At 35.7% G+C, this 127,695-nt stretch overlaps 2 long non-coding RNA genes across 2 annotated transcripts; both read right to left on the reverse strand.

The window, feature by feature from the left end:
• Positions 1-36,941: 36,941 nt before the first annotated feature.
• Positions 36,942-117,203, reverse strand: LOC131031499 (uncharacterized). The gene is made up of 3 exons (XR_009358201.1): positions 116,997-117,203; positions 37,893-37,961; positions 36,942-37,161 (listed from the first exon to the last, which is right to left on the reverse strand). It is a non-coding gene; the product is annotated as an uncharacterized LOC131031499 (long non-coding RNA).
• Positions 117,204-117,711: 508 nt separating this feature from the next.
• LOC131031493 (uncharacterized) lies at positions 117,712-121,383 on the reverse strand. Its single transcript, XR_009103050.1, has 2 exons — positions 121,193-121,383; positions 117,712-117,928 (listed from the first exon to the last, which is right to left on the reverse strand). It is a non-coding gene; the product is annotated as an uncharacterized LOC131031493 (long non-coding RNA).
• Positions 121,384-127,695: the final 6,312 nt, after the last annotated feature.

Genomic DNA, 127,695 nt, shown 5'->3' on the forward strand with positions numbered 1-127,695 from the left:
GTGCCATTGAATCAAATAGATGTCCACATTAAACATGTCTACAACCTACAATGATAGATGTCAAACCTCCAAATAGGGAATACAAAAAAGAGATACACTATGGAAGATTTATATCCATATCCTTTTGAATGGACCATATACATGTCACCCTTTCCCCCAAAATTTGAAACTCCCAAATTTGAGAATTACAAGGGGAAGGGTGGCCCGGGAGATCACATTCATGATTTTTTCACTATGTATATAGATGTAGCAAGTGATGATGCATACCTTATGCGTCTCTTTCCTCGAAGATTAGGTGGTCAATCTCTAGAGTGGTTCTCTCACCTCAAACTAGGAATATGATCATGAGGGGAACTAGTTGAACAATTCATTACACACTTTCCTCACAACATCGATAACCTTGTGACATTAATGGACTTGTGTGATACTAAGCAAAAGGAAGGAAAATATTTCACTTCCTTCTTACAATGTTGGTACTCACTTTCTCAAAGGAGTCCTTTTCATATACCCGAGAAAGAAAAAGTTGACATGTTCATAGAGAACTTAGTCCCTTAGATAAAATATCCTTTACAAATGCAATGCCTTAATTCATTCCACTGGGTAGTGGAAAAGGGACTCAAGTGTGAGAAATTTCTTATCAAACAAGGGAACTTGAAAAACTCTAAGGAAAGCAATTCGACCAATAATATGAGTAACAAGAAATCCAAATTCTAGTCCAAAAACAAGAATGTTACCAACGATGGTGTAGTTGATACTAGAGTAGTAAATAGGGACCAACTTGTCATCTCTCTCCAAGGCCCCAATAATACATTTGTACCTACTAAGAGTCAATCTAATGATAATAACATTGTTGTCATTAACACTACTCAATCTAATAATACACGTTTGCAAATGAATGTCAACCTAAAGCGAAATTACACCCCCCTCAAAGAACCCATTGAATCTTTGCTCAAGAATCTAATCCAAACAAATGTGATAACACTACCTGAAATCAAACCTTATGATCTTGGTCCATTGAAGCCTTCTTGGTGGAATGATAATGACTTATGTGAATACCACTTAAGTAAAGGTCACAAAACATCAAATTGTTATAAACTTAAGAATCTGATTGAAGACCTCATTGATCAAGGAGATATAAGTGTGGAAAATTTGAAGGAAACCTTGAACATTGATCACACTATTTTTAATAATCCCTTATATAGTCATGAGAAAGGAAAGGCCTCCAGTTTAGTTTCACAAGGCAATAAAGATAATTATACTCATACATCCTATGATTACACAATGAACCACATCAATGAAGTGGATGTAACTATCACCACCATTATAGTGAAGGCCAAAAATTTTGATTGCATAGTAATAACTCATTACTCTAAGGTTACTCTCCAAGGAGATCCTTCTAATCCTTCCTCGGTAGAGACTTACAATGGAATTGATTAACTAAAGAACATCCCTACACAAATATCTATCTTTCATCTATTTCACATATCCCCCACTCATAAGGCGATCCTAGACAAAGCCATATGTGAATCTGGTGTATGCTACAATATCGATGAGAACACCTTTCAAGTCATGGTGGGAAAATTAGTTGCTACCCCTCATGTTGCCTTCACACAACAAGATATTCTTGCACATAAGTTGTTGCATAATGATCCTTTGCACCTAGAGGTATTCATTCACAAACATAAGATCATAAGAGTATTGATAGATGGTGGAGACAATCTCAACATCTGCATATTGAACTGTGTTAAAGTCTTGGGGTACTTCAAACTCATTATCGATCCCTCTAAGAAGATTAATATGAAGGATTATGATATTGGGGAATGCTCGTCTAAAGGAGTGATCACATTACCAGTGAAAGTTGGACCAGTGATAATAGATACAACATTTTCAAGTTCTACATCATGAAATGGGGTACAACATGCTCTTGGGTCATCCTTAGATACACATGATGCAAGCAGTACCAAATACCTTTAACTACTGCATCAAATTTTCATATAATGGCATTGAAATCACTATACAAGGAGATCCAAACCCATTCCAACATTGCAATAACCAGGTACCTATAAATTAGGTAGCTCCAATCACCTTGTATCTTGAGTCTTTGTCAATATCAGAAATATCAACCCCCTCCACATATAAATATAATATGAAACTTTGCATCAATGACAAAGGATGTGGAGAAAATTTTTATTTGGAGGCCTTCTGCATAAGGCATCTACCCTTGTCCCCAAAATATTTTGGGAGATCATCACTTAATCATATAGACCAGCACAAAGGTAAAGCAATATTTTAGTAATCACCCTCTTCATCCTTTACAAATGGGAAGAATTGAATGAAGAATTGCTAGAAGAGGATATATGCAAATGGTTATACAAGGATGAAGAAGACAATCCCTTAGTCTAAATCCCCTTAGATCAGTATGGAAAAGGATTCACAATGTCATAAAGACATGGCTATGATGGCACTACAGGCTTGGGGGCACAACACCAAGGATTCATAGAACCCAAATTATCAACTAAGAATCCAATAAATGAGGGCCTATGGTATGGAAGGACAAACAAAGGATCCATAAGGTGAGACAATACACCAGTGATATTGAATGTGTCTCCAACCACCTTGCCTCCTTCAGAACAAGTCAATGTAACTCTTGAGCAAGAATCAATGAACTAAAGTAATCTATCATTGGTGGTATATAGGACCCCTTCCCACTTGTTGTCATCAGAGTCAAAAAGTGTGACCCCTGCAAAAGAAGTTAGCTCCAGGAACATGAGTTTTATCGTCACTACTTTAGTACCCATCATTGAATAACTTGGTATATCCTTGCAGATAGATCAAGGGTCCATGAGTCGAAGCAGTATACCACTAGCAGTGAATATTGTTGAGACTTTTTTGCCTCCTATTGAAAAAGTTAATGAATCCTTCAAAGAAGGATCAGATGTGGAGACTTATATCAAGACTGAAACTGATTCTCATGACTATGAATGAGAATCCCTAAATAATAGTAGCACCTATGCAATAGATAGGTCTTATGATCATCAATCCCCTATTGATGATGGTATCATCTGTGAAGACAAAGAAATAGACCCAAACTCATGGAGACACTACTTTGACACTTTTGCTTGTACCCTAATAGTGGCTTCCTAATCGAATAATTATAATGACCTCTACCTAATGTTTCCCCACCTCAAAGATTAGGCACAACAAGACACACCATATTTAGACTAGTTTGAAAATGATGAAGTGATAGTTGAATTTCTCGATGTTTGTGAAGGAGTACCATATGGGGATTACAAGGTCATTTTTACAATAGATCTCGATAGAGAAACATATTTTGGGGAAGCAAACTCTTCCTTTATTCAGGGAGACCAAGAAGAAGATGAAAAAAAAATGAAAACAAAGGATCTAGGAGTAGGAACCAAAGAACATTATCTAACCTTGGAAAGGAGAAAGTAGATGATGAGTTCAAGGTGCTATCAAGCAGAAGGTTTGATAACTTACCTCTTGATTAGATAAGATCCTTGTATATGGTGAAAATAGAATAATAAACTATAAACCAACAAAGATCCAACCACTTAAAACCCTAGTTCTACAACTAAAAATCCATTATACACCAATGAAGAACTTAAAGAATGCAAATCACAATAAAATAGGAAGATTATACCATTCACATGCTTAGTAGGGTTTGATCTCCATTGTTTCCTATCTCCATTGATCTTGTTTTGATATGGTTCCTCTCAAATTGTGTATTGTGCACAAGAGCCCAACAAAGAATGGATTGTGGTTGTGTAGATGCTTGATTGCTTGATCACATGAAGGTTGATACAATACAAAATCTAAGAGAAAAAGTCTCTACAGATGGCATTGGTAACCCAGATTTCACCATTGTACTTGCCCAAGGCACCATCGAAGTGGTTTTCACCATTGGATGAATTTATTTTTCTTCACCTTTTTTTGATTTTTTAATTTTTTTGTGTCACAAGGTGCCCGTTTGCTAGGTTTTCACCAAAGTGACAATTTTTTATATTTTTTGTATTTTTTATTAGAATACTCTAAAAGGCTAAGTATAAAACCTGCAAAGGTGCATGTTATTGATAGGATCATCTAACGGTTCTCCTTCTAGTGTTGAGAAGTGATATGCACCTAATCCATAAACTGTTGTGATGACATACTTGGCCCAAGCCAATTTGGTTCAAACTTGCCCCTTTTCTCTCTATATTGCTATTTTGGGGGGTTTTCTCTTAGGACCAAGTCACCGAACTCAAATGTGCAAGGATTTACCTTTTTTGATTCTAACCATGACTCATAAGTTGTTGATATGCTTGGAGATGATTGAATGCAATTTGTTGACACTCATCTAACAATTCCAAATCTTGTAAGCGAGAGACCCTGTAGTCTTCGTCACTATTAAGATCACATAAGGAGACCCATAAAGATGGTAACTCAACCTCAATGGGGAACATGACTTAAACACCATACACAAGTGAATAGGGAGTAGGTATGAAAACACTTGTGTGATAGGCCCATAGTGTGGGATTAAGTTGGATATGCTAGCTACAACCAACATCATTGACTGTACTTTTAAGGATTTTGAGGATAGTTTTGTTAGACACCTTAGCTTGATTGTAACTTTGGGGTAGTATGGATTGGAAAAATGATGGTGAATATGGAATTGATCGCAAAGCTCATGAACATCTTTATTCTTGAAGGGATGCCCATTGTCTGTGGTGATGGAAAGGGGAACACCATATTGGCAAATGATGTAATTGAGGATGAAAGTTGCAATTTGCTTACCAGTGACTTGGGTGAGAGGGACTACCTCAATCCACTTTGTGAAATACTCAGTAGCCATGATAATTAATTTAAAGCTACTAGAAGATGGAAGGTGAATCTTGCCCACGAGATCGAGTCTTCACTGATAAAAAGGTTATGGAGTAGCAATAGGTTGAAGCTTTTGTGCTGGTGCATGAATTAGGTCTCCATGAATCTAACATTGCTTGCATTTCCTAAGAAATTGGTAAGTCTTTCTCCATTATAGGCCAGTAATACTAGTCTTCATAAGTTTCTTAGCTAAAGTTGGACCATTAGAGTGAGCCACTTTCTAAACATGTAAGAAGAGTAACATCAAGACCTCGTCGATAAATTGTGTCGGCTATGATGACGTAATTAGAGGATTGGCAGATGAAGGTATGACATTGGTAATTGGAAAGTCTAGGTGGAATGGTGTTATCATAGAGGTAGGTGAAAATGTCACCAAACCAAGGGAAATCGATATCAACAACACATATTAATTCAGAAGGAGTGATCTTATATGCGGGGACCAAAAGATTATCTACCAAGAACTCACAATAGGTCTCATTCTACAACATGTCCATGAAGGAGGCAATGGTGGCCATAGCATCTCTAGCTTAGTTGTTCTCTCTTGGTATTTGCTCAAAGACTATCTTTGTGAAGTATTTCTTAAAGTTATACACCATTTTCTTGTAAGGCATTAGTTTTTCACCCACCATTTTCTCGTAAGGCATTATTTTTTCATCTTTTGTTTGATAAGTCACAAGTTTTGAGTCCCCAAAAATGTGAATTTCTTGGATCTTCTGGGTAAGTGCACCAAGATGGCGAACAAAAAGGGGGGTATAAGTGCACACCTTTTTTTTGAAATCAACTAAACCTCAACTTGGAGGATCAATTAAATTTAAAGATACCCAAAGAACAAAGATTGCAATACACTGAATCTAGTTTCCAAACTACTAAAGTTTTTTTAAATTGGATAAGATTAAGTGGGTCAAATATTTCATGCACACTAAAGTGTTCCTATTTTTTTAGCAAAACATAAAATAGTGTCTAATGTGCACATCAAAAAAGTTATAGTTGCGTTTAGTATTTTGAAAAATCATTTGGTAGAAAGATAGTTAAGAGACATCACTAGAAGTTGTGTATTTGTTTGTAATTTTTTGTTGAGTATTTATTTTAATGATTTTTCAAAGTGGATGCATCCCGAAAATCAAGTACCTATTCATGTGCATCACGTAACTTGCACCAAAAGAATCAAAAATTCAATTTTATTTTTTTTTAAGTGTAAAAAATGAAGTGAAGAACAATAATATTTTTTTTCAAATTTGGACAAGTACTTCAAAAGTTATTAAAAAAATGGTACACGTCTATCTCTGAGAACTCTAGAGACATTGGTAAAATAAATTCAAGATTAATATGTTAATGTTCAATTTTTTTAAAAAATATATGGCTAGAAAGCTCAGAAGATGGGTGAAATTATGGTGGCAATTTTACAAATACTAACTTGATAATGTGTAAATTGTTGCCTATTTTTTATTACCTTCAGGACCAAAGTAGTATCCACTTAGGGTCCTAGGTATTCATGGTTTTATTAAGGGAGAATGAGTGACTAAGGAATTAAAAGTCTCATGGTTTAATCTAAGTTTTAAAAGTTGCATCCAAACAGTCTTTTCTTTGTTGAGTCAAGTTTTTCAAAAGCATTTTTCCCATGTTGTGTGAAGAGGTTTAAGGCTCAAAATTTTTTTCCACATTACATCAAGTCAATAATGAGTTTTCCACTCATTTAATTCCATATTTGAAGGAAAGATCAAAACTCTGTGCCTAACATTAAAAACCCAAAAGGAATCTTGAGTTTCAAATAGAGATTGCAGTTTGACTATGGAAAAACCACTAGTTTTTGTGACTCCGCTCCACCATGGCATTCAAGGTTGTTTTCAACTTGCAATAAAAGGTTTTGAGAGGTGGATCTCATAGATACTTCACTTCACATACGGTTTATTGGATGAAGATGAGAATATCTTTCATGATAAGAATATCAAATCTTGGTGAGATGACAGTTATCAGCATATAACAGTAGTAAGAACGCTAGATCCCAAGGAGTCAAGGCAATTTCAAGAAAAGTAGAATCAATCCTTTCAAAGGAGAAAAGAAAGGAAGGGGTTAACACAAAGAATGCATGATCAAAGGTAGGGTTTTATTGCAATTTTCATGATTTCTATTAGTGCTTCCCAGGAGATTCGTTGCATGAGGGTTTTTAATAAAAGATATTGGTTGTTCTTAGTTTGTTCTTGGTTTTCAAATATTTTGGGATTGTTTCTTTCATGTATACCAAATAAGAATCGGGCTTCTGATACTAAAAATCAGTGAAGAATGATAGTATATGAATGATACGTATAAGAGAAGCATATGAAAAAAAGTAGTGATTGATTCAACTCAGCCATGAGCATCATATGGAAGGCATTTGTTGGCATTTGATCATTTGTACCATACCGGTAATGTGTGTTTGCTTGATGCAACCAGTATATGTTTATTTTAAAGATTAGATTTATGTATGATGACTATTTTGTCTATTGCCATTGATGGCAACTATGTTTCTTTGAGTCATCTAAGTCCTACAGTTCAACCAGCTAAACTTAACCAGTAAAGAAGAGAAAATTTTTATCAGAACCGGTAATTAGGACTTCAACTAGTAAATGACAGACAGTGCTATATTCTGACAACCAGTACATGAAAATCATGAAGATTGAGATGATGTGGTTTTGAAGCAGCATTGAAGACTATCAGATGAAGATATGTTTGTGACTGCATGTGCTGAACTGATCAGGTGAACGAGATTTAATGATCAGAACTGTTAGGATCTGACTACACCCTATTAGGAGTGACCTTGTAAGAGGATTTTCTTGTTGCAATTGTTAGGAAGACAACAAGTACAAAATATCTCAGTATAACACCTTCTGTGTCTGATAAGATCCACTTCAGAATATTACAACATTACAAAGACTTCATCTCTCAACTTCTTTGATCTTCGCAATATCAGAAATACACAATTCGCTCATCACATATCACACTATCAAACTCATGTATATATATATTTCCATACCTCATCACACAATTAAAATTATCATAAGGTCGGCTTAGAACCTTATTACAATTTCTTAGGTTCAATGCATCTAGACAATCTTGCATTGTACGCTTTAGTTATGTTGGCCACTGACATAAAAAATCCAATTTTGTGTCACTTTACCGATCTGAGTGATTTTCATCACTACCGGTTAAGTCTCCATCAACTAATTTGTTTTGTCAAACAAATATCATTTACTTGATCGGTTTAGCACGTACGGTCACAAACACATCTTCATCTAATAGTCTTCAATGATATTGCAAAACCACATCATCTCAATCTTCATTATTTTCATGTACCAGTTGTCAAAATGTAACAATGTCTGTCATTTACCGGTTGAAGTCCTAATTACCGATTCTGATAAAAACTGTCTCTGCTTTACCAGTTAAGTTTAGCCAATTGACTATAGGACTTAGATGACTTAAAGAAACATAGTTGCCATCAATGACAACATGCAGAATAGTCATCATACATAAATTAAATCTCTACAATAGACATATACCGGGCATCAAGCAAACACACATTACCGGTATAGTACAAATGATCAAATGCCAACAATCTGCCCCTTTGGCATTGAGGGCAACAATTAGGAAAAATTTGTCAACCAAGTGTGCAAAACAAAAATTGACTTCATGACATACACTCCCCCTTAGAAATTGCACGCCATTAAAAAATAAAATCATTACTCCCCCTTAACAATACATACAAAATTTTGACTCTTAACTATTTCTACTCCCCCTTTGACAAAAATGCCAAATAAAGAAGTAAAATGCATACATTACATCAAAATTTGTCATCAAAAACTGCATGTATATATAGAAATAAAAGTGTTAAGGTCTTTACAATGCAATTCTCAAGAAAACATCATTGTAATGAAACTTCAACTGCTTAAGATCAGTGTTCTATGTTTCCAACAGTGCCTCGGTAATCTCAACATGTGTCAAGATATGAGCTGCAAAGTCCTCCATAGAATCATCTGTACTCATCTTAGGAATAGACAAAATTGCCTCTAACTCCTTGAATGCTCTCTAAAGAATATCTACTTTCAGAAGTAGTTGAATCTGGAGTTCTTTCAGTGATCTGGTCCACTTCACCTGTTCATGTTCGCAAAGTTCTGACTGGTGTTGCAAATCAACAACCTTTTTACCAAAAGTAATCACTGAGTCCTATACTAGTATGAAAGTTTCACTTAACTTTTGTATTTCCTTCTTAGTATCAGCTCTCTTCTTTCTCAAGTCTGCACAAAATAGTAAAAATTGGGAAATATTAGCCAAAATCTTACAGCCAGTTTCCAATCCAATCTTCAACAAGTCTTTATTCACCATTAGGGATACTTTTCCTTTATCTATCTCAACCATTAACTATTCTCCCATTTTCTTATTGTAATCCTTCACAATAGAAATGTATGCATCTTCTTCAAAGGATTTAAGTTGTTCACCGACACTAATAACTAACTATCCAAGTTTGGCAATGCGGGTTGTGTGTGTGAAAAGTGGAATAAGTATCTGCAAGTTGTAAGACACAACACTTCAATTAAGTCATTACATGTATGGTTAGATAGATATAAGAATGAATAATAAAACCATCACAAATCAACCAATTTCCTTCTAAAAGATGCAAGTATAGACTTGCTCTCATATTTGTATAAGCAATACCAGTGACTAGACTACACCAAGATGAAGGATTTAATCTATATGAGCATGATATTAAGCTAAATGGATGCAAGATTATGCTAGATGGATGAATAGTAAGCTATATGAATTCAAGCAATCATAATTGAACTAAATATGCAAAAAGCTAAACTAAGATGCAATAATCTCAAAAAAGCAAGCACAATATCTTCAATGACTCCAGAGCAAAAATTGTATAATAACAATAAATCTCCAGGGTGTTTTGAATGAGAGATGAAGGCTAAATTTATAGAGAATCACAAGAGAGACCAATGGTCAAGATCAATTAGCAATGATCAATTGAGATTATTCAAGAAAAGGCATAATTTTAGGATAATTAAAACAAGTGAGAAATCAGATTCAGCTAACCTTGAGATGGATTCCAATTATAGTTTGATTGAAATGCATTTAGATTATAAGTTTGAGTTTGCATTGGAGATAAAATTCAATTAATTTCATGCACTTGTGATGAAAATAGGTGATTCCATGCATATTTCTTTTGATTTATTCAAGAAAAGAGTCTTTTCAATGCAACTGAACTTCTTTTCTCAAAAGCTTTGAGTTCCAATTTTAGAGCAGATTAATAATTCATTTAATTGTTTTTTCTGATTTCAAGTTCTCAATTTAGAAGAAGAAATAATATCCCAAGTTTGATTTCTCTCTCAACTCAATTTTTTTATTTAATTTTCAATTTAACTCTTGCTTTGTGATTAATTCCTCTTTTGTAATAAATTAATTCCCTTTTTATGATTAAATGGCAAATTTATTAATTAATTAAATATGCTAAGATATTTAATAAATTAAATAGGATAATTGATCAAAATGATTTACTTGGAATGATTTAATTAATTAAATAAATATTTAATTAATATAGAATAATTCACTTGCCATGTGATATTTATTGATTGAAGAATTAATTAATTGTGTGCTCAAAGTTGATTTAATTGCCTTTGGTTAGGACCTTGGTGATGTTGTCGAGATTAGGGGCCCATGGTTTAGGTGAACATTTTTAGGGTATTACACTTTCCCCTCTTTGAATTAATGTATGAGCAAGGTGTTGGTTCAAAGAATGTGTTGATGTCTAGGAGATACCAGTTCTGAACTTTATTGATCATGAACCAAATGAAGAGCAAGGTGTTTAGCTTATTTTGAAGTGATGAAACTAAATAGAGTTGATTAAAGCAAAACCAATCCCGATCTTGATTGAACTAGGACCGATGAAGAGAAAAGATAACGAACTTGAACTTGATTGATCAAGAAGCAGATCTTACTAATCTAGAACTTGATTGAACTAGACACAGTGAGCAAAGATAAAATCGATCTTGAACTTGATGGATCAAGACATCATGAGCGAACATAAATAGTCCAACTTGATTTGAAGTGATGAAATTGAACACCTACTTAGATTGAGCGTGTGATCAAAGATACTCTTTAAATTTTTTATTGAGTTCAAATGAAATGTTAAGAGACTGATTCCGATGAAGGCAATATCAGCTTGAATTGAAGCAATGAAACTGATATGCCCCTAGCAATTAATTTGATTCAGATGATCGAGAGATCTCAACTTGATATGAATCGATGAAGCTAAGATACCCCTAGCGATAAGAATTTGTTCAATTTTCTTTAGTTGAAAAGATTTTTGCTTGACTTTTGATGGAGATTTAGAAAATTTCTCGACATTGAAGATGTGATGTCGTGAGGTCATGAGTATGCCCCCTCAGGAGCAAAATCAAAAGATAGCAAGGGTGCATGATTTTAAGCAATTGTTGGTGATGATAATGACTCGAGCACAAAGATTGAGTCAAAGGAATATTTAAAGATTTAGCGATGATTGACGTGAAATTGAGCGCAAACTGAAGAAAAGAATGAGAATGTGATGAAAGCACTAAGTGGTCGCAGTTGTGCAAAATTGACTAGAAGAAAGATCTTGGATTTTGATTTTGATCCCGAAAATGGAATCAGGATAGACAAATTAGCTAAGCGTACAATTTTCATGTCCATCGGAGCAAGTAGAAAAATTAGGATTTTGGCTATATAAGGGGTCCAAGTGTCATTTTCAATTTATTTTAACCTCCCCAAGTTTGAAATTTGAAAAACCTTCTGCGAAGAAAAATGGTCATTTCGATCCAAGAGCATCGATTTGAGCGCTAGAGACGTCATAATCGATCGTGAAACTACGAGCCAACTGTAAGTGACTAATTTTAAGCCTTTGCATTTTATCAATTTTGAATTTTGATTGAATTTTTTCCTTTTTCATGTTGTTCAAAACCATGCAGTGTTGTTTTGTCGTGTGAGACGATACTGTCTCTCGTACGACAAATTGTCTCTTATTGTTTTGTCATTTTAGGCCATTAGTTTTGTCATCTGGAACCTCCCCGCATATTGTATGAGTGTTTTCTTGATAGACCATCTTATCGTGCGACTGTATTTATTTTTTTGTATGGGAGTCTTTTTCGTGCTACATGAATTCCTAACTCATACGAGATTTTGCTTAGACTATGAAATGTCATATGAAAAACAGTGAGCATTTTTAAGGGTTCAAACATGAAAATTTAATTTTGCAATTGATGTATTTGGATTTGCATGTTGTTTAATTTGTTGTGTAGTGAAATTTGAATGACTCTCTGATGCTCTGTTGTTTGATTCTTGCAGGTTCGATTGCCACATATTTTATTTTGGTGTGTCTATCCTCCTACAATGAGGCTAGTCCGTGAGTTATCCAATATAGATAGAGCACATATCGATCTATGTCTCTTTACTCGCCTTTTGCAGATGTTGGATATCTGTGTGAAGCAGGAGATGCTTACTGCACTTGTTGAGCGGTTCCATTCAAAGCATAACACCTTTCATCTACCAGTGGGAGAGAGGACCATTACTCTAGAGAATGTTTACAGGATTTTGAGGATTCTATTTGTTGGGGATAAGGTTGACTATGATTCTGCTCAACATCCTAGTATCTCAGCCTTGAGACGTATTTTTCATGATGAGGACATCCTTGCACGGGCTATCAGTTGGGATGATATGATGGCTAGGTATAGTGAGAAGTTTCTACTTGCATGTGTATTGGCAGGATTCATTGGTTGCTTCATTATGCTAGATAGAGGACAACAGGGTTTCTTATGTGGCTGGGCTAGGATGCTGGAGAGACTTTTGGATGATCCTGGGAGGTTAGGGTGGGTTTCTTGTCTATTAGCCCACATGTATCGTGAGATGCATGATATTGTATACAGGGAGGGGAAGAGCATGGCAGTTGGTGTCTTGGTTTTACATATATGGGCCTAGGAGCATATCCCAGTTTAGAGACCTATTGTGGATGATGCCAGAGATCCACACTAGCTGATCGTTTATAGATATTTAGGATACGTTACTCAGCCCCATCTGGGCAACATAGATTATTAGCAATGATAGCTTGATGATCTGATCATTGTTGTATGGAGACCATACAGGGGTCTTGAGTTGTGGGATGACTAGAGAGTTGTGCGGCGTGACATGTTCATGACTTGTCCTCTTATCGGCAGATCTATTACCGTTATTGAGCGATTTGTTGTATCTCAGGTTATGAGGCAGTATGGTGGGCCTCAAGGGATTTCACAGGAGTTCACCACCTACCCCCGTTATAGGGACGAGGAGAGATGAGGATGGGCCCCTAGGTTGTCATACTCACTGAGCATGCAGGCGCTTGCTAGATTGCAGTGACTTCGATGGGACTATCTAGAGGATATTGCAGATGCGAGGGTATTGCCCCAGTATAGGGATTGGTTTTAGAGTCATCCCTTTCCTAGATTTATGGATCCATCCAAGCATGCACCTCTCATAGAGAAGGCTGAGGATGAGGACCCTGCACAGGCACAAGTACAAGGGCAGGCACAAGGTCAGAGAGCGGCAGGTCCTAGGTGGGTAGGTGGTGATCCTGGTGTGAGTAGTAGCAGAGTACCAGCTGGGGGAAGACAACAACAAAGAGGGGAGAATGGATCCCTTGGAGCTATTGGTGTGGGGGTTAGTGGTGCTAGGATAGTGGAGGGTGGAGGAGAGGAGGAGTGAGCAACTCCTAGACAGGTGCGACAGCGGAGGGATGAGCAGGGTGGAGATGGCGGCAGAGATGGAGGTGCAGAGCCTATGAGGGAGCAGGGGGCAGTTGATGGAGCATGGTCTATGAGATTGAGATTAGCAGGTTTGTAGTGATAGTTGACAATAGCTCAGACACAGCTTGCAGAGCAGGATCGACAGCTGACGGAGGTCAGAGCTGAGCATGATCGTCACCTCACCAAGATGAGGGAAGAGCGAGATGCTCTTCAGTGGGAGGTTTTGCACCAGACGAGTCGAGTGGCTTATTATGTTGCATCTTATCGCGTAGCAGCTCCTATAGCACATCAGGTTGTCCCATATTCTCATTATATGGCTCGATCTGAGGGAGCTCGAGCACCTAGACAGGATGCTGGTTAGCAGGCTCCACCACCTGGCGATGAGGGAGAGGCAGAGAGATAGATTTTTATAGCTCTTAGATTTTGTTATATACCCCATTTTTTGTAGCCTATACAATTCTTGCTCTGATGGGAGATTGTAGATGATAGTTGATATCATTTGTACCCTGAGACTTTTATTTGTACTCCGAGATATTTATGATGATATATACGAGATCTTGGTTTGATTTCATCGTACTTGTGTTGATTGATTATGAGATGTTTTTCTATATGCTTTATTCTATATGTATGCATATTTGTTCAATATGGATGTATGTAATGTCAATGAATATGGATGTTTGTTTTTATTTCTTTTCATATGCAAATAAATGATGAAAATGAGTAACTAGTAATGCAAAAAAAATTATTTTCTATGCAATAATATGAATGCAAATGAACATGTATAATAAAATGTATGGATCTATATAAGATGCTTGTGTATGCAGCTAACATCTCAATACACAAGTATTCGATCGGAGAAATGATGAAAAAGAGACCACTTAGCTTAAAAATGATGATACTTCAAACTCTCATTCAGAAGATAAAGAGATCATTGTTATCATGCAGAAATCACTTAAAATGCACAAAATACAGAATAAATGCAACCTAAAACTAGTCACTGGATTTGAAATGCTTAATTTTCATCACTGAGCATTTACAAACATAGCAGGCAGAATAGAGTTCCTTCCTTTTCATGTGCAATATTAATTATCTTGTCTGCAATGACCCTTTTTTCATTCATATCCTTGGACAGATCACGCATGCATCTGGATTGCACATTTAAATAAATTCCCTCAAAACAAACAAAGAAATGATACCAACCTCCCTGTAGCATACAAATAAGCAGAGTCGATGTATGTGTGGTGATTTCACCTTAATGTGAAGGCACTTATCATAGACACCCAGGTGATTAGATGTTGCCAGATCATCGAAATCATTCCTACAAGCATAAAACAAAGAAAACATTATGCTTCCAATCCTTGCTTCTCTTAGTCAAGATAGACTTCCTTGAGTTAATCAGAGGGAATAATAATGGAAAACCAATATAAAAGACATCACACAAAGAAGATTTCATGTGTATCTCAAACTGTTTAGTGATTGTTTTTAGTAATGTTGTTTTGCTGATTTACTCAGTGATAAAACTCTTCAGTAGTTAGGAGATAGATGACTGACTCAGATTGGATGACTGGGTATCACTGACTGAATGATGACTTGGTTGATACTGCTTAGGACACATAAAATGCTCAGTCGATTACCCTAAGACTAGGACATTGATTAGTTTCAAGCCATGAGGGTTCTAAAATAACCAGGATGTCACAAAAGCAACTAAAAGATATGTACAAGTGAAATCAAAGATGCAAGAAAGAAGGAAATGCCAACGTTGCATTGATAGATGGAGCGCTTGAGTACAAGAGGCACCTGTTTGCCCGGTTTTCTCCTTCTTGGCAAAGATTTTTTCTTTTTTCTTTTTTTTTCTTTTTTCAGGACATTTTATAATTTTTAGGGCTTTTTTCAGGACTTTTTATCTGTACAGGTTGCTGGAGCAGAGAATACTAAGTGAAGAAATTTTTTAAGTGGATGGTTTTGATCAGTTCACTGAGTTGTTCTCCTTCCGATGTTGAGAGCTAATAGGAACCTGAGCCAAGGACTGCAGTAATGATGTAGGCACCCAGCCAGTTGGGTTCAAACTTTCCTTTGTTGTCTCGAAACTGTTGATTTTTAGGATTTTCTCTCAAAACAAGGTCACCAACCTGAAATTCTTGTTTTCAAACCTTCTTGTTATATCCTTTAGACATTCTCTTTTGATACACTCTCAGATGATCAAACACCACTTGTCGACGTTCATCCAGCAACTCAAGTTCTTGCAATCTAGATATTCTGTAGTCTTCATCAGTAACAAGACCTTGCAAAGAAACTCTCAAAGATGGTATTTCCACCTCAATAGGCAAAACTGCTTCGGATCCATACACCAAAGAAAAAGGTGTAGCCCCAATAGGTGTTCTAATACTTGTTCTATAAGCCCATAATGCAGGATTGAGCTACAGATGCCAATCCCTCCCTGATTTATGTACTGTTTTGTGTAAGATAGTCAACAGATTTTTTTTAGATGCTTCAGCTTGTCCATTACCTTGAGGGTAATATATGGATGACCAGTGTTGTTTGATTTTGAATTTTTCACAGAGCTCATCTAGATCTTTATTCTTAAATTTTCCTTCATTGTCAGTCACAATGGATGAAGGTATCCCATACCTATAGATGATATAGTTAATGATGAACAGAGCTACTTGTTTACTGGTTGCTTTGATGACTGGAACCGCTTCTACCCACTTAGTGAAGTACTCAATGGCAATTATGATAAACTTGTGTCTGTTAGATGATGAAGGATATATTTGGCCAACGAGATAAAATTCCCATTGCTGAAAAGGCCAATGTGTAATGAAGGGTATGAGATCCCTTGCTGGAGAATGTATGAGATTCCCATGTAACTGACACTTCTCACAAGTTTTAGAAAAATTTACAGTATCTTTCTCCATGTCTGGCCAGTAGTAGCCAGCCCTTAGTAGTTTCCGAGCTAAAGTTAGACCATTTGAATGAGATCCACAAATACCTTCATAGACTTCAGATAATGCACGTTGGGACTCTTTAGTTTCAAGACACCTAAGCAAAGTACTATCCAAACCTTGCCTAAATAGATCGTTAGCAATGATGACATATCATGAAGGATTTCGAGTTAGGTTCCTTTTCTTATTACAGGTAAGATTTTATGGGATAATTTGGTCTCATAGATAAGAATAAATGTGGTTGTAGCGAGATGAGTCATGTCCAATAATAGAACAAACTATTTGGGATTCAGGAGAATCATAGGCAGGGTAATGTAACTCTTCGACCAGGAATTCAAAGCAAAAATTAGATTCTTGTAACTCTGGTATAGATGTCAGGGTGGCCATAGCATCTGCTGCTCTGTTTGCTGATCTGGGGATCTGCTGGAATGACACAAGAGTAAAATAATTATTGAGGTCATCCACCATTCTCTTATAAGGAATCATTTTCTCATCTCGAGTCTGATATATATCATTTATTTGGTTGATGATTAGCTAAGAATCTCCATAGATGTGTAATTCCACAACCTTCCATTCAATAGCCAGTTTGATCTCGTTTACCAAAGCTTCATACTCTGCAATGTTGTTTGTGCAAGGGAAGAGAATCTTCTAAGCCTTCGGGATTGAATATTTTTGAGGAGTAATAAAAAGTATTCCAGGACTGGAACCATGTTGCGTGAAAGACCCATCAATGAACATCTTCCATTATTGTTGAGTAAGGTACATGATAGATTCATCTGGAAATTCTATATGCAAAGGTTGAGTGTCTTCAAGTGGAGCATCAGCAAGTTGATCTGCAATTACCCATCCTTTGATGGCTTTGCATTCTACATATTCAGTATCAAACTTTGTAAGAACCATGACCCATTTATCCAATCTTCCTGTAAGTGTTGCTTTGTTGAGAAGATATTTGAGTGGATCAATCTTAGCTACTAGCTTGATGGAATGTGCTAACATGTAATGTCTCAATTTTTGTGATGCAAAGATTAATGCCAAACATGCTTTTTCTATTATAGTATAGTTCATTTCATAAGACACCAAGGTTTTGTTGATATAATATATAGCTCTCTCTTTTTTATTTTCGTCCTGTTCTGCCAGAAGTGCCCCCAATGAGGAATCAGTAGCTGATATGTATAGAATCAATGGATTACCTTGAATTGGCGGCATCAGTATTGGTGGATTAGATAGGTATTCTTTGATTTGTTGAATGTGTTGTTCATATTATTGATCCCAGTTGTATGTTACTTCTTTCCTTAATACTTTTGTGAAGGGTTGAGCTTTATCTTCTAGCTGAGAAATAAAGCGTCTGATTGACTGGAGACATCCTTGTAAACTTCTCATTTGACTAATATTCTTTGGAGGTGACATTTCGATTATAGCTTGGACCTTCTCAGGATCAACCTCAATTCCTTTCTTTGAAATGATGTAACCAAGTAATTTCCCAGATGTCACTCCGAATACACACTTTTTAGGATTTAGTCGGAGCTTGAATTTTTCCATTCTATCTAGTATGAGGCCTAGCTCTTGAATATGTTTGGATCTCTTCACGGTCTTTACTAAAGTGTCATCAACATAATCTTTCATGTTTTTATGCATCATATCATGAAAGATAGTAGTTACTGCTCTTTGGTAAGTTGCTCCTGCATTCTTTAGCTTAAATGGCATGATGTTCCAACAAAAGGTTCCCATGCACAGGTGAAAGCTATCTTTTCTTGATCACCAGGAGCTATTTTCATCTGATTATAACCGGAGAATCCATCCATTAATGAGTACATCTCATATTTAATAGTCATGTCCACTATCATATCAATGTTAGGCAATGGAAAATCATCTTTCGGACATGCTTTGTTGAGATCCCTGAAGTTTGTGCTAACCCTAATAGATTTGTTGCCTTTGATACAGGTACTATGTTTGAAATCCATTCTGCATAGTTTATAGCTCTAATAAGTCTAGCTTTTAGCAATTTTTCTAGCTCAGCCTTGACTAACAGTGCCACATGAGGGTGCATCTTACGGAGTTTTTTCTTGACTGGTTTAACTCCTGGTGCAATAGAAAGATGGTGCATGATAAGATCAGGATCTAGGCCTAGCATATCAGAGTATGTCCATGCAAAGTTGATCCTCTTTTCTAAAAGAGATTGCTGAAATCTTTTAACTCTTCTGTTGATAATGATTGAGCTAAGTGAATGATATGTGATGTCTCTTGACTCCCAATACTTACTAGCTAAGTTGGTTCAATCAATATAGAAGACCTTTCCTGGAAGTGACTTGGTAGTATATCAAGTATCTCACCTTCAGGTGCCTCAGAGAGGTTTTCACCCTTAGGTACGTCCTTTATTTTTTCTATTTTTTATTCCGAAACTACCACAATGTGTTTTTTGCCATCGAATCTTTTATTTTTCTTTTTTTGATTTGTGCAACTAAGATACTTGATATTTGTTTCAATCATGTTCTCACTTTGTTCACTGGTGGAAGAGTCCATTGGTTCAACTGCATTAAGATAATAGGCTAACACGTAGTCATTGGCAAAGATAGGTACATTCATAGGCTGGTTTTGGAGACTACAATCAATTAGTTCAAGATATACCAAGGATAAAGTTTGAATAGGTTCGAGGGAGTTCACGGTATTATTATCATAACTTCGGACCAACAAGTCAAGTTCTAGAAGACTACCTTGCGTAAATGTCTCAAGACCAAGATGAGTTACAACATGATAATTGAAGTGCACATTAATATTTAGTTGACCAAATCCAATAGACCTACTTCTAGTATCGTTCTCTACACCAAACTGGACTACATATCATGGTTCGACAGTAACAAAATCAGTAGACAGATTCCCGACACCCGTGACAGAGGAGTCAGAGTTTGATGTTGAATAGGTATTGTCATTAATGGGACTATTGTTAGAGTCATTAGAGTCATAAGAGGAAGTTTGTGACTCTTATTCATGTGATTGAGTAAAAGTATGTATAGTGTCAATACCTACATCTTTGATGTTGCAATTTCCTTCGTGATTTGGTTCATTTATCACTTGTATCTGACATACCTATTGACATAACCTTGATGGCTCTGTGAATCTCTGTCTTCTACTCCATTTAGCTTCTTCTGGACTAATGACTAGTTTTGTTTCTGTAGCTTCCAATTCTTCTTGTGTAGTTCCATACCTGATCTGTTCTGTCCTATTAGAGGGAGACATAGTAGGTGAAGAATTCTCGTGTTCTTCCTTCTTTCAACTTTTGTTCATAGTCTTCTTGTCTTTTTAGTTTGATTTCTTCTATCTTCATTTGTAGTTTTAAGCGTATCATCTCTTGTGTGTCATCTATGATATCATTGGACTCTTCTAGAGTTTTTGTACTAGATGTATCTGAGAGATAATCTAGACCCCATTCATACTCATTCGAGTCAGTTTCAGAATCATCTACTTGTTGTCTACTAGTGTATGTAACTAGGATTTTCTATGGTGCAAACAATTCTCTGATTCTTTCTACCTCTTCTCTAATATCCTCTAGGACTTCTACTCCTTGTAGTGTTGTAGCTGATACCATTGGAACTTGAGTACTGGTTGTTTCCTCTCTCTTGATTGCTAGTTCTTCTTGTTCTTTTTCATACTCTTCTTGAGTCTGTTGAGTGTTTACTTCCTGTGATGTTGAAGGAAATATCTTTTTCATCCACTTAGACTGATGATGGGAAGTATGTTTCTGGTCTGGCATCTTTCTTGGATTGTATCCCAATCCAGCTTTATCATTTGCAGACTTAGTTTGTAGATGAATAGATTCAATAATACATTCTTAATTTTTGCGCATAGGACCAGTACCTGAATATCCCATGCATTGAATCATCTTTTATCCTGGACCATATTGTGTCAGGTAAATCTAACAATGTCTTACTTCTTTGTTTACACTATCTTCTTTGAAAAGCCATTTGAGAACAGCATCCTCTTCTATTTCATCTGCAAGGGAAGTAGAGGATTGTACAAAGAGACCATCATATATGACATTTGGAGTGGAAGTGTGTGGCTTCATAACTTCTTATGGTTTTCCTTATTGTATTGGTGATGGAGGAAGAGAGATTAGTGAAAGTACTGGTTCTATCTTGTATCCATCCATGCCAGTATTTGTGAGTCTCAATTTCTTTTCTAAGTCCTTCATCAAGATTTATGACCTTTCAGCTATAGAGGCTGCTCTATTATGAGGCACAAAGGTATCATCACTCTTTGTCAATGCATTAGAGGGGGAGTTTGTATTAGCAGGAATATTGACTTCAACTTCATTATACAGAAATTTTAAGCATTGATGATATGTAGATGGAAGTGCCTTCATTTCGTGAATCCATGACCTGCCTAGTAAGATGTTGTATGACAAAGGAAGATCAAGAACTTGGAAAATAACATCTCTTTCAATAGGTCCTACCCTGATTGATAATAGTACCAGACCTTTAGAGGTTCTTTCTTCTTCATCATAAGCTTTGATTGTTATTTTCTTGGCTGGATCAATGACATTTTTAGAAAAGCCCAGCTATGTAAGTAGATTCTAGGTACAAATATTCAACCCAGTGCCTCCATCTATCAAAACATGTTTAACTCAGTGTTTATGGATCATAGCTTCAATGTGAAATGGCTGGTTATGTGGGTGATTCAGTGAGTTGTCATCTTCTTCAGAGAAAGTGAGATAATGAGGCAAAGTTAGGTGACCCACCATAGATTGAAACTGATCAATATCTAAATCTTTTGGGACATTAGTTGTGAGCAATGCTTTGTCCAGGATCTCTTTATGAGCAAAAGAGATTATGAGCAATTCAAAGATGGAGATTTGAGCATTCTTTCTTTTCAATTGTTTGACAATGCTATAACCAGGACAGAATAATGAAGCCAATTGTTTGGATTTAGCCATGGTTGTATATGTTTGTCTGTTCAAAGAAGTTGGTAGGTTTTATGTTGTTTGAGCAGGAGTTGAAGAACTAGCTCCTTGGAGAATGACTTTCTTTTGAGTGCGGGTCACAGCATTTGCATTTTGTGATTCATTTTGTTTATCTTTGATTATGATCACATTGCAATATTCAGGTTGGGAAGACTCAATCATGTTGATCACATTGTCAGTGTTGGTATAGGTGTAATTAACTTTGGCACCTCCTTTTGACTTTGAGGAATCACCTTGTTCATAAATAGGTAAGCGATCTTTGAAATCTTTGTGATCAGCATTAGTTTTGTGATTTCCAACAACAATTTTGCTAGCATCAATGAGATCTTGAATCTTATGCTTGAGCTTCATGCATTTGTTTGTGTTATGACCCTTGTTTCGATGGTATTCACAGTATTCATTCTCTCTCCATCATTTTGGTTTGACTTTGGGATCATATGGCCTAGAATTATCTGATAAGGTTATCAGATCATTTGCCAATAATTTTTTGAAAGCGAATTCGTATGATTCTTCCAGAGGAGTGAAGTCATGTTTAGGTTTCGAAAGCCAAGGTTTCTATTTAAACCACTCTTTTACTTTCTTCGAAGGATTTTATGTTGCAGTTTCAGCTGCTTTGAGTGCTTGTGTGCCACTAGCTAGATTAAATATCATGGATTTTTATTTTTCTTTAACAGTGTCTAGCACTCCATCATTAACAATGTTTCTTTTGTTGTCTTTGCCATATTTCCAATATTTGTTCTTTTCTTTGGAACTAGAACCTTGTTGTGTTTCTTTCCAAAGTGAGATATCTCATTTCTTTATAAGCACATCTTCCATTCTAAGGGCATTGTCTACCATTTTTTTGAATGAAGGGTATACTTGCATTTGGATATTGTATTTCAATTTAGGGATCAAGTTGTTGACGAAGATATCTATCTTCGCAAAATCTGGAATAGGTCGTGAATATCTAGAGAACATCTTTCTCCATCGTTGGAGGAAAGTGAGAAAGGGCTCTCCTATTTTCTATTTGGTATTGCAAATCTCTATCATAGTGACTAGGTGAGGAATGTTATAGGAGTATTATTGTAGAAACAATTGGATTAATTCTTCAAAAGTTTTTATTCCCATATGTAGGCTTGAGAACCATTCCATAGCTTGCCCTCCTAAACTTCTCGGAAAAAGGTGCATGAGATATGTTTGTTCATGCATGAACTCCATACATAAAGAACAAAATTGTCTAACATGGTCTTGAGGATCTAAGTTTCCATCGTATTTATCAAATTTTGGAATCTCCACTCGTGAAGGAAATGAAGGCATGTAAAGGTTTTTATCAAATGGAAATGGGCATATCGTGTCCAGAGAATATTGTTTTGATGATTTATCCTTGTTTTTCAATTTTGTTATCTCAGTCTATAACACTTGTAATTGTTTGTTTACCATTGCTAAGGGTGTCTCTTCCTCTTTAGTGATGAGGGCCTCAACATTATAACCAGTAGGAAGTTTAGCGCCTTGCTTTGCTAATTCTAGAAAATAGTCTTCTTTTTCTCTAGCCATGATAACCTTCATCATTTTTTGGAAATCTTTATCCTTTTGACATTTATGAATATCAGTTTCGGTAGATTCAGAGGCTTCAAATTCATCTAATGAGGAATCACTGTCAGTAGCCTGGATACTGAGATCATCATAAGCATTGTGTTTAGCAGCTCATCTTTCTTGTTTTGTTCCAGATATGGTGGGAGACAAGGGTTGATCATAAACTGGTATATCTGATGATGAAGGTTTATTAGTGACAGGGTCCTCTATGTAAAATGGATTATCCTGATATGAAAAGGATGGTCCTTTTCCTTTGTCGGCTTTCTTACAAGAACTTCTAGTTTGAGTAGGCATTTTTATTGACTGATGTGACCTAGAGTTGTGTTTGTGATGCAGAATTCAAGATCAAATTTGGAGCTAGTTGTTTTTTTAACATATTGATTGAGAGAAGTAACTAAAATTTAGTCTTGTTTTAGGAAAGATCTATCCCATGTAAGACGTTTATCTAAGTTACCTAGTTTGATTTGAGAGAAGTGACTAAGGCTCTGTCTGGTTTCAGGAATGATCTATCCTATGTAAGATGTTTATCTAAGTAACTTAAGTTTGATAAATGGTTGATTGAACTAGATAAAAGATTATTGACAAAAACATGCAAAACAATAGCAGAAGTATACTGTTTAGATTTGTTTATGCTCAGGATGATAATAACCAGTTTTATGCTCGTTGTAGACTATTTTTAGGCTATTTTGACTGTTTTGGACTGAGAAAATTGGAGATTTGTACGACAGGGTTTACAAGACCAGATGACAATTTAATAGCTTCAGGACGATGAAAATAGTATTTTGTACGAGTTGCTTCCTAGGTTCGTACGACAGGTTGGTATACCTCAAACGAAAAATTGATGAATGTGATGTTTTATCAAACAACACAGGATTAGGACTCAGATGATACTTCCCTAAGCAGGATGACAGTTTATCAGATTTCATACGACACAGAATTGAGACTCAGATGACAAACTGTAAGGCTTGATGAATTTTCGTACGAAAACAGTTATGTAGCAGGACGATAAATTAGAAGACTCATACGTCAATTTACTAGATAGAAACAAAATTTTGACAGACAGAATTTTCAATGACTGACGATGACCAATTTTTGAGATGGACTGAGTTTTTGATAGTTGAGATAGACTAGTTTGTGACATGGATAGAGTTTTGACCACTAAGATAGACTAGTTTGTGACACAGACAGAGTTTTTGACCACTGAGTTGTTTATTGTTTTCTCCAGTTTTGGTATTCTAGTTTCAGTTTCAGGGATGAAAACACAATAAACACACAATATGTATAATGACTTCAATCACAACACGCTAACCCTATGGAAATTAGTGAGAGAAGAAAACCTTTGCTTGTAGACTCAGGTACACACCCAATAGCTGATTAGAATACGACCGTTGAGTCTCACGCAATGGATTCTCAACGTCGTATTAGATGACTCCAAATGCTAATGGGAGCATGAAATGGCAAGTATCTTGGGAGAGTTACTATCTCACTTGCACAAAGATTATCCCCCCTTTTAGAGGTGAACTGGGTAGCCTCTATCTTATAGTTCTTAGTCAGGAATTTCATTCGAAATTACACATTGAATTTATGCAAGCATGATTGAGGCCTATAGCCCAACAAGGTACCGAAACAAGTTGTAGTCATGTAAACATGATTGAGACCATGAGGCCCTACAAAATGCTCGATATGAGAGATCTCAAAGAGAAAACTCAAATAATCCCATCCTCTGAGACTTTAATCAACCAGAGGCCTATTTATTATAGTGAGTTAGAATGCCTAGGTCCGGCTGTACTCACTTGGGTCATTCTCACAGAGTGATTACTTTTTCCCACTATGACAGACCCGCTAAAGGTACACAAATCTCAAACTTAGAAAAAGCCTCAAGGGTCTAGATTTCTGATTGTCTATGCAGACAAAAGCATACTCTCCTACCTCTCAAAATTTTCTCAAAACATGAAAGACGGATTTGTTCATTAACCAGATAGTAATTTAGGTGCCTAAACATTAATATAAAGAATACACAATGTTTACTCAAATCTCCTCAGGAAACCTACAAAGACAACGAATCAGTAGTCATATTGTCTTTTTTTGACAAGCATATTCTTTGACAAGCGTTCTGTAAAAAAATGATTAGGCTGTGATAATTCTTCAGACAAACGAACAACAAGCCAGGGTCAGCATTAATATGATCAAAATTGAATAAAGAACTTGAAGAATGAAATCTTCTTTTAACCCAAAAACACAGAATACCATATGACAATTCTCACTGAGTCGTATGATAATTCGTACGAGATTGTACGATACTTGCATTTTGTCATTCAAGAATGTAGGAAATCTCGTACGATATTTCGCAATAACTATACGGACAAAAATCCAAAAAAATAAAAAATCTAAAAAATAAGAAAAAGTTATTTTTGGAGGCCGAAAAGATGTAGTCTTCTGCCCCACGATGGGCGCCAAAAATGTGTATGTGAAAAGTGGAATAAGTATCTGCGAGCTGTAAGATACAACACTTCAATTAAGTCATTACATATATGGTTAGACAGATATAAGCATGAATAATAAAACCATCACAAATTGACCAATTGCCTTCTAAATGATGCGACTATAGACTTGCTCTCATATTTGTATAAGCAAAACCAGTGACTAGACTACACCAAGATGAAGGATTTAATCTGTATGAGAATGATATTAAGCTAAATGGATGAAATATTATGCTATGGATGAATAGTAAGCTATATGAATTCAAGCAATCATAATTGAACTAAATATGTAAAAAACTAAACTAAGATGCAATAATCTCAAAAAAGCAAGAACAATATCTTCAATGACTCCAAAGCAAAAACTGTATAATAATAATAAATGTCCAAGGTGTTTTGAATGAGAGATGAAGGATGAATTTATAGAGAATCACAAGAAAGACCAACAGTCAAGATCAATTGGCAATGAGCAGTTGATATTATTCAAGAAAAAGCACAATTTTGGATAATTGAAACAATTGAGAGATCAGATTCAGGTAACCTTGAGATAGATTCCAATTATAGTTTGATTGAAATGCATTCAGATTATAAGTTTGAGTTTGCATTGAAGATAAAATTCAATTAATTTCATGCACTTGTGATGAAAATAAGTGAGTTCATGCATATTTCTTTGATTTATTCAAGAAAAGAGTCTTTACAATGCAACTGAACTTCTTTTCTCAAAAGCTTTGAGTTCCAATTTTAGAGAAGATTAATAATTCATTTAATTATTTTTCTGATTTCAGGTTCTCAATTTAGAAGAAGAAATAATATCCCAAGTTTGATTTCTCTCTCAATTAAATTCTTTTATTTTATTTTCAATTTAACTCTTGCTTTGTGATTAATTCCTCTTGTGTAATAAATTAATTCATTTTTTTATGATTAAATGGAAAATTTATTAATTAATTAAATATGCTAAGATATTTAATAAATTAAATAGGATAATTGATCAAAATGATTTACTTGGAATGATTTAATTAATTAAATAAATATTTAATTAATATAGAATAATTCACTTGCCATGTGATATTTATTGATTGAAGAATTAATTAATTGTGTGCTCAAAGTTGATTTAATTGCATTTGGTTAGGACCTTGGTGATGTTGTCGAAATTAGGGGCCCATGGTTTAAGTGACCATTTTTAGGGCATTACAGGGGTAGCCAAAGGTTCTATGTCAGTCTCTGGTAGGAGACTTGACAAAATATCAACAACGGTCCCGATAGTCTCTGCTTCCTTTTGTTGTTCCCTTAATCTTTTCTTTTGTGCCCAGGATTGCATTGTAGTTGCAATCTCCATTAACATAGTAGCACTCAAATTATCCATGTCTATTGGACCTTTTATGCTAGTTGAGTCATCATCATCATCATCAGCAACCATTGTTTTCTTCTTCTTCTTCTTCTTCTCTTGATCCTTATTATTTGTCTTCTCCTTTTTCTTTGTCTTTTCTTCCTCTGTTTTCTTCTCTTCCTCCTTTTCTTTTTATGTCTCCTCTCCCTTAGTGGTGTCTTTGACCAATTGGATATTTTCAACAGCTTGTTCCTTTACCGGTACTTCATCTACCTTCTTTTCTTTTCCCTTATCATTCTGACTGTCATCAATAGGAACACTAATATTTACATCCACATTTACACTTACCGGTTCTATCTGAGTAACAGTAGACTGTGTATACACCAGTTGCTCAGTTGAGTTTTTGTCTGCTTCTTTCTCTTCTCCTTTTTTCTCAACTTGTTCCTACTGAGTATCCATCAGTTGTACATCAACTTCAAAAACTTCTTTATAATCAGCAGTATTAGCAACATTATTAGCATTACCGGTATCATCATCTGTTATATCTACTAGTTCAGTATCAATAGGATCATCTTGCAGATACTTGTTGTCCAGTTCAAAGTTTGTGATCTTTACACCTTCAACAAGTTCTTCTTACTTTGGCAAATCAAGAGTAATATCCTCAATTACTTCATCTTTCTCCTCTTCTTCATTGGGAATGAGGCCTAAAGCCTTTTTTACCAAAATCTCAATTTCCTTTTGAATTGATTTGGTCTCACAAACAAGCATTCTTGTTAATCTCTTCTTTGATCTAAACAACACTTTTGTATTCATCTTTATTTGTTCGATTTCCTCTTCAATTGCTTCTAGTTGCAAGTGTTTAAGTGTATAATCAATAAATTCTTTATCAAGGCTAATTTCCCCTTGCCACCTAGCATCAATCAAATTATATAAGGGATCTGGAATTTTCCCTTGTAATTGAATGAGGGCTCTACTAAACTTGTTCCTACTGAAGATGGTTGCATCTTCAATCTCCCTTCGTTGACTTTCAGACAAATGAGTAAAAAGTGTGTTTAAACCTTTTTAAATATCATACTCCTTAATAATTCTAATCATTCTAGTAAAAGATTCTTCAAGTGTTAATATTTTTGTAGCTACTTTACCTTTTCAAGTAGTCTTCTACTTCTTAGCACTTGCCCTTGGTGATGTCTTATCTTCTTATGATTATGTTTCCTCAATATATGCAAGATTGTCTAGATGCATTGAACCTAGGAAATTGTAATAAGGTTCTAAGCCGACCTTATGATAATTTTAATTGTGTGATGAGGTATGGAAAGATATATATATATACATGAGCTTTATAGTGTGATATGTGATGAGCGAATTGTGTATTTTTGATAGTATGAAGATCAAAGAAGTTGAGAGATGAAGTCTTTGTAATGTTGTAATGTTCTGAAGTGGATATTATCAGACACAGAAGGTGTTATACTGAGATCTTTTGTACTTGTTGTCTTCCTAACAGTTGCAGCAAGAAAATCCTCTTACAAGGTCACTCCTAATAGGGTGCAGTCAGATCCTAATAGTTCTGATCATTAAATCCTCTAACCAAGTGACACATTAACTTGTGTTTACAAATCCTAGTAACTTGGGTAGCTCCTAGCAGGGCTGGTCCTCACATGACTTTTTGTAAAGCTCTTAACTGGGATTAGACACTTTTAACAGGGTGTACCCCTAACCGGGTGTTGTACACCTTAACCGGTCAAATCTCTATACTGCAGATAGTGGATCTTGTGGGTACTAACTCCCACCATGGTTTTTCCCATTTGGGTTTTCCACGTATAAACTCTTGTGTCATGTGGTTTATGCTTTGTGTGGTTATTGCATACTTGGTATTATTTATTACACGCCTATTGAGTTTTAAGTTGGTGAAATTGATATTCAATTTTGTATTGCTTTTACTATCACTGATTCCCCCCCCTCTTACTGTTGTATGAATTCATCAGCATTCACTATTTTTACTATGTATATTTTCAGTCATATATTCTTTGTTTAAATCTTCACATCATCAAATGCTTTGGAGGTGTGCTCAAGAGTTCCATAATTGTTGAAGACAATAGCATTGTCAAGATTGTTCACCAGCATATAAGGGTGGTGAAGAGAATGAAGATAGGTTTTTGGAAAATTCATCTCAAAGCAGCAGTCATAGTCAAAGGGCTAAACATCAACACTTAACAGCCTTCAAAGGTGTTCAATCCCAGTACCCATGACAAGAGTGATGACCTTCTCTTTGATATGGGTAGCAACCTACAAAAGCTTTCAAAGGTGGATATAAAGATTTGTGGGAGACACAATCAAGAGACCACAATGAAACAAAGTGTAACAAATGATAGTCTTATTTCACAAAAAGAGTACAATAATAGCATTATCTCCCCAAAGAGATAGTGCCATGTAAAAGGAGCAAACCTCGGCATCAGAAAAACACATTCAATGTCCATTGTTCCGTGATCTTGTGTATGAGAAGTCTATAGTAATATTCAGCAATAAATGGACACAGTGTACAAAAATTGAATTAGTCACAAAAGTCTACCAAAGAGAAGAAATAAAGAGCAGCTAGCTAGTGATAAACCAAAATAGGGATAGAGCAGTGGGTATGAAAGGCTCTCTAAACTCAAGGATGGATGAGCAGTTCTTACCAATCTCCATATCCAGGATCAGGTTAATACAATGACTTCAGAGGGTTGAATGCATAGACAAAAAACATTCAAAGGTGGTGAATAAAATTTTTAGTCATTTATAATATTCATTATCAAATAGCAATCCATGTGATTGTTGTAGTTTTGATGAAGAAACTGGGTAGAACCTCCAAATAATCTACAAAAATACTTAAATTTAGATCAAAGCAATCATTTATCAAAAGACAATGAGGTCAGAGACAAAGAGCCCACATCATAGAATATATAAGGCTTAGGAGATAGCCCACCTCATAACAATAGCTTCTATGTCAAAGACAAATAGTAGTGAACCCACAAACAATAACCACATCATCAAGAATATAAAAGAGACAAGGTTGAGAGTAGATTCTATCATAGGTGATCAAAATCCAATGATTCCATGTCAAAAGGTCATAGTAGTAGCCCATAGGTTGATACCAAGGGTCAAACTAGCAAAGAGCAGACCTTGGATAACCATGACAATGTATGTATGCAAGGTTATAACATCAAAATAGGTTAGTGTTAAAGAACAATGTATAGTCAAAGGTCAAAGGTTGATTAAGGTTACAAAGTTAATATGCAGTCCCAAAGTTTGTAGACTATTAGCATTAGCCAAGAGCATAAAGGTACACCCAATGTACAGTCACAGTCAACACTGATAGTGGTAGCAGTCCTAGACTAGACAACAAGATCAACTAAGGAGCAGCTACAGTCATGTATCAAGGGATAGATTTCAACATCAAAGCCTTAGATAGAGGTTAGAGAAGCACATCTACCAAGGACAATACTAAATAGTTACAAGTATAACAGAGATAGTACCAGTGCTCAAGACCATGTACAGGATAATCCAAAGGCAAAGATAGCTTGTTGATGGTGTTACATCATGATATGACAGTGAATGTAGCCCTTTGACAGCATATATAAGATCAAAACTAAGGTCAGTAGTCTCATAGAGATATCAATTTTCAAGAACAAAGATCACAATTACCCAAAGGAGCTCAAACAGTGAGCAGAATAGTAGTCAAGATAACCTTTGAAGAGATGCAAGCTCAATAATGATAAGACAAACTATATGAAATGAGAAAACTGGGAGGAGAAGGTACACCAACTCAATTACATGAATTGAATGCAAATAAAGAACAAGTGATAATCAATGATAAAATAAATGTACTTAATGAAAGCCGCAAACATGCAACAATATTAACATCTCATAGAATTTCTCATAGAAAACCAAAGTATATAATTGACATTGATGAAAATATTTTGAATCCAATGCCCAATAAAATTTCCCAATGCACTTGTCAAAAAATGGCTAATAAAATATAAAAAAGATATTTTCAAATCTTAAATCAAACCGCAAGACGCCAATTAATTGTTGAAACAATAATAAATGTGAATTTTGGAGAGACAATGAAAATAATTATCTTAAGATCATCTAAAAATAATAGTGAAAAAACTATAGTGAGAAACCTATTTGATGTGTATCAAGCAATTGGTTCAACATCATGCTCTAAAGATGAAAATGTTATTTGATGTGTTCTTATGTCAATCATAATGAGAAACAAAACTAAAAAGTCTTGTTTAATAAGAAAAAAAAGTAACTCATTAAAGATAATTAGAACAACACTACACCATGCCTTAGCCAGGTGTGACAAACTTGAGGATCTTAATAATAATTCTCTTTGGGCATTTTTGGGTAGACTTCCACGAAAAGATAAAGTTGTTGTTGATGCATTAAGACAATTAATTGAAAAACTTTAGCATGAAAACACAAGAGTTTCACCCAATCAAAGAGATGTTGTTAGAAGGATAATTGGATCAAGAAATTGTGAGCTGCATCCTAAGCACTTTTTGGATATGACTCAAACACATTTTTTTGAGAAATACATTCAAATATATCCTCAAATAAGAATTAACCAAAAAAATTTTGAAATTAAAAAACCCTTTAATGTTAAGATAAATCATGCACACACTAAATGTTGTTGTAGAATGCATATTGGATTTTCCATGCATTATGATATATATCATCATATATGTTATATTTTGCACACTAACGATGTTTTACAGGAATATGGTATACAAGTACCTTCGAAGTCATCAAGAAAATTTATTTCAAGTGTATTATGTCAAAGAGAGGATGGATACACCTTTTATAAGATTGTGTTTGAGAGGTTCATGTTCTACATGTGGTGGTTTGCAAATGTTGAAAAAATGTATACATTTAGAGAGTACACATGAAATTTGAAAGACACTAGTCTCTTATGGAAAATACAAGTCAGTCATATATGGGGTTAAATATGGAAAAGAGTTGAAGATATGTGAGTTGGTGAGCCAAGATATACCCGTAGCACAAATTATGAATATTTTCTAGGAGAAACTAGTTTATGACTACATAATGCATACACGTAGACTATGATGGTTGGATGAGAAATTCATGATATGTAAGGATACATTTCCTCTTGGTATCATCATCTCTATTTCATATTTTCTAGAGAATTATATGCTACAACCTCAAAATGAAGTGCAATCCCAATATTACCACTCTCAATAGCTAATTATTTTAGTACACATAGCATTCATGCATGCACATTATAGCACAAAGTAGGATAGAAGATAGTAAGAGAATATCACTTCTACATAAGCAATGATCGTAGTCATTCGACAAAAATTGTGCAAGGCTGCTTTGAACTCTACTATGATAATTTAAGGGAAAGGAATATCAGATACAACCAACACATCACATTGTCAGATAACTGCATATCATAATTCAAGAATGCAATGATGTTCTATTAGTTGAGTAAGATGCATATGAGGACTAGTGTACAGCATTTTTGGAATTCTAGAGAGTTTGGACATGGTAAGGGAGAGCACGATGGTGTGGTTGCATGTGTAAAAAGAGCCCTTGCTAGAGAAGAACTAAAGTATGAAGGTGGTGCTAATTTAACATATGCAACAACCAATGTGCAATGGTGCAACTCGACAATGGGACCAAGGTAATTCTACTATATCTAGATGTTTTTGGTTGATACGTGAATCTGATGTTGCAAGCATTGTCAATTGTTCTACACTTATATGACCGAGTGGCTTGCACTCATTTAGAAGCTCAAATGCAAGCTCGCCAATTATTTATACTAGACAGATGGTATGTTTTTGCTCATTGTGTATGGATTTTTTGTGGGATGATTTTGAATCATATGAGTGGTTGATGGGTTGTCTTGTAGACCTTTAGTGCCAATTGATACATATCAACTTTCCAAGCCACTATAGTTGAACCAGATGGAAGTTATTGTGGATTTTGACCATGTATCTAACTTAGTGCAACTAGGTATTGTTGATTGTTAATTAGTTATTGGAAAAATTTAACTCATTTTATTTCATTTTACACTATTTTTGGTACTCATTTATCATTCAATAAAATGCAGGTCATGTTTATGAAGTTATTGGTGATGAAAACAATGAAGAAGGCACAAATTATTTTTTGTGTCGTTGTATTGAGGAAAAAAAAAATTGGCAACCACAATCATTAATGGAGAGGGTATTCAGTACCCAACGAGGTTTGTTGTTGTAACAATAACATGGCTTAGAAGGTACCCTATGAAGAAATTTTATGTTTGGTCATTCGAGGACTTTGACACACACTGACATATTCTTCATTACTCTAAACCTTGTTGTTGCAGTGGATATTCAATTGATTAAATATCGTGGTAGACCGCTCAATAAGAATTTATAGAAAGTTCATGAATCTGACCATGACGCAATACTTGACACAATAAAGGTTAGATCTAATCCACAAGTTTCATTAGATTGATTCTACAAAAGGGTGGAGTGATTTAGAGGCCAAATTTTGTATATAAATAGCCAAGTTTTGTATGTAGATGGCCATGAGTTGATTTGTATGTATATACTGGCCACATTTTGTGTATAGATGGTCATGGATTGCTTTGTATGTATTGAGAGGCCAAATTTTGTATATAGACAATGACCATGAGCTGATTTTATACGTAATTAGAGGCCAAATTTTGTGTATAGATGACCATGAGTTGATTTGTATGTATTGAGAGGCCAAATCTTGTATATAGATGGCCATGATCTGATTCGCATGTATTCAAAGGTCAAATTTTGTATATAGACGGCCATGAGATGATTTGTATGTATTCAGAGGCCAAATTATGTATGTTTCTATGGATTTTGACCATGTACCTAACTTAGTGCAGCTAGGTATTGTTGATTGTTACTTAGTTATTGGAAAACTTTAACTTATTTTCTTTCATTTTACACTATTTCTAGTACTCATTTATCATTCAATAAAATGCAGGTCATGTTTATGAAGTTATTGGTGATGAAAACAATGAAGAAGGCACAAATTATTTTTTGTCGTTGTATTAAGGTAAAAAAAATTGGCAACCACAATCATTGATGGAGAGGGTATTCAGTACCCAACAAGGTTTGTTGTTGTAAAATACATGGCTTGGAAGATACCCTATGAAGAAATTTGATGTTTGGTTGTTCGAGGACTTTGACACACACTGGCATATTCTTCATTACTCTAAACCTTGTTGTTGCAGTGAATATTCAATTGATTAAATATCATGGTACACCGCTCAATAAGAATTTATGGAAATTTCATGAATCTGACCATGATGCAATACTTGACACAATAAAGGTTAGAGTCAATCCACAAGGTTCATTAGATTGATTCTACAAAAGGGTGGAGTGATTTAGAGGCCAAATTTTGTATATAAATAGCCAAGTTTTGTATGTAGATGGCCATGAGTTGATTTGGATGTATATAGAGGCCAAATTTTGTGTATAGATGGTCATGGATTGCTTTGTATGTATTGAGAGGACAAATTTTGTATATAGACAACGACCATAAGCTGATTTTGTACGTAATTGGGGGCCAAATTTTGTGTATAGATGACCATGAGTTGATTTGTATGTATCGAGAGGCCAAATTTTGTATATAGATGATGACCATGAGCTGATGTGTATGTAAGAAGAGGCCAAATTTTGTATATAGATGGCCATGAACTGATTTGTATGTATTCAAAGGCCAAATTTTGTATATAGAGGACCATGAGCTTATTTGTGCCTATTTAGGGGCCAAATTTTGTATATATAAACGACCAAATGGTTATAAATGCACAAATGAAAATTTATGATAATTTTGTTTCTATGATTCTACTTGAAAATCATGTAATATGCTTTTGTTAATGTGTAATTCATGCATTGTTATTTTGCAAATGTGTAATTCATGCATTATTCTTCTATCAATGTGTAAAGAGATGGTGTTGTGATGGTAAGGCATTGGATGTTCAGGCGACCTGGCGACCTAACTAGAACCATGTCTACCATAAAAATGTCCAACCAAACATGCTCACACTTACGGTTCATGGATACGACAAACAAAACAAGATTTACCCTATCTTGCAACTTTGCATTGCACGCGACCGATGATATTTGCATCAACAAAAAAATCATTACCCTAAGAAAATGGCTTTATCTATTCAAAATCTGAGATAGGTTATTTTCGAGGGGCCTAACATGACCCTGTGGGTTAAAATATATCACTCGTACATGCTCCAGATTCTAAGAAACAACCCATCAAAGTTTGACAATTTTTTGAACTTAGGACCCTCAAGAGATGGCATCATGACAGTAGGGTGTTGAATGTTCGAGTGACATGAGGACCCAACTAGAACCATTCCCACTTGGACACACTCGCATTGACGGTTCGTGGATATGACAAACAAAATGAAATTTACCCTAGCTTGCAACTTTGCATTGCACGTGATTGACGATATATGCATCAACAAAAAATCGTTGCCCTAAGAAAATGACTTTGTCTCTTCAAAATTTGAGATAGGTTATTTTAAAGGGGCCTGACATGACCCTATGGGTTAAAACAGATCACTCATACATGCCCTGAATTTTCAGAAACAAACAGTCAAAGTTTGATAATTTTTTGAACTTACGAAACTCAAGAGATGGCATCGCGACGGTAGGGTGTTGAATGCTTGATCAAACTGGGGACCCAACCGTGACCATTCAAAGCATAAAAATTCTCCCTTATGCATTCTTGTGCTGACGGTTCATGGATACAAAAAATAAAACGAGATTACCCTATCTTGCAACTTTGCATTGCATGCAACTGACGATATTTGCATCAACAAAAAATTCTTTGCCCTAAGAAAATGGCTTTGTCTCTTCAAAATATGAAATAGGTTATTGTAGAGGGGACCAACATGACCCTGTGGGTTCAAATGGATTACTCTTATATTACTCGAATTATGAGAAACAACCCATCAAAGTTTGACAATTTTTTGAACTTAGGGCAATTAAGAGATGGCGTCGTCATGGTAGGGCATCGAATGTTTGGGTGACCTGGGGACCCAAATAGGACCATGCCTAGTATAAGAATTCTCACCCAAACATTCTCACACTGACGGTTCATGGATATGACAAACAAAATGATATTTATCCGATCTTGCAACTTTGCATTGCACGCGACTGATGATATTTACATCAATAGAAAAATCATTGCCCAAGAAAATAGCTTTGTCTCTTCAAAATATGAGATAGGCTATTGTAGAGGGGCCTAACATGGCCCTGTGGATTCAAATAGATCACTCGTACATACCTCGAATTCTTAGAAATAGCTTCTCAAATTTTGACAATTTTTTGAACTTAAGACACTCAAGAGATGGTGTTGTGACAGTAGGGTGTCAAATGTTTGGGTGACCTGGAGACCCAACCAGGACTATGCATAGCATAAAAATGTCCATCCAAACATTCTTGTGTTGACGATTAGTGGATAAGACAAACAAAACAAGATTTACCCCATCTTGCAACTTTGCATTGCAACTATTAACAACTTTTCACAACTATTGACAACTATTGAAAACTATTAACACCTATTGACAACTTTTGACAACTATTGTACAACTTTTGATCTCAATGATCATAAAATTTGGTGAAGTTGACCAAGGTAGCCATATTCAACACTTAGAATTTATATAATACCAATTGTCATTCATAAGTTCCATTGAATTTTAATATCATTAATCCATAACATGCTAAATTATTCATAAATCAACCATTAATTATTGAATATACATTGCTCATAAGCTGTTCAAAACATAATCAATCTTATTAAAATGAATATACATTGTTCATAACTTAACAATTCTTAAGATGTTAATAAATTGTTCAAAGTATGAAGATATGCACATAATGAAAAAATTAGATCGAATATCATCTTTTATATATACCCAAATGTAGAATAAAAGTTTTACAAAATTGTGGCATATGTGACAACTCAATAAAATGTACAAAATAGCATATGTTCCAAGTCATTAAAATGTACAAAAATGACATATGTTATATATCAATACAAGTTTTACAAAGCTATGGCATAAATGCCATCTCAAGATCGATATACAATGGACACAACTAATAGTTTATAACTCTAAAATATCCTATAATTGTGGTGGATCATTAAAATTGAGCTTCTTTGAAGTATTGTGTGACTTTGTAGATGCCTGCAGAACAACCATTCAAACAACAAATTAGATTGCTTATGTCAATAATAATTTATAGTTGTGAAATTAACATCAAAATAACTATAGTGTACTATTATTTCTCTACAATTGAATTTTTGATTACCTCATGTTGTGGTTTTCTTACTAAAATTCATTCAGCAAATGATGGTCCCCTTTGACCCCTATAACTAATAGGAGTCCTACCAAATCATTGAGGTAGAAGATCTATGTTATGCTCATATTGCGAAGGTGGCTACACCAGTTAAAATACAATTCATAGAAGTCAATATAAACTATAAATATATATCTACTTCTATTTAAACAAATATTTATAATATAGAATAAATGTGTTCTAGAGGCTCTGATGGTTCTCATGTTTCCCTAGGAGGGGTCATCACAGATAAAATAGGAATCAATATTCTCTGTATGTAAAATGAAAAAATTGTAATACAATAGATGTACATATGTATATAATCATGAAATTGAGAAAATTTAAAAAGCATAAACCTCTTGCATCTCTTCTTCCAATGCATTGTCGGGTGCATTCATGATTGTTATAAACAATCCTAGTTGTCATTATACATGTACAAGACAAAAGATGATAGACTCAATCAACCTAGATGAACATGTATAATCATAATAATTTGAAAAAACAAAATCTAAATCATGCTACAATAACACGTGTAAGATCTTAAAACTATTGTATATTGATTAAAATTAAGCTCAATTACCTTTTTCTGATTAGGCATCCTCGAGAATATCCTTTACAAAGGAGAAATCTCAGCCACGGGTGACATAACCTAAATGAGTAACATAATTAATATATACAAACATATAATGTTAGCATAAAATTAACTAATTAAAATTTGAATGAGATGCATATTCAATACAAACTATAAACAAGGTGTGTACAAAGAATAATATCATATAGCTCTCTAGGGCAAATGAAGTGGTCGTAGTTGTGGCATCATGAACCTATGAAAGTTGGTCCACAATCAAAACTTGTCAAACCCCACACAAAGATACATTAGACAGATAATATTCATTATAAAACATTAATTTGAGTTCAAGGTATTATTCTTTTTTGACATGAATTGTATTTTTTTACCTCTGATGAAGAAACAGGTGCAAGAGTTGTGATAGGTGTGGTGGATGATGTACCCAAATTCGCTACATCTTGAAATGCTTCATGTTTGCATTAGTTTAATTTGAACTATAATTAAAAATATATTTACACTTGGAAATTTAAATTATTTAATAAATAAAACATTATAAATTCAAATCAACATACCTAACTAGAAAAGACCTACTACATTAGGTCATCTATGAGGGCCGCGTCATTTGGTCCACCAACCTCACAACTAGCCCCACGACATGTGCACTGATGGTAGATTGAACCATCTGCACATGAAATTTCATCTACCCTATAGCATACTTCATAGAAATTGATGCACTTGTGACTACTTGATATGTTATAGATAGGTGGTATAGCTGCAACACCAGCATATGTTGTTGCACCATCATGGGTTCTTGCACTATTATCTGGTCCAAGAGGATGTGACAACTATGTCCCATGCTACATAATAGTATCGATCAGTGAGGTAGCTTCCTGAAGAGTCTCCATCTCCATAGACTCCTTCAAGGCTACAGGGACCATCATGTGCACCTAGAGTTTCAAAGCATGTGGAATGTAATTCAGAGAATTCTATATGCATTGAGCCCCTGGTCTATCTTGGGCAGAGCCTCCACCTCTACCCTAGAACTCCCTCATATCAAAATAATTAGGGATCTCATTTAGGATGAACTCACAGTATAGTTTCCTCAAAAAAATAGAAAGACACCTCAAAGTTATTTCAAGGAGGTTGGTCAAAGACCATCCACCACCTATCCCAAAATTGTATTTTCATGGCATTGTGATTACACCAATGTGTAGGAAACCTCTTTGAATCAAGAGGTAGGGTCTCCTAGGTTTGACGATTGGTGAAAAGAGAACATATTTATGCTTCACTTATCTCTGTATTTCTTACAACATCATATGAGAGACCTTGTGCATAAAAGTTGTGACATTACTTTCTATATGAATCTCATTTAGTGACTTGTTTTGAAAATTAATCGACAATATCCACCATTGTTTCTAGGGCTTGGGCAAGGTCTGAATGGTGTTAGTGTTCTAATATTTTCAATCTAGCCACTAGGTTGGAAATGGTTATCCTATTTTGTGTTAGACGACCTAGTAAATCCTCATGTGTGGTTTGGGAAGGGGTTAGCGAAGGATTAAGAGGATTACTGGGCATATTTTGTTAATGGGGAATGTTTTCTTAAGGGGGGTTGTTTCACTAAGAATTTGATATCAAATTTGGAAGAATTGATTATGTGTTGCATTGATGTCAACACTAGTTGTTTTGTTGTCTAGCGGCTTTTGGTAGAGTGGTTGGTCTTTGATGTTGATCTGGAGATTTGTCTCAGGTTTGGTCCAATTGTTGGAATTGGTTTGGACTGGTTATTCATGTGTTCCTGGTGTGTATCACATTTATTTGGTTCGGGAATTGATGATCAGGATGCTATCATTTGTTCTAGTAAGCCTTTTTGGTTACCGGTAAGGGTTTTACCGGCAATGCTTTGATGAAGATATTTTGATGAATTCGATAAGTGGTGTTGGTGCGGCTTCTAGAAGGTTATTAGGATGTTGATGGTTATCATGTTTATGTTCCAGTTGTTTGTGGTGTTTCATTTGGCTTATGGCGACCTATTTTGGATCCGGTGTTATTTTGCTATGTTATGGACTGGTTTATGTAACATGTTGGTTGATGCTCCTGATGCATCACCGGTTGGATTTATTGTTTGGTTTATGTTGTTTCAGTCTTAGGCCGACTTGGTTTATCATTGGTTTGCGGGATTATGTAATGGATTTATTGTATTATCATTTAGCTAGCTGACCTAATTGTTTAGGTCCCAGATTGGTATAAATATTATGTAAGATCTCTTTGTAGATCATGGGATTAAGGTTATGGGATTATTAGTGTGCGAATAAAGTTGTAATCATATGCAGAGGTTTTGGTCAATCATAGGTGATTGAATTGGGTTTGTCTAAGAGGTTTTAAGACCTTTGGTATTGAGCTTAATTGGAACTGTACTCGGGCATAGGAGATGTTATTCTTTTAGTTCACTCATCTTTCTGGATTGTAGTCTAGATTTCTTTTGTAGTCACTGAGGCTCCTTTTGTGATGAGCAGTGCACTCTAGGTTGTAGGCCTTTTTACATGTGCAAGCCCCTCTTATTGTAATCACATACTTACTTCATAAGTATTATCTAACTATGGGTAGGCTTCCCATCATGGTTTTTCCCTTTACTGGGTTTTCCATGTACAAATCCTGGTGTTATGTGTTATGGATGGTTGGTAATTGTTCTATGATTTATGTTTGTGCTTAATTTTTATATCTGCTATTCTAGTATTTGGTTTATGCATTCTGGTAAAAGGTTTTGTGTGCTTAAAGTTTTATAATCTATTAACAACTAATTCACCCGCCCCCCTCTCAGTTGTCCACCGATTATCTCCTAACAATTTTTATCAAAGTCCGGTCCTCTCTGCAGAAGCTTAACCGCTTGACGAAGATCTTATGGAAACTAATAGTTAATCTACAATTGTTTTCTGAAGAGACACGCCTAATCTTGATTCAACAAATTACAGAGTATGGAAGATTCAGATGGAGACTCATTTGAGATGTATTGGGAAAGACATTTGGGAGATCACTGAGAAAGGCTATACTGCTTATAATCCGGCATCTGGCAATCCTCCTCCGACAGACTTGGATAAGAACATTGAAAATGATTGTAGAGCTAGAGAAGCCCTCTTGAGTGCACTTTCTGATCAGCAAATAATGGGATTAACCGACCAATCATCTGTAAAGGCTATATGGGATAAGTTGGAGACTTTGAATGAAGGGTATCTTCTTCGGTATGTTCCGACTTGTGAAATTGGTTTGGATTGGTTATTCATGTGTTCTTGATGCACATCACATTCAGTTGGTTTGAGATTTGATTATCTAAAAGCTATCATTTGTTCTAGTAAGCCTTTTTGTTACCGGTAAGGGTTTTACCGGCAGAGCTTTGTTGAAGATCTTTTGGTGAATTCGATAAGTGGTGTTGGTATGACTTCTAGAAGGTTATCAAGATGTTGATGGTTATCTTGTTCATGTTCCAGTTGATTAGTGGTGTTCCAGTTAGCACCAAACCTATTTTATTATATCTTATTCTGCTAGGTTATGGACCATTTTATGTAACGTGTTGGTTGATTCTCCCGATGCGTTACCGGTTGGATTTATTGATTGGTTTATGTTGTTTCGGTTTTAGGCCAACTTGGTTTATCATTAGTTTGTAGGATTATGTAATGGATTTATTTTATTATCTTTTAGGTGGTCGACCTAATTGTTTAGGTCCCGAGTTGGTATAAATATGATGTAAGATCTCTTTGTAGATCATGGGATTAAGGTTATGAGATTATCTATGTGCGAATAAGGTTGTAATCATATGCAAAAGTTTTGGTTGATCATAGGTGATCGAATTAGGTTTGTGTAAGAGGTTTAAGACCTCTGGTATTGAGCTTAATCGAAATTGTACTCAGGCATAGGATATGTTATTCTTGCAGTTCATTCATCTTTCCAGATTGTATTCTAGATTTCTTTTGTAGTCAGTGAGGCTCCTTTGGTGATGAGCAGTGCGCTCTAGGTTGTTGGCCTTCCTGCATGTGTAGGCCCCTCTTATTGTAATTACATACTTACTGCAAAAGTATTATCTGACTGTGGGTAGGCTTTCCGCCGTGGTTTTTCCCTTAAATAGGTTTTCCATGTATAAATCTTGGTGTTATGTGTTATGGATGGTTGGCAATTGTTCTGTGATTTAAGTTTGTGCTTAATTGTTATATTTGCTATTCCGGTATTTGGTTTATGCATTTTGGTAAAAGGTTTTTTGTGCTTAGAGTTTTATAATTTGTTGACAATTGATTCACCCCCCTCTCAGTTTTCCACCGGTTATGCTAACAATTGGTATTAGAGCTTGGTCCTCTATGCAGAAGCTTAATCGCTTGAGGAAGATCCTATGGCAACTAATAGTTCATCTGCAGTTGTTTTCTAGAGAGGCGCCTGATCTTGATTCAACAAATTAAAGATTATGGAAGATTCAGATGGAGACTCATTTGAGATGTGTTGGGAAAGAGGTTTGGGAGATCACTGAGAAAGGCTATACTCCTTATAATCTAGCACCTGGCAATCCTCCTCTGACAGACTTGGATAAGAACATTGAAAATGACTGTAGAGCTAGAGAAGCCCTCTTGAGTGCACTTTTTGATCAGCAAATAATGGGATTAACTGACAAATCATCTGCAAAGGCTATATGGGATAAGTTGGAGACTCTGAATGAAGGTAACCCTATTGTTAAAATTGCTAAACTTGATGATTACTAGGTGAGGTATGAGAACCTAAAGATGAAAGAAGATGAAAGTGTTGGTGCCAAAAAATGGGTTTACACTAACTTAAAGGTAGTGACCAAGTTATTTTCTCCTAATAATATCTATGGAAAGCCACTTCCAACTGTTTAATATTCTTCAAACTTGGACCAACAATGACAAGGATGCTAGATACTTCTACGCTTTAGGCTCTGCAAACCGAGGGAGGGTGATCCCCATACTTATTTGTGATTTTACGCCACACTCACAAATCATGCATGAAATAAAGTAGATAATCTCATTTAAGGACTCAATAATAAGGGAGAATGCTCAGGAATAGTCCTTAAATGACTCGATCTATCATATGATATATTGTAAGGCAATATTATCTCTGGTTTTATGTTGTTAGATAAATTTTGTCAAAAGTATAATTTAATATAGTATGAATTCATGTATCCAATGGATTAAGGCACTGATCATAGTTAAGTGAATGCCTAGGTATTTATTTACTATTCTAAATCACCACTGGTTTGCTATAACTTGTTGAATATCCATTGGGTATGTGAATTCATACTATATTAGACTGTACTTCTAACAGAATTTATTTAACTGCATAAAACCAGAGATAATATTGCCTTACAATATATCATATTTGTAATCCCCACCCAAAACTACTTATCAAAATCCCTATAAAGACCCCCATCACTCTGCAATTTCATTCAAGCATTTAATTGACCTATCAGACCAAAGCATGAACAAAAGGTTACATACACCATAATAGTGCAATGAATGATAAAATCCTTGATAATACGCATTCAAAACATGACAGGCAAAATACATTGGAGAGAAATGGGTTTGAATCATATATTTATTCATTAATTCTATTGTCCCTATAAGAATACAGTCCATACATAACTCCTTCAAGAACCTGCAAAAATCATAGACACAAGACTCTTTTCTATTTTTTGCTCTATAAAATGACCTCTTACAATCCTTTTGTTTCACTTAGACTTTAGTATTTGGAAATAGAAATTGGGAACACATAAGGGACCAAAATTCTGAATGCAGTCTCATAGCCCTGAATTCCCTTTTATAAAAAAAATAAGGGAGCAAACAAGCTTCAAGCCAGAGGAGACACCTGTCATCTAAGAATGAATATGCATAACTGCATTTTGTTATACAAAACAATCATCCTGAAACTTCCTTATACTGGATCAAAATTTTCAGCCGCCTTCTTCAAAACTCATGAGGAAAATTACCCCATCCTATCTTACAAGTTGCAAAATATCTGTCACTAGATAACAAAAATAGTTATGCAAATGGTTTATAGCTTTTTATTCATCATTTAAATGCATGCCACTCCACGCGCTATAGTCTTCATCGGATGGCCAATTGAAATTTATTACTTCATCTTCTTTTTCCCTATATGGAATATACTTAACGGCTACTTGGTTTGCCTCTCTTTCAAAAGTTTTGAAAAATAACCCTTTAGAAATTATCTTATGCATACTATCTTCTAGCATATCCATATTTAGCCCATCACAAATCATTTCTACCTGGGTGTTGATGACTCTCTTTGCCTCTTCCTTCCAAGACTGCAAAGGCTTAACTACCCCTTCTCTATCTTCAATATTAGGCAAAAGGCACCCTTTGCTTGGGACTCACAAAATCATGTAATTCTTTAGGAATCCTTGGTGGGTTCACTATCAACCTTTGTCTTAACCTAGAGGCAAAATTGCTATCAAATTTTATATAGCTAGCCTCTCATCTATCCCATGACATGTTTGTGCTCCAGAGCTGTATTGGAATCTCCTAATTATCTATTGTCCTTCTGAGGTTCATGGTACCCTCAAAATAATCTGCATTCCTTGAAAGGAACATATGCATGAGTAAAGAATACCAGGAGAATTTAACCCCAGCAACTTGATTCTTAATGTCTAATAATCCCTCATGAATCTTTTCCTCAAGATAAGAGGCAAAGTAAAAAACTACTATAAAATTCAGGTGATGTATCTGCATAGCCATGTACATGAAATCAGGCGGCATTACTGTAATGGGACTAAAACCCAATACTTAGCATAAAGATAAGAAAGTAGCTTGGAAATAGGGAGTAAAAGCACCAATTGGGAATGACTCTTCTGAACTAGGACCGATATGGTATGTTGTACTTCCTGCTCTGGCTAAGTGCATTGGAAGGAAATTCTTTCTAATGAATTCCTTCATTTTGTAATATTCTTCCTTTTGTTCATTTAAATCTACTGGTACCAAGCTAGGGGATGGCTCGTATAAGTCAAAAATATCTTGAAACTCCTCCCTTCTAATGGTTAACAGAATCTCCCCACCATTTCCTCTAATAACCCTTGAAACTGGGTCATACCTGTCTACAACAGCCTTAAGCAAATCAACATCCATAAAAACACTTGGTACTACCAACTTGCCCAAGTCATACTACCAAGGACTAGATAATGGGGAATTTAATTCCCTTTGTCCATACCATAATTTAAAAATCTCTAACCTAGTTGACGGTATATTAGCATCCACCAAACAGAATGCTTTCTCAATTAACCCTTCCCCTAGGGTTTTTCCATCCACAAACCTCTGCCCCTGTTGCTTATCATTTGTAGATGGCTTTAATTGGTCCAAGAAATCATCATAAAGATTTTTTTTCATGTAATCGACCTCCCCTGAATGCTTCTGTGAGGGAGGCATTTTCTACAACTATGGCTTTCTACTATATCTCCCAGTCTAGGACTTATCACAAGATTTTTTCTAAATTTCCAGATTAATTCAACATATTTCACTACTTTCTGTCTAATGTCTTAACCCTAGAACAAATCAAATTTTCTTTTTGCAATCTTTCACAATTTTTAATATCAATTTATTTTAAGAGCAATATGGAGAGCTTAGATAAACTTACTGCTTTTAATTTTCTCTAGAAATGACAATTATGTGTTGCAGAGGGTCGCTTCAGTCTTCTTAAGAAGCAAAAAATTATTCAGAATTGCTATGAAATATTTTGTGAATGAAAAACCTTTGAAAGTTTTTTCATTATAGTCCGAGAAAGGATGCAAATGTCTCATCCGCCATTAATATTCGTGCAAGCGAAAGAACAACTCCTAGCTTTGTAATTAAGAAGTTTGAAAACTAGTCATCCATCATCCTCCTAATTGGCCAATCCAACGGTCATCTCCTTGTTTACTCATCACTTGTTCTTTCATCTATATCAATGGCCCCACAAACTCGTGACACATCAGCAACACCTCCTCTTTCTGTCAAAATATGTCAATGGCCCCATTGTAAGTCTTTCTGGCAAATTTGAGACATGTGGCATCATCCTGTGATGTCATGGTCCATACCACCTTGCAACTTCCATTGCGAGAATACGAGGGCTCTCTAATCTGTTCAATCTTTACCGCCTAGCATACCTCTCGTTGACTCATTCAGGACTTAAAAGCCAAGCACCTTTTACCTCGGGATAAAACATCCTCGTTCATTTTGAGCACATGCAAATTGATGGGACTGTTAGTAGACCGACCTTTACCGCATGTGAACCGGTATTACAAAGCTTTTGACGGGTTATGCTACTAACCCTGTCGGTTTTCGATGATAACACGCAACACAATCTCACGATGTCACGGTCATTAAAATCCTCACATCTCTAACTGTGGGTAAGCGCTATCCGTTGGATCTATCCTTTCTTTAACGGATGGTCAGGGTATTAAGTACTTGTCAAACTTAGGAAAATATAAGTGCAGGCATAAATATTTAGAAAAGGACCGGTAATAGGGAATTTCATGTGGATGACTTAGGAATAGCGTATTTCACGAACCGGTCAATCACCACTTAATACTTAGAAAATGAAAATGGCCCCACAGACGAAAATAGAACCCTCAGCCTTAAGTGAGAAAAAGGTAACAGCAGAATATAATAGGGACCAAAAAATCGCTTTCAAACCACTTTTTAACCATAAAAGACACAACCCTTATAGCCCTAAACCCTGATATCTTGACCAAGGGAAAAATAAAACGAGGATGACCAAGATTTGCAAAACATAATTTTAGGTCCTATCAGTGGCTCTAGTTGGGGATGTTCATTTCATAGGAATGAAACGAGAAGCCAAAATATTTGGGTGAAGCAAACCAATTATAGAGCAAACCAAAAAGAAATTACCTCGATAGGGTAACTTCAACTAAAAGGAAACTAAACTAATATATACAAAATCTAACTAATGCTCATGGAAAATAACTACTTTCAAGAAAAGTAGAGCTTCAAGAACTGTCCATGAACAGGAAATTCAATAGTATCACCATGTATATTCTGGAGAATATAAGAATCTTCTCCCCATTTTCTTTGAATCAGATATGGGCCCAGCCAAATGGCATCAAACTTTCCATACTTTCCTTTATCTTCTATTCTGGCATTCCACATCAGAACCAAATTATTAACCTAAAAAATCCTTGCAGTTGTTCTTTTATCATATAGTTTTTTAACTTGCATCTATAACTTTGTATTTCTTGTACTTGCTTCTCTTCTAGCTTCATCTAATTCCATTAGAGTCTCGATTCTCAATTGCATATCATCATCTATATCATTGTTATAAGTTTGGACAAATTAATACTTCTCCATCAAATTATTTTGGGGTAACCTTGCTCGTAGACCATATACCAGATCAAAAGGTGCACATCCAATTGCCTTCTTGATTGTTACACTATCTGCCCAAATAGCTAATCTCAGCTTTGAATCCCAAGCCTTCTAATTCTTTTGTAGGATCTATTTAATAATTTTCATCAAACTTTTGTTACTGGATTCAACTTGCCCATTTCCTTGTGGGTAGTAAGGTGGTGAATAAGAAATATGGATACCACATTTATTGCAAAAGTTTTCATATTCTTCTCATCTGAAACTCATTGCATTATCAGAGACTATCCACTCTGGACATCCAAATCTAGTTAATATATTGTCTGTAAGGAAATTAATTACCAACTTACTTGTTGCTTTTTTAGTGGGTATAGCTTCAACCCACTTAGTGAAATAATGGCCACTAAAATCCAAGAATGGCCACTACTTGATTTGCATGCTATTTCTCCAATGAAATCTATACCCCATTGCTGAAATGGAGCTTGCACATTTACAGGCCTTAATGGCAAATTTCTTGAAAATTTTAATTTTCCTGAAAATCTCTGGCATGGGTCACATTTCTTGATGAGTTGATGTGCATCTTTGAAAATTGTCGGCCACCAGAAACCAACTCTCAATACTTTGTGTGCAGTTGTTTTAGCCATATAATGCCCTCCACAAACTCCACTATGTAATTTAGACAACAACTTCTGAGCTTGGTCATGATCCCCACATTTCAACATGACACCATCATTGTTCCTCCACCAAAGCTTCCCATTTACAATGGCATATGTAATAGCATGTAGTTTTAATGTCCTTTTTTTGTTGTCAATCATATCTTCGGGACATTTCATCTTCTGCAAATAATATATGATATCATCATACCATTTGCAACCATCCATATCACAGTTACAAGGCTTGTGCTCTTCTTCCACAATATTTATTTGATTTGCATCCAAATTACTCAAGGCCATTAACTTTGCCAATCCCAATCCTCTCACTAATTTAGTGATTTGAATATCAATATTGAATTCCTGGATCCTGTTTATCCATCGGCATCTTCTTCCTGACACTTCCTGTTGTATGAAAATGTCTTTAATTGCAGCACTAGGCACATATGCAACCATTGTTGCTCCCATCAGGTAACTCCTAAAAGTTTTAATAGCCTTCACTAGTGCATAAGCTTGCATTTTAGTTAAATCATACTTTAATTATGCGGCTTGCAAATATTTACTAAAAAATGTTATAGGTTGTTTGAAACCCTCTGAATTCTTTTGCAATAATACAGCAGCAACAATATGAAAAGATGCAAATGAAAATATCTACATAGGTTTGCCATAATCAGGTGTTTTAAGAACAAGTGCATTTTTAAAATCCTGTTTAATCTCTTGGAATGCCTTGACTGACTCCTCATTCCATTCTATTTTTGCACCTTTCTTTAACATTTTGGATATAGGTCTACTAATTTCAGCAAAGTTAGTGACAAACCTGCTTAAAAAATTTATCTACCCAAAGAAAGATTGAATACCTTTCACTGTTCTAGGATGAGGGACTTTATATATTGCTATTACCCTCTCTGGATCAATTCTCACACAATCTTTTGAAACAATGTGACCCAGCAATTTACCTTCAGTTACCCCAAAAGCACATTTTTTGGGGTTTAAGGATATCCCATATTCAACAGTTCTGTTAAATATTTTTTCAAGGTGACCACAATGATCACTTTCCTTTTTGGAATAAGCTATTAAATCATCCTGATATACTACTAAGAATACATTTATAATATCAAAAAATGCAACATCCATGGCTCTTTGAAATGTTGCTCCTGCATTTGTTAAATTAAAAGGCATTCTTATATAAACATAGGTTCCCCAAGGTGTAGTAAATGTTGTTTTGTATTGTTCTAACTCTCTAACCATCACTTGGTTATAACCTGAAACTCCATCCATCATGGATAAAAGCTCACAACCTATTACCCTTTGTAACATTACTTCCATATTTGGCAATGAATAATTGTCTTTTAATGAAGATATATTCAGATTTCTAAAATCAACACATAATCTGATATCTCCAATCTTTTTTCTAACAAGCACCAAATTAGACACCCATGATGAATGTCTGATAGGTCTTATAATCCCAGTGTCTCTTAGTTTGACTAGTTCCTCTTGCATTTTAGGTGCTAATGTTGGATTAATAGACCTTTGTTTTTTCGTAAAAGGCTTGGCACTCTCTTTCAAAGGAATCTCATGCTGAAATAGATCTTCCTTGTAAGCCTTCAAATCATCATACGACAAAGAAAAAACATGCTTGTATTTTCTCAATTAATCAATTAACATTTTTCAAACCCTAGGTGACATTTTCTTTCCAACATATACCTTCCTTGGGGCTTCTTCCGCCCAAAGGTTAATTTCTTCTAAATCTTCAGGGTGTGGGGCAGTAGTAGCAACCTTAGCTTTACCTTGACTATCAAACACCCTCTCTAAAACCACCAAACCTTGGGGAATTTTATTTGTCTTTAATTGAATCACTTCCTTCCCAAATATTGTTTCTTTATCATCCTTTGTTTGCATAAAAGCACTGAAATCAATCTCCTAATTGTCTTATTCATCTACACAATGTAGAAATCTTAAAATATCATCATTATCATTAAAAACCTACGAGCTTTCAATGTTATTGTTGGCAATTGACACTCATTGGATTCATTTTGTTGCCATTGATGGCAACAAGATATGATGGAAGTCATAAACCGGCACTAGGAAGCATATACCGGCAGATACCGGCTTTGATCATTCAGGGCTACACCAGCACTGGCACCGGCATCAATACTTCTTTGGTAGCCGACATCAAGGAGGATTTACTTAAATAATTTTGTAATTATTATTATCAAGGCCGACATTTGTATATGTATTGTAAGTAAACATAAGGCATATCATTTGTAATAGGTATATAGGTCAGTCTGCTAGGTTATTTTTATAATGAAGTAAGATATATAAAAAATGTGTGGATATAGGAGAATATAGTAGAAGTATATGATGCAAAATATATGTATGGAGATCATTTTGTATGCGGGTAGTATATCATGAAATGATCTATAGATAGCTTGGAAAGCATTCCCGGAGGAGAAGAGATACCGGTAGCAATTCAGAGTTTATGAACCGGTACAGAGGAAAACCAAAAAAACTCTATTTGGCATAGCAGATGCATCTTGAGTTCATTTTCAATAATTTACTCTGGCAGAAAGCTTGTAGTCAGTGAGGCTCTTTAGTGATGAGCAGTATGCTCTAGGCAGTGTGTCTTTCTGCAAGTGTAGGCCCCTATTATATGTAATATCTTTTCATATGGCTAGTGAACTAATATTGTGGGTCACGAATCCCACCGTGGTTTTTCCTCATTGAGGTTTTTCACGTATAAATTTTGTGTGTTATGGTGTTCATTTATGTGGATGGTTTATTTACTTCTTGTTATATGTTTATTTGTTTACCGGTATATATATACATGGTCTAGAAAGTTAAAAACTATTCATTCTCTTAGAACACTGATTCACTCCCCCCCCCCCCCTCTTAGTGTTCTTGAATCCCAACAATTGGTATCAGAGCCTGGTACCTTGGAAGAAGTTTAATAGCTTGAGGAAGATCCTAAAATGGGAATCTTTGAACATGGCTATGGAGAAGCAACTTGAGATGGCTCTTGAGGATTATGATGTTGAAAGGATGAAGAACTTGAAATTGCAAGAAGAATTGAAATCTGCAAATGAATTCATTTTTATCCTACAAGAAAGGTTATCATCTTCTCAAGCCAAGAGAAAAGAACTTTTGCAACAACCAGATGATGAGGAGAAAAATGCTCTTAAGGAACAATGTCAGAAACTAAGTCAAGCAAACATGCTCATGAAGAATGAAATGTAAGATCTGACTATGAGGTTATCAAAAGATATTGAGGATAGAAAGAAGAAGGAAGATAATCTTGTTATATCTCTGAAGAACAAATTTGATGAATGTGGTAGATTGACTCATGAGAATAATTTGTTGAAAACTAATTTGGCACACTCCTGGAACAATGAACAAGAACTTAAAAGACAAGTGACCACTCTGAGAGATGATCTGACTACTGCAAGTGAGTATAAAGAAAAGTTTAGGATCAGTGTTGCACAATTGGATGACTTATTGAAAAGACAAAGAAAGATTGATTATTTTAGAGGACTTGGATTTGTACAAGGTGAAAGCTTCGGTACTGCAAATGAAGATCAGACAACCGGTATGCAGAACTCATCAGAACAGAGGAAACCGGTAAGGCAATCTAATGCTTATAAATTCAATGGTAGATGTTTTGTTTGCAATAAATTTGGGCATATGGATAAACAATGTAGAAATAAGGCAAATCAAAACTACAATTATGTTCCCGGTCAATGCACAAATTGCAAGAAATATGGTCATAGATCAGAAGATTGCAGAATGAATGTTAAATGTCATGCATGTGGAAAGTTTGGACATTTTGCTAATCATTGTAAGTCAAGAAATGATACCAAATATGTCAAAGAAATTCAAAAGAACAATGTTATATGTTATGCATGCAACAAAATAGGTCATATTGCTAAGTATTGCAAAAGCAAGACTCAACCGGTTAATAATGAGAAAGGAAAGAAGAAGGTAGATGAAATACAACAAGATCACACCAAGAAATGGGTTAGAAAATATGAAGAATCAAGTGGAGATGGATTTATACCGGTAGAACAGAGTATTCCTCCACCAGCAAGAAATTCCACCAGTAACTGAGGCATAAGCCTTAGGGGTTGGCAAAGTCATTGCTAAATTTTGCATATTACCCCAGAAGAGATCTAAGGAGATCTGGAAAGAGATCTGGAGAATTGTGTTCATCATCGATAAAGGTTCACCTTGCACATAACTATGAAACTGGCATCCGTAGGGTTGTTGGTGAAGAATTTATTATAAAAATTTAGGGTTTTATTAGCTGATAAAAGAGGGTAAGTGTATTCATTTTCACTCACCAAGCATTTAAACATTCAAATCAAAGTAGAGGCGAGTCAAGAGCCAGCAAGATCATTGTGAAAATCTTTCGAGCAGTTATCAATCTTTCACCGGCATTTAGTTTCAGGTATTTTTCGACATGGCATCTGGATCTTCAGCTCCTACTTTTATTACAAATCCCACCATTGTCAAAATCAAGGATAGGTTAAGGCCAATCTTTAAGGAGGTTCCCGAAATTGCTAAAAAGGAAGACTCTGTCGGAGCATTTTCTAGGGTTCCTAATGGCGTAATGTATGTTGAAGATGTGAGGGCATACATTCACTGCACCCTTGAGGACTTGGGCACTAAAGACATCAAAAGCATGTGTCAATCCATGATAGTGGGAGACTCTGGAACCATCAAACCGAAATTCAAAGCAATTGAGGATCTAGGGTTAACCGGTATTTTGTACATACCAGAATTCAAAGATGAAGTGATCAGATACGTTCTAAGCAAGGTTCACAACGAATTTATTTGGCTAGATAGGCCTTCAATGATCATGAAGGAGGCAATTCAAGCTGTCACCGGCTTACCCAGGGTTGGACAAGAACCTGGCAAGAAAATTTCCAACACAGAGGTCAAAAAATCACCAGTGCTACACCTGATAGCAGATCAATAAGGATAAGCACAATCACTGACATGGATATAAAGTTTACAAGCATGATCATAGGTTACAAGGTAACTCAATCCAACTAATTGAATTTTGTTGCTAGTTCATGTTTTCATGATGCATATCAGATGCAGAGGAATAATGTGAAATATGATTTGTGTGAGTGGATGAGGAGTGAGTTGATGTTAAACCTTGGAAAGATCAAAGGAATCAAGAAAGGCGCCTTTAGATATGGAAACATGATTGTTTGTTTAATGCTTTACTTCCTAAATGAGCTACTCAGTATAGGGAAGAAGCATTGGGCTCATGACATACTGGTAGGTATGCAGGTCAAGGAAGCTATCACCGGTCTTGGTACCGGCAGAGATGAGAAAATTTGGGGGTATTTTAAGACTTTTCAAGAAAACATGAAGAAAAGGGAGAGAATTTCAAATAACATTATGGAGAAGTATTCCACTAATATCTATTTCATGGTAAAAATTGATGAAACTCTTATGGAAGCTCAGTTGAACCTAGGCAAATCTAGATTACTGAGCTTGGATATGAGGTTGATGATAGCATTTTTGAACTCTATGCAAAGATGTTGTTGGATGCACCATTAGATGATAAGACAGAACATTTTGGTACAGCAGGAGAGAAGGCTCTTGAAATAAAAACTAGTTTTAACAGGAAGAGAAGAGAGAAAAAATAGAAAAGATGTCTACATATGTACAAGATGTGCTTTATAAGATAGACACTCAACTGGGTTCCAAATCAAAACAGGCTGCTAAACCGGCAAAGGTTGGTATTGCAGAAATGAAGAAGCCACAAGTTCACATTTCCCCTATCAATTCTGACTTTGATCCTGAGGATAATGAACCTCTTGCTTTCAGAAGGGTACAAAGGAAGAATGTAGTAAAACCACCGGTAGAGTAGAAGAAGGCAGATCCTAGGAGGAGACTTGTTAGAAAGGCAACTAAGCCTACTGCACCTCCACCACCGACAAGGAAGCCTATGTAGAAGAGGAAACCAGTCACACCAAAAACCAAAAGCAAAAAGCAGAAGGGTGATGATACTGGAACCGGTAAGACCACAATGACCTGTGTTGAGCTTATTGATGAAATTACAAAAGATGGAATATTGAAAAATATATCTAAGTATTATGAATATTTAGAAGAGAATGAGCAAAGTGAATTAGAAGAGGCTATTTTGTTGTATATAGACATTTATAAGAAAGCCTTAATTGAAATTTTAATGAGGAGATACCTTTATCCTTGTATAATAAACTTGAGGCTAGGAGACTTGACACTGTCAAGAGAGATAGGGAGATCAAATAAGTTGCACTTTTGGAATTGTGTGGTACTGTAAATAATGAGGAAATGAAAAGATGTATAGACACTACAAATAGGACAATCTTCAGTACTAAATCCCAAGATATAAGCCTTATGATGGGAAGAGTAAATGAGGTGGTAAATGAGACAAGTAAGGGATGGACCAAATTCTTTCAGAAAAAACCCAGACTTTCTCACATCTCAAGAAGAATTTGCAAGGGAAACATCTTCCACCATTTCTGACAAATCAAAAGGGAACAGTATTTTGGGCAGTTCAACTCCATTTTTGACACAATCGACAGTAATGATAGATACTCAAACACAACTAGCAATTAAGGAGAGTGTACAGTCTATACTGGCACAGACCATTTTTTAGCAAGGCAATGTACAAGACACATGAAATTCTATGGATAATACTCCATCGGAAGTAACTGACACTCCACCAAGTGGCAAAGCCACCGGTGCAATAGAGGTTGAGATGGACAAGGTAAAAGACACTGAATCCATACCGACAGGTAAAACTGATTCCCTGACAAAGGTTTTGGCAATTGACACTTCTCAGGTTGAGAAGAAATCAGTCTCTGAGTTGAGTGCAATAGAATTAATGATGATGGCTACTCAAAAATTACTGAAGGTATTGTAGATAAAGGATTAATTGATCAATCGGTCTTTGTATTGCACAGATTATTACCTGACTGACAGATTGAAGATGGAACAAGCCCTTCCGGTAAGCTCAAGACTCTAACAAAGCACATATCCAACAATTTTCAATCTCTAAGGCAGATAGCAGACCGACGGGCTTTGGACAATTTCACAGCAACAAAAAGAATAGCTTTTGATCAACTTATAGAAACAAGGAAGAAGAAAATTGAGGACAAACTTATCCCTATTGAGGTTTGTTTAAAACAATGTACAAATATCTATAGAGTGTGTTGTAAAATAGAAATTCTTATAGCTAATGTAGATAGCAGATTGAAGGAGTTATATGATAAGATGGCTATATTGCTAATTCTTTTGATGGATTGACTACACTAACCACATCTATTGATGGACAAATTTTGTCCTTGGAGAACCATTTTTTTTCTTTTGAGAAGGAGAGAGATAAAATCATGAGAAGAGTAAGAAATATAAGAGGATTGGTAAGTCCTAGACTAGATTCATTGGGTGTTCACAAGAAAGAGTGTATGGATATGATAGCTAAACCCACACCGATAGATATCCAAGAGAAAGAAACACTTGCCCACTTACTAAGTGGACTTGCATCTATTTCTGATACTTTCAAATCCTGCTGGGATACATATCTTCAGTTATTGCAAAAGGCATACCCAAAAATCCTGAAGATGACTAAGCTCCTGTGAAACTAACAATATTATTTTATTCTTTCAATCCTTTCACTGGTCTTTGGCATTAATATCAAAGGGGAAGTATGTTCATATGTGAAAAATATCAGGAAAACTCATTTCAGATGAAGTGTATATCTCAGGGGGAGCATATTGGCAGGGAATCCATTTTTCACATGAGTGTTGCCATCAATGCCAAAGGGGGAGATTGTTGGCAATTGACACTCGTTGGATTGATTTTGTTGTCATTGATGGGAACAAGATATGATGGAAGTCATAAACCGACACTAGGAGGCATATACTGGCAAATACCGACTTTGAGTATTTAGGGCTACATCGGCACCAACATCAATACTTCTTTGGAAGCCGACATCAAGGAGGATTTACTTAAATCATTTTGTAATTATTATTGTCAAGGCCGACATTTTTGTATATGTATTGTAAGTCGACATAAGGTATATCATTTGTAATAGGTATATAGGTCAGTCTGTTAGGTTATTTTTGTAATGAAGTAAGATATATAAAAATGTGTGGATATAGGAGAATATAGCAGAACTGTACGATGCAAAATATATGTATGGAGATCATTTTGTATGCGGGTAGTATATCAAGAAATGATCTATAGATAGCTTGGAAATAATTGCTGGAGGAGAAGAGATACCGGTAGCATTTCAGAGTTTATGAACTGGTACAAAGTAGAACCAAACCAGAACTCTATTTGGCATAGCAGATGCATTCTTGAGTTCATTTTTAGTAATTTACTTTGGCAGAAAGCTTGTAGTCAATGAGGCTCTTTAGTGATGAGTAGTAAGCTCTAGGTAGTGTGCCTTCCTGCAAGTGCAAGCCCCTATTATATGTAATATCTTTTCATATGGCCAGTGAACTGATATTGTGGGTCACAAATCCCACCATGGTTTTTCCTCATTGAGGTTTTCCATGTATAAATTTTGTGTTATGGTGTTCATTTATGTGGATGGTTTATTTTCTTCTTGTTATATGTTTATTTGTTTACTAATATATATATGCATGGTCTAGAAACTTAAAAACTGTTCATTCCAGCAGAACACTGATTCACACCCCCCCCCCTCTCAGTGTTCTTGAATCCCAATAGTTATCAAGGACTGAAGGCCTTGTCTGAATCTCAATCCTTTAAATTCCTAAAAAAGTGATGTCCTCTGGGCTTAAAGCTATATTTTCTAGGAGATCAGCCATTATGTTATGACTTCTCTCTTTCCATTCAATACCAAATGCATCAAAGTTCTCAATTTGGTCCCATAGAACATTCCTATGATGTTTCAACCTTTTGTTTTTTTATGCATATTTAGATCTGATTTGGGATATGACTAACTCAGAGTCTCCAACCACCTTAAGATTCTTTATCCTATGTTTTTTAGATAATTTCATACCAAGCAACAATGCTTCATATTTTGCTACATTGTTTGTACATGGAAAGGACAAGGTAAAAGAAAACATAAAAGTGTCTCCTCGAGGTGATATGAACAACACACCTACTCCTGAGCCCTCCTTGGAACTATCTCCATCAAAATACATGGTCCATAAATCGTCATGTTCTGATGACTTCTCTACTTCTTCATCCAATAGTGCAGGTTGTTCTCTTTTCTACAATGGAGAATCTTCAATCCTGAATGCATTTATCTTTGTATCTACAAAATGGGTCAAATTCTCATCAGATTGTACTGTATGTACCATCATATATGGTACCCTGGGCTCTCTTTTGACCTTTACATTTTTACCATCAATGTAAAAAGTGTAATACCCTAAAAATGGTCATCTTAACCATGGGTCCCTAATCTCGACAACATCACCAAGGTCCTAACCAAAAGGCAATTAAATCAATCTTGAGCACATAATGAATTCTTAAATTATCAAATATCACATGGCAAAATCAATTACCCAATATTAATTAAATATTTATTTAATTAATTGAATCGTTCCAAGAATATTCATTTTGATCAATTATCCTATTTTAATTTATTAAATATCTTTGCATATTTAATTAATTAATAAATTTGCCATTCAATCATGCAAAAAAGAATTAATTTACTACAAAAAGAAGAATTTATTACAAAACAAAGAGTTGAATTGAAAATTTAAAAAAATAATTGAATTGAGAGAGAAATCAAACTTGAGATATTATTTCTTTTTCTAAATTGAGAACTTGAAATCAGAAAAGCAATTAATTGAATTATTAATTATTCTCTTAAATTGGAACTCAAAGCTTTTCAGAAAAAGAAGTTCAGTTGCATTAAAAAGATCTTTTTCTTGAATAAAACAAAGAATTATCTATTTTTATCACAAATGCATGGAATTAATTTAATATTATTTTCCAATGCAACTTGGACTTCTAATTTGAATGCATTTCAATTAAACTATAATTGGAATCTATCTCAAGGTTAACTCAGCCTGATTTCTCAATTATTTCAATTAATTCTAAATTGAGCTTTTTCATCATCTCTCTTGCAATTCTCTGTAAATTCAGTCTTTAGCTCTCATTCCAATTTACCCCAGAGATTTTTGAGAATAGGTCATTATTATATTGATTTTGCTCTGGAGTCATTGAAGATTATATTGCTTTTTTAGATTATTTGCATCCATTTTCCATCCATTATTGCTTGGATCCATTGTTGCTTGATTTGATTTTTGCTTGAATTATTCACCCATCTTGCAGCCATATAGCTTAATATCATATAGATTAAATCCTTCATCTTGGTGTAGTCTAGTCACTGGTATTGCTTATAAAAAATCTGAGAGCAATCTTATACTCGCATCTTTTAGAAGGCAATGGGTCGCTTTACTATGGTTTATTTTACTTATTGATTATTGATTACTAACCATGCATATAATGACTTAATTGAAGTGTTGTGTATTGCAGATACAGCTCCTTATTCCACTTTTTACACACACATTTCTGGCACCCACCGTGGGGCTAATAACTCTATAGCCTTTAGGGTCGGTGAGAGGTGAATGACTTAAGTGGGAATGGCTAAACACCAAGTACTCCAACCCACTATAAAATAAACGTGATTTGATGAAAATCAAGTCAACAGCAGTGCTCGGGAATAGCTCTCCTCTGTACCTTCAGGTATATTAAACCTTGGTTTTCAAGGCTAGGAGACCTCTTAATTGAGTTTATACCTCGACGCGCCAAACGGACCCCTGACTAAATCCAATTAAAATTAGAAGCTACCTGGTTCACCTCCGAAAGGGAGATAATCTTTGTGCAAGAGAGATAGTAACTCTCCCAAGATACTTGTCATTTCATGCCCCCATTAGCGTTTGGAGTCGGATAATACGACGTTGAGAATCCATTGCGTGAGACTCAGCGGTTGTATTCTGATTAGCTATTAGGTGTGTACCTAAGTCTACAAGAAAAGGTTTTCTTGCCTCACCAAATTCCTTAGGGTTTGCATGCTGTGGTTGGAGTCACTATTACATACTACCTATTTTCTGTGTTTTCATCACTGAAACAAAAATTGAAATATCAAAAATTGGAGAAGACAAGAAACAACTCGGTGAATCAAAAACTTTGTCCGTGTTAGAAACTAGTCCATCCTAAGTCGAAACTCTATCCGTGTCAGAAACTAGTCCATCCTAAGTCGAAACTATGTCTGTGTCAGAAACTAGTCCATTCAAGTCAAAACTTTGTCCGTGTCAGAAACTAGTCCATCCTAAGTCGAAACTCTGTCTGTGTCAAAAACTAGTCTATCCTGCTCAAAAATCAGGCCATCTCAGAATTTGCCATACTCAGTTGTCATACTCAGCAGTCAGAAAACTCAGAATTTTTTTAGTCTCTGCCCTGTGAAAAGTCATACGAGTCTGCTAATTTATCGTGTTGTACCAGTCCTGTGTCATACAAGCCTACTGATTTGTCGTCCTATAGCAGATTCTCTGTCATACGAGTCTACATCATTTATCATCCTACACTGTATCCTGTCTCGTACGAGACAGAATTGACCTCGGTCTTTTGTCATCCTGCACATGCCCATTAGTCGTACGGTACAAGGTAGCACCTCGTACGAAACAAAAAAAAATTTGTCCTATAACTACTAAATTTTCATCCGGTTCAGAAAACCCAATCATACGAGTCTCTAGTTTTGTCAGATAGAACAGTCAAAATTGCCAAAAACACATTCTACAGCAAACATAATACTGGTTATCATTTTCCTAAGGATAAAACAGATCAAGATAGTGTACCTCTACCATTTTTTGTTGCACGATTTGGTCAATCACCCTTCAGCTAGTTCAAATCAAACTACCTATCAAACTCAAGTCACTTAGATAACATCTTACATATGATATATCGTTCCTGAATCAGACTGAATCTTAGTTACTATTTTAGAATCAACCCAGGTAAACATCTTATACAAGATAGATCTTTCCTGAAACCAAACTAAATCTCAGTTGTTTCTCTCAAACAATACTTTAACTGAACAAACTAGCACTAAAATTGATCTTGACCTCTGCATCAAAAACAAACTTTGGATCACACTAATCCGTAAATATGCCTAGACAAACCAGGAGTTCCAGTAAGAAAGAAGCCAAACGCAAGGAACCAGTCTTCACATACCAGCATAATCCATTTTATTAGGAAGACCCACTCACTGACATACCTTCCTCATCAGGAGTACCGATTTTTGAGGAACCTCGACCTCCTCCTATATATGAGACGATATATGACAGCAAAAATGAGGACAAAACTAATGTTCACGGAAGTGATGATTCCTCCTCCAGTGACGATGATCAAGACGCTGAACTTTTCGAAAAAGAAATTCTTGACTTGCAAAAGGACAAAGACTTTAGAAAAGTGATGAATGTTATCCTAGCTAGAGAGAAGGAAGACTATATCTTAGAATTAGCAAGGCAAGGTGCCAAACTTCCTATTGGATATGATATTCAAACACTTGTCACCAAAAAGGAAGATTCACCTATCCTCGCAGTACACAAACAACTACTAGCCTTGAAAACTGAGATCACGGAATTGAAGAATAAGGATAAATCCTCGAAGCAATATTCCCTGGAGACAATATTCCCATTTCCATTTGACAAGAATCTATACATGCCACCATTTCCTTCACGAATTGAAATCCCAAAATTCAACAAATATGACGGTATCTCAGATCCCCAAGATCATGTCAAAGAGTTTTGTGCTGCCTATATGGAATTCATGCACGATCACACCTATCTCATGCATCTTTTCCCAAGGAGTCTAAGAGGACAAGCCATGGAATGGTTCTCAAGTCTACCTCAAGGAATAAAATCATTTGAAGAACTAGTCCAATTATTCTTGCAACAATACTCATACAACATTCGACATCTTGTGACTATGATCGATCTTTGCAATACTAAACAGAAGACGGGAGAACCTTTTCTCACTTTCCTCCAGCATTGGAGAAGGATGTTCTCTAGGTATCCACGACCTATCCCAGACTTTGAGAAAATGGTTATATTTGTCAATAACTTGGTCCCAGAACTGAAATATAGTATACAAATGCAAGTACACCCATCATTTAACAAGATGGTAGACAATACCATTCGAATGGAGGATGTGCTCATCAAAAAAGGGGATATTTCACCTTGGAAGGAAACACAACCAGGATCTAGCTCTAAAGAGAAGAACAAGTATTCAAAAATTGGCAAGGACAACAAGAAGAATGTTGTTAATGATGGAGTAGTAGATACTATTAAAACCACCTCACAGCCCACAATATTCAACTTGGCTAGTGGTACACAAGCACTCAAAGCTGCTGAAACTGCAGCAGAGAATACTCCTAAGAAAAAAGAATGGTTCAAAGAGAAACCTTGGCTTTCTAAACCTAAGTGTGATTTCACTCCTCTCAAAGAATCATATGAATCCGTTGTTGAGACTCTATTCGCAAACAACCTGCTAACGCTACCAGATAACTCTAGGCCATACGATCCAAAAGTCAAACCAAGATGGTGGAGAGAAACTGAATACTGTGATTTTCATCGGAATAAGGGTCATAACATAAACAATTGCATGAAACTAAAACATGAGATTCAAGATCTCATAGACGCTGGTAAAATCATTATCGGAAATCACCCGACCAACACTGATCACAAAGCATTCAAAGATCCTTTACCTGTCTACAAACAAGGTGATTCATCAAAGACCAAAGGAGGTGCTAAAGTCAACTATACTTATACTGGCAATGACAACGTTATTAACATGCTTGAACCTTCACACTCAGAATATTGCAATGTGATTATAGTTCATGATAAACCAAATGAATCACGATATGCAAGAGCTCTAAGCCAATCTCAAAAGAAAGTCACTCTCCAAGGGGCTAGTTCTTCCACTCCGGCTCAAGAAACATCAAACCCAACAGCCTTACCAAATAAACAAAAGAAATCGACCTTGGACAAATTTAAAAGGTTAACTTCATCATCATCCTCTGGATACAGCGTAGTTGAACAGTTAAAAAGGACAAATGCTCAAATTTCAATTTTTGAATTGCTACAACTCTCATCTGCTCACAAGGAAATCCTAGACAAAGCATTGCTCACTACCAACATTCCAAAAGATTTAGACATTGATCGGTTTCAGTCTATGGTGGGTCATCTAACTTCACCTCACTATTTGACCTTCTCTGAAGAAGATGGCAATTCATTAAATCATCCACATAACTAGCCATTGCATATTGAGGCCATGATCCACAAACATAGAGTCAAACGTGTTTTGATAGATGGAGGCATGGGGTTGAATATCTGTACTTACCATTTGCTTACACAACTAGGATTCTCTGAAAATGTCATTGATCCAGGCAAGAAAATAACAATTAAAGCCTATGATGAGGAAGAAAGGACCTCCAAAGGTCTGGTATCATTACCAATCAGAGTGGGACCGATAGAGAGAGAAGTCCTTTTCCAGGTTCTTGATATTCCTTTTCCATACAATATTTTACTGGGCAAGCCGTGGATTCATGAAATGAAGGCAGTACCGTCAACATATCATCAATGCTTAAAGTTTCCTTATAACGGAATTGAAGTCAGTATTCCTACTGATACAAATGTCATCTGTAATGCATTGACAAAAGGTGCAGATACTTTTGTACCTCATAATAGGGCAGCCTCTCCAAATGAAGATCCAGAAACATTGATGAAAGACTTAGAAAAGAAATTGAAGATTGCAGATACCGTCATGGATGGTTACAAGATAGAACCGATACTATCATTAGTTTCTCTCCCTCCATCGCCAAAACAGTTGGGCAAGCCATCAGAGGCTATGAGAACACAAACTTCAGCTCTGAATACCATATATGATGGTCTCTTTGTATAGTCTTCTACCTTCTTGGCCGATGAAATAGAAGAAGATGATGTGCTTAACTGGCTCTTTAAGGAGGTTAGTCAAAATGAGGAGGTACGACACTGTGAGATTTCCTCAAAACAATATGGTCCTGGCTATAAAATGATTCAACATATGGGATACTCAGGTACTGGTCCTCTAGGTAAACAAAAGGAAGGTATTACTTAACCAATTCAACTACAAACCAAATCCACAATCTGAAAAAGACATCAGACCAAAAACATGTTTCTAAGTCTAAGTGCTTGAAAAAGATATCGCCTTTAACATTACATGAAGCAGACACTAAACAAACAAAAGTAGAGTGTAGAGAAGAGAAAGAAGAATCAATAGTCAAGAAAGAAGAAATAGTCAGTGCTCAGGCTTCGATGGTATCAGCTATGATAATACAAGAAGTTGAGGTTACTGAGGATATAAGATATGAAGGGGTAAGAATCAGAGAATTGTTCGCACCATTAAAAGTTCCAGTCACATATACTGGTAGGCAACAAGTAGATGATTTAGAGACTGATTCAAACGAGTATGAATGGGGTCCTAACTACCTTTTAGACAAATCCACTACAGAAACTCCAGAAGAATCTAGTGGTGTCATATATGATACTCAAGAGTTGATGCGCATAAAACTAGAGAAGGAAATACAAGAAATTAGACAAAAGAGGCAAGCAAATTATGAACAAGGATTGAAAGAAGGAAGAATACCATAAAGCTTCTCATCTATGTGCCCGTATCCTAAAACAGAACAAATCAGCTATAGCACTACACAGGAAGAGTTGGGAGCTACACAACAAGAACCAGTTATCAGTCTAGAAGAAGTTGAATGGAGTAGACGACAACAAATTACAGAAACAATGAGATCATGTCAACAAGTGTGTCAGATCCAAATGACAAATGAATCATAGCATGAAGGAACTTGGAGCATTAAAGATGTTGGCATTGATACCATACATATGCTTACTAAATCACCTAAACGAGGCTTGGAAACCTTATCTGATGACTCTGATGACAGTCCTATTCATGATGATATCCACTCAGCCTCAAAATCAGAATTATTAGATACAAATAATGAAAAGTTGCCTACTAGTCTTATTGCTATTAAACCACGATATGACGTCCAGTCTAGCATAGTAAACGACGTTACAAGTATGCCTATTGGATTAGATCGATTAAATATTAACGTGAACTCTAATAATCACGATCTGACTTTTCCTAGTCTCAAGACACTTACGTAAGGTATACTTCTAGAACTCGACTTCTTGATCCGCAACTATGATGACAATATCATGAACGCTCTCGAACCTACCCGAAATTTGTCCTTAGTACATCCCGAATTGATTGACTGTACTTTACAGAACCAACCCATGAATATACCTACTTTTGCCAATGACTATACATTATCCTATTATCTCAATGCAGTCAAACCTATAGACTCTTCCACCAGTGAACAGAGTGAAAATATGACTAAAGCGGATATCAAGTATCTTAGTTGCAAAAATAGAAAAGGTAAAAATAAAAGATCTAAAGGCGAAAACCACATTGTGGCAGTGTCAGAATCTAAAAAAGAGAAAATAAAGGACGTACCTAAAGGTGAAAACCTCTTTGAGGCACCTAAAGGTGAGATGCTTGATATACTGCCAAGTCATTTTCAGGAAAGGTCCTCCATATTGATCGAGCCAACTCAACCAGTGAACATTGGGAGTCAAGAGACACCACATATCATTCATGTAGCTCAATCACTATCAGCAGAAGAATTGAAGGAACTCACTCAACTATTCTTAGAAAAGAAAATAAACTTTGCATGGACATACTCTGATATGCCAGGCTTGGATCCTGATCTCATTATGCACCATCTCTCAATCACACCAGGAGTAAAACCAGTTAAGAAAAAACTTCATAAGATGCACCCGCATGTAGCGTTATTGGTCAAGGTTGAACTAGAAAAACTACTCAAAGTTGGATTCATTAGAGCTATAGATTATGCTGAATGGATTTCAAACATAGTACCAGTGTCAAAGGCAGACAAATCTATCAGAGTTTGCACAAACTTCAGAGATCTCAACAAAGAATGTCCGAAAGATGACTTTCCATTACCAAATATTGATATGATAGTTGACATGACTGCTAAGTATGAGATGTACTCACTAATGGATGGATTCTCCGGATATAATCAAATCAAAATAGCTCCTGGAGATCAAGAAAAGACAGCTTTCACCTATGCTTGGGGAACTTTTTTGCTAAAATGTCATGCCATTTGGGCTAAAGAACACAGGAGCAACCTATCAAAGAGCAGTCACTACTATTTTTCATGACATGATGCATAAGAATATGGAAGATTATGTTGATGGCACCTTAGTGAAAACTATGAAAAGATCAACACATATTCAAGAGTTAGGTCTTATACTTGACAGAATGGAAAAGTTCAAACTCCAATTAAATCCAAAGAAGTGTGCATTTGGAGTGACATTTGGTAAATTACTTGGCTACATCATTTCAAAGAAAGGAATTGAAGTTGATCCTGAGAAAGTCCAAGCCATAATGAAAATGCTGCCTCCCGAGAATATTAGTCAAATGAGAAGTCTACAAGGACGTCTCCAGTCTATCAGAAGGTTCATTTCCCAACTATCAGACAAGGCTCAACCTTTCATGAAAGTATTGAGAAAATGAATAATGTACAACTGGGATCAGCAGTGTGAACAACATCTTCAACAGATAAAAGAATATCTGTCAAATCCACTGATCTTAATGCCACCTATTCAAGGTAAACCACTAATCTTATATATATCAGCAATAGATTCATCACTGGGGGCACTTTTGGCACAACAGGATGACAACAAAAAGGAACGAGCTATCCATTACATCAGCAGGACATTGGTGTCTTATGAAATGAATTATACTATAATAGAAAAAGCATTCTTAGCATTGGTCTTTGCATCACAAAAACTAAGACACTACATGCTCGCACACTCAATCAAGTTGGTGGCTAAAATTGATCCACTCAAGTATCTTCTTAGCAAGGCAACACTCACAGGAAGATTGGCGAAATGGTTCATGATCCTTACAGAATTTGATTTTGAATATGTGGAACGTAAAGCCATAAAGGGACAGGTAATTTCTGATCAACTTGTTGAAGCTCCGATTGAAGACTCTCAACCACTACACATCGAGTTTCCAGATGAATCAATAATGCATCTCACACAACAACCCTGGAAAATTTTCTTTGATGGGTCATTTACTCAAAATGGTTCAGGTGCTGGCATATTATTCATTACTCCTCAAAAGTACTCCATCCCAAAATCTTACAAGATTTTATTTCCCTGCACGAACAATATTGCAGAATATGAAGCCTTGGTAAATGGGATAAAGCTAGCCGTTGAATGGAAAGTTGTTGAATTGCATATTTATGGAGATTCTCAGCTGGTAGTCAATCAAATCAATGATACATACCAGACTCGAGATGAGAAGTTGATGCCTTACAAAAGAATGGTGGACGATCTCAAGAAGTACTTTGCTTTTGTGTCATTCCAACAGATTCCAAGGTCCGTTAACAAAGCAGCAAATGCTATGGCCACCCTGGCATCCATACCTGAGTTACAAGAGTTCAATGCGCGCTTTGAATTCCTGGTGGAAGAGTTATGTTACCCAGCTTATGATTCCCCTGAAACCCAAATAGTCTGTTCTATTATTGGACATGACTCATCCCGATACAGCCACTATCTATGTGATCAAATTATCCCTGAAAACCTTACTCGTAACGAGAAAAGAAACTTGATCCGAAATGCTTTGCGGTATGTTATCATAGCTAACGATTTATTTAGACGAGGTTTGGACGGTACATTGCTTAGATGTCTAGAAACTGAAGAATCTAAACGTGCATTATCAGAAGTCCATGAAGGTATTTGTGGATCTCATTTGAATGATTTTACTTTAGCTCGGAAACTATTATGGGCTGGCTACTACTGGCCAGATATGGAAAAAGACACCAGAAAATTTGCTAAGACTTGTGAGAAATGTCAGCTTCATGGAAATCTCATACATGCCCCAGCGAGGGATCTCATACCATTCATTACACACTGGCCTTTTCAGCAATGGGCCTTTGATCTCATTGGTCAGATATATCCTCCATCATCCAATGGACATAAATTCATCATAACTGCCACTAAGTATTTCACCAAGTGGGTAGAGGTGGTTCTCCTCATCAAAGCAACCGGTAAACAAGTCGCCTTATTCATCCTAAACTATATAATTTGCAGATATGGGATACCTTTGTCCATCGTGACTGATAATGGAGGACAGTTCAAGAATAAAGACCTGGATGAACTTTGTGAGAAATTCATAATAAAGCAACATTGGTCATCAGTATATTACCCTCAAGGTAATGGACAAGCTGAGGGGTCTAACAAAAACCTACTGACTATCTTGCACAGAACAATGAACAAATCCGGGAAGGATTGGCATCTGTAGCTCAATCCTGCATTATGGGTTACAAAACAAGTATCAGAACACCTACTGGGGCTACACCTTTCTCTTTGGTGTATGGGTCCGAAGCAGTATTACCTATTGAAGTAGAAATACTATCTCTAAGAGTTTCTTTGCAAGGTCTTGTTACTAATGAAGATCATAGAATATCTAGACTGCAAGAACTCGAATTGCTGGATGAACGTCGGCAAGTGGCGTTTGATCATCTCAGAGTGTACCAAAAGAGAATGTCTTCAGGATATAACAAGAAGGTTACACAAAGAGAATTTCAAGTTGGAGACCTAGTACTAAGAGAAAATCCAAAAAATCAACAGTTTCAAGACAACAAAGGGAAGTTTAAACCCAACTGGTTGGGTCCCTATATCATTACTGCAGTCTTCGGCTATGGTGCCTATCAGCTCTCAACATCGAAAGGAGAACAGCTCCGAGAACCGATTAACACCATCCACCTGAAAAGATTCTTTACTTAGCATTCTCTGCTTCAGTAAACTGTACCGTTGAAAAAGTCCTGAAAAAAATACTAAAAATCATAAAAAGTCCTGAAAAAAAAAAAAGCAAAAAAAAATGTAAAAGAGAAGATTTCCTTGGCGAAAACCTGGTAAACAGGCACCTTGGTAAAAAAAAATGATTCTTTGCCAAGCAGGTGAAAACCTGGTAAACAGGCGCCTCATGTACTCAAGCGCTCTATCTATCAGCGCAACGTTGGCATTTCCCACTTCCATGCATATTTGCTTTCGCTTGTACATATTTTGCAGTCACTTTCGTGACACCCTGGTTCGTTGGAACCCACATGACTTGAAACTAATCAATGCCCTAGTCTTAGGAAAATCGACAGAGCACATCCCATGTCCTAAGCAGTATCAAACAAGTCATTTTCCCATCAGTGAAAACCGGTCGTCCACTCCGAGTCAGTCATCTATCTCCTGACTACTACAGAGTTTTTTTTTATCACTAAGTTAACAAGCAAAACAACATAACGGAAAACAATCACTGAACAGTTTGAGCTATGAATGAAAATTTTCTTTGTATGTTGTCTTTTATATTGGTTTTCGATTATTATCCCCCTGAGTAACTCAAGGAAGTCTGTATTGACTAAGAGGTGCAAGGATTGGGGGCATAATATTTTCTTGTTTTCTGCTTGTAGGAATGAACCCGATGATCTGGAAACATTTAAATTAGTTGGGTGTCTGTAATAAGAGCCTTCACATCAAGGTGAAATTGCCTAACATACCTCGACTCCACTTATTTGAATGCTACAAGGAGGTCCATATCATTTCTTTGTCTATTTTGAGGGAATTTCTTTATGATGCAATTAGGGTTCCTGTGAAATTTGTCCAAGGATATGAACGAAAAAAGGGTCATTGCGGACAAGATAATTAATATTGCACATTGAAAAAGAAAGGAACTCTAACCTGCCTGTTGTGTTCGTTATGCTCAGTGATGAATCTTAAGTATTTTAAATCTAGTGACTAGGTTTAGGTCGCATTTCGCATATCATTTGGCATCTCATGTTGCATTTTGTGACTTTAGAGTGATTTCGGTAATAATAATGATCTCTTCATTTGCTAAATGAGAGCTGGAAGCTTCACCATTTCTTCGCTAAGTCGTCTCCTCTTCACCATTTCTTCGATCGAGTACTTGTGTTTTGAGATGTTAGCTGCATACATAAACATCTTATATAGATTCATTCATTCCATTATTAATCATTTGCATTCATCTTATTACATAGAAAAAAAAACAACTAAAAATGGCATTACTCATTTGCATTCATTTATTTGCATATGAAAAGAAACAAAAACATAGACATCCATAATCATTTGCAATGCATACATTCGTGCTGAAAAAGAAATGCATACATGTAGAATAAAGCATATAGAAACATTTCATAATCGATTGACACAAGTATAATGAAGTCAAATTGGATCTTGTATATATATCATATCAAGTCTAAGGGTACAAAATGATGTCCAATGACATGTACAAACTCCCATCGGAGCAAGAATTGTATAGGCTACAAAAAATAGATGTGTCTACAAAAAATATCTGAGCTACAAATGAAAAATCTAGCTAACACCCTCTCCCTCATCGCCTGGTGGAGGAGGAGGAGCCTGATGCCCGGGATCCTGTCGAGGTGCTCGTGCTCCCTCTGATCAGGCCATATACTGCGAATAGGGCTGCACCTATTGTGCAACAGGAACTACAGCACTATACGCTGCTACGTAATAAGATGCCCTACTGCTTTGGAGAAGGACCTCCTGTCATAGAGATTCTATCTCTGCTCTCGACTCTTCTCTCAAAGCTACGATCTGGCAATCACGCTCGACCCTCACCTCGGCCAGCTGTCGGTCTCGCTCCGCCAGCTGAGTCTACGCCACTATCAACTATGACTGCAACTCTGCAAGACATGCCCTCATCGACCTACCAGCATCCTGTCCATGCTCTCTCGCAGGTCCCCCATCTCCACCGCCATCTCCACCTCCACCCTGCTCATCCCGGCGCTGTCGCACCTGTCTAGGAATTGCTCGCTTTTCCTCCGCCTCACCCACTCCCCCTAGGGATCCACCCTCACCCCTCTGTTGCCTACCCTGAGCTAGCACCCCGCTACTGCTAGCACCCGAATCACCACTGCCCCGTCGCAGAGCTTCAGCTCTCTGTGCCTGACCCTGCCTCTGACCATGCCTCTGGCCCTATCCCTATGCTGGTGCAGGGACATCCTCCTCACCATCCTCAATCTGAGGAGCCTGCTCACCTGGGTCTGTAAACCGTGGGAAAGGATGCTGCTGAAAATAATCTCTATACTGGGGTAATACCCCCGCATCTGCTATATCATCCAGGTAATCCCACCTCAAGCAGTGTAAACCTGTCATCTCCTGCATCGCTAAAGCATAGGATAGCCTAGGTGACCATCCCTATCTCTCCTCATCGGCGTATTGAGCATACGTTGTATACTCCTGAGAGATCCCCTGAGGCTGGCCGTATTGCCTCATCACTCGTGAAATGATGAATCGCTCCACAATAGTCTACGACCTCCCAATCAATGGGCGTGTAACAAACAGGTCTCTCCGAACCACCCGTCAGTCATCCCATGACTCCAACCCTCTGTATGGTCTCCATACGACAGCTATCAAATCATCGAGCTGTCGTCTCCAGAAGTATGTCTTGCCCAGATGGAGCTACGTAATATATCTGGCATACCTATAAATGATCGGCTACCCTGGCTCTCTGCTATCATCAACTATCGGTCGACAAACAAGAAGGTGCTCCCAAGCCCACACCTGTAAAATGTACACCCTAGCGGCCATGCTCCGCCCATCTCTATATACGATCTCATGCATCTCTCGATACATGTGGGCCAATAAACAAGAGCCCCAGCCAAGTCTCTGAGGGGTCTCTATCAACTTCTCCAACATCCGTCCCCATCCGCTCTGCAAACCCTGCTGCCCTCTGTCTAGCATCAAAAAGCAACCGATGAACCCTGCTAGGACACATGTCAGCGGATACTCCTCACTGTACCTGCTCATCAATATATCCCAACTCATAGAACGAGACAAGATATCTAGATCCCTAAAAATGTTCCTCAATGCTTGCAGCCCAGGTAACAATGTAGTATCATAATCTACCTTATCCCCGGCAAAAGGGATACGAAGGATCCTGTACACATCCTCAGGAGGAGTAATAGTCAACTCTCCAACTGGAAAATCAAAGGTATTATGCTCTGAATGAAACTGCTATACCAACGTTGTGAGCATCCCGTGGTTCACACGGATATCAGGTAACCTCATGAGGTGAGTAAAGCCACACATATCAATATGAGCCTGCTCAACCTCAGACAAATCATGAACTAAAGCCATAGTGGGAGGATATACGCATCTAAAGAGCACAGAAGGTAAGCACACCTGCCACAATCCAACAATGAAGCATCAGAAAACATTCCAAATGAGTCTACAAGAGAAGTTAAACATCACACAAATCCAACTAAGTCAAATGCAAAACCAAAATTCCATGTTTACACTTTTAAAAATGGTCACTGTCTTTCGAATGACAAAACACAGTTAAGCAGAATCTTGTACGAGTCATGAATGGCTCTCGTATGAGAAAACAGCCTCAAACGACACTTTATTGGATTTCGCACGACAAAACGGTCTTCTAACCGACCTGTCATACGACACACGGGTACCCCTAGAACGACAAATCTAATGGCTTCAAATGACAAAAGAAAATTTGCTAGTTTCTCGTATGAGACAGGATCCTGTCTTGCACAATAAACCGCCACACCCAACCCAAAACCCATGAAAAACATGAAAAATGCATTAAAAAAATTCAAAATTGGAAACATAAATAGGCTTAAGATCGATCACTTACCGCTGGCTCGTAGTTTCGGCGTCGATTATGTCTTCTCTGGTGCTCGAATCGATGCTGACGAGTAGGGACCACCATTTTCTTCGCAGAAGGGTTTTTCAAATTTTCAAACTTGGAGGGTTAAAATGAATTGAAAATGACACTTTTGTCCCATATATAGCCAAAAACCTAATTTTTCAACTTGCTCTGATGGACACGAAAATTGTACCCTTAGCTAATGTGCCTGCTCTGATTCCATTTTCGGGATTGTAATCGAAATTCAAGATCATCTTGCTAGTCAATTTCACAATTTGGACCACTTAGCGCTTTTTTCATCAAATGCTTATTCTTTCTTCAAGTTGCGCTCAATTTCTCAACAATCAATGTTGAATATCAATTTCAATTCTACTAGTCAACTTTGCGATCAATTCAATCTTCAAAATTTTTCAAAATCAATTTGTGCTCAAATAACTTATTTTCGCTCAAAATTGCCTTAATCATGTACCCTCGCTATCTTTCGATTTCGCTCCCGAGGGGGCATACTCACGACCTTATGACCTCATATCTCAAAGTCGAGAAAAATTTTCAAATATTCATCAAAAGTCGAGCAAAATATTTTCAACTAAAGAAAATCAATCCTTATTGCTAAGGGGCATCTCAGCTTCATCGCTTCATATCAAGTTGAGATCTCTCGATCATTCGAATTTAATCAATCGCTAGGGGCATATCAGTTTCATCGCTTTAAATCAAGCTGATATCTCTCAATCATCTGAATTAATCTCTTAACGTTAATCAGTTTCATCGCTTCAAATCAAGCTGATTATTCGTTTAAACTCAATCAAAAGTTTAAAGAGTATCTTTGATCACACTCAATCTAAGCAGGTGTTCAGTATTCATTTCTTGATCAAGCTGGATAGTTTATCTTCGTTCATCGTGTCTTGATCAATCAAGTTCAAGATTGATTTTTATCATCACTCACTACATCTAAGTTCAATCAAGTTCTAGATCAGTAAGATCCGCTTCTTGAGCAATCAAGTTCAAGTTTGGTATCTTTGTTTCCTATCGTTCCTCAGTTCAATCAAGTTCGGGATCGGTATCGCTTTAATCAAACTTCATTCAGCTTTGTCGCTTCGAATCAAGCTAACACCTTGCTCTTTATCTAGTTTGTGATCAATCAAGTTCAGAACTGGCATCTCCTAGACATCACACATTCTTTGAACCAACGCGCTGCTCGCACATTAATTCAAAGAGGGGCAAATGTAATACCCTAAAAATGGTCATCTAAACCATGGGTCCCTAATCTCGACAACATCACCAAGGTCCTAACCAAAAGGCAATTAAATCAATCTTGAGCACATAATTAATTCTTTAATTATCAAATATCACATGGCAAAATCAATTACCCAATATTAATTAAATATTTATTTAATTAATTGAATCATTCCAAGAATATTCATTTTGATCAATTATCCTATTTTAATTTATTAAATATCTTTGCATATTTAATTAATTAATAAATTTGCCATTCAATCATGCAAAAAAGAATTAATTTACTACAAAAAGAAGAATTTATTACAAAACAAAGAGTTGAATTGAAAATTTAAAAAAATAATTGAATTGAGAGAGAAATCAAACTTGAGATATTATTTCTTTTTCTAAATTGAGAACTTGAAATCAGAAAAGCAATTAATTGAATTATTAATTATTCTCTTAAATTGGAACTCAAAGCTTTTCAGAAAAAGAAGTTCAGTTGCATTAAAAAGATCTTTTTCTTGAATAAAACAAAGAATTATCTATTTTTATCACAAATGCATGGAATTAATTTAATATTATTTTCCAATGCAACTTGGACTTCTAATTTGAATGCATTTCAATTAAACTATAATTGGAATCTATCTCAAGGTTAACTCAACCTAATTTCTTAATTATTTCAATTAATTCTAAATTGAGCTTTTTCATCATCTCTCTTGCAATTCTCTATAAATTCAATCTTCAAGCTCCCAGAGATTTTTGAGAATAGGTCATTATTATACTGATTTTGCTCTGGAGTCATTGAAGATTATATTGCTTTTTCAGATTATTTGCATCCATTTTCCATCCATTATTGCTTGCATCCATTGTTGCTTGATTTGATTTTTGCTTGAATTATTCATCCATCTTGCATCCATATAGCTTAATATCATATAGATTAAATCCTTCGTCTTGGTGTAGTCTAGTCACTGGTATTGCTTATAAAAAATCTGAGAGCAATCTTATACTCGCATCTTTTAGAAGGCAATGGGTCGCTTTACTATGGTTTATTTTACTTATTGATTATTGATTACTAACCATGCATATAATGACTTAATTGAAGTGTTGTGTATTGCAGATGCAGCTCCTTATTCCACTTTTCACACACACAAAAAGTACTATAAGATAGGTCACATTGCAAACTTCCACCCATAGAGGCACTCCATTTTCTTGATAATAGCATCTCATGATGGGGTGGAATATCCACAGCTAGGACACTCATAATTAATTATTTCTCAAGGAAAGCAGCAAGTTTATAAGGTAGTGCCTTTATAGTTCCTATCACAGGCACTTCTCTTGAATCCACAACACAACATCTTCCATGAGGAGTATCTACCTTTAAACCCATGGATTGCATTATCCTTACTGGCATGACATTATTTGAGGCCCCAGAGTTGATCATGCAATTTTTCAAAACTCCCCCATTGATAATAACACTTAGAAAGAAAGGATCTACATTATCAAGGCTCTCCCCTACTGTATCTTCAAGGTAAATTTGGGGAATCTGGGAAACCATTCCCTCTAACTCTGTATCCTTTGCTTCATTTCTAACTACTCATTCCTTTGTATTATGAGATATATTCTTATCCTCAATTTCAATAGGATGAGAAGCACCTTTGACCCAAGCCATGGCTTTCTCCCTATGTTCTTCAATTCTTAACATCTCTTGCAAAGGAATCTTAACTGTAATCTGAGAAAGCAACTGAAGCATATCCATAGGCGTGTAATTTGGTAATTCAAGTGACATACCTAGTTGTTCTTCATATTTCTTGGATATGTTGTGTTCAATATTATGTATCTTTTGTGAATCTCCTCCAATAGGCGAAGCGGATTCTTCAACTATATTTGCTTTCATCTTAATTGGAGAAGTTTTTTCAATAGGTTTTACAACCTCTACTTTTTTGGCCCACTCCTTTTTCTTGACCTCCTTAATTTTAACTGCTTCTTTCACTGATTTATCCTCCTTGACCTCTTTTCCTTTATTTTTCAATTCTTTGACAAATAGAACTGAAGGCTTGCCCTGGTCTTCACCTACAACCCTGTTTCTCAATTGATAATTGCTTTTTACATGAGCCACCATAGCAGCTATTATTTTAGCAATCTCTTCATTTGAGGATCTTCTTAAGGAGACAAAACACTCACCTTGTTCAACATTGTATATTCGGTCATCAACAGATAATTCCTCATCAGAGAAAACCTGTTGATGATATGTTTCATTTATTTGCCTTTGATTGTCTATATCAAAGTCTTGAGTCTCAATATCAGAAGAATATTTTGTTTCTCGTCTTCGTGTGTCTTGTCTTTAACAGAAATAAATTGTGCTATGGCACAATATTCAGGTGAAAGAGGTGATTGACAAGAAACACACCAGGGAGTATCATCCACCATGTTTACTGTATGTTTCTGTAATGGATCAGGGGTTTGTTGTTCTTGTTTACCCTTCTACTGCTGGAAAGGCTTTCCATCTTTCCAGTTTGTATTGTAAGGGTAATCTTGCAATCTTAGTGGTCTATTGAATTTATTGAACGGTGGCTTCTCTCGTACAAAACTCTTGTCATTTTTTGCCATAGTCAATTTTAAATCCTTCAAAGTATTAAGTACCTTGTCCCATATTTCTTCTTCTTTAAGTTTTGTACCTAAAGACTTCTCAATTTTATCTTTGGCATTCCTAGAAAATCTAGGATCCTCTCTTCTTCTGAGCTTACCTGAAGCTCTTCTATTTCCTTCCACATTTAAAGCTATTCTAAATGCGTCTCTTAAATTTTGAGGATCATTGTCTCTAAGTATATATGTCATTTTTGCATCAAATGCATTCATATATGTAGTTAGACAAACATTGTCATCCAACCTTAACACTTGAAACAACTTATGCATAGCCTTTTGAAATCTGATATTGAAATTAGACACATCTTCATTCAATGACTTCTTGATATTATTGAACTTATTTAACAAGAAACTTGGGTTTGTTTTGTCACCATACTGCTCCTTAAAAAATCTCTCAAAATCCTCCCAGGAACTGATACTTGCAGTTTGCAATCCACTATACCAATCCCTAACATCTTCTGTCAGAGATTGTACAAATAACTTCATAACCACATCTTCATGCTCCACCTTGTAATCATTCAACTTATCAGTGAATGCTCTTAGGTGTTCTTCACCAGTTATAGCATTATTACCTACAAATTTACTAAATTTATCCCTTATGTCATTTGGGATAACATGGGATATCCTAGGATCCCATCAAAATGTAATTGCCTATACCTCTCTAGATGGATAGGTCTTCTTTGAAATTGCCTTGCTACAACTTGCCCTGCAGCATTTTTTGTAGTATTAGCTGCAGTAACGTATGTTCTAGTGTTAACCCCTACAGTTGTGTTGAGATCTTTAGGACATTGGGGATGACTACTATTTTGAGTAGTTCCCTGAATTTTTTGTCCAATAAGTGGAATCCCAGTATTCTAAATATTTTGGTCATTTTGAGATGGAACACTCATAATGACATTTGGCGCTGCACGAGAAACAGCTTGAGTTTTGGATGGACCAGCAACAAATGAAGCACTGTTCAAAGTTGACAACTTAAGGAAATCAATTTTCCTTTTCATCTCTGCATTTGAGGCTTCCATCTCAACTCTCTTTAACTCTTTTGCAAGAGTTTCATTTTCTATCCTAGTTGTTTCCAACTCAATATCAATTTGGGGTAACTTTAGGGCTAAATTTGGGATAGTCAAAGACTTCCTATCATCTATCTTAACGGCAGAGACTTTTTTTTTTCCCTTATCCAAGTCCAATCTAGGAACCTGAATGTTGGGTTGGTTAAGATCAGCTAACTTCTTGTTATCCATATTATTCTTAGCCCTTTCCCTTATGACTGTAATGCCCCGCCAGGAAACCCCGAAGGGATAAGCCAAAATTACAAGAATAGAGTGCAATAATTTTTTTTTTTAAAAGTTACAACACATAAGATGCAACAAGATATCAAAGATTCAAATTACATAGCGGAAGACATCAACTAACACCTAAAGAGTTTCCCAACGAGATTACTTAAATTTCACAATTCACTTAACTCACACAATTAATCCAAAAGTTGAATATCTTAATAACGAGATAATTCATAATCGGGATAATTCCTTTCAAAAGAGGGAAATACAAATCACAAGCAAAGATTCATCATTAAGACCCATTCATAATCTTCATTCAAGCTTTTCATTTAAAATTACAAACCATACATCTAACATTCTAATACACTAGGATTTCATCATAACATAAGAGATATTTCCAAGCATATTTAAATTCCTTAACAACAACTGAGTATAATTCATTACTCTAAGTTACATTCTTTCATATTCCAACTCATTGCATTTTAAAAGACGATTACAAACATGCATCTATGATACATCTCATCTAAACCACTTACGCATTCGATCCACATGGCATTCAAGAAAGGATGGAACATAAGCATTAAAAGTTAATTCCATTTATCCACTTAACCATTCTAATCATAAGTTAATCATACACGATAAAGCTGAATAAAGGAAACATAAGAGAATACATCACATAACACCATAATGATCTCGGAGTTCACCCCTAAAGGGCTACATCTCCGGGTCTGCTCAACTGCAAGACCCCTCTGATAAATAATAAAGTTAAGAATACAAGAGGTTACACTATACAATCCAGCCATCAAGGCGATACATAAACAATATACAAACGACCGCATCGGTCAATTAATACATAAACGATCCTTGAAAAGAACAGGATCCAGCTGAACATAATCAAAGCTAAAACAAGAGGTCCACGAGAGCATCCATAAAACTGAGCCATCACCACCCAAGGTCTAACAAGAAACCGACACTCACAAGGGCAGAGACAAAAGGACGACTCACAAAGGTATTCCTAACAAGACAAAACGACAACACACTAGCGAACGTAGGGACAAGTGTCATCACACAACCTGGTATGGTTACCATGGCAAGTCTTCATAGGTCCCGGCCCCATACACTGGGTTACCCAGGCAACCTAATCAGAGCTTCCGGCCCATCCAAGCCTCATGTGGACCCACACATCCTCTCGTGAAGACAAGGATGGTGGTTTGCCATTTCAGGCCTTCTCACAGCATGTCGAATCTATGATAGCACTCGTCCCATGTGTGAGGCACATTATCTTACTTAGAGATTACATTCTAATCTACTTAAAGGTTATCACTTATTAGACTCACTTTCGACGGGTTACCCAGCAGCCACTTTGGGCGCGGCCCCCAATCGAAAGCCACTTTCCCATACGACACTAGACTAAACTCAGACGAACTCAAAACCAAAGGAATAGACATGGTCAGACGAACGGAGTTCAAGAAGGAGAAACAATCATCTAGTCAAACACGACTCATAGATGCACACTTACTAACGGTACTCTAACTAGAGACCCGACCAATAACGGTCAACCACAATCATCATTCAACTCACACACAAGGAGGATATGATCAAAACGACACTACCACAATACAACAGTCAACTCGGAATCGAGGACTGAAACAGGTACCCCAAGTCAATCCATACGACAGGGTCCTACTAAACAAAGCAAAACATGCCATTTCATAATTAAAGGCGAATACAAAAATTAAACTCGCAAGGGCAATAAACAGATAAGACAATATTCAACAGATGCAATCTTTCCGAATTTATCTAATCATTAAAAGTCGATCAAGTTTTCTACAAGATCTAAAACAGATTACAGTTATCTACCTCATCAAGGGATAAGTTGTTCTTGGTTTTCTAACTCTCTAAGGTTCAAAGCATCGAACAGACATATAAAGCCATAAAGAGTTTTTAAACCAAATTCATATAGTAAAACTCAGACAACCATTAATCAATTAAACAAGGTATTTAATCTCCAATCAAAACGTCATTAACATACTGGTCTAAAACCGACCTCTACAATTTCGTATTATTTCTCAAGCCTAGATGCATTATACGGATTACGGAAATAAAAATGTAGAAAGAGAATCTAAAAGGAGATAATCGTTTCCAAAGCATATCGTTTCAATTCAAATACCCAACGATAAATATTTCACTACTTCTCAATTACTCAAATGATATGTTCTAAGATAATATTAACATCATCAATTAGTAATTACATCGTATTTCAACGATTTTCCAATAACACATTATTCTCTATTTTGTTTTTAAACAATACTACCTTAATTAGCCAAATGCTCTAATCAGCTAGAAGGTAAGATCTAGATTTATTAATCCAAGATCAATAAGAATATAAACAACAATATTCAATTGCGAAATTATCAGTTTTAGAACTTAATTAGGAAGGGAACATAAGTCATGAGATGACGTTGAATAATGATTAACCTATAAACTCCATTATGAAATTAATCAATATCAACTAGCATTTGCCACTATTATGCCGCCTTTAATCATAATTAAGAAGCTAATTAAACTTAACATTAAAAACAACTCTCATTAAAATGATATAAATATCATATGCATTTTTTAAATACTAAAAAAAAATACATTAAAAAAAATGATTTAATAAACTACGTTTAACACAAAACGCATATAACAAAAAACGAGGCGAGGGCGGGCCGTGCCCTAACCCTAGCGCCATTCAACACCTCCCGCAGGGAAGACCCATGCGGGCGGCGCCACTGCGGCGCCCTGCGGCCACCGCAGTGTGCCGCGGCCAGAGTCTTAAACACCAGCGAGGGGAAAAAGAAAAGAGAACGAGGGGGGGCGAGGGGAGGAGGAGCGGGTGGAGCTCCGCTCCCCGCCCTCCAACCCCAAACCAAGGGTTTCGATATACATTAATTCGCCTGGTTCGTTTCCAATTTTTTAAATAAAAAAAAACCAACGCACAGTTCGGTGCAAACAAACAAGAACACCCACAACAAATTTCATAATGAATATATATTTCGATAAAAAGAACGCACAGGCTCAAATTAATAAGTTCGTTTTAAACGAACCGCGTTTTTGGGTATCATGATATTTGATGATAACCATTTTTTTCCAAACACAAACAGGTTTTAACATCCAAAAGATATGAGGAATTACAACATCTCAAAAACATTTCCAGCCCAACTATCTAATTTACAATATCAGTTCATAATCTTGGCATTCAATGGAGGATCTAAAGCCAAGATAGCATGAAAGCATTTAAACCCCCATTTCCATTTTAAACAATAACTAAAATTGAGAGTTGGATCCTACCTGATCTCGCGTTCCTGGCAAGATCGGCTGAAGAGTCCCAATCTCCAGCTGCCAAAACCCTCCTTCTCCATCCAAAATCCCCAAATTTCATCTCCAAAATTTTTTTTCCAACCAAAAATTCTCCAAAATGTCCATCCTCACATTTTTTTCCCAAATTTTGGGTTATATGGAAGAGTTGACCAAAAACTCTATTTTTGGAATTAAAAATTTTTATTTAAAAATAATTCCCCAGATTTAATCCTTTCTAACTAAAGCAATAAATTAACTTGCTTTCTAATTCCAAAAACGATTTTCTCATTTAATCCAATTTAGCCTTTCTAATATCAAAAACCAACAGAATATAATCAATCTATTGCCTTTTTAACTGCAACTTTCTTTTTCAACAGCATAAATATAAAATGCATTTAATATTCAAAATCAGTCATTTAATCGAATTTACTCCCAATTAAAAACGAGCAATCCAAATCAACGAAAATCGCATAACGAAATTCTGATTAATCTAGCCCATTAATCTCTAATGCACAAATACATATTTAACCAAAATAATTACTAAGGACTAATTAATCAATTTAACCATGCACACCAAGCACGCAAATCGAGAAGGTCAACCAAACAGATGACTCGCAAACCCAAACAAAAAAGGGATTACCGACGATGACTGGCGATGCTCACTTGAGCACGACTAAGGTCAACTGGGGTCTTACGACCACCTAATCCAACTCTAAGGATTAAAAAGGTACACTCAAACCTGCAAATCCAGGTGAAGACGAACCTCGCACTCATGTGGCGTTGTACCTGAAATATCCTGCAACCAAAGATCATACATGCATACATATATAATAACTTAATGAGAGCATTAATCCGATACTAATATCACGAAATAGGAACACTGAATAACTTGCATACAACTAGTGTGAAAACCACATCAATAGCTATTCGTTAAATCAACATCTGACTATAAAATTAAATTACGATAAATTAATCAAGATTAAACCAAGATTAAACCAAGATTAGAGATTGATTAGGGTAGGGGTACTACAATGACATTTTCAGATCTCTTATCTATAATCTCTCTTAGAATAGGGCCCTCAACACTAGGCTTATCATTTTCTTGCGTTAAGGCTCTAAGTGTTGCTAACTGTCTTATCAGACCATCTCTTTCTATCACAGCTCTAATAACCTCAAATTCCTTTTCCTTTTCTCTCTTACTTCTGAGATCTATATGTTCTTGGAGTTCTCTTTTCAATGTATCTATATCTCCAAAAACTTCTTTTGAATCTGGTAAGGTTATTTCAGATCCAGAAGTGTCATCTAAGTCAATCAAGTTCACATCATTTTGTTCTCGTACTGATTCATAACTAGGAGAAAAATTTGATATGAGACCTGGAGGAGGAAGTACACCAATGGCATTCTCGCTTTGATGACTTCTACTTCTACTCTAACCCCTTACCTTCTCTGAATATTGGAGTTGAGTGCATTCCTTCTTTTGTAATTGCATTTCTTCTTGTATAGGTGTATCAAATAAAGAATTAAAAACTTATGGAATATGATGCATGAACTATAGGAACTGAGTTTAGATGTGACTTACTTGCATTCTTATGCTTAGGCTTCCATGATGAGGGAGCAGCACTTGTTTCTGCATTTTTTCCCATTCCTTGTCTCTGTGGAAGTCCCTGAAGCTCTACCAATTTTTCTTTAGGGTGGAACTTCATGTAACCTCTGGTGTTCTTTTCTTTACTCATAGTAACAGAGTCCTTCAAAAATTTGTTAGAATTATTCAAATATATACGCACTAGTGTAAAAACCTCAAAGTCGCCACCCAAATTACTTTGGGATATCAAATAATATACTACTTGACACTTCTTGAAAGAAATCTATAAATATTGTTCATAAACCGGAATATCTTTTTCACAAAAATGTAGAGCACCCTTTTCATAGGAAAACATGAACCAAAATACAGAACCGCGGGCTCAAACGTTAAACCACAGAAATACTACGAAAACTTCTACTGTATTTTAAACAAGAATTCTTTAACAAATGACTCTTTGTCATTCGATCCCCAGCAAAGTCACCATTTTTAGTTGGTGCCCAAAAACGGCTTCACACTGACTTAAAAGTAGTGACCAAGTTGTTTTCTCCTGATAATATCTATGGTAAACCAATTCCAACTGTTTAATATTCTTCAGACTTGGACCAACAATGACAAGGATGCTAGATCCTTCTACGCTTTAGGCTCTACAAAAACAGGGAGGGTGATCCCCACACTTATTTCTGATTTTACGCCACACTCACAAATCATGCATGAAATAAATCTGATAATCTCATATAAGGACTCAACAATAAGGCAGAATTCTCAAGAATGGCAAATTCCTCAGTGATCCTCAACCTTTTTGGAGCATGAGATGACTAATGCATATGATAATGTTCATATAAAATGAAAATATTTTGATATTCAACAAGTTATAGCAAATCAGTGGTGATTTTAAATAGTAAATAAATACCCAGGCATTCACTTAACTATGATCAGTGCCTTAATCCATTGGGTACGTGAATTCATACTGCATTAGACTGTACTTTTGACAAAATTTATCTAATAGCATAAAACTAGAGATAATATTGCCTTACAATATATCGTATTTGTAATCCCCACCCAAAACTACTTATCAAAATCCCTGTAAAGACTCCTATCACTCTGCAATTTTATTCAAGCATTTAATTCACCTATCAAACCAAAGCATGAACAAAAGGTTACATACACCATAACAATGCAATGAATGATAAAATTCTTGATAATACGCATTCAAAACATGACAGAACAATGTGTTGGAGAGAAATGTGTTTGAATCATATATTCATTCATTAATTCTGCTATCCCTATAAGAATACAATCCATACGTAACTCCTTCAAGAACCTACAAAAATCATAGAGACAAGACTCTTTTCTATTTTTTGCTCTATAAAATGACCTCTTACAATCCTTTTGTTTCACCTAGACTTTGCTATTTGGAAACAAAATTTTGAAACACATAAGGGACCAAAATTTCGAATGCAATCTCATAGCTCTGAATTCTGTTTTATAAAAAAAATAAGGGAGCAAACAAGCTTCAGGCCAAAGCAGACACCTGTCATCTAAGAGTGACTATGCATAGCGGCATTCTATTATACAAAATAATCATCCTCAAACTTGCTTATACTGGATCAAAATTTTCAATCATCTTCTTCAAAACTCATGATGAAAATTACCCATCCTATCTTACGGGTTGCCAAATATCTGTTACTAGAAAACAAAAATAGTTATGCAAATGGTTTACAACTTTCTATTCATCATTTAAATACATGTCACTCCACACGCTATAGTCTTCATCAGATGGCCAATTGAAATGTATTACTTCATCTACTTTTACCCTATATGGAATATACTTAACGGCTACTTGGTTTGCCTCTCTTTCAAAAGTTTCAAAAAATAACCCTATAGCAATTATCTTATCCATACTATCTTCAAGCATATCAATATTTAACCCATCACAAATCATTTCTACCTGGGTGTTGATGACTCTCTCTACCTCTTCCTTCCAAGACTACAAAGGATTAACTGCCCCTTCTCTATCTTCAAATCTGGCAAAAGGCACCCTTTCCTTAGGTCTCACAAAATCATGCAATTCTTTAGGAATCCTTGGTGGATTTACTGTCAACCTTTGTCTTAACCTAGAGGTAAAGTTGTTATCAAATCTTATATAGCTAGCCTCTCGTCTATCCCATGACATATCTATGCTCCAGAGTTGTATTAGAATCTCCTGATTATCTATTGTCCTTCTGAGGTTCATGGTACCCTCAAAATAATCTGCATTCCTTGAAAGGAACATATGCATGAGTAAAGAATATCAGGAGAATTTAACCCCAGCAACCTGATTCTTAATGGCTAATAATCCCTCATGAATATTTTCCTCAAAATAAGGGGCAAAGTCAAAAACTACTATAAAATCTGGATGATGTATCTGCATAGCCATGTACATGAAATCAAGCGGCATTACTGTAATGGGACTAAAACCCAATACTTGGCATAAAGAGAAGAAAGTAGCCTGGAAATAGGGAGTGAAAGCACCAATTGGGAACGGCTCTTCTGAACTGGGGCCGATATGGTATGTTGTACTTCCCGCTCTGGCTAAGTGCATTGGAAGGAAATTCTTTCTAATGAATTCCTTCATTATAATATTCTTCCTTCTATTCATTTAAATCTACTGGTACCAGGCTAGGGGATGGCTCGTATAAGTCAAAAATCTCTTAAAATTCCTCCCTTCTAACGGTTAACAAAATCTCCCCATCATTTCCTCTGATAACCCTTGTAACTGGGTCATACATATCTACAATAGCCTTAAGCAAATCGACATCCATAAAAACACCTGGTACTACCAACTTGCCCAAGTCATACTACCAAGGACTAGATAATGGGGAATTTAATTTCCTTTGTCCATACCATAATTTGAAAATCTCTAGTCCAGTTGCCAGTATATTAGCATCCGCCAAACGGAATGCTTTGTTAGTTAACCCATCCCCTAGGGTGTTTCCATCCACAAACCTCTGCCCTTGTTGTTTATCATTTGTAGAAGGCTTTAATTGGTCCAAGAAATCATCATAAATATTTCTTTTCATATAATCCACCTCCCCTGAATGCTTCCGTGAGGGAGGCATTTTCTACAACTAGGGTTTTCTACTATATCTCCCAGTCTAGGACTTATCACAAGAATTTTTTTAAATTTTCAGAGTAATTCAAATAGATTTCACTACTTTATGTCTAATGTCTTAACCCTAGAACAAATCGAATTTTCTTTTTGCAATCTTTCACAATTTGTAATATCAATTTGTTTTAAGAACAATATGAAGAGCTCAGATAAACTTATTGCTTTTGATTTTCTCTAGAAATGACAATTTCATGTCGCAGAGGGTCGCTTCAGTCTTCTTCAGTAGTAGAAAATTCTTTAGAATTGCTATGAAATCTTTTGCAAATGAAAAACCTTTGAAAGTCTTTTAATTATAGGCCACGAAAGGATGCAAATGTCTTGTCTGCCATTAATATCCGCGCAAGCAAAAGAACGGCTCCTAGCTTTGTAATTAAGAAGTTTGAAAACTAGTCGTCGATCATCCTCCTAGTTGGCCAATCCAATGATCATCTCCTTATTGACTCATCACTTGTTTTTTCATCTGTATCAATGGCCCCACAAAATCGTGACACATCAACAACACCTCCTCTTTCTATCAAACTCCATCTGCGGCCTCACTGTAGGTCCTTCAGGCCAATTTGAGACATGTTGCATCATCTCGCGATGCTGCAGTCCGTAACCACCTTGCAACTTCCATTGCGGGAATACGAGGGCTATCTAATCTGTTCAATCTTTACCACCTAGCATACCTCTCATTGACTCCTTCGGGACTTAAAAGTCGAGCACCTTTTACCTTAGGATAAAACATCCTCGTTCATTTTGAGCACATGCAAATTGATTCGACTATTAGTAGACCGGCCTTTACCGCCTACGAATCGGTATTACAAAGCTTTAGACCGGTTATGCTGCTAACCCTGTCAGTTTCCGTTGATAACTCGTGGCACAATCTCATGATGTCGTGGTCAATAAAATCCTCACATCTTTGATTGTGGGGAAGTGCTAGTCGTTGGATCTATCCTTTCTTAATAGATGATCAGGGTATTAAGTACTTGTCAGACTTAGGAAAATATAAGTGCAAACATAAATATTTAGAAAAGGATCGTAATAGGGAATTTCATGCAGAGGACTTAGGAATAGCGTATTTCATGAACCGGTCAATCACCACTTAATACTTAGAAAATGAAAATGGCCCCGCGAACGAAAATAGAACCCTCAGCCTTAAGTGAGAAAAAGATAACAGCAAAATATAACAGGGACCGAAAACTGACTTTCAGACCACTTTTTAATCATAAAAGACACAACCCTTATAGCCCTAAACCTTGATATCTTGACCAAGGCCAAAATAAAACCAGGATGACCAATATTTGCAAAACATAATTTTAGGTCCTATCAGAAAGGATTACTGCTTTTATGGAAAGAGTTAATGAAATTTTTATGGGAATTCAGTGTTATGGTGGATCTCTGAGTGAAGATGAGATTGTTCCTAAAGTATTGAGATCTTTTCCACTGGCTTACAAGATGAAGGATACTGCAATTAATGAGTTGATAACAATATCTAACACTTTTGTTAACAGGGATACAATGGTTGGAAAGTTATCTACTTTCGAGCTTGAAGAATTTGATCCTCAAGGAGCTACACAGATTGAATCTTCTTTTCATACATCTACATCATCAACTGGCAAGAGTGATTGGAAAGCTTTATATGCAAAGGAAATAGAGGAAATGAAGAAAGAAGATGATGAGTTTGAGCAACTTGAAGCTCTATTTTCTAGAAGAGTACCTAAAAGTCCATCAGGAAGTAAGTATGAAGGAAAATCACCTTTTAAATGTTTTGCATGTAATAAGATAGGTCACTTTGCATCTAGATGTCCTGAAAGGAATTCAAGATTTGAGGAGAAAGCTAGAAGATATTTTAAGCCTAACCATGATTATCAGAACAAGCATAAGTACAGGAGGAACAAAGATAAATCATGTTACTATGCAGATGAGGAAGGTGTGACTGATTCTGATGATGAACCGACACAAGATTCAACTAGTGGATCTAGCAGTGGAAAGGAATGGGTATTTGTGGCTATCAAGGAAGATGCTCCGACGCCTATTATTCAAAATGAGGAAAAGGCCCTTGCTGCTAAAATTGAAGACAAGGATGAATGGTTCATAAACAGTGGATTTTCACATCATATGACTGGAGATAAAAGGAAGTTCCTATCATTGCAAGAATTTGATGGTGGTCTGGTTAGATTTGGAGATGACAAAGCATGCATGATCAGAGGAAGAGGAACTATAACATTGGATGGTAAGCATAACACTAATAATGTTTATTATGTTGAAGGTTTAAGGCATAATCTTTTGAGTGTAGGACAGTTGGTAGAATAGGTATTTCAATTATAGGTTAACGATGGAAATTGTAAAATCATTAATAGATCTGGATTGGAGATTGCAACTGGTACACAGACTAAAGGTAACATCTTTCATTTGAACTATGGTGAGAAGACATGTTTGATTGCACAAATTGATGAGAGTTGGTTATGGCATAAGAGGTTGTGTCTTGTGAATTTTGATTGCATTGTAAAGCTCAGTTCAACTAAGGTTGTTAGAGATATACCTAAGATTGTGAAGCCCTATAATCTAGTATGTAAGGAATGTCAAATAGGAAAGCAGGTCACAACTTCTTTTAAGAGTATACAAGATAAATCTAATGATGTTCTTGATCTTATTCATATTGATTTGTGTGGTCCTGCTAGAATAAAATGTTTTTAGGGTAATAGATATTTTATTCTAATCATTGATGACTATTCTAGAATGATATGGGTTACTTTTCTAAGGGATAAATCTGATGCTTTTGAAAAGTTTGAGATCTTTAAAGCTAAAGTTGAGACAGAGACATGGTTGAAGATTAAATGCTTAAGGTCAGATCAGGGTGGTGAATTCACATTTGGTGAATTTAATAATTATTGTGAGCAGCATGGGATAAGGAGATAGTTGTCTGCACCCTGGACACCTCAGCAGAATGGTGTTGTGGAAAGAAAGAACAGAACTATCTTGGATGTGGCTAGAACTATTATGATGGAAGCTAATCTGGCTCATATCTATTGGAGAGAAGCTGTGAGCACGGCGATATATGCATTCAACAGAGTTCATATCAAAGGAGACACTGGTAAGACACCTTATGAGTTATGGTTTGGTCACACACCTATAGCTAAGTATTTCAGAATCTTTGGTAGTAAATGCTATATCGAAAGAGATTATTCCATTGGAAAGTTTGATTCTAGATGTGATGAAGGGATATTTCTTGGTTATTCTAATGAAATCAAAGCATATAGATGTTATAACAAAAGATTGCAAATAATTGTAGAGAGTGCTAATGTCAAGGTAGATGAGTGTTACAAAGGTCAAATCAGAACTTATGAGAGAGAATCGGAAGTGGAGATGATCATAACTAAACTGGTAGAACCTATACCGAAACATAATGTTGAACCAATTGCCTCAGCAGTATCAAAAAATTCAGCAGTAACTGAAGACCAGAGCAGAGAAATAGAAAGTCAGAAGACTCCTAGGTATGTAAGGTTAAATCATTCATAAGATCAAATCATTGGAGACAAGAACAAAGGAGTGGTGACAAGAAGAAGGTTGGTAGCTGGTGAGGTATGTTTAATTTCTCAAGTTGAACCCGCATTAGTTATTGAATCTTGTAAAGATGAATGTTGGATGAAAGCTATGGAAAAGGAATTAGATCAAATTGAAAAGAACAACACATGGACTTTAGTTCCCCAGCCTAAAAATAAGAATGTTATTGGAACTAAATGGGTCTTTAGAAATAAAATGAATGAGGATGGATAAGTTGTGAGGAATAAGGCTAGATTGGTATGTAAAAGATATTCTCATAAGGAAAGAATTGATTATGATGAGACTTTTGCTCCGGTAGCTAGGATTGAACCCATGAGATTATTTCTTGCTTATGTTGCCCATAAGAAATACAAGGTTTATCAGATGGATATTAAGTGTGCATTTTTTAATGGAGATCTTGAAGAGGAAGTTTACATTGAGCAACCTGATGGATTTTCACTTTTAGATGACAAAAACATGGTTTGCAAGTTAAGGAAAGCCTTATATGGATTGAAACAAGCCCCTAGAGCTTGGTATGCTAGATTGGACAAATTTCTTTTGAAGTTTGGTTTCACTAAAGGTAATGTTGATAGTAACTTATATTATAAGATCACTGATAATGATTGTTGAATTCTTTGTTAATGATATCATTTTTTAAGGTGAGGATAAGTTATGTATGGAATTCTCTGAAAATATGAAGAATGAATTTGAGATGTCTATGATTGGGGAGATGAATTTTTTCTTAGGTTTGCAGATTACGAAGACTGATAAAGGTATTTTCATGTATCAAACTAAGTATGCTAAAGAGTTGAAGAAATTTGGTATGGAAAATTCCAAACCGGTTCGTACCCCTATGGTTACAAGTGAGAAATTGACAAATAATGATGCATCTGCTCTGATAAATCCTACAAGGTATAAATCTATGATTGGAGGTTTGTTATATCTGACTCGGACTAGACCAGATATAATGAATGCAGTTTGTATTGTATCAAGATATCAAAGTGATCCTTGAGAGAATCATGAGAGTGCGGTGAAAAGGATTTTCAGGTATTTGCAAGGAACAACTAAGTATGGTTTGTGGTATCCTAAAAATGATGACTTTACACTATGTGCATATACAAATATTGACTGGGCTGGAGATGTTGATGACCTGAAGAGCACATCCGATGGACCTTTCTTTCTTGGAAAAAAACTTGTTTCATGGATCAGAAAGAAATAGTCATGTACTTCTTTATCTACTACTAAAGTTGAGTATGTTACTGCTGCTACTAATTGTACACAACTTCTATGGATGAAACAAATGTTGAAGGATAAATGGGTAGATTGTAATGAACCAGTAGTTATTCACTATGATAACTCTGCTACTATTGACATATCAAAGAATCTAGTATTTTATTCTAAGACTAAGCACATTTCTATCAAGTACAATTTTCTGAAGGAGAAGGTGCAAGCAAATGAAGTCAGACTGGTTTATTTGAACACTAAAGAGCAGATTGCAGATATCTTCACTAAACCTTTCCTAAGGAATCATTTGAGTACTTCATAGAATGATTGGGAGTATCTGCCCCTCCTGTAGAGACTTGAGTGATGTTGATTGGCATCAGTCTGGCATGCATTATCAAAACTATCATTCATTTTGGATTGATGTGTTGATGCTACTACTCAGGAGGAGTAGTCAGATGTGTGGTTCAGCAGTTTTATAACTTTTCTTTGATGTTTATGTTAGATTATGGAATTGGTGTCAAATGGGGAGAGATATTTATGTGAAAAATAAAGCTTAATAGGGATATCATTCGCAGGGGGAGTTTGGTCTGTTAGTTCATAACTTCATTGTCATATCATCTTAGAGAGTTTCTTGGATGTCTTCCATTGGGGGAGACTTGTTTGGCATTTCTTGGCACTTGGATGTTTTTCACATCTAGTCTTGCCATCAATGCCAAAGGAGGAGATTGTTGTGAATTTGGAGGAATCGATTACGTGTTGCATTGATGTTTGTCATTGATTATGGCTTCCGGTAGAGTGGTTGGTCTTTGATGTTGATATGGATATTTGTCTCCGGTTTGGTCCAGCTGTTGGAATTGGTTTGGATTGGCTATTCATATGTTCCTGATGCATATCGCATTCAGTTGGTTTGGGATTTGATGATCTAGATGCTATCATTTGTCCTTGTAAGCCTTTTTGGTTACTAGTAAGGGTTTTATCGGCAACGCTTTGATGAAGATCTGTTCATGAATTCGATAAGTGGTGTTGGTGCAGCTTCTAGAAGGTTATCAGGATGTTGATGGTTATCATGTTTGTGTTCCAGTTGTTCATGGTGTTTCATTTGTCTTATGGCGAACTATTTTAGGTCTGGTGTTATTCTGCTAGGTTATGGACCAGTTTATGTAACGTGTTGGTTGATGCTCCTGATGCATCACCGATTGGACTTATTGTTTGGTTTATGTTGTTTCGGTCTTAAGATAACTTGGTTTATCATTGGTTTGCAGGATTATGTAACAGATTTATTGTATTATCTTTTAGGTGGCTGACCTAATTGTTTAGGTCCTAGGTTGGTATAAATATGGTGTAAGATCTCTTCGTAGATCATGGGATTAAGGTTATGGGATTATTTGTGTGCGAATAAAGTTGTAATCATATGCAGAGGTTTTGGTCAATCATAGGTGATCGAATTGGGTTTGTGTAAGAGGTTTAAGACCTCCGGTATTGAGCTTAACCGAAACTGTACTGAGGCATAGTAGATGTTATTCTTGCAGTTCACTCATCTTTTTGGATTATAGTCTAGATTTCTTTTGTAGTCAATGAGGCTCCTTTTGTGATGAGCAGTGCGCTCTAGGCTGTTGGCCTTCCTGCATGTGTAGGCCCCTCTTATTGTAATCACATACTTGTTGTAGAAGTACTATCTAACTGTGGGTAGGCTTTCCATCATGGTTTTTCCCTTTACCGAGTTTTCCACGTACAAATCCTAGTGTTATGTGTTATGGATGGTTGGTAATTATTCTATGATTTATGTTTGTGCTTAATTGTTATATCTTCTATTCCAGTATTTGGTTTATGCAATCCAGTAAAAGGTTTTGTGTGCTTAAAGTTTTATAATCTGTTGAAAACTGATTCACCCCCACTCTCAGTTGTCCACTGGTTATCCTAACAGTTTCATTGAGCATCTAATATCATATTTACAAAATAAAATAAAATAAATCAAAAACTATAAAACTATAGAAAAATATGAGATAGTAAACAAAAAAAATGCATAAATAAATTATGATCTTACCTCGCCGACAGCATGGCATTTTATTTTGGCCTATAGGACTCAAATCTCATTCGGTTTTTTTGGACTAGAAACTTGGTCATCGTGGGTTTTTTGACTAGGTCATGGGTAAAATGGACCCAGTCGGGTCAAAATAAATTTATCATCAAAAAACACTGTACGGGGTTTTATTACTAAAAACACCACGTATGTGTTACTATTCTTATTAGTAATGCGTATGTGGTGTTTTTAAAAATAAAACCTCATACACATTGTGGTTCAAGTTTTCCTAATCGTAATGCATATGGGTTTTTTTTTTTTAAAATAACCTATACACATTACGTTCATTTTTGGTTTTTTTTAAGGTATCTGCTTTTTGGTTCGCCATCTTACTGCACTTACCCTTCCACTAAACTACAATACATAGACCTATTGTCAATGCCTTATATTTTTCTATATTGTTTTTGCAAGGGAATTTAAATCTATATAATTTAGGAATAGAATCCCCTTGACGTGTAATGAAGAGAATGCATGCTCCTGCTCCATGTTGAGTATATGAACCGTCAAAGTATTAATACCATACATTTGATTTTATCACTGTGAAGATGAATTCATCCAAAAATTCAGATATAAGAGGCAAATCATCAATCACCGATGCATCTGCAAGATGGTTTGTGATGACTTGTCCTTTGATTGCTTTTCTGGTCACATATTCAATGTCAAATCCGCTTAACATCATGACCCACTTAGCCAGTTTGCCTGTGAGAGTTGTTTTGTTGAGTAGATATTTTAGTGAATCAATCCTTTCTACGAGCTTTGTTTTGTGAGTTAGCATGTAATGACACAATTTCTATGAAGAAAAAACCATGACAAGACATGCACGCTCAAATGGAGCATATATAAGATCATATCTAACTAATGTGCGATTGATGTAGTAAATAGCTCTTTCTTTTCCTTCATGGTCTTGTTGTGCCAAGAGTGCCCCCAGTGTTGTCGTTGTTGCTAATGTGTAGAGTAACAATGGTTTTCCTTGCATTGGTGGCATAAGTACTGGTGGATTCAAGAGATGGTCTTTGAAGATTTAAGAAGCCTATTGGCATTTGTCATCCCACTTAAAATTGATGTTCTTGTGAAGCAGATGTTGAAATGGATGACACTTATCTGCGGCTTGTGCTATGAATTTGCAGATTGACTGTAGTCTTCCTTGCAATGACCTGAGTTGATTGATATTCTTAGGAGGAGGCATCTCTAAAAAAGCTTTGACTTTTGTTGGATTTGCTTCAATACCTCATAGTGAGACAATGTATCCTAGGAGTTTCCAGGAGGTCATTCCAAAGATACATTTATTAGGATTGTGCAAGAAAGATATTGTGTGGTCATTCCAAAGATACATATCTTAGGATTGTTTGCCTCAGAGATCTTTTCATCGTTGGATGCATCCTTTCTTTTTACTTTTTGGGGGGTCAAAAAGCGTCGCGGTGCAATTTTCACTAAAAGACTCATTATTTTATTTTATTTTTTATATTTTTGTGACTAGAAGGTTTGACACCCTTTCCAAAATATGCCACGTTGTTGAGTTCAATGATGTATCCTGCTTTATGGTCCCCAAGAGGGAGATAATCTCTTATTCCAAGGTATTCAATGAAGGCCTCGTCGTTTTGGAATGTGTAAATTTGTGGAGACCCTTGTTAGTCCCAATCAATGAGTTGCGGGTGAACGAGGGGAAGGCCATCAGTATGTTCAACATCGATAGGTGTAAGGGTAAAGACACATGAGTCTTTAGGTATGTCAATAAGGTCATTTAGGTCATCATTAGTACTCTCCTCATCAGTCTCGATCGTAAATGAATCTAAATCGACATCACTAGAGGGACACTCAGTAATGAGATTTCTCACTTTTCACGATTTCTCTTAGATCCTTGAGACATAAAGGGTTTGGGATCCCAAAAAGTCTTTATCCATGATTTTCAACTATCTTTATTTTCTTGAGATGTAGAACTAGATGGTGTTGCTTGACCAACTCTAAATAGCTCTCTAAATTTATCTTCTTCAGTGGGTTCACCAAGTTCTTTGAAAGTTTCTACAAGCTCATAATCACTAGATGATTTATCAGAACCCCATTCCCATTCATTTGAATCTATACAATAGTGTATCTCTTGTTGTTGGTCATTAGTGGAAGCGGGATGAGTGATTTGTAATGTTGCTTGGGAATCAAGACCATGTAATCTCAATGTTGCAAAACCAAGTCCTCTTATTCGTTGTTTCTTTGGTACTAATTCTAGTTGTGAGGTTCCACCACACCTTTCTTTTTTAGGCCAAGAGGGCCTTTGTAAAAACCTGAAGCCTTTTCCGTAGTTCTCAACTGGTATTGTGATGTGGTCTTGATTAGCTTGTTCTTTTGGTTCCTTATAAAGCATCTTATAGATATCCTCTTCTTCAATTTCACCCCATTTCTTGAAACTAGTGAGATCCCATTTGATAATGATTGTTGATATCTCTCTTGAAGGATGTGGTCTACCATAATTCTCAAGAGAGTCCATTAATTGTCTTAGATACATATTTTGATTCAAGTTATATTCTCCCATGCCTTTGTCCTTGAATTTTCCTTTAAGATCTACTTGCTTTGAACTGGAGGCTTTCAATGATTCTGGATCAATGTATGTTGAAGATGGAGTAGCCTCTCGATTGATTGGGACCATTGTTTCAGGTCTTGGTCAAATATTGTTGCAATATATGTATGGATTTGGATCAGCTTTGACTGTGACTTCAGTTCCATTGTGTGGGAACTTAATACATTGGTCATATGTCCAAGGCAATGCTCCCATTTCATGTATCCATGGTCATCCCAAAAGTATATTTTATGTGAGATCAAGATCAACGACTTGGAAAACCACACCCTATGTTACCGGCCCAACGCTTAGAGGTAGGGTGACTGTTCCTTTTGAGGAGTGTTCTTCATAATCATATTCCTTTATGGTTATCTTCTTTCTAGAATCAATAGTGTTTTAAGAGTATCCCAATTGTATGATATTTTTCAATGTACAAATATTGAGACCTACTCCTCCATCTATCAAGACTCATTTTATGCGATTTTTATGGAGGAAAGCTTCAATTTGAAGTGGTGCATTGTGTGGTTGGTATTGAAATGCATCATCTGCTTCTATGAATGTAAGGCAATGTGGGGTGGAAAGTTATCACACCATGGATTGAAATTGGTCCACATTTAGATCAGTAGGAATGAATGTCTCTCTCAAGATTTTGTCCAAAATAGCCTTATGTAAGGGTGAAATGCACAAAATCTCTAGGATGGAGATAAGAGCGGGTGTCTTCCCTAATTGATCTGCAAGCTCATATTCATTCTTGTTAGATGATTAAATTATTGTTTTGGAAGAAACACCTATTAAATTATCTTTACCCCTTCGAGTAGAGATATTGCATTTGGGGGATTTTTCATCAGATGATGAAGATGAAGTTGCCTTAGATTCAATTCCTTGTAAAATAACTTTACCCCTTTGAGTAGTGCCTTCAAAGGTTTTGTCTTTGATAATTATGGTAGACACATGGCTATCCATTTTTGAAATATAGTTGATGGTGTAATCATAGGACTTATTGTTATAATTGGCATTATTGTCTGTCTTGGGAGCTTTTCCTTTATAATGCTTTGGGAATGGTTCCTTACACATCGCATTCTCTTCATTGGAAGTGTGACTATCAACTTCCATCGTGCCATTGTCAATAAGATCTTGGATGAGATTCTTCAATCTGTGACAATTACTAGTCTTATGGCCTTTTCTCTTATGATACTTGCAAAATTCATTGTCATTCCACCATGACGGCTTCACCTTTGGTTCAAAAGGTTGATTATCTCGTAATGTTATAAGCTTATTGGCAACCAACTTGTTTAATGTGGTTTCAATTAGTTCTCCTAATGGAGTATACTTCCTTGGAGGTCTTGATGTCCTTTGAGTGTTTACTTGACTGTTGGATGGACTAGCACCAAGAAAAGTTAGCTTTGGTTTAACCACATTAGCATCCACTACCCCATCATTAATGATATTCTTATTTTTGTTCCAAAATTGGAGTTTGTCTTTCCCATTAGAATCATCTTTATTGTCCTTAAATAACTTTACGATGTGTTTCTCAATGAGGACATTCTCAATTGCTAAACCCTTTTCAATAAGCTCATTAAACATAGAAAAACATACTTTTCTTAGTTCATATCCAATATCCTTGTTCATACTTTTGGTAAACATCTCATACATATATTTTTGTGGAATTTGACAAGAGCAACGACTAGCCAAAATTCTCCATCGTTGTAAGAATGATGCAAAAGATTCCCCATTTTTCTGCTTTGTGTTGCATAAGGTAGTCATTGATATGTCTATTACAATTTTGTATGAAAAGTGTTGCATAAAGGCCTCTACCAATTCACCCCATGACTCAATCCCTGGCGGAAGTTGTGAAAACCATTCCTTGGCTTGTCCACCTAAACTTCGTGGAAATAATCTCATCAAGTAATATTCCTCTCTTGCTACCTCTATGCAAGCTGTGAAAAACTCTCTAATGTGTGCCTTGGGATCTCCCTTTCCTTTGTACTTGTCAAACTTAGGTGTCACAAAATTTGGAGGAAAAGGGGGCATTGGTGTTGAAAAATATATTGTTAGTGTTCACATAAAATGAGTTGTTAACACAACTCACATATCTATTATAGGTGTGATTATTTGTTAGAGTTTATTATATTAGTGACAGAAATGTTTATTTATAATTGAGTTGTTAAAAGTACTCAATATATTTAGGGATGTCATTTATGTTATTTTCCAAATAATAGAATTTGAGAATCCTCTTATATAATGTATTATGTACTTGAATTAAGATGAGGAAAGCACATATTATCTCATTTTTTAAATTATTATAGCTTCTCTGCCTATATTTTCTTTATGTTATCAAAGCACAGTAAAATTGTCATGTATCTTCAGATGGCGAGCACAAATGTGGACATAGCTTATTTATCCTTGTGGCAAAGCAGGCGCACTTTATTCTAGATCGGAGTTCATATTTATTTATCGACACTTATCATTTGTGGGTGAAATTGATCCATAATCTCATGTTGGATCTAGCATTATATTTTGCAGGTCATTTGCATCAGACCATTGCCGACGGTCTTGCCTCTGTCAATGAACTTGTAGCCATATCCTTATAGGCCCGTGTAAACCCTGGCATGGTGTCTAGCCAACTTTCGCTTGTACTTTTTATTGTGCCTAATTTTCATTCTGTAGAGATCAACTTGATTGATTGCTTTATTTGGTGTTGTGCAACGAATATCCTTGGTATAATAGATTATGACAACCTATATATCGGAATTTGAATAGCCTGTGAAGTCTCCACAAAATCCACGCATCAACGACCTACTTTTCCATCACTGCGGATGCTTGTGGGTGTAGTAAATACTATCTGGAGTTTTACGACTCTTGTAGAGCGATCTATGTGTGGAGATGTGCATTTTCAATCACATCTAACTCTTCATGTTGGGTGCATTAATTATTGGGAAGAATCACATCAGATGGTTGAGCTTTACTAATCGGTAGACATATTGTGATCTATGCATAATCTAGCTGGCGACTTTCAGTTTACAGGCCTGTTTCTGATTACAAGTACATGAAAACAATTTTCAACCAAGAGTGTGATTTCTGCATCGACTTTGTTGGCGTTGCATCTTGTTCGAATATTTGACATGGAGATACAGGCGGGTACATAGTCTGCTATGTGATATCCATTGTTTGTTCGAATATTTGACATGGAGATACAGGCGGGTAAATAGTCTGCTATTTGACATGGAGATACAGGCGGGTACATAGTCTGCTATGTGATATCCATTGTTTGTTCGAATATTTGACATGGAGATACAGGCGGGTACAGAGTCTGCTATTTGACATGGAGATACAGGCGGGTACATAGTCTGCTATGTGATATCCATTGTTTGTTCGAATATTTGACATGGAGATACAGGCGGGTACATAGTCTGCTATGTGATATCCATTGTTTGTTCGAATATTTGACATGGAGATACAGGCGGGTACAGAGTCTGCTATTTGACATGGAGATACAGGCGGGTACATAGTCTGCTATGTGATATCCATTGTTTGTTCAAATATTTGACATGGAGATACAGGCGGGTACATAGTCTGCTATTTGACATGGAGATACAGGCGGGTACCATATTTTGAATGAAGAGCTCTTTTGGTTGTCTAGAGAATATGTTGTGGGTGCAGTGATTTGCGATGTCATAGCATCTTGGACTTCAAATGTCAATACATTGGGTTTCCATGAAGATAAGAGGAGAATGATGTACGACACGACCATGACTTAGCTAGAAATAGATAATTGGAGATAGGAGACAATGGAGGAAGAGGAAGGTGACCTCTCATCCAATGACAGGGTCACTCATTAGCTTTGGTGGCATTTTATTTTCTAGTATATGGTAGTGATAAGTTTTCTATGTTGTTGGAGATCTAGTGGCACGATCAACAACAATGGGTATTTATATTATTGTGTGTGTGATTTTCTTATGTAATCTCCTAGTATAAAATATTGTAATGAACAAAAGCACTAGTGTAATGTAATTCATGGATCTTGAAAGGGTTTGTGGGGGTATTCTGAAAACCACATGATGTGAACAAATGAGTGGGTTCCTGTTTATGTCCAAGTTTGTGGTAAACCTATGTGAAAACCATGAAATTTTGATGGGAGGTGCCTTTCATTTTGAATCAATATCATGACCCACAAGAGTTGATCTTACTGTAGATGAAGGTTGTGAGTTCTTGCCATGTTCAAACTAAGGGGGGGAATGTTGGGAAATATATTGTTAATGTTCACATAAAATGACTTGTTAACACAACTCATGTATCTATTATAGGTATGATTATTTATTAGAGTTTATCATATTAGTGGCAAGAATGTTTGTTTGTAATTGAGTTGTTAAAACTTCTCAATATATTTAGGGATGTCATTTATGTTGTTTCCCAAATAATAGGATTTGAGAATCATATATATATTATGTACTTGAATGAAGATGAGGAAAGCACATATTATCTCATTTTTTTAATTATTATAGCTTCTTTGCCCATGTTTTATTTAATTGGTATGCTTTTATCATATGGATAAAGATATATGTCATTGATTGTGTATTTTTTTGTTGGTGTTTGCATACTTGCCATTTGTTGTTGTAATTCCTTAATTTGTTGTTGTAAGTCATTGTTGGGTGGTGCTTTCTCTCTTTTAGGTATTCCCATGCCTGAGCCACTAGGAGGAGGAGTAATTTTTTCCCAAGTCAAGTCAATCATCCAAAATGTTATTGTAACTATTTACTGTGAAATTTGATTTTGCTATCAATTTTTATTTTGATTTGTGGATAAATTTGTAGATGAAGATTGATCAATGTCTATCTTTGTCATTTATATCTATAAAGAGAGTGGTACTAGAGAGCATGGGCTAATTATGCATATGAGTAACCCAAAAGTGTGTTTAAGCATGCATTGAATGATTTGGATTTATATCAATATCTACATCATGAGTAGACAAGCTTACAAGATTTTCACCAATGCTCAACAATATCTATAATCTTCAGTTTATTATTCGCTAGATCTGCTAAATTATATTATTCTAAGGTGTCAGGTCAATATATTAAATATAACAAAAGCTTGTTGTATTATTTTAATATTAGAATTTTGATTAAAGATGTAATCATGAGAACTTTTGATTGTCAAATGGCTATCCTCCTTGCTACTTATCTAGGGCTCTCTTTATCTACTAAGAAACTCTCTAACTTTTGGAATAGCATTGTGGAAAAGGTTCGAAAGAATTTGTCCAGTTGGGAAGGGAGGCTATTAAATCAAGTTGTTAAATATTAATTGTTGAAAGCTTATTTGTATAACATTATGGTCTAATATCTATCTTTTTTAATGATTTTGGATTTAATAGATGAAAATATCGAATAGATTCAAAAGAAATTTATTTGGACAGGGGTTGAAGAAAAATCAAGAATTGAACTAGTTAAATGGAAGAATGTTTGTAAATCTAAGTAGGGAGTCCTTGGTATTAAGAGACTACAATTGTTCAATGAATCTATGATGGCGAAAATTGGTTGGAATCTCCTTGAAGGTAATAAATATTGGGCTTGTTCTCAAAACTAACTACTTGGATAATAGAGATCGCTAATTTTTTTTATCTTCTTATTGTTTGCCTCGGGATTAGCTATATGGAACAACATGATCAAAATAAAAAATGTTATTAAACAAGGCCTTTTTTAGAGGGTAGGGATGGTTAAAAAGTTCATTTTTGGAAGGACCTTTGGAAGTTGGTCCTCCATTTTCCTTAATTCAAAGATTTTCTTAAATAAGAGATTTGCTTATAAGATATAATGGAGATAAATTATATGGGTATATTGATTGGACTATGGGTTAGCCTGAGTGGAAATATTTCAGTGGGAAAATGTTGGGAGAGAGGATTTTGAGGGGTGGTAGATTGTAGGGTTGTGTGGTGATATTAAGCACAGCACTTATTATATTGATAAATGTTTATTTTTTCCTTCAGATTAAAAAATGAATGTATTTGGTCTTCAAATCCTTGTGGTTTGTTTTATGTTAGCTCGATCTAAACTCTTATTATTGTTGAGAATATGCCCTTCTTTAGATTGCAATTGGATATCGATTGGCACAAGGATCCCTATAGTTAAACTATTTATGGTACCGTAAATTAAGTCGCCCTCCTCTCATCAACATTTTATGGATGATACCATCCTACTTTGAGTTGCTTCTCGTGTGGAAGCTAATCATTGCAAGACTCTCCTATCTATGATTATGCTAAGGTGTTAGATCAATATACTAACTTTAATAATGAGATTTCTTAGTTGTAAAATGGTTGTTATCCTTGCTACCTATTTGGGGCTCCCTTTATCTACTAAGAAACTCTTTATAAACCTTTTGAATAGTATTGTAAAAAGGTTTAAAAAGAAGAAGTATTGTTGGAAATAGAGGTTGTGAAGTCAAGAAAATAAATATCAATTGTCAAAAATTTGTTGCACAACATTTTGGTCTACTAGCTATATCTTTTTAATAATTTGACTTTCATCATTGAAAGGATTGAACATATTCATAAGAATTTTTTGTAAACAAACACTAAAGAAAAATAAAGAATTGCTTTAGTTGAATGGGAGAGTGTTTGTAAACCTAAAAAGGATGCCTTGGTATTAGGAGACTACAATTGTTCAGTAAAGTTGGAATGGCCAAAATCTGTTGGAATCGCCTTGAAGGTAATAAATATCTCGCTCTTGTACTCAAAGCTAAGTGTACAAGTAGATGATCAAACACAGGAGCCAAGATTCATCTACAAGAAAAATACCTATCACACAAAAGAGATCAAGAAAATATTGTATGCTCTATAACAACCTAGGAATTCTATATTATTGTACAAAAAATATTGGAGATAAGATTACAATGAATGAACGAATCCATATAAAGGATGAATGAAATCCTAGGTGCAAAACCGTAATGATAAAACTAGGAGAACTACAAAAAAGCATGAGGAGCTAAATAAATATCAACTACAACTAGAACTAATGCCAGAAAAGAAAACTCAAGATAAGAAAACAAACCTAAGTATAGCTTAAATGAAAAAGTAATTAAAGGACTTAATTAATAAAAATTAGATAAAGTATCCTAGTTAATCCAACACCGCCCCTTAAGATAAACTTACGTATAAGCTAAAGAGCTAAAATAAATGCATGCATGAATGAGTCCCAACATTTAGGCTTGATTAAGTACTCATGTACAAACCAATGCAAGGCAATGCAACTATCACAAATAGAGAAAAGGAGAAAAACCCGTTGGGAGAAAACTCTTCTCCAAAAGAGATAAAATACAATAATTGTACTAGAGAAAGAAGGAAAGAAGGATGAATCAATGTGATTGTTGTCATAGGGATTTGCACCTGATGCAAGTGTAAAGGACCTGCAATCCCGTGAAACATGGGACTACTCTCAAGCTGTGGGTATCTGTAAAGTGGAAAATTGAACCCTAGTGACTCCCCACCTAGGAGAGAGAAAGGAAGTCACTAGGATGATTTTCACTTGGGAGAAACTTTGCATTCAAAAGAGGGGCTTGAATCCACTAGATCCAAATCCAAGGGGAACAAGGATATGAATTCCAAGTGGATTGCAAGAATTGAAATGTGATTTGCCCTCTTTTGTAAATAGGAGAGTTGACTTGTTGACTATATAGAAAAGAGAGATAAAATGAGTGAACTGAGGAGCTACAAGTTCGGAATCGTGTTGTAACTTCGGATCAGATATATTCAGACTGATACGAATCTGCGTTACAAATTTGGGGAAAATTCGTCGAGCCCGTGTTGAAAGTGCACATGGTCCTTCGAAAAATCATTGCGCTAAAAAGGATTTTTCCATCTCTACAAATGGAGTCCAAACCTGCAATTACAGTCGCGCACCTGCAACCAACACATAGAAAAGAAGGGAAGAAGGGTTGTGGATAGGGGTTTGCCTTAGTCAAACCCTGATTGAGGAATCAACCTTGAAAGAAATTAATTGCAAATGGTTAAATGTAAATGATAGAAATGTATACCTTCTAGATTTGCAATTGATTGATGATGATTGCTTTGCTTCTTGAATGTAATCACAAATGTTGTATGCAAAGGCATGTAACATGACAAAACCCTAACACACACACACACATGCTTTCAAATGAATGTTGTAATGTTTATCCAATGGATGAATGAAGAAGACACATGAAGAAGAGAACTTGGTGGATGCTTGAAGACTTGAACGCTTGATGCTTGAATTTCGCCTATCATGTATGTCATGTAAATTGCCTATATGCAAATGAGAAAACTAACCCCCTTTTATACATGCCTCAGAGAATTAATTCACCTCACCAAGGGCCGACATCGAGGAGGTTTGAAATCCCAAAATGCAGATAGGGCTGGAGGGACCTATATTGGGGCCACCCTAAGAGGAGGGGATAGGGGCGCCACGCCCCTGTCCTATCCTATCTTGGGGCCTAGACAGGGTCTTGAGGCAGTCTCAGGGCTGAAATTGGAGGAACTCAGAGTGAAGGTGCAGAGAGGGGTCTTGACTAAGAGAGGAGATGTTGTCGCCTAGTGGAGGACCTAAAATGTGGTCAAAATTGCAGGGGTCACAATTTTAGACTACATTTAGCCCCCACTTTAGCAGGAGTATGGCTTACACCAATACTGTCGGTAAACTAGAAGAAAGAGAGATGAAGATGAGAGATACGAAGCAATACCACAAGGAGTATAAGACATCACTAATCTTGAGAAAAAAAGCCTCCAATCTTAGGATCTTAATTCACTCAGACATATGCAAGAGCACACAAAACAAAAAGGACAAGAACAACTAAAACAAGACAAAGCACAAAAGACATACGACCAAGACAAAGCACACAAGACCACACATCAACTAGCTGAAGAGACCTTGATACAATTGTATCAAATAACTAATTGGCACACAAAGACCAATTCTATCAAATAAACACCAATAATCACATAAAAGAGCAAAGCTGGCATCATCCATAAACCAGCTATAGCAAAACTATGGGTTCATGAGAGGAAGGAGAGAGAGGACATGAATACACACTTTGGTGATCCATGAGAAGAAAGGTGAACAAGAGGAAGGCATGGACATCTTGCCCCTAGAATTAGGTGATCCATGGAGAAAAAAGACATGGAAAACTAGCCCCTAGAGTTTGTCTAGGTGATCCATGTAAGGGAGGAAGGTGAAAACGTCATTAGTTCCACTCAACCTCGTGTGCATGTGTGCAAGTAAGGTTTGAAGAACCTCATAGGAGTCTATTCCCAATTATGCTACAACCTATATAAGATGTATAGTACAAATGTCAAGAAAGGCGTGACATCTCGCTCTAAGAGACCGTGCTCTGGTTCCAAGAATAATCACCCTATATAAAAGAGAAGTGGCAATATCTCGCTCTAAGAGGTTATGCTCTGGTTCTGAGAATATCCCACTGTAAAAGGAAAAAGTGGCGACATCTCACTCTAAGAGGTTGTGCTCTAGTTCTGAGAATATCCCACTATACAAAAGAAAAGTGGCAACATCTTGCTCTAAGAGGTTGTCCTCTGGTTCCAAGAATGACCCATTGTATAAAAGAAAAGTGGCGAGATCTTTCTCTAAGAGGTTGTCCTTTGGTTCCAATAATTACCCACTATACAAAAGAAAAGTGGCAACATCTTTCTCTAAGAGGTTGTCCTCTGGTTCCAAGAATGACCCACTATACAAGGAAAACAATGCACAAGAGAAATATAGTATAAAAGGAGAAGTGTGGGTGCCCCCCCTTAAGATGTCAACATTGTTTTATGTTGATATCTTAAGGAAAGAAGAACAAGGATACCTTCATTCGACACCAAGAAGATATCCATCATGCAAAAATGTCATAAATCCAAGCAAGAGAGGAAATACTCTTCAAGCAAGGGAAAGATAGTTGAAAATAGATATCTTGTTGTAAGTGTAAAGGAGATCCTTTGAGGAGAAGAGATCTTTGATCAAAAGACATCTACCCCACAAGAGGAGTTGTCTAAGAAAATGATAACATCTTCTAAAATAAAGTATAGAAGAGAACAAGAATGAAATCCTTCCTCCTATTCCTAGGTGAAAGGGATTCCTGATGAAGGATGACTCACTTTTATCCCGATGTGGATGGGTGAATTTAATATAGATGTACATTACCAAATGTAAAAGAGGTTGTAGTCAACGACTTACACCTCTTGTATAAGAGAGAACCCTTGAGCAAACAACAACGATTTCACACAAGGAATGACATCAATTAATGAAACTCACACCATCCACCACATAGGAAAGAGTGGACCCTTTGAGAAAGAGAGAGATAAATCATTTCCCCCAAGCATAGAGACAATGAGAAGAGCTTACACAATCTTCTAGAGAGATATTAAACATAAGAAAATGCACAATGAACTTACATGAACATATGCAAGAAAAGACATTAGTATATGCAAAATACACATCCCCGGAAGTAGTATCTTTCTAAGAAAGAAAAGAAAGAAAATCATGTATTCCCCAAGAGGAATTAGTCATAAGAACGTACCATTGTAAGAAATGATAATCACATATGAAAAATGCAGCCCCTAAAAGAAGTAATCATAAATGAGATAAGAAAAAGGAAACGAAATGAGCGAAATCCTTGCCCCCCAAGTGAGAAGAACAAGGAGAAATATTACACATATTCTAATGGAGATCATTTTCAAGCGATATGCCTTCCTAATGGAATGAATCCTCTCAAGGAAGGGTCATGTACTCCAAGAGAGATCATTCTATGCTAGGGGCATATCATACTTGTAAATAATCGAAACCATAGAAGAGGTAAGTTTTCCAATAGAATTAAGAGAAGAAGAAGAAGTGTAATACTCATTAAAGATGCTACTCAGAAACCAAAGAATAATGATATTCTCTCATAAGATTGACTCTATGTAAGAAAGAAGATTTGATAATGAATAATGCACAAATATAGAAAGAAGAAGGAAAATGAACCTCATGTTGCTACCCCAAAGTATTAAAATTGACACAATTCCACCATAAATGATAAAGAGCCCCTAGTTAAGTTGGCTAGTTATGTCATAGGGTGAAGAGCAACATGAAAAGAAAAGAAGTTCTAAGGCACAATATTCATGTCAAGACAGCTAGATCTATTGTAAGAGAAATTTGTGCATGATCATATCGCGTTTGAACAAATTTCCTAAATGCATGACATTTCCCAAGAGAATGTTAATATGAATTATGAAAAATGCAATATTCCTCACGTTTTACTTGTTTAAGATTCTTGTTTTGGTTTTTAGGAGGAAATTAAATAGTTTTATCATATTTCAATTTCCAATAGATTCTCATAGCTAGTCTTTCGGGATGATAAATATATTTTAATTCTTTTTCTTGACATGGAAGAGAAGAATTATTAGAAGAAAAAGGTTTATCATCTACAATTCTAATTTTGCCATTGTCGATGCCATCTTGGATAGATTTTTGAAAATCATGCCAATCTTCAGCATCGTGATCATGGGTTTGATGAAAGGAGAAAAATTGATGTTTTGAAGAAGAAGCATTCTTGCAAGCTCTTTTGATTTGTTGCTTTTGAAGATAGTTCTTAAAATTTTCAAGCCTAAGGATTTCCTCCTTATAGAGAAGAGTTTCACTTCCTAGGCCTTTTGTAGTATCCTTGTTCAAATTTCCCAATTCGTTGTCCTCTAAAACCTTGTTTTGTTATTATATTAAAGCCATGACTATAAGAATGTTGCAAATGACTAGATGGTGGAATAATATCATGAATTTCTTTGAAAACTGATGTGTAAGGGAGAATAAAAAAGTTGTAGATGAAGAAGGAATATCATATGAAAGGATAATCTTCTTTCCTTTGTCATGCTTATCCTTTTGGGGAGATTTGGGATGAACATCTTCATCCTCTAAAGGTTACATCTTTACTCATTTCTATGCAAGGAGAAAGATCATAAATAAAATGCATAACATAATCCTCTCTACATATACTTTGATGTTGAAGATAAGTCCTAGGAGAATAAGGAGGGTCTAAAGATGTAAGAATGTTGATATTCTAATTTTGCCCCCCTTGCTCAAGAGTATGTGTATAAGAAGAAGATGGTCCCATGTTGTTTTACAATGTTTTCTCTTTTTTAGAGAGGTCATTAGTTAATATAATAGCTCTCATATTATTCACACAAGATATCCTAGGAGAGGTACAAGAATTAGAATCTCTAAGATTGGATCTACAAAATCCTTAAGGTGATTAATGTATGAAATGCATTTTGTTAATAACATCACCATAATGCAACAAAAATGATACATGAAAGCTTTGAGATCAATTTGGAAAGGAAATGAATTTGAAACCCTAGCAACACAATATGACCAAGTGCTATGAATGAAAAGAAGCAACATGAAATGAAGAAAGCCAATATCTGACACATGATTGTAATAAATATATGTTAAAAACAATGTAATCATATGTGAAATAGCAGATAAATCTAGTCCATTGATTGCCATTGAAAGTCACATAATTAAAATCTAAATTTACTTGAGAAAAGATTTAAAATTAGGACCTTCTTATGAAAAATAACTTAAAATGTAAGAGTGTGAAAATTTGAATTTGTATTTGACCTTAAGGGGTGCAAAAATTGATAAAGTGCACCAATTTTTTGGATTTAAGCAGAAAAATACAGTCACTTCCGACTCCGAAAATTTCGAGAAAAAAGATAGGGACCATGTGCAAAGTGTACTCGGTCCGACCAACTTTTTTCAAAATTTTCAGGGATGATAGAAATTATGATTTTATTGTAGAATCCAAAAAAACAACTGATTTGGAGATGTCTAGATTGGTCAAATTAGCAGTCAAAGGTGAAAATAGGAGATTCTTAAAAATTAGGGTTTTTCTTTTTAACCACTTAATTTTGAGAATTAAAAGACAGATTTGAATTACAACTTTGAAATAGAACTCAGATCTGAAACAAGCAACTAAAATGCTACACTTCACACGCTCAATTTTGTCAAAATGAAAATTAGGGTTTTTATGCAATTAACCTCTAAAATATGCGAAAAGATCAAACTTGGAAATGAAATTTTGAAATTCGAATTGCAATTATTTAGATCTAACTATAAGAAATCATAATTAGAGTGTAAGACGTTGGGTTCACCAAAATGTAAAGTGGAAAATTGAACCCTAGCGACTCCCCACCTAGGAGAGAGAAAGGAAGTCACTAGGATGATTTTCACTTCGGAGAAAATTTACGTTCAAAAGAGGGGCTTGAATCCACTACATCCAAATCCAAGGGGAACAAGGATATGAATTCCAAGTGGATTGCAAGAATTGGAATGTGATTTGTCGTCTTTGTAGATAGGAGAATTGACTTGTTGACTATGTAGAATAGAGATAAAATGAGTGAAATGGGAAGCTACCGGTTCTGGATCGCACTGTAACTTTGGATCTGAGATATTTAAACCGATACGAATCTGCCATGCAAATTTGGAGAAAATTCATCAGGACCGTGTTGAAAGTGCACACGGTCCTCCGAAAAATCCATGCGCCGAAAAGGGTTCTTTCATCTCTGCGAATGGAGTCCAAACCTCCAATTACAACGCACACCTACAACCTACACATAGAAAAGAAGGGAATAAGGGTTGTGGATAGGGGTTTGCCTCAGTCAAACCCCAGTTGAGGAATACACCTTGAAAGAAAGTAATTACAAATGATTAAATGTAAATGATAGAAATGTATACCTTGTAGATTTGCAATTGATTGATGATGATTGATTTGCTTCTTGAATGTAATCACAAATGTTGTATGCAATGGCATGTAACATGACAAAACCCTAACACACACACATGCTTTCAAATGAATGTTGTAATGTTGCTCCAATGGATGAATGAAAAAGACACATGAATAAGAGAACTTGGTGGACGCTTGAAGACTTGAATGCTTGATGCTTGAATTTTGCCTATCGTGTATGTCATGTAAATTGCCTATATGAAAATGAGAAGACTAACTCCCTTTTATACATGCCTCAGAGAATTAATTCACCTCACTAAGGGCCGACATCAGGGAGGTTTGAAATCTTGAAATGCAGATAGGGCTGGAGGGACCTATCTTGGGGCCACCCTAAGAGGCAGGACAAGGGCGCCACGCCCCTTTCCTACCCTATCTTGGGGCCTGGACAGGGTCCTAAGGCAATCTCAGGGCTGAAACAGGAGGAACTCAGGGTGAAGGTGCAAAGAGGGGTCTCGACTAACAGAGGAGATGTTGTCGCCTAGGTGAGGACCTAAAATATGGTCGAAATTGCGGGGATCACAATTTTAGGACACTACAGTATCCTATAGGGAGAGTAGACCTCCGGATTATAGGGCAGCTTCCTATTTGATCACCTAAAACTAACTGAAAAAATGTCTGGAAAAGGGATAGGAGAAAATGCAGAAAAACTGAAAAATACTGCTTAAAAGGTGATCCACCAAAGATAAAAATGACTTGCTTTGATAATGAACTCACAAGAATCCAATAATGAAACTAAAATGCTCACAAATCAACATTGTATACTTTGCATAAACACCTCATGTTAAAGGTTCAGTCCTTCTGATATCTGTATGAAGGAAAACAAGGTAGTTTCCACAACTTCATTTACCAACTAGCATAACACAATCACTGATCTGCACTATAGAATGCTCAACTATGAACTGAACATTGAAGGAAAAAAGATAAAATAAAAGATTATTTAATAACAATCACAACTATTTCATGCAATACATTCACAACAATATTTAGAACATGGAATTAAGAGAAAGAACCAATTGTTATTTGGAATAGATGGAGTCTTTTTCATTACAATATCTGAATACTGCTCATAAAAATCTGAAAATACTCATAAGTAATGAGTTATAGAAATGTGAACAATTGCTGCTAAAAACAAGTCTCCAAACTCAGAACTCTAAACTAGAGAAGATAGAGTAAAAAGCAATCACTTATACAACAGCCTCCCAAAATTCAAATTTCAATTTTGGCTCTCAAAAAATAATGAGTTGTCATGAACTCCAATCCCTCCCTCAAATCATGCAGCTAACTGAAAGATATCTCCTCTCAAAATGCACAAGGAGTTGTCAAAATGAAAATGACTTCCTTGACTCAGATGTAACTAAAAATCCCTTCAAATTAGGGATGAAACTGAGTGAAACAATGAGTTAAGAGCTTGAAAATCCTCTTTGACTCAATCTTTATCCATTAGGACTCTTAACTTGACTCAAATTGCCCAGTAGGTGACAAATCACCCATTTTACCTCCACATGTTTGTCAATCACCTCAATTACCTCCTAGACTCATGTTAGAACTCCAAAGGGTAACTAAGCCATTACTTTGACTTATGCTTTTGAAAACACTTAATAATCTCCTTTATTTTTCTTTTCAAAATATCTTTCATTTGAAAGTGATTTATAACCATCACTTCAAATAAATTTTACAATTTCATAGCAGATGTAACAATAAAGGATATTATCAAAATGCTAAAAGGCTTATCCTATGAAACTTTCTAAGTATCTACAAACACTTAAAAAATATTTACAAAAGAAAACAAAAGCCATGGCATTAAGATGAAAATAAATCTTTTCAAAATAATAAAGCAAAAGATTTTGCTTTTATCGAGTTTCAATAGGGTTTGGAAACCCTAATATCAAAGGTGCAAAAGATGAAAACACTTCATTCTTCATTCGCATTTTAACTTTTCCTTCTCGAGCTGAGATATGCCATCATGAAACCTAGGGTTTCAACAAGAAAGCACTCCATTGCTGCAGTTTTGATGATCTGTAGAAGATCTCGACAGAAAAAGGCATGGTAAGCTCCCTTCCTATGCTTCTGTTGGTTGTGGTTTAGCATTTTACTGCTCTCTGATTATATTATACCCTTTGAAATGATTTTTTCAATCTTTATTACTGATGCAGTAGTCTTAATTTACTGTTGAAATGGATGCGCATTATATCTTTGTATCCTCCATTTCTCTGTTTTGAATTTTGGAAAGGCTTCTATGTGCTTGACTATGAAAAACCCTTAATGTGTGAGGCTCTTTTTGTGGACTGAGATGCATTTGATATCCTTTGAGGTTATGATTGTGTCAAGGTTTTGTGTAGCTACTACTTGGAGGCTTCATCACTATCTTTTGAAATACATCTTGGTGATCTCAAATTTGTTTGACAAATGCAATCTCTCACCTCCAAAGGCTCTAGATCCGCAAATGAAGACAGTCACAAGAGATCATGGTGTTTCGTATACTATGTTGTGTAGTTTTCATGGTTATGACTATATACTTCTGTCACTGTAAATCCTTTATCATTGAATTTTACCACTCGCTCAGGAAAACAAAAATACTCTCAAACTTTTATTTAGAATACAGAAAATGACCATGGTCTCTAAGGCGCCTTTGATTATTTATTGTGACCTTCATCCACCATATTACTACTGACCATGAGATTGCAGGCCTTTGTGTGATGTCTTTATATTCTGAGATTGTATTATGACAGCAAATTCTTTGATTTGGTGATTTGAGACCTTGGCTGGCTCTTTTATTTTACTGTTCCTTGGATGCAATACTGTCTCTGGAACTGCATGATGTCCATTCTTGATCTGTGGTTGTAACATAGATATCCATGTCCTCCTTATACTTCTCTATTAATTGCTCCATATTTATGTCATGGTTATGTATGCTTTGATGGATTGTTCTTAGAACCCTTCTCTTGACAACGAGGCATTGCATTCTCATTGAAGCCTAAGACACCACTTCCTTCATGTATATGGAATCTTTATGACTGATTTTCAAGGTTGATTATTTTTTACATTTGGACTACCTTTGTGATGATCTTGGTTATGTCACTCATAAGGTTGTCACTGTGTTTGTGATGTTCATCTTTGAGGCTTGAGGCTTCAAGTCTCTGTACTCACTGTGTATAAGGACTCAATACTGCACCTTTGATAGTGGACACTGTTGCTAGAGGTCTGATTTGACAGTGAGCTCATTGTTTCACCACTCTTCAACTACCCTAAGATCTTCATGACATCATTATGTTATGTCAATACACATGATTGTGACCTTATGGTAATTGTTGTTAGTGGTTTCCTTATGTTGTTCATAGGTTCTTTGACAAAGGCTTATTTCTTGCTTATTACTAATCTTTCTACTATGTATGACAATACCTCTATCATTGAGTGTATTCACTCCTCAATGTAGGTACATTGTCTCTAGGTGGCCATCACAAGCCCTTTTACTCCTTATGTTGTATCAAAGGTTCTACTCTCATGTGTTGATCATGTCTCCATTCTTCATTTGACTATGATCTCATATTATGACAAGTAAAGTCTTTGGTAATTTCACATTGATTTGTGTTGTCCTTCAATGTTGCTATAATGCTTTTCTGACAGTCCATTGACATAAGACAATTACAAGACTATTCATTTATGGTTTTGACATGATATTTTATCTCTTAACATTATCACAAACTCTTCATGGCCTTTGGACTATCATCTAACCTCGTTCTTGGGATGCTGCCATAAATCTTGTATTATCATTCATGATTGTTATCATTTGTGGTTGTATTAGAATCCATTCTCATTGTGACTGTTATCTTTCATCTTATTGATTTTGTAACTGCCCTTTGATGTCTGTGAATTGGCTACCAATAATCCCTATCTATTATTGTGATTCGCAATATTACTATTCCACACTTAGTTGTTACTGTGTATCTCTCTTATGTTCTCATGCTTTGTACTTTGGTGTGGAGATTACTGTACTGATAAAGATGATCGTTCCTTTGTGACTGCTAACCTTCATGATTCTATCTTTCATTAATTTTAACAAAACTCAAACCCTATTATGGCACAAGTGACTGCAAAACATATAACAATCTTCATTTATTATAAACCTACTATCTTTGCGTCTTTGCACTTCTAGGACTATTCACTATTATATTAGTTTGAAACCTTGCTTTATGAAGATTCTAAATCTTTACAAAGGTTGTTTTCCTCATTCATGGATTTCTTTGGAGCTGTGAGACCCTTTGAAGACATTAATAGCAAGGTTTTGATCTTCATTGTTCTAGAAACATCCATTGTAATGATGACTTGGTCATTGTATCTAGTAGTCGTCACTGCTTCACCCACACTGTCCTCTTTAGTTTTGACTATGATCAAGGCATTTGACTGCTACCATGCCCTCGTGTAGCTTGTAGCTTTCTTTATCACCAACAATATTGATAGTACTAAGACTACAAACTCCATTATTGTTCTTGACTTGTGTGCTATTCTCTGAGATGTTTGTCATTTGTGTTCTTTGATGTGAAAAGTGTTGCTATTATTGTCCTTTTCATAATTATCATAAATTCATTAATTGATTGCCAAACCAATAACCTAAAGATCACCGGTATTGTCTATGTGGATGACATTTGAGGTTGTGATACTATTCTCGCATTGCATTGGTGATGTATTGTGTGCCCATGGCTGTTTGGTTTGACTGAGAAAATCTTTTTTGTTTTCCTTCAATCTGTAGGTCAATTGATTGCCAATAATATTAGTGTTTTCACTAACTGTATAATTACATCTCTATTTGGTCTTGTACATATCTATCTTGCAGAGATATTGTCATCATGCTTCCAACTGTGATAGGGCTTATGAAGTATGTGATTCCCTCTTGATTGTAAGATTAATCTCCTAACATCAGGCCTACCACTATCTTAATAGTAACCATGACTTTTGTTGGTATCTTCATCTATTTTCTCATGTGTTGTCTTTGGGTATCCGCTATCATCTCTCTATCAATGTTCTATGACTGTCATAATCATTGAAGTGTGCTTTGTGACCTGTCATGACTGAAATCTATGGGTTGTTGCATTTTCACTCATTCCTTTATGATGATTGAGTTCCTATGCAATACACTTGTTTATGCATGTGCACTATAATGGGGTTGCATCCTCATGATTTGGACTGTCCTTTTGGTTTCATGGACCGTAATGATAATCTAAAGGTTTGATTCCCTCTTCATGATTGGGATTGCTATGGGAATTACCTCATCATGTCTTTGAGTCTTTGGTGAGACCATGTCTTTGGTTGCAACCCTTGTTTATGAGGTGTATGAGATTTCTACTTCTCTGACCTACAACCTTTAGAGACACTGCTTCTAACATTACTTTGTTGCTAATGGAATTGACTGCAACCTCCTCTAAATATGTATCTAACTTTTGATCTTGTTGTCTATTGTGCATACATGTGCAAGTCATTAAAGGTGCTTTGACTGTCAATGAACTGCATTATTTCCTGTATGCTCACTGTCCATTGAAAAATACAAATATGATTTGACTATCATTGCATTAATGATTGTTTCTTTGTCCCATAGGTCTGAGATGACCTTGATAGTGATTTCCCTTGATGTTCCAATACATGCCCTACCCTTTGAGATTTTGTCATTGCACTGTTTGGATTTTTACTTGTGCGCATGCTCGACTCAACCCTTGTGGGAGCCACATTTTACCCCACATGTTATTTGATGGACAACAAGATTACTTTTCCTGTTATCTACACAGTGAACAAACAAGTTAGACAAAACAATGTAAATCTGGTTTACTCTTGATGGTTTGACCTGATATTTGTCTCCTAGACCTAATGAGATACTAGTTGTTGTGATGCACATGAGGGATAAATTGTATGTTTGTAGGTGTATATTCAGATATGGGATGGTGACCCTTCATTTCTCTAACAATACTTTCTTAAATGTAGGTACAAGACAGCAAGGAGGCACAACTAGATGCAGGATGGGTGAAAGACTTCAGATGCTATAGGATAACTCAAAGAGGGCTCGTTATTCAGGCAATGATAAGTCACCCTTTCTTATCCTGCATTTTACATTAATGTTTTGCATTTGCAAATGTATAGTGTTTTCCTTATCTGCACCATACCAATTTGTCTCACGGCTTGTGTGAGACATTGTACATTCATATTTAATAAAAATTACTTTCTCATAAAAAATTTGTTCTCTCTCTATTTCCTATGCATCTACATACTAAAATATAATGGTGTAATCTTTTGTTTCTTTCCTTTTAAATATTCATGAATGCAATTCAACAGAATTAAAATGTACTCTTTGTTTGTGAATGCATAAAAGCTCTACCCGATTGAGCTTGTAGCGAATATAGGTAACATTTCTGGCGACATCTGTTGTATGTTTGTCTGCTAAACATCTTAACTAATTGCATAAGCTTATCCATTGGGCACAAAGTCATGGAAATTTGTCAAAACTGAAAAACACATCTCACAGCACCGCAAAAAACTTGTTTCTCTCTACAACCTGTCCTAACCTGTTGATTCCAGGTGTGTGGTTTGTGACAATAAGCTCTAACACCTTGATGTCATTAATTATATATATGTAATTAACATATTAGTGCAAGGAAACAACAAAACATCTCTTCTATTCAAACTACATACTGTTATAATTCATTATAGCTATGAGGAGGAGATACTTGTTGTGTGTGACAGAGAATATCTAAATTATTTGTTTCATATAATGGGTACTTTCCTTATGTAACTACAATGCATTATAGCAGTATGATCTTTATTAGTCCTTTAAAACTATGAACAAGGACTTAGGAAAAACAGAATTTCAACTAAACACCTATCCTACACTAACAACAAGACAAAACTTAGCTAAACAAAACCATTTACAAGATGATTGAAGTAGCTGCCTTTTCTTCTCAATTTATAATAACTTGCATGCTCAAGGACAGCTAAGGAGAAATGAAACACAGAAAGACGTTCAACAAGATGAAATACTATCTCTTGAAAGAGGTGAACAAGTCCACCTACCTGATCAAATTGATCATATGAAATGTTGTCCTAAAGAGGATAAGAAATTTGAACAAACTCTTGTCTAACTGCAAATGCATCCTTGATACCATCTCCAGCTAAAACTTCATGTGTGTGTACTTTATTGGACTCCATCTGGGCTTAGTATCTAATAGGACAGCCTCTTGTAAGGACACAGCTTGGGCTTTCCTTATTGATCTCTTGTTCATGAACTACCACCTTATCATCTTGCTGGTTGGAAAGATCTGCCTCATCTAGCTAACTTGGTGAAAAAATGGCAACCTCCTCCATATGATCATGTTGTTCAAGGATAACCTCACTTAGAGGTGTTGGTTTAGCATCCGAACTGGTACATAAAGTCTCTAAGTCATTCCAAAACATGTCCTCCTCAATATCTTCTTCACTTCTTTAAGTAAGAGGATTGACTTTAGGCTTAATGTAGCTCACATCAGGCTTTGATAAAACATCAGCAATGTTCTCTTCAAGTATAGGCTCTGATTTGAGAATTTGTTCAACTTGAACAACAACCTCTTGCACTAGATCATCATCTTCTTTCTCATGATGTTCAAGAACTTTATTTCTCATTGATGTATGCACAATTCCTTCATCTTAATCATAAAAAGAAGGAAGTTCATCAGCTATGAATTTGAAAACTTCAACATGATTACCTTCATCTTGATGCTCGGTTTGATTTATTGGCACTGAACATGACACAACCTTCTCTTCTTCAATGAAAAGTGGAAGTTCAGTGAGTAAATTAGACAATACCTCATGTTGGATACAATTTTCTTGCTCTGTAACTTGCTGCTCCAGCATGTTAAGCTCAATATAACAGCTTTCTTGAGATTCGAGAGGACCCACTAGATCATCTTATGAAGCTTCTTGAGATGATAGAAGGCAAATAGGTTCGTCAAGAGGTTTCTCTTGGGGAATTATAGTTTGTACGTGTTAACGTGGTCCATCTAGTATAAAGGATAATGGGTTTGGAAAAACATCAACAAGGTTAGCCTCCGACTCGAGTTCTTGTGATAAGGGTGTCCCTCTAAAACTAGGAATAGCAACTTTAGAAGGCTCAAAAGATTCATCTTTCACTAAACATATTGTGTTGAGTATGGGAACCTCTTTTCCAAACAAGGGATTTGGAAAGGTAACAACAGGATGAGCTTCTTGATTAGGTACAGGTTCGTGCAATAAAGCCAAGTTTCTAAAACTAGGACCAAAAAGCTTTGAAGACTGAAGAGACTCACTTTGTATAGAGCCTGGGAATTTACATGGAGAAACCTCTTTCTTAGCAGGTTGATTTGGAATACAATTCATTGATAGAACTTATTTCCTCTGAGCTTGAGCTAGTAGAACCTTCATCTACTCATCTTTTTCTGCTAATTAGTTTGCAAGATGTTCTTCAAATTGTCTTTTTTGATCTTCCAACTCTTGCTCATGCAGATAGGGTTGATAAGCCCATTGTTTTTACTGTAAATAAAGCTCTTGTTGTCTCTTGATATCATCCATCTGCCCCTTAAAATCTTGCAATATACTTTCCATGGATAGTTCCTCATTGTGAAGGCTCTGCAATGTGACCTCTTTCTCACTGAACTCTGAAGCATTCTGATTTGGACCAAAATTACTCTCTTGAAGTTGATTATAATCATGATTAGGTTGTCATGAGGGTTGTGTAGGGGTGGGTAGGTGGCAATCATATTGAGTATGCTGGTTATTTGTTGTCAATGAGTTATTTGGATAAAGACCAGCATTTTGGTTGGTTTGGTACGGCTGGTAGGATGGTGTAGTAACTGCATTCTCATGGTATGGAGGTGGGTAGACATTTTGGCCATATAAATTTGACATCTTCAAACATATAAAGAGTTGGAAACTAAAATGGAATAATTGATTTAAAAATATACCAGCACTTGATCTTTGAAACCAGAAGATTTGAACCTCAAGTCGCTAGGTGTGATGATTAACACTTGCCTCTAAAGGTTGGAATCATTGTTGCTCACACCAAAGCAGCAGCTAGGGTCGCCTTCTATGAACTTAGAAAAGTTCAACAATCCCACCGGGCATGCCAAAAACTTTTGTCACGGGGATTTGCACCCGATCCAAGTGTAAAGAACCTGCAATCTCGTGAAACATGGGACTACTCTCAGGCTATGAGTAAAAAGTGACTGAAAAAAGGATAGGAGAAAATGTAGAAAAACTGAAAATACTACTTAAAAGATGATCCACCAAAAATAAAAATTATTTTCTTTGGTAATGAACTCACAAGAATCCAATAATGAAACTAAAATTCTCACAACTCAACACTTCATACTTTGTATAAATGCCTCATGTAAAAGGTTTCAGTCTTTCTGATATCTATATGAAGGAAAACAAGGTAGTTTCCACAATTTCATTTACCAGCTAGCATAACAAAATCACTGATATGCACACTATAGCATGCTAAACTATGAACTGAACATTGAAGGGAAAAAAGTAAAATGAAGGATTACTTATAAACAAAAGGTGCATTTATATTCTATTGTATTACATTCACACGCATAAAAGAAAGACAGAAGATTGTTATGCATTGAACAAAATGCATATGCATAAGAGAGAGTACACAAGTTTTTTTTTAAAAGTAAACTTTATTGATATGAATGTACAATGTCTCAAACAAGCCATGAGACTAACTGGTATGGTGCAGATGAGGAAAATACTATACATTTGCAGATGCAAAGTAAATGTAAAATATACATAAGGAAAAGTGACTCGTCATTGCCTGAATGACGAGTCCTGTCTAAGTAGCTTCGTGTCGCCCAACTTGCATCTAGTTGAGCTTCCTCGATGCCCTGAGTACCTGCATTTGAGAAAGCATTGTTACAGCAATGAAGGGTCATCAGTCCATATATGCATATGCATCTAAAAACATCATATCCATCCCTCATTTGCATCATAGCAGCTAGTGTATCATATAGGCTTAGGAAACAAATATCAGATCTAACCATCAACAAGAAATCAGATATGCATTGTTTTTATCTAACTTATTTGCTTCATGTACAGATATAGGGAAAGTATATTTTTGTGCATCGAATTACAGCATGTGGGGTAAAATGTGGCTCCCACAAGGGTTGAGCCCAACATGTTATAGATAAGTGTCAGTGCCTTACCAGAGATAAGGTCATGAGAAGGTTTACCAGATTACCATAGTATCGAATTGTAGCCTCAAGAATGACGATAATCACTAAATGTCTTGGAAAGAACAGTTCAATCATAGGACTCCATTCATAATAGAATAATCAAATACAGTCTCAAGAGTTAATGAGAAGAGTACAAACTTCAAGACTGTGATAAGGAATCATGGTGGATTTCAATTAAAGACTTCCAAGAAGTGAAAACACTAAACAACCTAAGTTATAGCAGACTTAGTGATAAATGAAGCACATACCTTGAAGAACATTGTTGCAGCCCATACTTTGAATAACATTCAAAGGCAAACACGATGATCATTTCACTCATTATCATAAATGAAGAAAAATTATCCTTAAGCTAAGGCATAATAACAATGTTAATTAAAATAGTTATATCAAGATGTAGTGCAACCATAAAGGTATCCTTTCATTGGTAAGTTGATATCAAGGAAACCAAGATGCAAGGATATTACACAATGGAAAGTACATTTGTGACAGTCCAAGCCATAAAGGCAAATGGGTTGGCAACACATTGCTTGGTGAAGGAGTTTTCAAAATGAATGCCAGTACAAAGTCATAAACAACAAAGGAGACATTCTTTGAAAGGGAGCCTAAAAACATATGGACAATAACATGGGTGCATCATGACACAATCGATAGAGTCCAGAGGGTTGATCATTTTGTGAAGAGGGAGAATTTTTAGTTCCCCCTAAAAGAGAAAAGATCACTGTCAAGGTGCAGGTCTCAGTCCACAAAGAAGACAATCATACTTAGAAATCTCAGAGCACCCTAGGATACTGGATCAAGTGTTTTGATACATCATCATTAGCAGTTCATAGTCACTAAAGGATATTTGGTAGAGTTTTCAAGGAATTCTCAGCAGAAACAGTGAGCAGTACTCAGTGTAATTATTATACACAAGGAGTCACTAGAAGACTTATAAGCAGTTCCAAGGGCATGCACTCAAATAGAAGCAGTTCTTGCAAACTCAGAAGGAATCCCTGCAACACTTCATCAAAGAAAAAATAAATAAAATCATAAGTCAAGTATTTTTTATGTTGCAAATTTATTGAAAAGAGGAGTTTTGGTCAATCATGCCAGGGTATGGCATTGCAAGGATATAGAAGCATAAATATACCCTATCAATGAAACTGTTCAAACACTAAGAAGGCTAATAACCTTATGAAGGTTGTAATCACTATCAATATCAAAGAGTTGTTAAGAGAGAATCCTTCGAGTGTACAAAGGACTGTTAAGACAGTCTATTACATAGTTCACAGGGAGCATCTGGTAATGAGTAAATAATAATGAAGATGTTATGATAATCCTAGCAGCCCTGAAGAATAACAATCCACATAATAATGTCTATATTTATATTAGTTAAAGAGCAGTCAATGGATGATTATCATGTACTATCACAATGATGTTCAAATACCCAAAGCTGGCAATGCCAAAGAGCAGAGAATAATGCAGTCATAAAAAGTCATGATCAGACCTATACTCATGAGCAATGAATAATCAGTGAAGTCAAAAGGAAAGACAGTGATAATAAAGATCACCAGAAGAGCCTAAAAGGACATATGCATAGCCAAGGATATGGAAATGATAAAAGAACCAAACTCAAAATTAGTGAGCACAAATACATTTCAAGGCATTGTTGACCAAGAACACAGCGAGCATCTAGCTTAGAGGGAGAGCAGCACTCATGAAAGTTATGAAATGATAGTCTACATATAAGAACCTTTGTTCATGGTTCTGAGCAAGATTTAAAAGAATAGAGTCAAGATCAAAGAAAAAATACAATGAATAACCTTCATTACTAAAAACCAAGATAATGAATAGACATGGAAAGAAATGACAGTGAGTACAATCTCAGTCATGGCAATGGTTTTCATGTAGAGGATAATTTTTGGACATACTCTTCTTAAAAGCAACATAATGATAAGATCTAATTAACAAAAGCATGAATGATATACAAATCATCACCAAAGGCAGCATCACAGGGCCATAAAGACATGATTGAGCAGTCATATGAGTAGCACTCAAGGAGGATATAGCAGCAAAGACAGTGTGCTTAATGTGTACACACTAGTACGATTATTAAAGTTTCATGACGGGTTTTTTTCTTCAAAGACACTACACACGGTTAGGGTACAGGAAATGAATCAATACAAGCTCATGTAAATGAGTGCACAGTAAAGAACACCTCGATGAGAAGTTCCCATTATCAAATGTACTTGGCAGCAGGATAGAAAGGGTTAATCAATATAAAGAACAACATATTTTACAATGTGTAGGTTTACAAATATTCACAATCACTGATACAGTTATAAGTTACAGTGCTAAAGATACAAGAGAGATCAGTTTAGCAGTCCCAAAAAGGCAAACTTTTGACAATATACAGTTTTAGAATCCAGTCACAGGGGTTGACCATTAGAAGAACAATAAGAACAACAATACAAGGCATGTGAGTAACCCTATCATGATCAGGAAGAGATATCAAGAATATAGTAGCCACAGTGAACACAGCCACTTATCCAATCCTTGGAAACAGTGGTATTTGTTGTAATAGCAATGAAGAAATAAGAGCATAATAGTGTCCTCAAAGAACAATGGTAAAGGTTCTTCGAACAGTGAGCAAGTTAAAGCAAAGCCAACTATAAAGATTAAGGGTAATCCAAAATAAGGAATACACTATCAAAAAACAAGGAGCATATGACAGGCCTTCAAAGGCTTCCAGGCTTGAAGAAGGTCGTAATCTCCATGGCAAAGCAATTTTATCAAAATCCAAGGTTACATTAGAAGCAGCACCTTAAATGTGGTCTACAGTCATGATCACTATAATAGAGAAGAGAAGCACACAGAGTTATCATGCACTGTGAAGAGCAAATATAAGGAGAACAAACACAATAGATAATCAAAATGCATCTAACCATGAGCCGAGCATCATTAGAGCACATCAATCGCAATGGATCTGTAACATAGGGCAGTTACATTGTATTTTCCTCAAAAATATCCAGAACAAATCATCAGAATGGGTTTCCAGTTTGGTCAAGTTTTCTTCATGACGGCTGCTCGAGGAGCTAAAGAAGAAGAAAAGTGAATAAGTTTAAATGAATGCATCTTTCACCTTTTTGCTAGGGTTTCAAACCCTAAAGAAATATGTGAGAAGGCAGGTTTTTTCTTTCACTAAAAAAATTTCTCCTTTTGTTCTTCATATGTATGCCATGGATTTCTTTTTGACTTGTGATTTATTGAAGTGTTTTATAAACACTTATAATGTTTTAAACTATAAACCTTTTTAGGTTTTTCCAAACTCTCTTATTTTTGCATTATAAATTGTAAATATTTATTCTCAAGTGATAGTTATAAATCACTTTAAAATAAATGATGTTTTGAAAATGCAAAAAATAAGGGATAGTAGTAACTATTTTTCAAAAAACATAACTCAAAGAGGGAGTTATTTTAGCATGTGCCTAGGATCTTTGAGTTCTTTGCAAGCATGTAAGAGTAAAAAATAGGTGATTTAGCCACCTAATGGGAATTTTGAGTCAAGTTTAAGAGTCTTACCGAATAAAGGTTCAGTCAAAAAGTGTTTTGAAACACTCAACTCCTTGATACTTGCAGTTACATCCCTAATTTTGAGGGATTTTTAATTGTATCCGCCCAAAGAGGTTGTTTTCATTTTGCCAACTCATGGTGCAGTTTGAGGGGAGTCGTCTTTCAGTTACCTGCATGATTTGAGGAAGAGCTCGGAGGTCACCCATTTTTGGAGCCAAGATTCATTTTGAGAAGCATTTTTGTATAAGTTTTTTTTTCTCCTCAGTATTAAAAAAGTTCTAGAGTTTGTACTTGTGTAGAAGCAGCTTGTTCATGCCCTTGTAACTCATTTTCTTATGAGTTTAGCAGATTTGTAATGCAGATACCTCCTATTGATCAATAAATAATTTCATCTCCTTCTCAGATTTGTGTTGTTCAAGCATTATGTGTGAGTTCTTAGAGTGATTTTTTGTGATTTTTATCAATCCTTCTTTTCATAGTATTGCCTCAATATTATGTTCATATGTAGCACGTTATAGTGCAGGTCGGTGATTGTGTTGTTATTTTTTATGTTTGAAACTGTGAAAACGCCATTGTTTTCCTTCTGCAAACATTTAAAAGTTTAAACCTTTCATATGAATCATTTTTGCAAGCATGCATAGTTGAGTTGTAAGATTGCATAGCTTCAATATTTGAGAATTTTGTGAGTTTGAAAGCATTTTGGATAATTTTTATCATTGGTGGATCACCTTAGTAGTTTTTTCAGTTTATGCATATCTTGTTATCCCTTTTCCAGTTAGAGTTTTAGTTAGTTTTAGGTGATCAAATAGGAAGTCGGCCTATAATCTGGAGGTCCACTCTCCCAATAGGATACCCATAGCCTGAGAGTAGTCCCATGTTTCACGAGATTGCAAGTATTTCACACTTGTATCAGGTGCAAATCCATATGACAACAGTGACAAGCCAAGGACTGATTCTGTCACAATAGTATAATGAATATTCCCTCATAAGGGTGAGAAAATGAGGATACGAATTCCCCGATGAAGAAGTAGCTCGTGTGCTAATGATGAATGACTAAAGACAAAACATGATTTGTTGCCTGAAAACAACATTTCTCCACCTCAAAAGAAACTAATCCACTAAAGATATGAAAAGCCACTCCCATAAATAGGAAGATGTAGGAATTAAAATCTCTATATATGATGATGTCTTTGAAAATTGCTCTTATGTTGCCACATCCTTGGATGATGAAGATGCCACAAACTCATTAGGTATGTGACCAATCACAATAGAAGGTGACAAATAAGGAAGCAATGAAAATTGATTTTGAACAAGCTCCAAAGACAAACATGATGTGACAATAGTTGTGCTATGACTGTCATCAAATAGAAGAGATAAAACCTCAAATGTCTCCTCCAAATCTAAAATGTGAGACTCCAAAAATAATGAAGTAATGTTTGTCAAATTATAGGAATCCCAATCAAGAAGACAAATAGATGAATAATCTTGCTTAATAGAAATAAGAGTTTCAATCAATAAAGGTACAACAACTATCTCTACATGTGGAGAAGGAACAACTTGATATTTTAATGCACTCCAAGCAAGAGTTGAAAACTATCGTGTGAGAAATTATAACACAATCCATGCCCATGTTCATTTCTTCCACAATACTTACATCTACAAACCTAGCACATTATTCACTCCTCAAGATAATCTCTCAAATGGTACAAAAATAGAAACTCTCAATACAAATAGAGACCCGATTTATATATATTCCAAGAAAGGATCCCAAAAGGACCAGATTGAGATCTCTAAGTATGTAATGAATATTCTACAAAAAGGGACCTGATATATGGATAGAGGACTCTAAGATCTTTTCGACAATGTCTAGTTTTCAAAAAATGAAGTCCGAATGTGTGAAATATGGCCCTAGAAGCTCAAAATTGAAGGTTGAATTTGGAGGCCTTGTTTGGAAAAATTATGCAAAATATCATAAAATCACATACGGATTTGGATTGACACTAGAACTAGATTTCTCATGATATATGGTTTGCATGATTTTGAACTTGTATGATGAAGTTATGGCCAAAAAACTTAAGGGAGATCAAAATGTAAATTAGAGGCTTGAGGAGATGGTGTGGCATCTATATGATGACATCATGATGATTTTAGAAGAATACACTAAGAATATTCCTTTCGCTATAAAAATATTGTACCTTACTAAAAAAAATTACATTGAAATATTCTTTCTTTCTCCTAAAATATTTTGCTAATTAAAAAATTGCCAAAAAAAGCATCCAAAAGGAAAAATAGAATATTCCAAAAAGAATATTCCCTGAGCATATGTGTACATTGTTGATGTTAGTAGTACCTCCTAACCTGCATACCTTCTCCTTTGGATTAGACTTTTCTTTTTCTTTTTTTATATAACAAAACTTTACCTCCTTTTGACTTTGCAAAATATTTGTGTAAAATTTTTCAAAAATATTAAAAATTTGCAAGCACAATTTGAAGCGATGGAAAAAAATTCTAGAATTTTTTTTTACTTGCATGCATTTTTTACTAATGTAGCTCTTGTGGTATGCCCAAAATGGTACGATTGTATGGATGTATAGATTTTTTACCTTAAAAAATGTGCCTCCAAATTTTTTGTCAATTTTTTTCGGCATTCAACTAATGATTTTATAGGTGATATTAGGTTTTTGGGCCTTCTGAGCATGATAGTGACCTTTGTTTCCATTTAAAGTTCCCAAAAATTTTATCTACCCCTAGATTTGTCTTGATTTTTGTGCCCTTAGCCAAATAAACCCAAAATTTTAACTGCTCAGATTTTGACAAAATGACAATCAATCTTAGGGTTTTATGACACTACAAACATGATGAAAACCTCCATTTGAGCCCAATGTGTAGGAAAAAATCACCCCAAGTTGGATCCCTCAAAAATGTGGATAGAGACTTGAAAAATATGCTCTAATACTATGTAGAAGTTGATGATCAACCACATGAGACAAGATTTGTTTGCAAGAAAAACACTTGTCACACAAAAGAGATCAAGCAAATCTTGTATGCTCTATAAAAAAATGAGAATTTTGTATTATTGAACAAATAATATTAGAGATACAATTGCAATAAATGAATGAATCCCTAGGTGCAAAACCCTAATACTAAAATTAGGAGAACTAAAGAAAAGCGTATAGAGCTAAATAAAAATCAACTACAACCATAACTAATGCTAGAAAAGAAAACTCTAGATAACAAAAGGTGCCTAAGTTTAGCTTAAGTGAAAAATTAATTGAATGACACAATTAATAAATAATTAGATAAAGTGTCCTAATTACTCGAACACTAAGTACTTGGATAACAAATATCACTATTATTTTTTTATCATATTATGGCCTACCTTAGGGTTCAATTGTATTGAACAACTTGCTCATAATCAAAAGTTTTTATTAAATAAGGATTTTCTTGGAGGTTGTGGAATGGGAAAAAAGTTAATTTTTGGAATGACTCTTCAAAAGATGGTATAAGTTAATTTTTGGAATGACCCTTCAAAAGATGGTCTTTTATTATCCTACGATTTCAACTGCTCAAATTTTGACAAAACAATGATTGATCTTAAGGTTTTGGGACATTGCAAACACGATGGCAAATTTTGTTTGAGTCCAATGTGCATAGAAAAATCACTCAAGGTTGGATCCCTCAAGTATGTGGATGAGAATTTGATAGATCTGGTGCTCTGGTGCCATGTAGAAGTTGATGATACAACCATAGGAGCTAAAATTCATTTCCAAGAAAAACACCTATCACACAAAAGATATCAAGTAAAAATAATATGCTTTATTAAAACATTATAATTCTGTATTATTGCACACTCAATTGATAATTACTATGATGCTAAAAATTTTGTTAGTATAAGAGGCATACACATATAATGAGACAATAAAAACATAATTGAAAAGATTAATTGAAAACTAGATTGGAAATGCAAACCATAAGCCTTCCTTGAAATGTCCCATTTTCCTCTATTCTTGAGGACCTTGAAAGTGTTGGATTGATGGGCTCTCAGCGGAGCAATGACCTCCAAAGTGACAACTCAAGAGTTAAGTAGCTATTTGATCATGATTGACTATGGAGATGATATGAAATGCATGATTTAAGAAACTAGATTAACATGCTATGATAAATCCAAAATCTAATTACTAGATAATTGAAATCCAAATTGCCTATAGTAACGATGCCTACATTGATATGAGATGGGATCCATATTGCTCCAAAATGGGGGATATTAATAGGAATTCCAAGGCCAAAGCTGAGGTGGCAGGAATCGATGGTCCTGATTTGATCCGAAGATGTCAAGGGCCAAGATTGAGGAAGTTGGAGAAGAGGTTAGAGGAAGGGACACTTGTCATCTTTGTGGTGACAAGTGTCAAGGAGCCTTGCTCATGAGAGGGCAAGTGTCCAAGGGAGGATACATGTGGCAAAAGTGCCATGTGTCTCAAGGAGAGAATATCCACACCATGGGAGGTTAGGATAAGGAGGTTAGAATGTGTAAGATAGGATAGGGTTAGTTAGACCCAAGATTAGATTGAATGGGTTAAGTTAGGGGATGGTTAGGTTAGGAGCCATGTGCTCATTTGAATTTAAAAATTCAAATAATTAGAAAATGGTAATTAATCTCAACAAACTTGAGTTTGTTAATCTTAATTAGGGATTAGAAGAATTGATTAATATGGGGAGACATTAATTAATTTAGAATTAATTAATCAAAGGGGGATATGAGATGAACTATATAAATAAATCATTTAGATTTATTTACTAGTAGATGAATAGAGAAATTAATTAAATTGCTTGTGAATTCAATTAATTGGGAAGGGGAATTAATCAAATAACTGCGTATTTAATTAACTATCTTCAGACCATTTTTAGGTGTATACAATTACAATAAATGAATGAATCCTTATAAAAGGATGAATGAAAACCTAGCTGCAAACCCTAAAAGGCTAGATTAAATTAGTATGCACCAAGTGTCACGATCATAATGAATGAGATAAATTAAGCTATTATTAACCTAATTAAGTAAAAAGGAACAAACACTAAAGTTTCCCTTAAGAGAAAAGTTAAAAAAGGATCTAATTGATAAATAACTAGATAATTGTCCTAATTACTCCAACACTTGTAATAAATGGAAAAAATAAATGTCGATATTATGGGAAGAAATGACATACAATAGATTATTGTATCCTTTGTAAACCTGATGAGATGGAGCAAATGATTCTTGATCATGGTATTCCATTATTCAAGCCTCTAGTTCTAGAACCTGCAAAACCATCATATGGTATCGCTAAAACATCTTGTGAGACATCATTATTTTGGGATGAACAATGTAGCCAAATGACTTTACTACATCCCACATTACTTTCAAATTCTACATCAAAATCTAGAGTTGACTCATTCATGAGTTTCATAGTTTATTTACATCATGACATTTGTATTGCCTTTCTAGATCCACTTATTGGGATGCATATCTACTCGATATTTCATGTCTTTTTGTGTAATCCCACCTTTCTAATTTGGGAAACACCATTGAGGACATTCTTCTTCTATATGATGTCAACTTTGATGAGGTTGCATCAACATTATCATCTTTAGATCTTGCTCTTTCATCATCTACATCAATTTCTATCATGGGCATAATTTCAGTCTTAGAATCATATGCTAAATTTAGAGACCTTCATTATACTTCCTACATATTTCTATCAGGATTGGGAGATCATCTTGCATACATTTGTGGTGGTCTTTCTTCCTAAGGGGAGAATTGTTGTTCAATATCCATGGATCATCTTTAGGATCTAGTGTTGAGAATCTACCAACACTATAGGAGTCATATTGAGGGAGG

This window comes from Cryptomeria japonica, chromosome 6 (genome assembly GCF_030272615.1).
Source record: "Cryptomeria japonica chromosome 6, Sugi_1.0, whole genome shotgun sequence".
NCBI classification, from domain to species: domain Eukaryota; kingdom Viridiplantae; phylum Streptophyta; class Pinopsida; order Cupressales; family Cupressaceae; genus Cryptomeria; species Cryptomeria japonica.